We start from the raw sequence: 144,179 nt of genomic DNA on the forward strand, positions 1-144,179 counted from the left end.
TTCGGATAGAGGGGGAGACAGAGAGGATACAATCTGGAGAGGGTTGTCTGTGTTCGGATAGAGGGGGAGACAGACGGGGATACAATCTGGAGAGGGTTGTCTGTGTTCGGATAGAGGGGGAGACAGAGGGGATACAATCTGGAGAGGGTTGTCTGTGTTCGGATAGAGGGGGAGACAGATGGGATACAATCTGGAGAGAGTTGTCTGTGTTCGGATAGAGGGGGAGACAGAGGGGATACAATCTGGAGAGGGTTGTCTGTGTTCGGATAGAGGGGAGACAGAGGGGATACAATCTGGAGAGGGTTGTCTGTGTTCGGATAGAGGGGAGACAGACGGGGTACAATCTGGAGAGGGTTGTCTGTGTTCGGATAGAGGGGGAGACAGAGGGGATACAATCTGGAGAGGGTTGTATGTGTTCGGATAGAGGGGGAGACAGAGAGGATACAATCTGGAGAGGGTTGTCTGTGTTCGGATAGAGGGGGAGACAGGGGGGATACAATCTGGAGAGTGTTGTCTGTGTTCGGATAGAGGGAGAGACAGAGGGGATACAATCTGGAGAGGGTTGTCTGTGTTCGGATAGAGGGGGAGACAGAGGGGATACAATCTGGAGAGGGTTGTCTGTGTTCGGATAGAGGGGGAGACAGAGAGGGTACAATCTGGAGAGGGTTGTCTGTGTTCGGATAGAGGGGGAGACAGATGGGATACTAATCTGGAGAGGGTTGTATGTGTTCGGATAGAGGGGGAGACAGAGGGGTACAATCTGGAGAGGGTTGTCTGTGTTCGGATAGAGGGGGAGACAGAGGGGATACAATCTGGAGAGGGTTGTCTGTGTTCGGATAGAGGGGGAGACAGAGGGATACAATCTGGAGAGGGTTGTCTGTGTTCGGATAGAGGGGGAGACAGAGGGATACAATCTGGAGAGGGTTGTCTGTGTTCGGATAGAGGGGAGACAGAGGGGATACAATCTGGAGAGGGTTGTCTGTGTTCGGATAGAGGGGGAGACAGAGAGGATACAATCTGGAGAGGGTTGTCTGTGTTCGGATAGAGGGGGAGACAGAGGGATACAATCTGGAGAGGGTTATCTGTGTTCGGATAGAGGGGGAGACAGGGAGGATACAATCTGGAGAGGGTTGTCTGTGTTCGGATAGAGGAGGAGACAGAGGGATACAATCTGGAGAGGGTTGTATGTGTTCGGATAGAGGGGGAGACAGAGGGGTACAATCTGGAGAGGGTTGTATGTGTTCGGATAGAGGGGGAGACAGAGGGGTACAATCTGGAGAGGGTTGTCTGTGTTCGGATAGGGAGACAGAGAGGTACCATCTGGAGAGGGTTGTCTGTGTTCGGAGAGATAGTACACTACCAAAGAGTTCATGACCTCGGACCTTGTACAAGGCGTACACTACCAAAGAGTTCATGACCTCGGACCTTGTACAAGGCGTACACTACCAAAGAGTCCATGACCTCGGACCTTGTACAAGGCGTACACTACCATAGAGTTCATGACCTCGGACCTTGTACAAGGCGTACATACCAATACGATCAAACTGAAGCCGAACAAAAGACTGACGGAGCATGGGATTATTTTGGTTATCGTTCCTTTCAAAATTCAATCTTGGAAAACGGAAGTACATGATTTTAGTTATGGCCCAAAGTACGTGTGTACAAAGAGTCACGCTTTTATCACAGATTTTGCAGTTTTTATACTTTTGAGTAAGGGGATCGAAACTCAAACCATTGACGTCGCTGGCGTCGCCAGATGGTACACTCTTCGCGACTTTGCAGGCGAGACAAAATTACGAAATGTCACCCTCAAACATCTTTTTGCGTAAAAACGTTAAACTGCGATAATTTTCGAATGATGTTAAAATGAAGGAAAAAATATTTGGCATATAAGGATGTTTGGACAGATAAGCAATATTCCCAGGTAATGTTTTGGGATGATGACGAGAGCTATATTTGGATAATGAGGACATATACAATTTAATCCCATGAGAAATTACTACCGTTCTATGTGGATGCAACATTTAGTTGTGTGAATTAGCTAAATAAAAACGCCATCCAAACAATGTCGTTCAGGTATCCTGACCAATAAAAAGTGATCACAGTTCCAAATCGAACCCTCTCTAAATAGGCAAAATATTAATGTACCGTGCATGATCAGTTTAGAGAAGTTCCGCTTTATTGTTGAAAAGCTTCGTTCGCCAGTGGGTGTAACCGACGTATGATAGATGAGGTGCTAACCGACAGTGACTTACCCGAATCGTCGTGTACTTTGTAGCCATAATGACTTCCCTGTGACCTCCACGATTAACTGCAACTAAATCTGATAAATTTGCCACAGGGCAGCGTCTGTATTGATCATCTGAATTGGTCAGTTTTACTGGGCAGTGTTACTGGGCGTCTGAATTGGTGTGTTACTCGGCGTCTGAATTGGTGTGTTACTTGGCGTCTGAATTGGTCAGTGTTACTGGGCGTCTGAATCGGTCAGTGTTACTGGGCGTCTGAATCGGTCAGTGTTACTGGGCGTCTGAATTGGTCAGTGTTACTGGGCGTCTGAATTGGTCAGTGTTACTCGGTTTGGATGTTTTTGATACCCTATTTAAACATTAAAGTGTCTTTGTTGGAAAGTTATTGTACTACAATTTTCAGACAAATTGAATGCGCGTCATGATTAATTAGTCTGCAATCCTGTGAGAATTATAGGTTAATAACGTTCCAAAGACGGCAGCTTAATACTGATATTTTCATTTCAAGTTTAAGTTTCTCCTACATTTGAACCCGTAACAGTTTAACTGCATTGTAAAGTCAAATTCCGCACTGTCAATTGGATCTGTTCTGGTGACGTCACATAACTTATGCCGACATTTGATAACCAGACTTACAGTGAGTGGGGTTTCATTAATAGTTACGAGAGTGTAACGAAATTTTATTTTCGCTCAGCTACACTTTTCGGGGGACAAGACTACGCGTGCATACTGTGACGTGTTTTTGTTTGTTTGTTTGTGTTTTTTTTTTTTACTAATTTTAAGTTGCAAACGAGCTTTATAATTTAATAGAATTTTAGGTATATTTATTAGTGTTTTTCATACTTCGTACTATTATTTTGGAAATATCTTTTCGTTAAATTCACACGATCTATCAATATTCCCTGACCGATGCGGATTTACAGACAGAACTTTCATGTCCCAAATATATTGATCAAAAATATAACGTGTTTCGAAAATACGTGGATGGAAATAAAAAACAAAACAAAAAAAGAAGGAATCCTTTGATTTTTGCGCACCATGTTTAACGAATTATCCGCAACAATTGGGAAACTTCTGGCTGTTCTGGACCTTTCAAGAACTATTTATACTACTGTCGTTATCATTTGGTCAGTTTGGACAAACGAAATTAGTGGAAATGTCCCCAGCTTATACGAAATTAGACCGCCTATATATTGTATATAACGCATGTGGACTGCGGAAATTAAGTATCATTGGATCTAGGATTATATTAGATAAATACACAAGTGTGTACGCTGTTCTGCTGGGATAGAAATTTCCACTGCTTTGTTTAGGCTCATTCCTTGTTGACTAAATAAAATATTCATACATATTCCAACCTGTTCGGCTAATAAAAGGCAAACCTATTGTGACGCAATCAGGTCCGCGCCAGCAATATCTATATAGAATTTGCACAAATTAAATATCGAATGTTTGTTTATTTGGTAGGGAATGGAGGGGTACAATTATAAAATATTTTATCAAAATCATAAAAGGCATCAAATCAAATCCTGATGTGCGACCTCCTAAATCAATCTGTGTATTTTTTTAGTATTTGTTTCTTTCAAATTAAATTATTTTCTAGCATTATAAAATATTCCGACAGCGCGTTTACGTTAAAACATCGATTTAATCTTTAGCATCGAGCCACAGGTTAACAGGAGATAATTTATAACAAGGAAATAACCTTTTTTTCGATGAGATAATAAGATTATCTCATAGTGTACATGTTCAGCCACGTGTATCTCCAGAAAACCCCTTATGTTTCCTCGTTAGTGACTCACTATATAAGTAATTAATTTATTTTAACACGTCCATGTATACCTAAATATGGTAACAGTCTGATAGACAAAGTTAGTGCTGGATATAGTTTAACATCTATTTACAGCGATATATATAGCAGTGTATATATATGTCCTTGATAATATCATTGTATAGTAACACGTATGATATACCTGTATAACATATCTTAATATTTTTCCAGACATTAAATATATAGATATATATATATATAAAAATAGTAATTGGCAACCCAAGGCGTTACATTACTTGCATTCTGTCACCTTCAACATTTTTGATATATTATATATATAAAATGGAAAGCATTCGAAAGGCGATAACATAAGTAATAACAGAAAACCCCAGAAATCGATAATATTCTACGTATATTTATATATATAGATAAGTTTAACAGGGCTCACTGTAGTATAACGAAGGTCCAAGGTCAAACAGCATTTTATAAAATAATTAGATCGGTTCCCCATGGTTGATTGGATCGATATGAACATCGCTCGCCCAAATGACCTGAAGAAGTGCTATAAATATTTCGTCACACCTCACTGCCTTTGTCCTTTATTCTTTACCAAGATATACCAATACAATACCTTTGGCATTCTTCAAATAGCTACTCCAAACCGCTTGTACAGGTAAGTGGACCCGAATCAGCCAATCAGAACGCCGTATCCTAAGCATGTGATATTGTCGACACACAACCTATTCGGTCCGTAATGTATAATTTGATACGGTTGACTACTCTGCAGAAAGGCATATGTATACACACACTACAGGGAAGATGGCGATAGTCCAGGTGAGCTAGCTCAAAGAACGCAAGTTTCTTGTGACATTTGTGCTCTGTCTTGGATTTCAATATTGTGATTTTTCTGTCATTTCGGAGTTTTTATTTAACAATGACGCTTGAATATTGTCGATCTCTGAAGAGGACAGGTGTGCTCAGGTGACGGTAGGATTGATTTCGTTTGTAAAATGAGGTCACCGGTATTATACTTATATGTGTGTACATAGACTTTTTACATAGGTTAGTCTACAAACAGTTACCGAGTTACTGTCAAAGAGACGTACATTTTAACTGTCACAACCTAAAATTGTATAATTTTCAGTATAAACAATTATCAAAGACAATGATTAGATATATATTCAAACATTTTCTGACAGATTCCTGAAGTTATTGACACAGCACTCGGGTAATATACAGGTAGACATACCTGAATGACAATCCCTTGTAGGTAGATCTATTTATAGTTTTGTAGTCAAATCAGCTACCAGGATGAGTTTGTTTTCTTGGAAGCGGAATTTGTCAATAAGTGAAAAGGAGCCGACTTATAAAGTCCGTTACCTGGGAAACGTCCAGACAGCTATGATGAAAGGTGATGGCTGTGTGGACAAACCTGCTGCAGTTATATGGAATAATTATGTGAGAAGTTCAAACCCAGGGCTTGAAATGAAATTGACCGTTACAAGTTACGGTTTAAAAGCATTTACGAAAGAACAAGGACTTACGGAATATAGAGCTCATAGAATATCCTATTGTATTGCTCATCCAAAGTACCCTCGAGTGTTTGTCTGGGTTTACCGACACGAGGGGAAAAAGATGAAAATGGAGCTCCGTTGCCATGCTGTTTTGTGTAAAACTGAAGCCAAGGCGAAAGCTTTGGCAGTGCATCTTCACGAAAAGTTAAATTTTGCATTAAAAGAATTTATGCGTGAAAAGACACGACGACAAAATTCTCGTCTTACACTTCAGAGGACAAATTCTCTGCCACAGTCAGGTCAGGTGTTGCCAAAAAGGACACAGTTTTTGAGTACTGGTCAACACTTCAAACCACCAATATCAAAATCGAACACAGCACCGCGTCTTGGTTCGATTGTGGAGGCCCATGAGACTACAGAGGAAAGCTTTGAGTGTGTAGAGGAGGAGGACGAATCAACGATTACTGATGATTCGTTAGATGAGGAAGAAGCTCTAAAACATGCACTCAGTGACCCCACCCTTGACTCTCCAGCACTGCACGAAGCAAAAATGGAGGTGATTTGTCAGAGAATTATTGATTTAGAAATTGGTAATGACATTGATGAGCTGAAACGTGACGAAGATGTGAAATTCTGTATCACCAATGGTGACTCTGACGACGAGTCGTCAGAATCTGGATTCCATGAGGAACAAACGGAGCCTGATCAGGACCAAGAAGAAATGACCTTGACCTGTGAAGGGGTCAAAGACAATATTGAAGGCGACATGGCCGACCTTGACCTCTTAGATGATACTGTCTGTGACAATCCGGTGGGAAATTACATCGAGGAGAGGACAATTGTGACAAGTTTATGATGGTGAGCTGTTGACAGGTAAGAACTGAATCGTTAATATATATGTTCACCTACTGTCCATTGTCTACCTATATAATTATACCACTGGCTAGGAACCACAGTATATATAGTGTATACAAATTATTCATAAAACAGGACAAACTGTGACAGCTAAATAGCAGGTTATGTATTTCCTGGTCAACCTGGCCTAAATTTATAACAAGAGATGGTATATAACATCTTACCTGTATTGTGAATTTATGCTGTAAAGTGTTTATTCTATCATACACTCTTACATGATGTACATAAATACTACATAAACTTATGTTATATACAGAATATATTTCTGTATACAATTTACCACTGTATAAACACAAAATCAGTTCATAACACATGTATATCAATTAGTAAAACTTTGTTTAATGCATTTTTAGTAACATAATGATAGAAAGCTTGGTTACCATTCTAAATGATGAATTAATCCAACCGGGATATTCTAAATGATGTATTAATCCAACCGGGATATTCTAAATGATGTATTAATCCAACCGGGATATTCTAAATGATGTATTAATCCAACCCAGACACCAAAGTGACATCCTCTTAGTGTCAAAGGTTAGACCCACTTAGGGGTCACAGTGAAATCCTCTCTCTCGGTGTCTAGGGTAAGACCCATTTAGGGGTCACAGTGAAATCCTCTCTCTCTCGGTGTCGAGGGTTAGACCCACTTAGGGACCACAGTGACATCCTCTCTCTCGGTGTCTAGGGTTAGACCCATTTAGAGGTCACAGTGAAATCCTCTCTCTCTGTGTCGAGGGTTAGACCCACTTAGGGGTCACAGTGACATCCTCTCTCTCAGTGTCTAGGGTTAGACCCATTTAGGGGTCACAGTGACATCCTCTCTCTCGGTGTCTAGGGTTAGACCCATTTAGGGACCACAGTGACATCCTCTCTCTCGGTGTCTAGGGTTAGACCCACTTGGGGGTCACAGTGAAATCCCCTCTCTCGGTGTCTAGGGTTAGACCCACTTAGGGGTCACAGTGAAATCCTCTCACTCGGTGTCGAGGGTTAGACCCACTTAGGGGTCACAGTGACATCCTCTCTCTCTGTGTCGAGGGTTAGACCCACTTAGGGGTCACAGTGAAATCCTCTCACTCGATGTCAAGGGTTAGACCCACTTAGGGGTCACAGTGAAATCCTCTCTCTCAGTGTCAGGGGTTAGACCCACTTAGGGGCCACAGTGAAATCCTCTCTCTCTCGATGTCAAGGGTTAGACCCACTTAGGGGTCACAGTAAAATCCTCTCACTCAGTGTCAAGGGTTAGACCCACTTAGGGGTCACAGTGAAATCCTCTCTCTCAGTGTCAAAGGTTAGACCCACTTAGGGGTCACAGTGAAATCCTCTCTCTCTGTGTCAAAGGTTAGACCCAATCAGGCACCATAGTGAAATCCTCTCTCTCTGTGTCAAGGGTACAATTACCAACTAATTAGGGGTCACAGTGAAATCCTCTCTCTCGGTGTCAAGGGTTAGACCCACTTAGGGGTCACAGTGAAATCCTCTCTCTCTGTGTCAGGGGTTAGACCCACTTAGGGGTCACAGTGAAATTCTCTCTCTCTGTATCAAGGGTTAGACCCACTTAGGGGCCACAGTGAAATCCTCTCTCTCTGTGTCAAGGGTTAGACCCACTTAGGGGTCACAGTGAAATCCTCTCACTCGATGTCGAGGGTTAGACCCACTTAGGGGCCACAGTGAAATCCTCTCACTCGATGTCAAGGGTTAGACCCACTTAGGGGTCACATTGAAATCCTCTCTCTCTCTTGGTGTTTAGGGTAGACCCACTTAGGGGTCACAGTGAAATCCTCTCTCTCTCTCTGTGTCAAAGGTTAGACCCACTTGGGGGTCATAGTGACATCCTCTATTTCGGTGTCAAGGGTTAGACCCACTTAGGGGTCACAGTGAAATTCTCTCTCTCTGTATCAAGGGTTAGACCCACTTAGGGGTCACAGTAAAATCCTCTCTCTCTGTGTCAAGGGTTAGACCCACTTAGGGGTCACAGTGAAATCCTCTCTCTCTCGGTGTCAAGGGTTAGACCCACTTAGGGGTCACAGTGAAATCCTCTCTCTCTCGATGTCGAGGGTTAGACCCACTTATATGCCACACTAGTGAAATCCTCATGATCATTGACCATCTTATACCCAACAAAATGTGCTTCATATCAAACCATGAAAAAAGGGACATAACTCTGGTGTGAGTTACGTTAACATATGTAATGATGATTAGATGAATAGGAGCCCCCATTTTGAATGACTTTGTCAATATTTCCATGGGATGGTATTAAAACATTCTGTCAGTGATTTAGATATTTAATTGAGAGTTGTCGTATCAATTGTGTTGGTAATTCGCAGGCCAGTTCTGCCTGAGGCACTGGTCTATATGGAATTATAGTCATATCTTGGCATGGCTTATTGGTCTGGAATTGGTATGAAAATCGAAGGAGCGTATGACCATTGTCTAGAATATTAAAATTTAATATTTGTTTCGAGGTTTATTAAAGTTTGGTCATATATTAAAAGCAATGGTCCTTTAATTAAAAAATGATACATTTCAAATTCCAAGTGGTATATGTGAAATACATATACTCTACTGGTATCATACAAATTTATGATTCTTGCTGGTCCAAGGAAAATGTGGTCCACCCCGGGGGCCCACTATCAAGACCACTTTAACTCGGACCCCAAAGTTATCTTAATAGAGCAGTTTCAATCTATATACATTGTGTATAGTTATATATATACATTTTATATAGTTTACATTGTATATATTTATATGTACATTGTGTATACACGTATATAATTATGTACATATACATTGTATATAAAAGTGTACCAGTACTTATACATATATTGTGTATGCATACAATGTGTATGGTTATATATATATTGTGTATATATACATTGTATATTATACATACATTGTATATTTATAAGTGTTGTATATTATACATACATTGTATATTATACATACATTGTATATTATACATACATTGTATATTTATAAGTGTTGTATATTATATATACATTGTATATTATACATACATTGTATATTTATAAGTGTTGTATATTATATATACATTGTATATTATACATACATTGTATATTTATAAGTGTTGTATATTATACATACATTGTATATTATACATACATTGCATATTTATAAGTGTTGTATATTATATATACATTGTATATTATACATACATTGTATATTTATAAGTGTTGTATATTATACATACATTGTATATTATACATACATTGTATATTATACATACATTGTATATTTATAAGTGTTGTATATTATACATACATTGTATATTATACATACATTGTATATTATACATACATTGTATATTTATAAGTGTTGTATATTATACATACATTGTATATTATATATACATTGTATATTATACATACATTGTATATTTATAAGTGTTGTATATTATACATACATTGTATATAAAAGTGTACCCATACAATGTGTATGGTTATATATATATTGTGTATATATACATTGTATATTATACATACATTGTATATTTATAAGTGTTGTATATTATACATACATTGTATATAAAAGTGTACCCATACAATGTGTATGGTTATATATATATTGTGTATATATACATTGTATATTATACATACATTGTATATTTATAAGTGTTGTTTTATATTCCTTTCGTTGCTGTTATAATTAAGTAAGAAAAGATTCTTTTGTAGTTTAGTTGGTAATTATCATTGTTATAACCAAAGATGATTAAAAGTGTGATGTGCTCTGGAAATATATACTTGTACAAATTAAACCTACTTGTAAATTAAACTAACTGTAGTTTAATTTAAAGTCCAATGTATCTTTGTAAAATCCATATGAAATTTATAAGTGCATTTTGTGGAATACAGTATACTAAGAAACAGTAGGTATATATATACAGTCAAGTATACATATATAACCTCTGGGCCTCCCATCCTCAAATACCTATTACTCAATACTGTTATTATTTGTAATACCCCCAAGGGACAGACAAGTCTCTAGTTCTGTTATACCTGGCTACCTTTAATACATTTAAAGGAAGGACGTTTTCAACAAGTAGCTAGTATATACAATGTACTGTTATAGGTACTGGTTAAGGCCTAAAAATATAATAATGTGTTTCTGTTAGCACGCCAGATAAAGACAGGGTAGGTTATAATTAAGGTGGAGAAATTTCACTTTTTAAAATAGATTTATAAGGTTATATATAGACAAGACAGCAGAGGCGGAGAGGTGTGTTGGAACTGACCAAATTAACAATACTGTAGTTTTCCTAATGACCACACCTTCCCCTATAAGCTCACCCCCACCTTTTCAGGAAAAGAGTGGGATCAGTACTAGTGTGATAATTAAAATGTATACAAAGTTTCATACGTCACTGATCTGTTCATTTAATCTTCACTATTTCCATTTTTAAACCAAAGAGTTTTGTTCTCACAATATAAAGATACATAAATGAAATAAAAAAGCTGTTTTTCACACCCAGATTTCATAAAGAAAGTTTTCGCTGTACATGGTTTTATCAAACATCCCTTTTGTACATATTTTTGTAAGTAAGTGTACATGTACAGTGTACTTATTAGGTCGAATTGTAGTGCTTCCATGAAAACTATTATAACAAGTTTGGGGAAATCAATTAATAATCAATTAATAATGAAGTCTGATTTTCTCCCGTTCATTTCCATCAATTTAATGTACTCTATATGTTATGTTCCTGAATTGATAAAGGAATCTTTATACAGTAGCGGAAACGTTTAAAGTGGGGGTCGCGTGATGATTGCAGTGAAGTGAATAATGAAGACAAATCCAGGTGTATTGGAAGTGTATTAGTTTTATAGGACCACATTTGGTACCGATCTTTTTATCACATGTAAGATCTGGGAATACTATCAAACATGTACGATTAACATTTTGCTGAATTTTAAATTCAGTTTAAATATAAGTAGTGTGAACACTGTACAAAATCTGCTCTAATTCAGTATCTCCAGCTCAGCTGGTAGCATGGTGGAAAATATATTTTTTTTTCTCAAAAAGTTGCTTAAATTTTGTAACATTGTGGTCAAACTGAATCATGAATCATATCATGTAAAGATTTGAAGGTCGATCTCCAGCAGACTACCTGTAGACGTGTGGTGTATTTCCTATGACTACATTTTGACTTGAAGTGTAGTTCCTATGACTACCTGTAGACTTGTAGTGTAGTTCCTGTCACTACCTGTAGACGTGTAGTGTAGTAATCCTATGACTACCTGTAGACTTGTAGTTCCTGTCACTACCTGTAGACTTGTAGTGTAGTTCCTGTGACTACCTGTAGACTTGTGGTGTAGTTCCTGTCACTACCTGTAGACTTGTGGTGTAGTTCCTGTCACTACCTGTAGACTTGTAGTGTAGTTCCTGTCACTACCTGTAGACTTGTAGTGTAGTTCCTGTCACTACCTGTAGACTTGTAGTGTAGTAATCCTATGACTACCTGTAGACTTGTAGTTCCTGTCACTGCCTGTAGATTTGTAGTGTAGTTCCTGTCACTACATGTAGACTTGTAGTTCCTGTGACTACCAGTGTAGACTTGTGGTGTAGTTCCTGTCACTACCTGTAGATTTGTGTTGTAGTTCCTGTCACTACCTGTAGACTTGTAGTGTAGTTCCTGTCACTACCTGTAGATTTGTGGTGTAGTTCCTGTGACTACCTGTAGACTTGTAGTGTAGTTCCTATGACTACCTGTAGATTTGTGGTGTAGTTCCTGTCACTACCTGTAGACTTGTAGTGTAGTTCCTGTCACTACCTGTAGACTTGTGGTATAGTTCCTGTCACTACCTGTAGACTTGTGGTGTAGTTCCTGTCACTACCTGTAGACTTGTGGTGTAGTTCCTGTCACTACCTGTAGATTTGTGGTGTAGTTCCTGTGACTACCTGTAGACTTGTAGTGTAGTTCCTATGACTACCTGTAGATTTGTGGTGTAGTTCCTGTCACTACCTGTAGACTTGTAGTGTAGTTCCTGTCACTACCTGTAGACTTGTGGTATAGTTCCTGTCACTACCTGTAGACTTGTGGTGTAGTTCCTGTCACTACCTGTAGACTTGTGGTGTAGTTCCTGTCACTACCTGTAGACTTGTGGTGTAGTTCCTGTCACTACCTGTAGACTTGTGTTGTAGTTCCTGTCACTACCTGTAGACTTGTAGTGTAGTTCCTGTCACTACCTGTAGACTTGTGGTGTAGTTCCTGTCACTACCTGTAGACTTGTAGTGTAGTAATCCTATGACTACCTGTAGACTTGGAGTTCCTGTCACTGCCTGTAGATTTGTAGTGTAGTTCCTGTCACTACCTGTAGACTTGTGGTGTAGTTCCTGTGACTATCTGTAGACTTGTGGTGTAGTTCTTGTCACTACCTGTAGACTTGTGGTGTAGTTCCTGTCACTACCTGTAGACTTGTGGTGTAGTTCCTGTCACTACCTGTAGACTTGTAGTGTAGTTCCTGTCACTACCTGTATACTTGTGGTGTAGTTCCTGTGACTACCTGTAGACTTGTAGTGTAGTTCCTGTCACTACCTGTAGACTTGTGGTGTAGTTCCTGTCACTACCTGTATACTTGTGGTGTAGTTCCTGTCACTACCTGTAGACTTGTGGTGTAGTTCCTGTCACTACCTGTAGACTTGTGGTGATATACGTAGTTCCTGTCACTACCTGTAGACTTGTGGTGATATACGTAGTTCCTGTCACTACCTGTAGACTTGTGGTGATATACGTAGTTCCTGTCACTACCTGTAGACTTGTAGTGTAGTTCCTGTCACTACCTGTATACTTGTGGTGTAGTTCCTGTCACTACCTATATACCTGTAGTGTAGTTCCTGTGACTATCTGTAGACTTGTGGTGTAGTTCCTGTCACTACCTGTAGACTTGTGGTGTAGTTCCTGTCACTACCTGTAGATTTGTAGTGTAGTTCCTGTCACTACCTGTAGACTTGTGGTGTAGTTCCTGTCACTACCTGTAGACTTGTGGTGTAGTTCCTGTCACTACCTGTAGACTTGTGGTGTAGTTCCTGTCACTACCTGTAGACTTGTGGTGATATACGTAGTTCCTGTCACTACCTGAAGATTCGTAGTGTAGTTCCTGTCACTACCTGTAGATTTGTAGTGTAGTTCCTGTCACTACCTGTAGACTTGTAGTGTAGTTCCTGTCACTACCTGTAGACTTGTAGTGTAGTTCCTGTCACTACCTGTAGACTTGTAGTGTAGTTCCTGTCACTACATATATACCTGTAGTGTAGTTCCTGTGACTACCTGTAGATTTGTAGTGTAGTTCCTGTCACTACCTGTAGACTTGTAGTTCCTGTCACTACCTGTAGACTTGTAGTGTAGTTCCTGTCACTACCTGTAGATTTGTAGTTCCTGTCACTACCTGTAGACTTGTAGTTCCTGTCACTACCTGTAGATTTGTAGTTCCTGTCACTACCTGTAGACTTGTAGTGTAGTTCCTGTCACTACCTGTAGACTTGTAGTTCCTGTCACTACCTGTAGATTTGTAGTTCCTGTCACTACCTGTAGATTTGTAGTGTAGTTCCTGTCACTACCTGTAGACTTGTAGTTCCTGTCACTACCTGTAGACTTGTAGTGTAGTTCCTGTCACTACCTGTAGACTTGTAGTGTAGTTCCTGTCACTACATATATACCTGTAGTGTAGTTCCTGTCACTACCTGTAGATTTGTAGTGTAGTTCCTGTCACTACCTGTAGACTTGTAGTTCCTGTCACTACCTGTAGACTTGTAGTGTAGTTCCTGTCACTACCTGTAGATTTGTAGTTCATATCACTACCTATATACCTGTAGTGTAGATGTTTGTAAAGTTAAAACCTAAATTTGTTCACTATAGAGTTATGATACCATGTTCTTGTGTACGTTGTATTCCAATACTTATTTCTGATATTGTGTAAAAGATTTTCACAGTAATAATTGGTTTTGACGGTGAACCTACTCAAGGTCTTTAGCTAGGAAATAATTGAATATATCATGTGTGATACGTAGTTGATACATTGTGTACAGCATTACATTACATATATATGTCAAAGTCACCTTTTACAATGAAAAGCTTCCTTGGTTAAGTTCGAGTATTAGCATGCACCTTGACTGGTATATGTGTTGGAGAGTTGAAACAGTTGATTTAATGGTTAATGTTCTACATCAGTACCTCTGGTAATGTTGTTTGGTGAGGATTTACGGTAACGTTGTTTGGTGAGAATTTACGGTAATGTTGTTTGGTGAGGATTTACGGTAATGTTGTTTGGTGAGAATTTACGGTAACGTTGTTTGGTGAGGATTTACGGTAATGTTGTTTGGTGAGGATTTACGGTAACGTTGTTTGGTGAGAATTTACGGTAACGTTGTTTGGTGAGGATTTACGGTAATGTTGTTTGGTGAGAATTTACGGTAATGTTGTTTGGTGAGGATTTACGGTAATGTTGTTTGGTGAGAATTTACGGGTACTTAACTTAATGATTCTCTGTGTGGTTCCTTATATATAATTACTACTTAATGATTCTCTGTGTGGTTCCTTACTACTTAATGATTCTCTGTGTGGTTCCTTATACTTAATGATACTCTGTGTGGTTCCTTATACTTAATGATACTCTGTGTGGTTCCTTATACTTAATGATACTCTGTGTGGTTCCTTAATTATACTTAATGATTCTCTGTGTGGTTCCTTACTACTTAATGATTCTCTGTGTGGTTCCTTATACTTAATGATTCTCTGTGTGGTTCCTTACTACTTAATGATTCTCTGTGTGGTTCCTTATACTTAATGATTCTCTGTGTGGTTCCTTATACTTAATGATTCTCTGTGTGGTTCCTTACTACTTAATGATTCTCTGTGTGGTTCCTTATACTTAATGATTCTCTGTGTGGTTCCTTATATATAATTACTACTTAATGATTCTCTGTGTGGTTCCTTATACTTAATGATTCTCTGTGTGGTTCCTTACTACTTAATGATTCTCTGTGTGGTTCCTTACTACTTAATGATTCTCTGTGTGGTTCCTTGTACTTAATGATTCTCTGTGTGGTTCCTTACTACTTAATGATTCTCTGTGTGGTTCCTTACTACTTAATGATTCTCTGTGTGGTTCCTTACTACTTAATGATTCTCTGTGTGGTTCCTTATATATAATTACTACTTAATGATTCTCTGTGTGGTTCCTTACTACTTAATGATTCTCTGTGTGGTTCCTTATATTACTACTTAATGATTCTCTGTGTGGTTCCTTACTACTTAATGATTCTCTGTGTGGTTCCTTACTACTTAATGATTCTCTGTGTGGTTCCTTACTACTTAATGATTCTCTGTGTGGTTCCTTATATTACTACTTAATGATTCTCTGTGTGGTTCCTTACTACTTAATGATTCTCTGTGTGGTTCCTTACTACTTAATGATTCTCTGTGTGGTTCCTTACTACTTAATGATTCTCTGTGTGGTTCCTTACTACTTAATGATTCTCTGTGTGGTTCCTTACTACTTAATGATTCTCTGTGTGGTTCCTTACTACTTAATGATTCTCTGTGTGGTTCCTTACTACTTAATGATTCTCTGTGTGGTTCCTTACTACTTAATGATACTCTGTGTGGTTCCTTATACTTAATGATACTCTGTGTGGTTCCTTACTACTTAATGATTCTCTGTGTGGTTCCTTATACTTAATGATTCTCTGTGTGGTTCCTTATACTTAATGATTCTCTGTGTGGTTCCTTACTACTTAATGATTCTCTGTGTGGTTCCTTACTACTTAATGATTCTCTGTGTGGTTCCTTATACTTAATGATTCTCTGTGTGGTTCCTTACTACTTAATGATTCTCTGTGTGGTTCCTTACTACTTAATGATACTCTGTGTGGTTCCTTATACTTAATGATTCTCTGTGTGGTTCCTTATATATAATTACTACTTAATGATTCTCTGTGTGGTTCCTTATACTTAATGATTCTCTGTGTGGTTCCTTATACTTAATGATTCTCTGTGTGGTTCTTTACTACTTAATGATTCTCTGTGTGGTTCCTTATACTTAATGATTCTCTGTGTGGTTCCTACCAGTATCATTATACAAATTACATCAACAATAATTGATGATTTATTTGCTGCATGAGTTTTGAATCAGAACTTAGGTTTTGGAATTTGGGTAGAAAATTCATTTTGTATCTATATGATTCAACCAGACTTTGGGTTTTTAAACTTTGAATTGTCAAACAAAAATATCAAATATTCCAGACTCACAAATTTAAGATTTTTGCATGATAATGTTTAAACATGAACTATTTTATTATCATTATAATATAATCATCCAATGTCTTTCTAACTTGCAATTGCATGATAACCGCAGTATGTACATTTATATAATCCTGTTCTGTATTTCCGTTTGTACGATAATTCTGTTTATGAAAACTTCATTTTTTGAGGTAATTAAGGAAGTAATCAGAAACACTGCTTTATGCAAATAAATATGATAATTTGTGTCAATGATTTCATGAGTTAGTGTATTTTTGTGGAGAGTGAAGTTTATTTTTGTGAGTAGAGTTATCTCCCTTCAATATTAATGATTAGAAATTATGATTAAAACAATCAGGTGTTGATTTTTATAATTGTGATAATAATAGATATTTATATATGGGGTGCCATATTGGAAAAAAATTGGTTTGTGTGGCTTTAGACAAAAATTAAAGGTTTGTGAAAGATGACATAATTATATATACATTGTACATGTAATTGTTGATAAGCATTTCTTTGAAACAATGTGATGGGATAGTTTTAAAAGAGCATGACACATTATGAGGTCTGATAAGTAATTCTGACACTGAAAGATATTTCATTTTGAGACTTTTCAAAGATGTGCCCAGCTATCAAATAATTAGAAGTATGAGGTTTTTTATTACCTGTTAAATTTATATAAATTAGATATACAGACAGGTACGACGTCACCGTGGTAGTATGTAACATGCATGTGGATAATTATATGTGCATTGACGTCAATTTGCATGTTATGACAGTTTAATTGGAATTTTTTAACTGGTATCATTAAAAATGTCTGATTAAATGACATCACTGAATATTTAAATTACATCTTATTATCTATTTAATTATCAAAAGATTTTGTAATTTATATCAAGATTAAAGATAAAATAAATTAGGCTTTGTTTCTAGTGATGCATGAGCGAAGAGAAAGTGCTTTCTTTTATAATTACATAATCTATTCCAAGATAATCTGTCAGAGTTTTACAGTGAGTTCACTAGTCATCCATCTTGATCTGTTCAGTGAGTCATGTCCACCTGTGATTCATGGGATCAGCGATTCGATAGATGTCGTGTATCAAGTACACAAAGTTCTGAGGTTAACACTTATAGTCTGAATGTACAATTTGAGAAACGGGTTACATTTTTACCAAAATGGTTGACTCAAATCATGATCTTTTTAGACCTTGAATTCAGCAAAGTTTCAATTTCCTGACGATGGAATTTAATGTAACATTTTGTAAATTATTGATTTCAGTAAATAAGTATCATTTGTAAATTATTGATATCACAGTTTCAGTTAAATGCAACAGAATAGATCCATTATGTAAAAAATCAGTGAGGGACAGGCCCCTGCTCAAAGATTAATAAACAATATGTATAATTATGTTTCTGTACATGTGTTTATAAGAATTGTAGTTGTCCTCCACTATAATGAGACCTACTAGGATATGACAGTCACACCTGAGGTCGAACATCACATTAACAGATACACAAATATTCCCTCGGGTACTGATCTACCGGTACCTACCGTATAGTACCTACGTAGGTATGTCTAGTCGCACGTCACATTAACAGATACACAAATATTCCCTGGGGTACTGATCTACCGGTACCTACCATACCTACGTAGGTATGTCTAGTCGCACGTCACATTAACAGATTCACAAATTCCCTGGGGTACTGATCTACCGGTACCTACCATACCTACGTAGGTATGTCTAGTCGCACGTCACATTAACAGATACACAAATTCCCTTGGGTACTGATCTACCGGTACCTACAGTACTAGACTGGCCACCAGACCCTAAGTTGTTTTGTTAAGAATTGCCAAGCTAAATTCTAATACTAAATTATCTGCCCCTAGTTTGAAACTTAGAATCAGACAGCTAGGGATCAAAATCATAAAGCTCAATTTTATTTATAATTTTAATATTCTAGAGAGAGGGGGCCAGTCTACTATGGTACCTACGTAAGTTTGTTTAGTTGCACGTCACATTTACAGATATATTCCCTCTGGTACTGATCGATTTCTAGTACCTATATTGTACCAGCTAGGTCACATGTCACAAGAGATACACAACTATTCTCTCGGGTACTGATCTAGTACCTATATTGTACCAGGTCACATGTCACAAGAGATACACAACTATTCCCTTGGGTACTGATCTAGTACCTATATTGTACCAGGTCACATGTCACAAGAGATACACAACTATTCTCTCGGGTACTGATCTAGTACCTATATTGTACCAGGTCACATGTCACAAGAGATACACAACTATTCTCTCGGGTACTGATCTAGTACCTATATTGTACCAGGTCACATGTCACAAGAGGTACACAACTATTCCCTCGGGTACTGATCTAGTACCTATATTGTACCAGGTCACAATTTTTTGTCACAAGAGATGCACAAACACCTCGGGAAGATGTTAGCCTGGGACCAGTATAGCTTCATACAGAATAAGAGATCTACATGTATTACTCGGTGGAATGTTACAGCACCTTGTCACAAGAGAGGTTCACATATACTCTAGCTGTGGTAATTACCAGATAACATCACAAAAAGATTGTCAGCATTCTTGTTGACACCTTTATCAGATATTTACACCTGTACCAGGTATTTACACCTGAACCAGATATTTACACCTGTACTAGGTATTTACACCTGAACCAGATATTTACACCTGTACCAGGTATTTACACCTGAACCAGATAATTACACCTGTACCAGGGAATTACACAGGTACCAGGTAATTATACCTTTATCAGATATTTACACCTGTACCAGGTATTTACACCTTTACCAGATATTTACACCTGTACTAGGTATTTACACCTGTACGAGATAATTACACCTGTACGAGGTAATTACACCTGTACCAGCCAGATAACACCTGTACCAGATATTTACACCTGTATCCGATATTTACACCTGTACCAGGTATTTACACCTTTATCAGATATTTATACCTGTACCAGGTATTCACACCTGTATCAGATATTTACACCTGTATCAGATATTTACACCTGTACCAGGTATTTAACCTTTATCAAATATTTACACCTGTACCAGGTAATTACACTTTTACTAGATAATTACACATGTATCAGGTAATTACACCTGTACCAGATATTTATAATTTGTCATTCATCAACACTTTAAGATTATCATAAACAAATAGGTGTGCAAAAACATGGATTAGAAGTTAAAAAATCTGGGAAAGATATTACATTTATAATACATTGCATGAATAATTACACAATACATAATTATAAGAATAGGTAAGTGTATTGTTTAATTTGTGTATTATATACAGGATCTATTTAAAGTAAGCAGTGTTTGCCTCTATGTCAGTCTACCCTGTAGGTTACACACTCCGACGTTGTGTTCCACTTGTTTATCTTTGCCATTAACAGAATTTAAAGATCAGTCCTAAAGGCATAAAGATTGCAATTGACATATCCACATGTTTATTTACATAAGCAAATATTTTCAAGGTTGTTGAATCTTGTTGAAATTTCACCGTTCACTGCTTTTGTATAGGTTGTTTATTTATTTGTGATTGGATTAAAAGTTGAGTGTCATGGTGAGAAGGTTTTGTAAATTTTGGGTAGTCGACTCACGTGTGTATACTATATACCTACGGTGTCTGGGATCAAGACATTGATTAATGAATGACGAAATCTTATATAATAGCCTCAGTATGATTACAGTGTTTATAAAGTCTACAGATAAGTTTTACATAGCATTAAAAATGGACCTTACAGTCTTAATCTGAATCTTTCAATATGATGCAAGATTAATGATTGTATAAATATATCAAGTGTACATACTGATATACATACAGCTAGCTCAGAGAAGGTTTTGATATATTAATTAACATTTCACTGTACATGTACATGTATATATCATTAACATTATTCAGGTACATTTTCAAAATGTTGAGGCCTAAAAAAAGTATCTGTGTTTCCTCTAACCCTACTGACCCTATACTGCTGGTGCCTATATATATACCCTGAAGGTCTTTTTTGTCATTTTCAAGGAAGGACTTTTAAGTCAAGATTTCTGCCTTATAGAAAAAATATTTATAACATAAAAAGAAGATTTCCCTACATATACATTGAACTTGTTTTTTTTCTGGCATGATAGTGGAAAGACATCCATTATTTTTTTAGGAAGGGTGTAAATAAGACACCAATTAACTCTCAATGAAAATAAAAAATGATGTTATTGAAAATCAAGATGGAGGCTAATTTAATGAATCACAGAGGTGTATTTTCGTTGATAAGTTTATACAAGGTTGGTGCTGCATAACTCATCTTCAATGATCAGAATTAATTGTTGAGACACTTCACTTGCAGTTTAAAACACAAATATCCACATGATTATTTACAGGAATACCTGAAGGAGACTGTACACTGTCCCTTCTATTATAGGTACCAGATGATCCCTACCTCTTTATTCACAAATATGTATTCTAATGAATGATTCATATTTGATGAATATATTCATGAGGCAAAGCTTCCATTCATTTAGATGTAAGGTGATTAAGTGTAGTTTGATCAGTGTATAATAAAAAAAAAACAGCTTCCGCAACAAATGGCTAATGTTTATTTCTCTAACTCTAGCTAAAAGGAAGAAATCTGACAGCTATATTAACTCGCAACAAACTAGTTTTCTACTTCAGTTTCAAATTAAATTGATGAAAATTAAACACTAGACATGATAACATATGAGGTCACAAAGATAAGACTAAACTTATTTTTTACACCAACTCTTAAGTCATTGTCAAATCATTGACGTTTTATAAATGACTCAGTGTATAATGTTTAATGATATATTACACAGTATAAGTTTTAGTTGGTTAGTTAATACATAAAAAATGCTGAATTAATAATAAATCTGGTCTTACTGATATTATATTTCATTTTTTTTTTCATATATTTTAAAACATTTGATATTTTAATATTGTTATTTCATTTTAATTCTAAACATGTGTGATAACGTACTTGTATGATAGAAGAAAATATACATGTATGTTGTCATCGAAGCCAAATTTACTGGCATTGATTAACCAGTGAAGGAAATGTTCAGGATTGAATTAATTAATATGCTGGGTTGAACCTGACCTGGTAGTAATTCTCACTTGCCTGTATATATGTATATAATACTTGATGGTCAAGAGCGATCAATGATAAGAGCTCGATAGAACGACATATCATATAGTATGATAGAGCTCGACAGAACGACATAGTATGATAGAGCTCGACAGAACGATATAGTATAATACAGCTCAGCAGTACGATATAGTATGATACAGCTCAGCAGTTCATCACACAAAGGTCACCTTGACATTTTTCAGTGATACCATATTCCATTGCCTGACAAAAAATTTCATTCTTGTACTCAAGACATACATTTGTATGTTAATGCTGAATATTTTTATAGTTAATGTATTAATTGAATTCAATGTTTTATATCAGCATATCTATAATAATTACAGTATAGTGAATCTGACAGCTAAATATTAACTCACAACAAACAGTCAACACAGGGACAGGGTACATATTTCTAACCCACAGTCCATATATAGAATCTGTAGGTTGAAAAACAAGTATTTAACCAATAAAGAGCTGTTGGAACATGGAATATACATATACTGTAAATCACTTATATTTCGCAGGTACTTAATTTCATGAACTCACCTAATTTGACTTATTCGCGAATACATAATTTGCGAATTCTGATCTCAAAATGACTTTAAATTCGCGAATGACGTTAACAGGTCGGCGATATTTCCATGTTGGTAGCCATTTTGTTTATGAGAGTCATGTGACGGTACAAGAAAAGTCATGTGATTCAATCATGTGATATCGGTGTCTGGACATACTGAATTGTATTTACTGTACCTGTATACATGCTAAATGGCTTACAAAGGCGGTATCAGACATTGAACAAAACCCACGGCTCATTAAGAATGCCTGGAAGATGACGTGACTACAATAGGTTGTGAGTTAACGTACATTGTAATTAACGTACGTGTGTATACAGTGATACCGATAAACAGTTCTTGGGACAGTCTATTGCAAATGATTTATACTCCAGGCGATTATTTGCTCTGAATGTTTGAATTAAATAAATAATTTGTTTGATTTCAATTTTGTTATGGTAAATATCTTTTCGAGAATCAAGCGATGTGAAGTGCTATATATACATGAAACCTTACATAACTTACAACAGCGTGGGTAATAAAGTAGGACGTATTCCGGGTGACCATCCGGGATCCTTGGGACCGTACCTATTGTACTTAAATTAACTACATGTAAAACGTCGTCTAGAAGTTATTTAAGTGTGAGTTCAACCACAATATCAGTGTTCAGTGGCAGTTTTTTGTGTGTGAAATTTTAGTGTTTTGTGATATAAAAACACACTCTGATATAAGTATATAATCTATCACTCTATCATTACTTTAACGGCGATGTTTGCTCACCAACTGAAGATTACGGTAGATTCAAAATGGACGCCACTTAGTATTCTTGTCATTCTTATACAAATATTCGCGAAGGATTTGAATTCGCATTTGACTCTCCTCACAAATTAACGCGAAAATAAATCCCACGCGAAATATAAGTGATTTACAGTAAACAAAATCAAACAATCACATGCCCAGCTTCCTCAGTTCTGGCTGTTAATAGGACGTTAAACAAAACAAACCAATCCTCAGTTCTGGCTGTTAATAGGACATTAAACAAAGCTAACCAATCCTCAGTCTGGCTGTTAATAGGACGTTAAACAAAACAAACTAATCCTCAGTTCTGGCTGTTAATAGGACGTTAAACAAAACAAACCAATCCTCAGTCTGGCTGTTAATAGGACGTTAAACAAAACAAACCAATCCTCAGTTCTGGCTGTTAATAGGACTTTAAACAAAACAAACCAATCCTCAGTTCTGACTGTTAATAGGACGTTAAACAAAGCAAACCAATCCTCAGTTCTGGCTGTTAATAGGACGTTAAACAAAGCAAACCAATCCTCAGTTCTGGCTGTTAATAGGACGTTAAACAAAGCAAACCAATCCTCAGTTCTGGCTGTTAATAGGACGTTAAACAAAACAAACCAATCCTCAGTTCTGGCTGTTAATAGGACGTTAAACAAAGCAAACCAATCCTCAGTTCTGGCTGTTAATAGGACGTTAAACAAAGCAAACCAATCCTCAGTTCTGGCTGTTAATAGGACGTTAAACAAAGCAAACCAATCCTCAGTTCTGGCTGTTAATAGGACGTTAAACAAAGCAAACCAATCCTCAGTTCTGGCTGTTAATAGGACGTTAAACAAAACAAACCAATCCTCAGTTCTGGCTGTTAATAGGACGTTAAACAAAACAAACCAATCCTCAGTTCTGGCTGTTAATAGGACGTTAAACAAAACAAACCAATCCTCAGTCTGACTGTTAATAGGACGTTAAATAAAACAAACCAATCCTCAGTGCTGGCTGTTAATAGGACGTTAAACAAAACAAACCAATCCTCAGTTCTGGTCCTCAGTTCTGGCTGTTAATAGGACGTTAAACAAAACAAACCAATCCTCAGTTCTGGCTGTTAATAGGACGTTAAACAAAGCAAACCAATCCTCAGTTCTGGCTGTTAATAGGACGTTAAACAAAACAAACCAATCCTCAGTTCTGGCTGTTAATAGGACGTTAAACAAAACAAACCAATCCTCAGTTCTGGCTGTTAATAGGACGTTAAACAAAGCAAACCAATCCTCAGTTCTGGCTGTTAATAGGACGTTAAACAAAGCAAACCAATCCTCAGTTCTGGCTGTTAATAGGACGTTAAACAAAGCAAACCAATCCTCAGTTCTGGCTGTTAATAGGACGCTTAAACAAAGCAAACCAATCCTCAGTTCTGGCTGTTAATAGGACGTTAAACAAAACAAACCAATCCTCAGTTCTGGCTGTTATTAGGACGTTAAACAAAACAAACCAATCCTCAGTTCTGGCTGTTAATAGGACGTTAAACAAAACAAACCAATCCTCAGTCTGACTGTTAATAGGACGTTAAATAAAACAAACCAATCCTCAGTTCTGGCTGTTAATAGGACGTTAAACAAAACAAACCAATCCTCAGTTCTGACTGTTAATAGGACGTTAAACAAAACAAACCAATCCTCAGTTCTGACTGTTAATAGGACGTTAAACAAAACAAACCAATCCTCAGTTCTGGCTGTTAATAGGACGTTAAACAAAACAAACCAATCCTCAGTTCTGACTGTTAATAGGACGTTAAACAAAACAAACCAATCCTCAGTTCTGGCTGTTAATAGGACGTTAAACAAAACAAACCAATCCTCAGTTCTGGCTGTTAATAGGACGTTAAACAAAGCAAACCAATCCTCAGTTCTGGCTGTTAATAGGACGTTAAACAAAACAAACCAATCCTCAGTTCTGGCTGTTAATAGGACGTTAAACAAAACAAACCAATCCTCAGTTCTGGCTGTTAATAGGACGTTAAACAAAACAAACTAATCCTCAGTTCTGGCTGTTAATAGGACGTTAAACAAAACAAACCAATCCTCAGTTCTGACTGTTAATAGGACGTTAAACAAAACAAACCAATCCTCAGTTCTGGCTGTTAATAGGACGTTAAACAAAACAAACCAATCCTCAGTTCTGGCTGTTAATAGGACGTTAAACAAAACAAACCAATCCTCAGTTCTGGCTGTTAATAGGACGTTAAACAAAACAAACCAATCCTTAGTTCTAGCTGTTAATAGGACGTTAAACAAAACAAACCAATCCTCAGTTCTGGCTGTTAATAGGACGTTAAACAAAACAAACTAATCCTCAGTTCTGGCTGTTAATAGGACGTTAAACAAAACAAACCAATCCTCAGTTCTGACTGTTAATAGGACGTTAAACAAAACAAACCAATCCTCAGTTCTGGCTGTTTATAGGACGTTAAACAAAGCAAACCAATCCTCAGTTCTAATAACTGTTTTATTTAATCAACAGGTCAGAATATGTTGGAAAACATTTCATCATCACTGATGTAGAATTATCAATAGACATCCGATATAAGAACAGTAATTATTCTAGCAGAACAGTGAAAAAGAGAAACGTAGTTCATCCTCCAAGGATCGAGTTACACTCTGGTTATGTACCCTTGGAATACTTTTTAGCCTGCCCCTATTGACAATTATGTCAACACTTGTCATTGAATTTTAGGAACTGTCACAAACATTGAAAACCCTGATTTGGCTACATGTATACAATCTGCTATAGGCAATTCCTATGCTAATTAAAGTGAAATATGTTTGAAATTTCTCAGACTGCAAATCTAGGGGTCATCATAAGTGTTTGACACAAATGACTATAAATCTGGGGGTCATTAAAATGTTTGACACAAATGACTATAGATCTGGGGGTCATAATAAGTGTTTGGCACAAATGACTATAGATCTGAGGGTCATTATAAGTGTTTGACACAAATGACTATAGATCTGAGGGTCATTAAAGTGTTTGACACAAATGACTATAGATCTGAGGGTCATTAAAGTGTTTGACACAAATGACTATAGATCTGGGGTCATTAAAGTGTTTGACACAAATGACTATAGATCTGAGGGTCATTATAAGTGTTTGACACAAATGACTATAGATCTGAGGGTCATTATATGTGTTTGACACAAATGACTATATATATGGGGGTCATTAAAGTGTTTGACACAAATGACTATAGATCTGAGGGTCATTAAAGTGATTGACACAAATGACTATAGATCTGAGGGTCAAAATAAGTGTTTGGCACAAATGACTATAGATCTGAGGGTCATTAAAGTGTTTGACACAAATGACTATAGATCTGAGGGTCATTATATGTGTTTGACACAAATGACTATAGATCTGAGGGTCATTATAAGTGTTTGACACAAATGACTATAGATCTGAGGGTCATTAAAGTGTTTGACACAAATGACTATAGATCTGGGGTCATTAAAGTGTTTGACACAAATGACTATAGATCTGAGGGTCATTATAAGTGTTTGACACAGATGACTATAGATCTGAGGGTCATTATATGTGTTTGACACAAATGACTATAGATCTGAGGGTCATTATATGTGTTTGACACAAATGACTATAGATCTGAGGGTCATTATAAGTGTTTGACACAAATGACTATAGATCTGAGGGTCATTATATGTGTTTGACACAAATGACTATAGATCTGAGGGACATTAAAGTGTTTGACACAAATGACTATAGATCTGGGGGTCATTATAAGTGTTTGACACAAATGACTATAAATCTGGGGGTCATTAAAATGTTTGACACAAATGACTATAGATCTGGGGGTCATTAAAGTGTTTGACACAAATGACAATAGATCTGGGGGTCATTATAAGTGTTTGACACAAATGACAATAGATCTGGGGGTCATTAAAATGTTTGACACAAATGACTATAGATCTGGGGGTCATTAAAATGTTTGACACAAATGACAATAGATCTGGGGGTCATTAAAATGTTTGAACCAAATGACTATAGATCTGAGGGTCATTATATGTGTTTGACACAAATGACTATATATATGGGGGTCATTAAAGTGTTTGACACAAATGACTATAGATCTGAGGGTCATTAAAGTGATTGACACAAATGACTATATATCTGGGGTCATTATAAGTGTTTGACACAAATGACTATAGATCTGAGCGTCATTAAAGTGTTTGACACAAATGACTATATATCTGGGGGTCGTTACAAATCTATGACACAAATGGTTTTATATTTATCCATATTGATAATCAATCTTGAGAGAGTCAGAGGTTAGCTAACATGTAGGTTTCTGACTGGTCTGCAGTGTCGTTGCACCTTCCTGATTTTGTCTCTCGGGTATAAATAATTAAGTCTTAAAATCTCAAACTTAGTGGCACATTGCATTTTTCATATGAATTAACAAGTAAAATTCAGAAAAATGATGATCTGAAAAGAATATAGATATTGTTGTTAAAGTGGTGTGATAATTATCACGGCTGTAACTATAACGTCAAACAGAACTACGTCACAGGAATGAGCCGAGATCTACAGATAACTGCACAAAGATTAAAGCATGGGTAATATAAAGATACAAGGCCTTCCAAAGGATAACTACTCGGAATCCTCGGAGCTGTACATAAAGTTCTATGTTATGTTCTGGTTGTCTTGTATCTAGTGTATGTAAACTATAATCTGATGTTTCTTTAGTTAAAAAATAGATAGACTGTGTAAACATTCTCAGATTAAAATATTTACATTTTGTCCTTATCAAAGATGCTTGTAGATCTCGAGTGTAACATGAAAGTACAATGTATGGAAGGTCTTCTGTAAACTTCAGTGAGATTGGTGTATCACACAAAATTTTATGTTGTTGTGACAGCTTTTACATTAGCGAACACTCGGGATGTATGTGGTTTTCCTTCTACTTACATGCTATGTCATTAGAGGGCATTTCCCTTTAGGTAGCGCTTCTGTAGAGGGTATTTCTCTTTTAGGGTAGATCAGTAGCAGGTATTTCCCTATAGGTAGATCAGTAGAGGGTATATCCCTTTAGGTAGATCAGTAGAGGGTATTTCCCTTTATTAATAAGGTAGATCAGTAGAAGGTATTTCCCCATAGGTAGATCGGTAGAGGGTAATTCCCTCTAGGTAGATCAGTAGAGGCTTTTTCCCTTTAGGTAGATCAGTAGATGGTATTTCACTTTAGGTAGATCAGTAGAGGGTATTTCCCTTTAGGTAGATCGGTAGAGGGTATTTCCCTCTAGGTATATCAGTAGAGGGTATTTCCCCATTAGGTAGATCAGTAGAGGGTATTTCCCTTTAGGTAGATCAGTAGAGGGTATTTCCCTTTAGGTAGATCAGTAGAGGGTATTTCCCTTTAGGTAGATCAGTAGAGGGTATTTCCCTTTAGGTAGATCAGTAGAGGTTATTTCCCTTTAGGTAGATCAGTAGAGGGTATTTCCCTTTAGGTAGATCAGTAGAGGGTATTTCCCGTTAGGTAGGTCAGTAGAGGGTATATCCCTTTAGGTAGATCAGTAGAAGGTATTTCCCTTTAGGTAGATCAGTAGAGGGTATTTCCCTTTAGGTAGATCAGTAGAGAGTATTTCCCTTTAGGTAGATCGGTAGAGGGTATTTCCCTTTAGGTAGATCAGTAGAGGGTATTTCCCTTTAGGTAGATCGGTAGAGGGTTTTTCCCTTTAGGTAGATCAGTAGAAGGTAGATCAGTATAGGGTATTTCCCTTTAGGTAGATCGATAGAGGGTATTTCCCTTTAGGTAGATCAGTAGAGGGTATATCCCTTTAGGTAGATCAGTAGAGGGTATTTCCCTTTATTGATAAGGTAGATCAGTAGAAGGTATTTCCCCATAGGTAGATCGGTAGAGGGTAATTCCCTCTAGGTAGATCAGTAGAGGCTTTTTCCCTTTAGGTAGATCGGTAGAGGGTATTTCCCTCTAGGTATATCAGTAGAGGGTATTTCCCCATTAGGTAGATCAGTAGAGGGTATTTCCCTTTAGGTAGATCAGTAGAGGGTATTTCCCTTTAGGTAGATCAGTAGAGGGTATTTCCCTTTAGGTAGATCAGTAGAGGGTATTTCCCTTTAGGTAGATCAGTAGAGGTATTTCCCTTTAGGTAGATCAGTAGAGGGTATTTCCCTTTAGGTAGATCAGTAGAGGTTATTTCCCTTTAGGTAGATCAGTAGAGGGTATTTCCCTTTAGGTAGATCAGTAGAGGGTATTTCCCGTTAGGTAGGTCAGTAGAGGGTATATCCCTTTAGGTAGATCAGTAGAAGGTATTTCCCTTTAGGTAGATCAGTAGAGGGTATTTCCCTTTAGGTAGATCAGTAGAGCGTATTTCCCTTTAGGTAGATCGGTAGAGGGTATTTCCCTTTAGGTAGATCAGTAGAGGGTATTTCCCTTTAGGTAGATCGGTAGAGGGTTTTTCCCTTTGGGTATTTCCCTTTAGGTAGATCGATAGAGGGTATTTCCCTTTAGGTAGATCGATAGAGGGTATTTCCCTTTAGGTAGATCAGTAGAGGGTATATCCCTATAGGTAGATCAGTAGAGGGTATATCCCTTTAGGTAGATCAGTAGAGGGTATTTCCCTTTAGGTAGATCGGTAGAGGGTTTTTCCCTTTAGGTAGATCAGTAGAAGGTAGATCAGTAGAGGGTATATCCCTTTAGGTAGATCAGTAGAGAGTATTTCCCGTTAGGTAGATCAGTAGAGGGTATTTCCCGTTAGGTAGATCAGTAGAGGGTATTTCCCTTTAGGTAGATCAGTAGAGAGTATTTCCCTTTAGGTAGATCGGTAGAGGGTTTTTCCCTTTAGGTAGATTGGTAGAGGGTATTTCCCTTTAGGTAGATCAGTAGAGAGTATTTCCCGTTAGGTAGATCAGTAGAGGGTATTTCCCTTTAGGTAGATCAATAGAGGTTATTTCCCTATAGGTAGATCGGTAGAGGGTATTTCCCTTTAGGTAGATCAGTAGAGGGTATTTCCCTTTAGGTAGATCAGTAGAGAATATTTCCCTTTAGGTAGATCAGTAGAGGGTATTTCCCTTTAGGTAGATCGGTAGAGGGTATTTCCCTTTAGGTAGATCAGTAGAGGGTATTTCCCTTTAGGTAGATCAGTAGAGGGTATTTCCCTTTAGGTAGATCAGTAGAGGGTATTTCCCTTTAGGTAGATCAGTAGAGGGTATTTCACTTTAATGTAGATCAGTAGAGGGTATTTCACTTTAATGTAGATCGATCAGTATAGAAATTTAGCATGTCCCTTTAGGTAGATCATACAAAGTGTCAGATTTGGGGTCGGGGTTGGATCACGTACAGATTATAATGAAGGCACACTTAAAGCTTGTTTTCCAGAGTAACAGTTACATGTTATTTCTATTATGTTGGAAAATGCGGGTTATTTTCAGGTCAATTAGCTAATGTATTTAGGTACAATCATAACCCTGTTCAAATGATAGTAATTTGTAAAGTGACGCCCGATTGATGCCATCATTACTATTTACTGTATGGATACTGATTGGAGCATGTAGATGAGGTCACGTCCCTATGGACAGGTAAACATGTGATATATTATGACAGAGCTGGGTAAATAGGAAATAAAGTAATTACGATCAGGTAATATAGGATGTAGGTCTGGTGTATATATACTGTTGGTGTAATGTTGTGATAATAAATGTAGATACTGATGAACCTGCTGATATAACACATGATGTAACTTAGGTTCCATGGTATATACGTACATATATATATATACCAATGCCTCAATTATCATATAGGGAAACTTTGGTATATATACACAATAACTAATTGATTTATATATGAAGTTGTTATTGTGTGAACATTGATGAATTAAAGATTTGTTGTAATATGGACTGAATACTGGTAAATACTGGCATTAAATAAATGTGTAAATGCTGTACATTAACATATTCTTTACTAATACTCTTTTACTCTTAATACGCTTTTAAACAAACCACTACTCCAATACTCAGTAAAGAGTTTTCTTTTACTGTCAAGACTAAATTAGCTTAAATTTTATAATCGCTGAAGAGTCTTGATATTTTGTTTTCAAATTTGAAATTGTTTGAAACTCTAGCTCTTTTTGGCTAAGATTCTCTTAAATCAAAGAGATGTATATACCCTGGTATATATTTTATTTCTCAGCTTTTCTAGATCTGGAACTGTTTCAGATCAGTCTTCAGTTGCTTTCCTCTAGTTCCGTCAGCAGTATTATATGGTAAACCTAGTGTCTGTTGGAATTGTTTCTCTTTCTGTATCTTTGTAGTTTACAGTGTCAGTCACTCAGAGTAAGCTATATGTAAGATATGATTTATTATCCTGGATTAAAGTTACTGCTTTATCATCTACATGTGTTACATTGAGTTGAATTGATTATAGTCAGAGTGACAGGCCTAGGACAGCCACTGATCACATGCCAAATGTTAAGGTGTACTATTGATATCTGTTGGGCTTTTCAATTTGATTCAATTCAATATAATTCAAATGAATTAAATTGAATTGAATCAAATTTAAATAATTAAATTGAATCCAAATAATTGAATTGAATTGAATTAAGATAATTGAATTGAATTTAAAAAAAATGAATTGAATTAAATTCAAAAGATTGAATTGAATTAAAAAAGAATTGAATTGAAGTGAATTGAATTGAATTGAGGAATTAAGAATTGAATTGATGTTTAATTATGTGATCATGAGTACCACAAATACCATAAATGCATGTTGACAATGTTTATGGGCACATCAAACGCACAGCTATATATTACAGTGGCTTTTTTTGGTGTTTGTATTATGCATTTATGCATGGTTTAGGTAACACAAAACATATCACAAAATTGAAGAGAAAAATTTTGCCTCATAAAATGCTGACACATTGATTTGTTCAGCTGGGAACGATGCACTCTGATTATCAGGAAATATTTTTGCTGACAGGATTACTACATCTAGAACAGGTGATTGATCAATGGAACACGTTAAATTTGTGTCACAAGTATTATATAGGTCTAATTAAATGTTTAGTTAATGTACATATGAATTGTTACAGTCTATCAAAAGTGTCTGTATACCAGTGAATAATCTATTTAAAATAGAGCTAGTTCTCAGAGTTGATGTGTGGAGATGCTGTATACAGTATTAGATGACACTATATGACAGTATGGATAATTCATGATCATAAAAGATTTATGAAAAAATGTTCTGTCATGGTTATGAAACATATATGGTATTCAACAGGAAATTATTGATATCCTCTATTTATTGGTGTCAAGTTTAAATTTTTTTAATTGACAGTTTAATCTTTACATATAAATGTATATTGGTGTCACCAGATTCCCTCTCTCTGTGTGGTACCATTGTTCAGAAATATCAGTATTATTAAAATCCTTATATTAACCTCGGTAATATTTCAAATCTGCTTTTCACTAGGTTCATGCTCCTTTTATTCCTGGCCTGCAGTGTCCACCACATGTGGTGCTGAAAGTCTAATTCTTTTTATTCCTGGCCTGCAGTACTTACTAGTGTCCACCACATGTGGTGCTGAAAGGCTAATTCTTTTTATTCCTGGCCTGTTGTGTCCACCACATGTGGTGCTGAACGTCAAAATTCTTTTTATTACTGGCCAGCAGTACTATTGTCCACCACATGTGGTGCTGAAAGTTAAGATTCTTTTTATTCCTGGCCAGCAGTACTATTGTCCACCACATGTGGTGCTGAAAGTTAAAATTCTTTTTATTCCTAGTACTATTGTCCACCACATGTGGTGCTGAAAGTTAAAATTCTTTTTATTCCTGGCCAGCAGTACTATTGTCCACCACATGTGGTGCTGAAAGTTAAGATTCTTTTTTATTCCTGGCCAGCAGTACTATTGTCCACCACATGTGGTGCTGAAAGTTAAAATTCTTTTTATTCCTGGCCAGCAGTACTATTGTCCACCACATATGATGCTGAAAGTCTAAGTTGTTTTTGGACCACCACATGTGGTGTAAAAAGTCTAATTCTTCCAGGTACCCTAAATTCAGGGAAACCTAGCTTGCATGCAGACAGTCCCTAGACAGTCCATATAGGTCTTTTTGTGTGTTACAGGAGTTCAGCGGGAGAACACACTTTTACATTTTAGTAGATTTAGTTTATAATTAACCTGGACCAAGCACTGAAACATGTTCAAGGTTAAGTCATGGACACATATTCAAGAGCACACTCTTGGGTCAAATTAATCACTCAAAATGACTTACAAGGTCTAATTAGCAAATGGGTATATTAAGTCAGTGTGATTCTGAATTAAATGAGTACGTGACTTTCACAGGACATTTTGTTTGCAACAGATTGTGCCCTTCCTTTTGTAAAGCAGAAATTTGTTTCAATTCTGTTCAGCAAATATATATAGCGGCCTTATAGATTAAACCAGTAGAGCTATATATATGATGTGTTTGAAAGCAGATTTTAACATTTGTATTATGATTTGGTGCTGTGGTTGGGCTCTTGGCCTGTCCAGCACTCAGGCAAGCTGTTTATCACTGGGTATAAATGGTTTTATGTATCAGTTAATTATATATATAACCTGACCGGTTTCATTTTGCTATTGAAAAACTCTATTAGAGGTAAGAAGCTGAGTGTGAAGGCCCTTAATTTTATTGATTATTGATTTGAAAATCTAACAAAAAAGTGTTTATAATAATGTGTAGCCTTTGATAAAACTGTGTAATGACGTGTTCGTATGTTTGTTTCCACACTAAAAACATATCTATATGTTACCTCTGACACCTTGATGAATTCTCATGTCCGTTAAGATGACAACAATTACCGGTATGTTTTAGGGAAAGACTCAAACTGTTTTTGCTTCGTCAGATAGGCTGAAGGATCAAAATTGTTTTTGTCAGTAGACAAAAAGTGGCAGTTAAAGTACATTATAGTTCATATGAATGGCTATTAACATCATCGTCATTGCATAACTATATATCAACCATGTAGCAGTGTACTTCTTACACGACAGTAAAGTTTTATAATTACAGAGTCCTGATAGGTACCGGACTCCCCACTGACAGCTAGAGTAGTCTGTACACTCGATAGAATATCTAGGAGATATTGAGAGACTTACAATTGATATTTTTTGAATATTATTATTTTCTTTTTAAATAGAATTAAGGGAGAATATCAATGACCAAATTTGATTTTTTCCACAAACGCATGTTCTTGTTGTACCACGATATATCAAACTTTGAACATTTAAAAAAATTTTAAACCAAAAAACCCCCCAAAAAACCAGCTATTTTTGTAGGCACAATGTAGCTCCGAGTCCGGATGTTTAGGAGAATTTGTCTTTGACTGTGTTGAGCTTCATTAATGAAGACTTCCTGATATAGAGTTGAAGTGTCACTGTGAGGCTGAGTCCTCACTATAGAGTTGAAGTGTCACTGTGAGGCTGAGTCCTCACTATAGAGTTGAAGTGTCACTGTGAGGCTGAGTCCTCACTATAGAGTTGAAGTGTCACTGTGAGGCTGAGTCCTCACTATAGAGTTGAAGTGTCACTGTGAGGCCGAGTCCTCACTATAGAGTTGAAGTGTCACTGTGAGGCTGAGTCCTCACTATAGAGTTGAAGTGTCACTGTGAGGCCGAGTCCTCACTATAGAGTTGAAGTGTCACTGTGAGGCTGAGTCCTCACTATAGAGTTGAAGTGTCACTGTGAGGCCGAGTCCTCACTATAGAGTTGAAGTGTCACTGTGAGGCCGAGTCCTCACTATAGAGTTGAAGTGTCACTGTGAGGCCGAGTCCTCACTATAGAGTTGAAGTGTCACTGTGAGGCCGAGTCCTCACTATAGAGTTGAAGTGTCACTGTGAGGCCGAGTCCTCACTATAGAGTTGAAGTGTCACTGTGAGGCTGAGTCCTCACTATAGAGTTGAAGTGTCACTGTGAGGCCGAGTCCTCACTATAGAGTTGAAGTGTCACTGTGAGGCCGAGTCCTCACTATAGAGTTGAAGTGTCACTGTGAGGCCGAGTCCTCACTATAGAGTTGAAGTGTCACTGTGAGGCCGAGTCCTCACTATAGAGTTGAAGTGTCACTGTGAGGCCGAGTCCTCACTATAGAGTTGAAGTGTCACTGTGAGGCTGAGTCCTCACTATAGAGTTGAAGTGTCACTGTGAGGCCGAGTCCTCACTATAGAGTTGAAGTGTCACTGTGAGGCCGAGTCCTCACTATAGAGTTGAAGTGTCACTGTGAGGCTGAGTCCTCACTATAGAGTTGAAGTGTCACTGTGAGGCCGAGTCCTCACTATAGAGTTGAAGTGTCACTGTGAGGCTGAGTCCTCACTATAGAGTTGAAGTGTCACTGTGAGGCTGAGTCCTTACTATAGAGTTGAAGTGTCACTGTGAGGCTGAGTCCTTACTATAGAGTTGAAGTGTCACTGTGAGGCTGAGTCCTTACTATAGAGTTGAAGTGTCACTGTGAGGCTGAGTCCTCACTATAGAGTTGAAGTGTCACTGTGAGGCTGAGTCCTTACTATAGAGTTGAAGTGTCACTGTGAGGCTGAGTCCTCACTATAGAGTTGAAGTGTCACTGTGAGGCTGAGTCCTCACTATAGAGTTGAAGTGTCACTGTGAGGCTGAGTCCTCACTATAGAGTTGAAGTGTCACTGTGAGGCTGAGTCCTCACTATAGAGTTGAAGTGTCACTGTGAGGCCGAGTCCTCACTATAGAGTTGAAGTGTCACTGTGAGGCCGAGTCCTCACTATAGAGTTGAAGTGTCACTGTGAGGCCGAGTCCTCACTATAGAGTTGAAGTGTCACTGTGAGGCCGAGTCCTCACTATAGAGTTGAAGTGTCACTGTGAGGCCGAGTCCTCACTATAGAGTTGAAGTGTCACTGTGAGGCTGAGTCCTCACTATAGAGTTGAAGTGTCACTGTGAGGCTGAGTCCTCACCTCCTATAGGTCGGACACCTGTCACAATATCCTGGAGTTTGTATCTCTGCTTTAACCACAGACATGATATGTTACAAATTTACGGGGACACCTGTTTTTGAATTAATAGTGATCTCATTGAATTAAAAAAGCTAGTTTGTATTTTGAATTGATTACTTTAGACAAATCTGATTTAAAAATTTCTCTGTGGTCTTAAATGCGTCAACGATCTGAGCAGAGATCCCATGTAGATGTCAGATTACGAACTGTCAACAAACCATTGATGCTCTCATTCACACACTTTTAACAATTGTCAGACCTTGTCAGACATGTCTTTTGAGCAGTAAGTTGTGGCTTACAAGGAAGTAGACCTGATAGGGCCTTACCTGACAAGTCAGTTACACACACAAATGCTTCAACATGTCAGTTTTTACCCCGGTTTTTAAAAAATTCATCTATGATTAAGACAGATAACTTGCCTTTTGATTTAGGACAATGTTTAAGTGCAATGCACATGTTATGGAAACTCATGTTGTAATTATGTGAACTGTTTAATTGTATTAACTCATTCACAGAACTCTAAACAAAGAAACTTTTCAGCTACTATATATTTGTGTTCTTTTTTATGTTTAATCTAGGTTGTATTAATGACTAGGTTGTAATAGTGACTTAAAGGTTGTATTAATGACTTAGTTGTGTTAATGACCAAGTTGTTTTAATGACTATGTGTGTATAAATGACCAAGTTGTATTAATGACTAAGTTGTATTAATGACCAAGTTGTGTTAATGACTAGGTTGTATTAATGACTAAGTTGTATTAAAGACTAAGTTGTATTAATGACTAAGTTGTATCAATGACTAGGTTGTATTAATGACTAAGTTGTATTAATGACCAGGTTGTATTAATGACAAAGTTGTATTAATGACTAAGTTGTATTAATGACTAAGTTGTATTAATGACTAAGTTGTATTAATGACTAGGTTGTATTAATGACTAAGTTGTATTAATGACTAAGTTGTATTAATGACTAAGTTGTATTAATGACTAAGTTGTATTAAAGACTAAGTTGTGTTAATGACTAGGTTGTATTAATGACTTAAAGGTTGTATTAATGACTAAGTTGTACTAATGACTAGGTTGTATTAATGACTAAGTTGTATCAATGACTATGTTGTATTAATGACTATGTTGTATCAATGACTAAGTTGTATCAATGACAAAGTTGTATCAATGACTAAGTTTTATTAATGACTAAGTTGTATTAATGACAAAGTTGTATTAATGACTAGTTTTGCATTGTTGGGCAATGCATAGGTTTACTTACCTTATATATCAAAACCAAAGACAGAATTTTATCAAGGATGAGGATGACCTGAAAACATTCCAACTGATTAATTAAATAAAGTTATGATTAGCAGCAATAATCTTTTAAGCTTGACCCATTTCTGCTTACATTGTGTTACCTTTGCCTATTTCATATGTCCCATATCTATTAAAATTGTTGATAGAACATGTCCTTTTGTGTTACCTTGACCTACTTTTCTGATTGTTGTAACTTGACCTATTTTTCTGATTGTTTTACCTTGACCAATTTTTCTGACATTGTTTTACTTTGACCTATTTTTCTGATTGTTTGACACTTTGACCAATTTTTCTGACATTGTTTTACCTTGACCTATTAAAATTTTTCTGACATTGTGTTACCTTAACCTATATTCTTTCTGTCCTGGGGTCCATATCTATTGATATTGTTTATTGAACTTGTTCTTTTGTTTTACCTTGACCTATTTTTCTGACATTGTTTTACCTTGACCTATTTTTCTGATTGTTTTACCTTGACCTATTTTTCTGACATTGTTTTACCTTGACATATTTTTCTGACATTGTTTTACCTTGACCTATTTTTCTGACATTGTGTTACCTTGACCTATTCTTTCTGTCCTGGGGCCCATATCTATTGATATTGCTTACTGAACTTGTTCTTTACCTTGACCTTTCTTTATGAAATTGTTTGACTATATTTTCTTTTAAAGTTTATAACCTTGACCTATATCTTCTGATTCAGTTTAAATGTTTTTTAAACATGTCTTTTTTATCATTGTGTAGCTGTTTAACCTTAACCTTTGATTTCTTACATGTTTGACCTTAATTGACCCATTATTTCTGATAAATGACTATGTTATACAGCTACTGGAGCCCTAATATGTACCATTAAAACAAAGCGTCAGTGTGACTATGTTACACAGCTACTGGAGCCCTAATATGTACCATTAAAACAAAGCGTCAGTGTGACTATGTTACACAGCTACTGGAGCCCTAATATGTACCATTAAAACAAAGCGTCAGTGCCCAGGAGATGTACTTTAAAGTTTGACACCAGAAATAGCGTGGTAAGATGATGGTCATGTATATATATAGCATTCCTATAGAATTAGAGGTATGTCAGTAGATGTCTCTAGGACAAGGGATGCCCGGTCAGATAAACATTCCACTGGTCAGTAGGTGGTGTCTGGTCAGATACACATAGCCTTCAGGGACAATTTCACTGACCATTATCATACTTATTAGCATACAATTGATCACAGGGCTGTCCCCTTGTGCTACAATCATTGTGTATTGTGTATTTGTCATGGTGCAACATACACTAAGGTACCAATGTCTCTAAGGGAGCTGCATGGCTCCACACTTCACATAGGACATTATTAACAAAACCAAACCAAACTAGATTTCCGTTCCTCAGAGACCTCCACTGGTTCAACCATCCTGTAATAAACAGTGGCTGGCTATATGACATTACCATTTGTAAGCATTGCACTGCAATGGACATGAATGGACTTTAGTATGCAGATAATAAGGTATATATGGGCATTATTGTTGCAGGATAAGTAAGATGAGTTAAAGTTAACTAGGGAATGTAGCAGTATGGATTATCAGATCCATCATTGCTGGATAAGTTAGTTAACTAAGGAATATAGTAGTATGGATTATCAAATCTATCATTGCGGGATAAGTTAGTTAACTAGGGAATGTAGTAGTATGGATTATCAGATCTATCATTGCGGGATAAGTTAGTTAACTAGGGAATATAGTAGTATGGATTATCAGATCTATCATTGCGGGATAAGTTAGTTAACTAGGGAATATAGTAGTATGGATTATCAGATCCATCATTGCTGGATTAGTTAGTTAACTAGGGAATATAGTAGTATGGATTATCAGATCTATCATTGCGGGATAAGTTAGTTAACTAGGGAATGTAGCAGTATGGATTATCAGATCTATCATTGCTGGATAAGTTAGTTAACTAGGGAATATAGTAGTATGGATTACCAGATCTATCATTGCGGGATAAGTTAGTTAACTAGGGAATATAGTAGTATGGATTATCAGATCTATCATTGCTGGATAAGTTAGTTAACTAAGGAATATAGTAGTATGGATTATCAGATCTATCATTGCTGGATAAGTTAGTTAACTAGGGAATATAGTAGTATGGATTATCAGATCTATCATTGCTGGATAAGTTAGTTAACTAAGGAAGATAGTAGTATGGATTATCAGATCAATCATTGCCGGATAAGTTAGTTAACTAGGGAATATAGTAGTATGGATTATCAGATATATCATTGCGGGATAAGTTAGTTAACTAGGGAATATAGCAGTATGGATTATCAGATCTATCATTGCTGGATAAGTTAGTTAACTAAGGAATATAGTAGTATGGATTATCAGATCTATCATTGCTGGATAAGTTAGTTAACTAAGGAATATAGTAGTATGGATTATCAGATCTATCATTGCTGGATAAGTTAGTTAACTAGGGAATATAGTAGTATGGATTATCAGATCTATCATTGCTGGATAAGTTAGTTAACTAAGGAAGATAGTAGTATGGATTATCAGATCAATCATTGCCGGATAAGTTAGTTAACTAGGGAATATAGTAGTATGGATTATCAGATCTATCATTGCCGGATAAGTTAGTTAACTAAGGAATGTAGTAGTATGGATTATCAGATCTATCATCGCCTGATAAGTTAGTTAACTAGGGAATGTAGTAGTATGGATTATCAGATCTATCATTGCCGGACAAGTTAGTTAACTAAGGAATATAGTAGTATGGATTATCAGATCAATCATTGCTGGATAAGTTAGTTAACTAAGGTATAGAAGTATGGATTATCAGATCAATCATTGCTGGATAAGTTAGTTAACTAAGGAATATAGTAGTATGGATTATCAGATCTATCATTGCTGGATAAGTTAGTTAACTAGGGAATATAGTACATGTAGTATGGATTATCAGATCTATCATTGCGGGATAAGTTAGTTAACTAAGGAATATAGTACATGTAGTATGGATTATCAGATCTATCATTGCCCCTTTCACCTATTCTCGGTTGGTCAGTATATATGATATGCTATACAGAATAATTCTGAAGTCTTATATAATTACGTCAGTGACATCTTTGATATCTTTCTTGAGGAATTTGAATTAAGATACACATGGAATTAACAAATTGCTAACAGGCATTAATATTGACACAACTCAAAGATTACAATACAAAAGGTGAGAAATGCCTCAAGTAGACTGAACTCAGTGACTACAAGTCAATTGTAGGGGATTTTGTGAAGATGTCCTATCTTATCTGCTTCAGACAGTTATATAGCTATTCAAACTGCTATCTTGAGTGATCTTATGGAGAGAGATGTTCAGTAAGACAAATTATCTTGAGTTTTATCACCAATTGTAGGCCTAATTTAAATATCTACAACCTCAGAAAGGCATTGATCTAATATTCCTGAAATGGCTGTGTCAGCAGTGTGTCAGTGTGTATGAAGGCAGGACAGCCTGAGGAATCTCTATAGATGTGACAGGTCTGTCAAGGCCATGACACCAGATCAGTATCAGAGGGCCGAACATCAGTAAAAATAGAATTACTACCAACTCAATCCGGTGAACGTGGAATTTAATTTTTTGTTTTTTATTCTGGTATACCTGATCATCACCATGGTAACATAAAGGTAAATAAAATACTGTTTTAGGTAGAAGATTGTGGCTTAGTTACCATCACGTCATTATATAATAGTCACAGGAAAGTGTTTAAAACTAGAATCTATACTGATTCACTGGTCGTGTTGATTAGATTTTCACACTGGTACAGGTAAATATGATGGCTTTATACATGTGCTTCAAATAAAGTATTGATGCTATAGGGAAGTTGATATCGACATCCCATCAGGCTAATTCATGTACAGCGGTAGGAATTGATGTACTTATGACAAGTTAGATTCGTCAATCAACACCCCACCAGGCCAAGTAATTACAGTAGTCACAGTACGGACATATTAATGACAATCTATCAACACACACACACATATATATATATATACTATATATCATTTTATCACTAATGTGACAATAAACTAAATAAATAATCATCATTTATATATCTATCATGTTAATTAGGTATGTATATTTTTATCATTTGACTATTTCTGATGTATTAAGTTGACACTTTTAAATTTAATTATATTAAACTGTCACACCTTTTGAATGTACTCCTACTGCAGTTCTCAATGCTGATTGGACAGCTACACGTCTTGCTACCCACCACATTTGCTGCTTGACAGTCATAACACCTGATTATAAGTTTAAAAGTATCTGAACTAGCTATAGTGTATGTATACTTTATCTGTAAGAATAGATGTTAACAATAACAGTAGTCATGAGGCCCATAAAGGTTAAAAATGTAAATTCTCTTTAACTGTCCTTTGCTTTTCTTTTGAAGTTACTATGAATCTAATGGTCTATATCTAATTAACATATGAAATAAATTTAAGATATGTTAAATAGAGATAAGAAAATGAAAATCTCAATGAAAACATTGTCTGTAAAAATATGAACCTTCATTGAAGGTGGCACTTTTAATTAGATGTGATTTATACGTCTGTAGAAGTGTGTCGTATTTGTCTAGCAGGCCACTAACGGTGTGTATGATACACACATACAAAATTAATTCACACCTGGTAGTTATTAATGATCATAAACACACAAGGATGTTGTGTTAGTTTAAATTCAGTTATTAATTTACACAGTACACAAGTTTTATGGGTAAATCAGAACATTTAGGACGTACAGTCCAATGTTTACTTTGGGGGCTTAAAGAATGAAAATTACCATATAAACATAAATCACAACCCACAATGCTAAAATATACCAAGGTTGTCGTTATACCTTTCAAATAAATGTCCAAGCATTTTTCATTCTGACATATAAAATCTACATGTATGTATGCAATTTTATCATCAGTTGATCACTCTGTTTAAACACTAACTTTGTTTCTAACACTGTTAAAGTTTAGAATCAACATAATTTAGCACAATAATTATAATTATAATCAGTTAGAGGTATGCTGTCTCCCTTCTATATATTACCTTAGAGTAATCTCCCTTCTATAAATTACCTTAGAGTAGTCTCCCTTCTATATATCACCTTAGAGTAGTCTCCCCTCTATATATCACCTTAGAGTAGTCTCCCTTCTATATATTACCTTAGAGTAGTCTCCCTTCTATATATTAACATAGAGTAGTCTCCCCTCTATACATCAGCTTAGAGTAGTCTCCCCTCTATATTTTACCTTAGAGTAGTCTCCCTTCTATATATCACCTTAGAGTAGTCTCCCTTCTATATATTACCCTAGAGTAGTCTCCCTTATATATATTACCCTAGAGTAGTCTCCCTTCTATATATTACCCTAGAGTAGTCTCCCCTCTATATTTTACCTTAGAGTAGTCTCCTTTCTATATTTTACCTTAGAGTAGTCTCCATTCTATATATTACCCTAGAGTAGTCTCCCTTCTATATATCACCTTAGAGTAGTCTCCCTTCTATATATTACCATAGAGTAGTCTCCCTTCTATATATCACCTTAGAGTAGTCTCCCTTCTATATATTACCATAGAGTAGTCTCCCCTCTATACATCAGCTTAGAGTAGTCTCCCCTCTATACATCAGCTTAGAGTAGTCTCCCCTCTATATTTTACCTTAGAGTAGTCTCCCCTCTATATTTTACCTTAGAGTAGTCTCCCCTCTATATTTTACCTTAGAGTAGTCTCCCCTCTATATATCACCTTGGAGTAGTCTCCCTTCTATATATTACCTTAGAGTAGTCTCCCTTCTATATATCGCCTTCGAGTTATCCCATTCTATACATTACCATAGAGTAGTCTCCCTTCTATATCACCTCAGAGTAGTCTCCCTTCTATATATCACCTCAGAGTAGTCTCCCTTCTATATATCGCCTTACAGTAAAGTCTCCCTTCAATGTAACATATACTATTAAGATAGCTGACAAGGTGAGTGTTTTTTCCGTTGTCAGCTGGTATTTTATTAATACATTCATAGTTACTTATTGTAACACACTGTTCTCACTACTACTAATGAGAGATCTTTCTCATTTCATATGTAAGTGTTCCTACATAGCTTTAGGTTGATCCCTAAAGCATGCTAACTTAGTTTTAGGAAATATCATACAGATGTCCATCTTAGATTTTCACCATCAAAAATTATTTAATAGTATTTTTCAGAAAGCGTGACAATTCAGTGATTTTTCTCAAATTTCATATACGGGCTCCTCTGAGACTCTTGATTTGCATACTAAATATAGAAACCTACCAAAAAGACAAAATGCCAGACAGCATTACCCATCTTGTAGATAGTAATTATTTCCTCACAATTATTTCCGAGGAAATAATTAATCATTGATCTTTCTCAAAATTGTTTTAAAGATGTCAGTATATCAGATAATGAAGAGAAAAGGAGAAAAGTATAAGAAAAGATTAAACTTTTACAAAGAACCAATATATTATATAATGAAAGTAAACCGACTAGGCACCCAAATATCCTGTAATAAGTCTTGATAATACAGTACACTGCTTCTTTTAGAGGTCAATGTATCAGGACGATTGTAACTTTTGGAGGTCAATGTATCAGGACGATTGTAACTTTTGGAGGTCAATGTATCAGGACATTTGTAACTTTTGGAGGTCAATGTATCAGGACGATTGTAACTTTTGGAGGTCAATGTATCTGGACATTTGTAACTTTTAGAGGTCAATGTATCAGGACATTTGTAACTTTTGGAGGTCAATTCAATGTATCAGGACGATTGTAACTTTTGGAGGTCAATGTATCAGGACATTTGTAACTTTTGGAGGTCAATGTATCAGAATATTTGTAACTTTTGGAGGTCAATGTATCAGGATATTTGTAACTTTTGGAGGTCAATGTATCAGGACGATTGTAACTTTTGGAGGTCAATGTATCAGGATATTTGTAACTTTTGGAGGTCAATGTATCAGGACGATTGTAACTTTTGGAGGTCAATGTATCAGGATATTTGTAACTTTTGGAGGTCAATGTATCAGGACGATTGTAACTTTTAGAGGTCAATGTATCAGGACGATTGTAACTTTTGGAGGTTAAAGCTATTAAAAAAAGGGCATGACCCAGGTATAACATCATTTCTCTATTATTTATTCTGCGTGACATTTATATAGCTTCAATAAGTCTGATAGCCTGAGTTATATGATGACTGTCTATAATATACAGGACAGAGTAACAGTGAGAGTCTTGCCAGTTATCACTGTTCAGTCAGATGTCACATATTTCAATCAATAAAATTGTCTACTCATACTTCATTCTATAGTGATAGAACTTTTCCTGATTCAATAAAGACAATCTTTGTATAGTCAGATCATGGCAGTGTGTCAACTCTGTTTTAAACCGTACATTTTAATAAAACTCATCAATTAAGATATCGTATGTACTGTCTGATAGGACTCATTAAAATTCAGTTTAAAAATACAACCTATGAAAAATAAAATATCATATGTCAGAATAACCTCCTTGATTTATTGTGAAAGTAGGTCTTCACTGTGAACCCTGGTATTATTCAATAGGTGGGTATATATATTTATTGCATTTTTTATTTCTATGAAACTAATAAAACTTATATTTTCACTGCAGCGATGAGCAGTGAAAATATAAGATTTTGCAGTGAAAATATAAGTTTTGCAGTGAAAATATAAGTTTTCCGTTTTTGACCAGTCAGAGCGGACCTTTGTATTCATGTCGTTGAAACTTGCCGATTATTTCAATTGAAGTGGAGATAGATAAATTGGTTATTTTGCTGTATCTTTGAAATATTCTGACCAGTTTTTGACTAAATACTCACTTGATGTTAGCTCTTCACGCACAGATTCTCCGATAACAGCAGAAAACGCTTACATTGCGCTGATCACTCCTTTCAAAATGGCGCCGTCATGTTGACGAGGAGTAACGTCACAAACAGATGACGTCATTACTGATTCCCGCACTTTTTGACTTAATTTTTCGATGTTTTTAATATTGTTTTTAAGTTTATGAAATGCAATAAACAGAAAATTGAATGGTTTTCCGTTAAATATAACATATATTTCACTCGTATGACAGAATATTTCGATATTTTTCACTCGTGCTTCGCACTCCTGAAAATATAGATGTTCTGATGTTCTAGAACTGTCATACTTGTGAAATATATGTTATATTTAACGGGAAACCATTCAATATCCTCTATATATGGACACCTTCGTTGATCATTGGGATATGCAAAGCAGAAAAAATATGTTGGAGGTGACAGTGTTTAGGACAAAGGGCATATAAAACTGGGTCAGTGTCAGATTATTGTGGTTAACTATGATAATGATCTGACACCTTGATGTAGAAAATTAAAGGCATAACATCCCTTGATCTAATGCTCATATTGAAGAAAAGTGTAATGGCAATCCTGGGTGGATTTATATGATGTCCATGTGTGGATCTGTCCATGTGTGGATCTGTCCAGAGGTGGATATGTTCATGTGTTGATCTGTCCGCATGTGGATATGTCTATGGATGAATATATCCAAAGGTGAATCCAGTCCATGGGTAGATTATTTCAAAGTGGATCTGTCCATGGGTAGATATGTCAAAGTGGATCTGTCCATGGGTTGATATGTCAAAGTGGATCTGTCCATGGGTTGATATGTCAGAGTGGATCTGTCCATGGGTGATATGTAGTCAATGGGTTGATATGTCAGAGTGGATCTGTCCATGGGTTGATATGTCAGAGTGGATCTGTCCATGGGTAGATATGTCAGAGTGGATCTGTCCATGGGTTGATATGTCAAAGTGGATCTGTCCATGCATGGGTATATATGTCAGAGTGGATCTGTCCATGGGTATATATGTCAGAGTGGATCTGTCCATGGGTTGATATGTCAAAGTGGATCTGTCCATGGGTAGATATGTCAGAGTGGATCTGTCCATGGGTATATATGTCAGAGTGGATCTGTCCATGGGTAGATATGTCAGAGTGGATCTGTCCATGGGTAGATATGTCAGAGTGGATCTGTCCATGGGTAGATATGTCAGAGTGGATCTGTCCATGGGTAGATATGTCAAAGTGGATCTGTCCATGGGTAGGTATGTCAGAGTGGATCTGTCCATGGGTAGATATGTCAGAGTGGATCTGTCCATGGGTAGATATGTCAGAGTGGATCTGTCCATGGGTAGGTATGTCAAAGTTGATCTGTCTATAGGTAGATACTGTATGTCAGAGTGGATCTGTCTATAGGTAGATACTGTATGTCAAAGTTGATCTGTCTATAGGTAGATACTGTATGTCAGAGTGGATCTGTCTATAGGTAGATACTGTATGTCAAAGTTGATCTGTCTATAGGTAGATACTGTATGTCAAAGTGGATCTGTCCATAGGTGGATCAGTCCTTGGGTTGATATGTCAGAGTGGATCTGTCCATGGGTTGATATGTCAGAGTGGATCTGTCCATTATAAGGTGGATCAGTCCATGTTATTAATCCATAACTCACAATATTTACCTAACAACTCTTACCATCTTTAACCACAGAGAGTATGTACTATAGGGCGTATACAGTTTGTAAAAGTTGTCGTGATGACAGCCAACTAGCAGTAGTGTAGCATGTCAATGACATCTAGGACATATTAATATTTTAAGACATTACTGTTCTTGGATGTGAAAAAATTAAGCTTCTATTTCAAAATATAATATTTTACGCCATTATAAGTACAATATGGATACTGCATGTCTGATGAGTTTTAATCAATTAGGTGTAGACTGTTGTATATGTCTTACCCAATATGTCATTTCTGTCACAGCATTTTTGACACCATGCATTGCAGGCCTTTATTAAAGTCTGCCTCACTTGTATTTATAAAGAAAGAAGTATTAAGGCACTTGTTGAAACATATCCATTTTCAGTTCATAAAGAAGAAAAAGATCCTATATAGATATCATATTAGTGTGTGTGTATTTTTGCTAGGAGCAGTCATACAAGGAATTAATTTTCTTGCCAGTTGAACAGCTGCAGGTAATATTTTTCTCTTGCCTGTGATCATGATGAATATTTTAAAAGTCGTAAAAGCGAGACTATGATGTTTTATAATTACTTTTCTTGTGTTGATGGTGTTGGCATTGTCATCAACATTTCACTTATAAGTTTTGCATTTAGATCTGTTGCTCAAAAAGTGTTCAACTCTAACACTTGGCCTGGTATGTATAGTTAACTCAAACATTTGAAATCTCAAAACAACCTTTGTTTTTACAGAATAACATATTAAATTATTGAACAGAATATTTCTGATTTCTTTTGATTCATTGATTAATACATGTACTGTAGCTACATGGTATATATCAGTGGGCCATCTCTATACATGTACTGTAACTATATGGTATATATCAGTGGACCGTCTCTATACATGTACTGTAACTACACGGTATATATCAGTGGGCCCATCTCTATACATGTACTGTAGCTACACGGTATATATCAGTGGGCCCATCTCTATACATGTACTGTAACTACACGGTATATATCAGTGAGCCATCTCTATACATGTACTGTAACTACACGGTATATATCAGTGAGCCATCTCTATACATATACTGTAACTACACGGTATATATCAGTGGGCCCATCTCTATACATGTACTGTAACTACACGGTATATATCTGTGGGCCCATCTCTATACATGTACTGTAACTACACGGTATATATCAGTGGGCCATCTCTATACATGTACTGTAGCTACACGGTATATATCAGTGGGCCCATCTCTATACATGTACTGTAACTACACGGTATATATCAGTGGGCCCATCTCTATACATGTACTGTAACTACACGGTATATATCAGTGGGCCCATCTCTATACATGTACTGTAACTACACGGTATATATCAGTGGGCCCATCTCTATACATGTACTGTAACTACACGGTATATATCAGTGGGCCATCTCTATACATGTACTGTAACTACACGGTATATATCAGTGGGCCCATCTCTATACATGTACTGTAACTACACGGTATATATCAGTGGGCCCATCTCTATACATGTACTGTAACTACACGGTATATATCAGTGGGCCCATCTCTATACATGTACTGTAGCTACACGGTATATATCAGTGGGCCCATCTCTATACATGTACTGTAACTACACGGTATATATCAGTGGGCCCATCTCTATACATGTACTGTAACTACACGGTATATATCAGTGGGCCCATCTCTATACATGTACTGTAACTACACGGTATATATCAGTGGGCCGTCTCTATACATGTACTGTAACTACACGGTATATATCAGTGGGCCCATCTCTATACATGTACTGTAACTACACGGTATATATCAGTGGGCCCATCTCTATACATGTACTGCAACTACACGGTATATATCTGTGTGCCCATCTCTATACATGTACTGTAACTACACGGTATATCAGTGGGCCCATCTCTATACATGTACTGTAACTACACGGTATATATCAGTGGGCCCGTCTCTATACATGTACTGTAACTACACGGTATATATCAGTGGGCCCATCTCTATACATGTACTGTAACTACACGGTATAAATCAGTGGGGCCCATCTCTATACATGTACTGAAGTGGGCCCATCTCTATACATGTACTGTAACTACACGGTATATATCAGTGGGCCCATCTCTATACATGTACTGTAACTACACGGTATATATCAGTGGGCCCATCTCTATACATGTACTGTAACTACACGGTATATATCAGTGGGCCATCTCTATATATATATGTACTGTAGCTACACGGTATATATCAGTGGGCCCATCTCTATACATGTACTGTAGCTACACGGTATATATCAGTGGGCCCATCTCTATACATGTACTGTAACTACACGGTATATATCAGTGGGCCCATCTCTATACATGTACTGTAACTACATGGTATATATCAGTGGGCCCATCTCTATACATGTACTGTAACTACACGGTATATATCAGTGGGCCGTCTCTATACATGTACTTAAACTATATGGTATATATCAGAGGGCCCATCTCTATACATGTACTGTAACTACACGGTATATATCAGTGGGCCCATCTCTATACATGTACTGTAGCTACACGGTATATATCAGTGAGCCCATCTCTATACATGTACTGTAACTACACGGTATATATCAGTGGGCCCATCTCTATACATGTACTGTAACTACACGGTATATATCAGTGGGCCCATCTCTATACATGTACTGTAACTACACGGTATATATCAGTGGGCCCATCTCTATACATGTACTGTAACTACATGGTATATATCAGTGGGCCCATCTCTATACATGTACTGTAACTACATGGTATATATCAGTGGGCCCATCTCTATACATGTACTGTAACTACACGGTATATATCAGTGGGCCCATCTCTATACATGTACTGTAACTACACGGTATATATCAGTGGGCCCATCTCTATACATGTACTGTAGCTACACGGTATATATCAGTGGGCCCATCTCTATACATGTACTGTAACTACACGGTATATATCAGTGGGCCCATCTCTATACATGTACTGTAACTACACGGTATATATCAGTGGGCCCATCTCTATACATGTACTGTAAGCTACACGGTATATATCAGTGGGCCCATCTCTATACATGTACTGTAACTACACGGTATATATCAGTGGGCCCATCTCTATACATGTACTGTAACTACACGGTATATATCAGTGGGCCCATCTCTATACATGTACTGTAGCTACACGGTATATATCAGTGGGCCCATCTCTATACATGTACTGTAGCTACACGGTATATATCAGTGGGCCCATCTCTATACATGTACTGTAGCTACACGGTATATATCAGTGGGCCCATCTCTATACATGTACTGTAACTACACGGTATATATCAGTGGGCCCATCTCTATACATGTACTGTAACTACACGGTATATATCAGTGGGCCCATCTCTATACATGTACTGTAACTACGTGGTATATATCAGTGGGCCATCTCTATACATGTACTGTAACTACACGGTATATATCAGTGGGCCATCTCTATACATGTACTGTAGCTACACGGTATATATCAGTGGGCCCATCTCTATACATGTACTGTAACTACACGGTATATATCAGTGGGCCCATCTCTATACATGTACTGTAGCTACACGGTATATATCAGTGGGCCATCTCTATACATGTACTGTAACTACACGGTATATATCAGTGGGCCCATCTCTATACATGTACTGTAACTACACGGTATATATCAGTGGGCCCATCTCTATACATGTACTGTAACTACACGGTATATATCAGTGGGCCCATCTCTATACATGTACTGTAGCTACACGGTATATATCAGTGGGCCCATCTCTATACATGTACTGTAACTACACGGTATATATCAGTGGGCCCATCTCTATACATGTACTGTAACTACACGGTATATATCAGTGGGCCCATCTCTATACATGTACTGTAACTACATGGTATATATCAGTGGGCCCATCTCTATACATGTACTGTAACTACACGGTATATATCAGTGGGCCCATCTCTATACATGTACTGTAACTACACGGTATATATCAGTGGGCCCATCTCTATACATGTACTGTAACTACACGGTATATATCAGTGGGCCCATCTCTATACATGTACTGTAACTACACGACACGGTATATATCAGTGGGCCCATCTCTATACATGTACTGTAACTACACGGTATATATCAGTGGGCCATCTCTATACATGTACTGTAACTACACGGTATATATCAGTGGGCCCATCTCTATACATGTACTGTAACTACATGGTATATATCAGTGGGCCATCTCTATACATGTACTGTAACTACACGGTATATATCAGTGGGCCATCTCTATACATGTACTGTAACTACACGGTATATATCAGTGGGCCATCTCTATACATGTACTGTAACTACACGGTATATATCAGTGGGCCCATCTCTATACATGTACTGTAACTACACGGTATATATCAGTGGGCCCATCTCTATACATGTACTGTAACTACACGGTATATATCAGTGGGCCCATCTCTATACATGTACTGTAACTACACGGTATATATCAGTGGCCCATCTCTATACATGTACTGTAACTACATGGTATATATCAGTGGGCCATCTCTATACATGTACTGTAACTACACGGTATATATCAGTGGGCCCATATCTATACATGTACTGTAGCTACGTGGTATATATCAGTGAGCCGTCTCTATACATGTACTGTAACTACACGGTATATATCAGTGGGCCCATCTCTATACATGTACTGTAACTACACGGTATATATCAGTGGGCCCATCTCTATACATGTATTGTAACTACATTGTATATATCAGTGGGCCCATCTCTATGTACTGTAACTACATTGTATATATCAGTGGGCCCATCTCTATACATGTACTGTAGCTACACGGTATATATCAGTGGGCCCATCTCTATACATGTATTGTAGCTACACGGTATATATCAGTGGGCCCATCTCTATACATGTACTGTAACTACATGGTATATATCAGTGGGCCCATCTCTATACATGTACTGTAACTACACGGTATATATCAGTGAGCCCATCTCTATACATGTACTGTAGCTACATGGTATATATCAGTGGGCCCATCTCTATACATGTACTGTAGCTACACGGTATATATCGTTTGTCCTTCTCTTTACACAAAAACAAAACCGACCGCAATGTATTAAGACTGTACCCCATTTAACATTTAGAACACTGGTTTTGTCTTTGGCTTGTTTCTCTGCTGTCTCATATTACTTACATCCTGTTTGAAATGAGACTTGTTCCTCATTGTACAACGATGATATAGCAATACACAGCCTATATATATCTGTCACAGCACTGTCATATCTGTTTTAAGTTTGGAAAAGTGCCAGGTATGGAAATAACTTTGTAGGAAAGTTAATTTGGTACTGTGAAATATGTTGTAATTATATAAGGCTGATTAACAAGGGATTGTCTCAACACAGATGTAAGTAGGACTTTCATCAGCTTATCAATCTATTTCATACCAACATCTAGAAAACAATCTCCTGCTCTGCACGAAACAAAACTAATTACGATGTAACAAAACTAATTACGATGTAGCTTGAAAACAAAATGAACCTGTCCATACAATAGAGGATGAGATTTTCTGTTGTATGTGATTCTGTATAGTATTAAGGGCCAGATAATTAAAAGATTAAAAAATATTCAGATAGTGTGGAACTATGCAATATTGAGCTAATTTTTAACAAATGTCGTTATCCTAGGATTCAAGGGTCCCTGTACCCTGTAAGGATCAGTAGGGATCCATATCTCTATGAATGCCCCGAAGAATCCAGGAAATATGAGGGGTCATCGTCATCTATCCTTTATAAAAAGAGAGGGTCCTGTATATTCGACAGATTTCCTCTAGCTTGCAGTATCATAGAGTTATTCCCCACCTTCTGTAGGTCTTACATTGGGTGCATGCCATCCTGCATCCATTCCTCCGTTCCTATAAGATTCTGAGATTGATAATTACTAAAGGTGGGTCCTTAAACCTGGACCCCATAGGAGGGATTCTCTACATCTTAATTACAGTGGCCAGGTGTGTAAGTCTGAACTAGGTAGTAGTTGGGTGGGGTTTATACATATTATAAGTCTCATTTAAGCCTTGTTAGCCAACGCCCATATATATGTGCTTTATTTGCTACTTAAGGCGATCTTGACAGTGAGAAATGATAGACAATATTTGATAAGTATACTTGTCTGAGCCAGATGTAATCATCAGTAACTTATATATATATATATATATACCACCCAAAATCAGTTAATTAATCACAGAGAATTCAAAGCTGGTCAACAAACAAGTGTACGTACTGTGATACTACCGAGTAATATTATACAGGACTTGTAATTTTAGATGACAGAATCTTTATAATCATACATATCCATATATATTTAGCCCCATACACTGTCTACTACTTGGTAAATATCCAAACACTAGATAATGTAGCATATATATATATAGTGTGTTATGGTTCTATATCAAACGTCGCTGTTATAACAAACAATATTATAACCCTTCCAGGACAGTCATTAGTCAACTTTGAGTATATTATAGATATCCTGTGTTTTTTCACTCCTCCAAAGTCAGTTTCCGAAGTTCTTAAATAAGTTTCGATGCACTCAGGGCACCTCTAGCTCTATATTCTTGGACACACTCGATGTGATCTGTCCACTGGGTGGCTGTAAGTTCCTGAACAGACTCGGGATACTCCGTATGATCCCTCCACCTGTGTGTGCCTCAACAGACTCGATGTGATCTGTCCACTGGGTCCCTGTCAGTTCCTGGACAGACTCGATGTGATCTGTCCACTGGGTGCCTGTCAGTTCCTGGACAGACTTTATATGTCTGTCCACTGGGTCCCAGTCAGTTCCTGGACAGACTCGATGTGATCTGTCCACTGGGTCCCTGTTAGCTCCTGGACAGACTCGTTGTGATCTGTCCGCTGGAATCTTATGTATCCCAGGACTTGATACGATTCGTCCGCTAGGTAGTTCATGGACAGACTCGATAGGATGATCTGTCCGCTGGGTACCTGACTAGCTATTGTTGGCTCGCTATAAAGGAAGATGATTTATGGAGTATGATGAGTCTGTACACACAAGAATTACATTGCGTTGACAGGTTTGATTTCTCAGTAGGTCAGAGGGGCTAAATCCGTATGTTTGATGTGTGGTGGGAAGGTCATGGGTAGTGGTGCAGAAAGGAGGAGGGAAAGTGACAACTTTTATCAGGCAGTACTCAGCGACTATCATTTATTTATTGTATGTAGTTGAACACGGAAACTCTGCAATCTGTAACCTGTAGCAAATAAACAACGACATGTATCTACAGAGACTCTGTACAATCTATAACATGTAACAAATGTACAACAATATCTACAGAGACAATGTAAATCTATAACATGTAACAAATGTACAACAATATCTACAGAGACAATGTACAATCTGTAACATGTAACAAATGTACAACATCATCTACAGAGACCCTGTACAATCTATAACATGTAACAGATGTACAACATTATCTACAGAGACCCTGTACAATCTATAACATGTAACAGATGTACAACATTATCTACAGAGACCCTGTACAATCTATAACATGTAACAAATGTACAACAATATCTACAGAGACCCTGTACAATCTATAACATGTAACAGATGTACAACAATATCTACAGAGACCCTGTACAATCTATAACATGTAACAGATGTACAACAATATCTACAGAGACCCTGTACAATCTATAACATGTAACAAATGTACAACGTCTACAGAGACCCTGTACAATCTATAACATGTAACAGATGTACAATGATATCTACAGAGACCCTGTACAATCTATAACATGTAAAAGATGTACAACAATATCTACAGAGACCCTGTACAATCTATAACATGTAAAAGATGTACAACAATATCTACAGAGACCCTGTACAATCTATAACATGTAAAAGATGTACAACAATATCTACAGAGACTCTGTACAATCTATAACATGTAACAAATGTACAATATCTCCAGAGACCCTGTACTATCTATAACATGTAACAAACGTACAACAATATCTACAGAGACCCTGTACAATCTGTAACATGTAACAAATGTACAACAATATCTACAGAGACCCTGTACAATCTATAACATGTAACAGATGTACAACATTATCTACAGACTCTGTACAATCTATAACATGTAACAGATGTACAATGATATCTACGGAGACTCTGTACAATCTATAACATGTAACAGATGTACAATGATATCTACAGAGACCCTGTACAATCTATAACATGTAACAAATGTACAACGTCTACAGAGACCCTGTACAATCTATAACATGTAACAAATGTACAACAATATCTACAGACCCTGTACAATCTATAACATGTAACAGATGTACAACGTCTACAGAGACCCTGTACAATCTCGAACTAGTAAGACATAAAGAGCTACAATTAGACTCCATTGTATTGAATGTGTAATATGAGGACCATTAAATAATTTCAAACCAAATCAATGCTCAAACATTGAAAAAATACACCCAAACATTCATGTACCTGCATTGAAGTTGTTGTCCTATATATAGCGTCTGACCTGCAGATATCATGGAGCTAGAATTGTACCTGCTGTCTAGCCATTCCATGATCATAAGAGGTGACTTGGATCCTATCTTTTCTCCTCTCTCTAAACAGCTTTCGTCTTTATTATGTCTCCCTTGACAATGTACTTTGGCCTTTAGTAGAGCGTTTGCCACTGTGAGGAAGGCTTTTGTTCTGTCTAGTGGCCGAGACGATTACCAGAGTCTCTCAATTTGGTAGATGTTTCTGCTGTTTTGGCGTTTAGTGTTTTGGGAGTGGGACTAATGGTTGGCGGGTTGTCAGTATAATTGTGTCCTGCTGGGTGTCTTATAAGTATACATATACATCGCAATAGTTCCTTATTTTTCTAGCTTTTAACTTTTGAATGCATGCTGTCTCCCTGTAAAATCCCAAATCAATTTGGTCATTTATAATACTCGTGGCCTACCTATTTGTGCTAACAATTTTGTAACAGTTATACATTGTTTTCTCCTTACAGGTAGAAATTCCTCTGGAGGATGACAAGATAGGATCAGACAGTTGACTAACCAAAGCATGGATATCCTGCAACATAATCCTTACCAAGGGAGCATGAAACATAAAGCAATGACAACACCACAAAGAACATGCTTCTTAGGATGTCAACAGTCGGCATGGAACGGTAAAAGTGCTGTATATGGTTAGAAGATATTAGACTAGGAGCTGGTGGTCAGGAGATAATGTACTGTATGCCTTAAGACTGTGGGCTCATGGTCAGGAGATTCTGTACTGTATATCTTAAGACTGTGGGCTCATGGTCAGGAGATACTGTACTGTATGCCTTACGACTGTGGGCTCATGGTCAGGAGATAATGTACTGTATGTCTTAAGACTGTGGGCTCATGGTCAGGAGATAATGTACTGTATATCTTAAGACTGTGGGCTCATGGTCAGGAGATACTGTACTGTATGCCTTACGACTGTGGGCTCATGGTCAGGAGATAATGTACTGTATGTCTTAAGACTGTGGGCTCATGGTCAGGAGATAATGTACTGTATATCTTAAGACTGTGGTCTCATGGTCAGGAGATTCTGTACTGTATAGTACCTAATATAAGCTTATGGTCAGAAAGGAATGGCCACTGAGACAACTGACCACAATAAGAATGGACTCCCTATATCTGATCACAGGAAGGCGGTGTACAATTGACGCTGAAACCACAGCAAGGATGTGTTCATTTTAAACTACGATGTCCACGCGAGTGAAGAGTTATTTTTAGAATCTCCATATAGTTGGATATTGTAAATCATGTATGGTAAATCAGTAAAATTTACCATGGAAGTGCCAGTGTACATAGTTTGATTTTAAATAAACATTTCTTATTGAACATTCCAACCAGATAAAAGCCAAATAGGTGATTCCAGAGAGAATATTGAAATTCATGGAATGTTGATGTGATTTTTGTGATGGTTTCAGTGATTTCACTCTATACGTTATATGGTTATGTACAGGTTGATGTGATAAGTTTTCTTACTTCAGTGTTGATATTAATTATGTAAAGGATGTGTGTGTAATATCAAATGAAAACTCGATACAATTCTATACTTTTAACTAATTATAAGGACCACGATACTAGTTTGGATGACGTTTTGTGATATTTTGTCGGTGAATTTTAGATATATGTGACCATATTTGGACATGTACATGTATAGTACACGATATTTGTAATATTTGTGATAATATTAAGTAATTTGTATCAGTTGAATATGAATGTATGATAGTGGAATATCGGGGGGTTTGACATTGCTTTTGTTTGAACGACTTGTTTATTGGTCATGACCCACGGTCTCCGCCATTTATCAACAATGTAACATTTAGTGTAATCAACCAATGGAATCCTTTCTTACATACACATTTTCAGAAGCCAGTTAAAGGAATAAGTTACTACATTAAACGATCCACAATTCTTTTACTTGTAAATGCAGGTCTGAATTGTTAAAGATGAGGAAAATGTCTTGAGATGGCAGGACACAAAGGAGGGCAAATAATGATGTTATCCGTAATATCATACGACATATGTAATCTGGTAGTGATGTTTGTATATTAAACAATACTTTTTGTATATTCCTTAGATTGTATTAATTTAACACCAGTTATATTATCAATATGTTTACAATAGCAATATACTTATTGTTAAAAAATGAAGTACTGAAAAACGAGAATTGTTTTTAAATGATTTTCTAACTCTTTTTAAAGAAACTTTAAATAGTTTTTTTTACTGAACCAGAAACGGCTGTATAATTGTTTGAACCTGTGATAAGCCCTTGGTCGTGACTCTCTCCTCCCTCATATTTGTTTCTTTATAACTGTCAAGGAGTTGAAACATCCATGAAATATGGCCGTGGAATTTCTTTATCCTTCAAAAGTCTTGCATGAACATGTGATCGGTTGTTTCTTTTATATATATTCGCAATTTCACAGCGATACGAAAATCGGAAAATGTTACCTTTTAATCCATATCGGAAGGACAACACTTTCTTTTATCTCAGGTCTGTGAATTCAAAGATGACAGTTCAAAAGTTACCATCAGTGATTGCCTGTATAGCTTGAAATGTCTTTTATTCTGCATGAACAGTTCATTCCCAAATTTAATTAGACATTAGAAAAGAAAAAAAAAAAAAAAATCAATTGGTTTGAATTTGGCATAACGAGATATGAATGTACATTAGTATAAATCTTGGGTGGATAGACAATCAGTAAATATAATTCCTTTTCGGACTTATTATTCGACCTCTCTAGCAAGTCTTTTTACCATTTCCGGTACTGATCCCATAAAGTATCGAATGATGATGAACCCTTCCTTTGAAAGTTATACTGCATGTAGTTATGTCTAAGAAGATTCAGACCCAACAAATGCTCTGATTATTCGCAGACTTTCTGTGACTCATATTCACCTAGACTTCATATGCTTCTGCTTTCCACCTGATATGCTATGCATGATCCATTGGCCAGGGGTCAAGGTTTTCAATTGTTATGGAAATTGGTCACTTCAAAATTACTTGTTCATGTTTCAGTCGATCATCAACTTTCCTTTTCATGTCAAGAACTCGATGGTCAAAGTCATTGTTACTACAAATCATTGAACATGGCCATTTTTCAGCTCACAGTGACTCAAGTTCACGTCGACAGATGAAATTCATATACAAATGAACATTTTGCTTAAGTTTTTATGAAAAGTATTTGTATGAGATTGGCGTCACGTCCATAATATATAGTCAGTGTCACTATAAATATGTTATTTCGAGTCATACGATAGACCTAGTACTCTCAAGGTGATAAATTACTTCCTTCATAAAGAACTTAATCACCAATGGTAGCGAGTGGGGAACATTTTCAGAGGTTAGTTGTCAAAAGGTCAAAGACATCTTGATATCTAATATCACAATATATCCTTCCACGGCCGTCATCATATATGATAAGATCTATAGAAATAACCTCCCCACCATTACCATCTTGGGTCTCACTTTTCCACACCCCATGGGCTTATTAAAGGTAAACGCAATCACTGACATTGCTGTTTGTGTTCATGTTGCTTTAGACCAAACGTCTTCTTCAGCAATTGAGGTGATGTACTCCTTATTCTGAAATATATTTATTTTAGCCGATTACTAAGGTAAGTCTGTCAACAGTGGTATCAGATATACGAGATGAAGATTTTTATAATGATATAATAAAAATAATTTAAATGCAGATTGATATATTAATATCGTGAAAGACATTGTTAATCATACATGTATACGAGACGCTATAGTGAAGGAGGTTGTAACATTACAAGGAACATATATTAGCTCATTTTCCTACAGATTATGTCGGGAGTTATTTCTGATTTCATTGGTACATTTGTGCATATGTAGATTTTAACTTTGTAGGTCAAACTTGTAATAACGCAGACCTGGGAAAATAGATGAGGGTAAAAATCTCTGTATCGGTATAAATAGTCAATAACAATTAATTTTCGGTCTGAAGTAAAATGTCTTTGTGTTGTTAATCTGTGTGGATAATGACTATGACAACACAATACAATAGTAATCCCAATAGTACGCCAGAGTTACTTTAAACGCATAGCATCTACGATATCTCATCTAAACACGTCTATTTTAATTTATATACTTATATCAAGCGTAATGAAAAAAGTAGGAGACGTTCTTTTATCTTGATTATTTCACAGGAAATGCGATTTTTTTTTTGAATATTGGTATATCTTTAATTAGGATTATGGCCTTAAAACAAACAATTTTAAGATTTTTTTTCCAAAAACAATCAATCAACTTTGGGAGTTGTTTCTCCGAAAACTGGACTATATTATCTTAGATACTATGATTGTGTATTTTGTATTTCTCGGCATGAATTATGTATTTTGGATAAAAGACGTCTAAACCTACATGGTATACCCTCAATTCTGAGTAACATTTAGTATCACTACCATCAGCTCTGCCTATACCAGGCGATGCCATTTGTGTAACATTTGATGGTTAAGACAGTTTATGTATTCAATCTCCAACACTTGCATGCAGACGTTTCCTTACGTAACTAACACCAAAAAGCCCTTAACACTACACAATTCATTTTTGTAGAAGAAAGTCACTGATTGCTATGAAGGTGGTACAGCGAGATATTTGTTATACAATCTTGGTATGGGGTAATAATTATTCACACTTTTAGGGATAAACAACTTCCCATTCCAGACATATCACCTGTCTGCCTATAATACAAGCACCAGGTTTTCCCTTCTGTGTATTGAGACATCATTATCAGAATATGAGCTTGAAACATGCAGACAGTAGTCTTGATAATGACACAATTTGATGTTTTATGATAAAGTTGACAGTCTTTTATATGTGCTTCAGTAATTTCAGTTGAATACATACAGCTGTTTTATCGAAAGTATTAATAGGATGATGAACAAACTGACACAGAACTGTAATTTTCTGACCAGTGATAGTGGTTAGTCTGCCTGAACACTTCTCTCTTTTAGGAACCGGGTTCTTAAGATTGTTGTTCAGGACTCCTTTTGGCCTAATAGTGATACAATGCTTGATGCAATGCTTGCTTAAGATAAGGTTTCATTTTGTTATGATTCAACATACATGAGCCGAAAGTTGTGAATATTCATGCTATTAAAATGTAATTGTGTTTTATTCTTTTTGGAAAAAATTCCGTTGAATAGAGAAAATTTGTAGAAAAACTTTCATTGACTTCCTCATAAATGACTTCATCAAATTATGTTGTGGTGTACATACTGATAATTTAGAAACCGTTCAAGGTAAATTGTCTGTTATTCACTTTCATTATGGATTTTATATCAAAATCTTAACTTTTATCAAAACAAATTTTAATTATTATATTTTTAACCGTTTGACGAAACTGCATACAGGTATATAATTGATCCATGACAATTTCAATTAAACACATTTGATATATTGTTTAAAATTGTATAAACGATATAGCATGTGAGTTAAATGTATTTATTATATGCTATTACACAATGATATTTTAATATTCATATTATGGGTTGAATTATGTACATCCTCAACTTTTGGGAGAAAAGGTACATTTTGTGTAGATACGTTATAAGGAAAAATCCATTTTGTATCCTCAAAAATGATGATGTTAAACTAATATATTAGATTAATTACAAGTATATTCCAATTTAAAGAATATTTTTTGGAGTTGATATATATATATTTATATTCACCTGCTCAATTATAAAATAAAGTGGATTCCACACACATTTGTATATCGTATAATTATAGTATTTTAACAATTGTCGACATGATCTCCCTAAACATAATATATTGTGAAATACAATTTCATGTTTTCAAAGCATACAGACCGATAATGTACTATTGATATAATGATACTGTGATGAAAGGGTGACTTCTTTCACATTAACTTAGTAACAAATAAAAATACATGAACTGTGGTAGTCTTTAGCATTACTGAGATACGCTGTAACAGCAATGTCGCCATCAGAATAACCTTTGAATTTTGTTTTTAAGTGAACATTTATATGTGAAAACCCCCATATTTGATCGGTTATCTGTACATTGAGGACACTTTAATACCCCCCGGATGTCCATTTACGAACCTAACACCTGATATGTTATTGGTATAATCTGGTTTTCTCCTTCGTGAATTAGTTACCAAAACAGGAAGAAAGTATCAGTACCTTTGGATTTTGGCTGTAGTGAAACTCATTCAGGTAAATTGGTATAAAACTGGTCTTCCCCCTTTGTGAAATACATGTAGTCATCAAAACAGGAAGAAAATGTATCAAATTCAGAAACATGAGAAAATATCGATACCTTTGGATTTTGGCTGTAGTGGACATACTTTTGTATATCGGGGCTGGATACATTCAAGTAAATTGGTATAAAACTGGTCTCCCTCTTTGTGAATTAGTTATAAAACAGGAAGAAAATGTATCAAATCAAGAAACATGAGAAAATATCGGTACCTTTTTATTTTGGCTGTAGTGAACAATTTTTTGGGGTATACTTGTATATTAGGACTGGGTATATTCAGATAAATTAATATAAAACTGGTTTTCCTCTTTGTGAATTAGTTATAAAAACCGGGACGAAAGGCTATCAATTTAAGAAACTTAAAATTACCGGTTCCTTTGGATGGTGAACATATTTTAGGACATACATGTATATCAGACTGGATATATTTGGCGTATTTCCACAAGTAGTGAAGGAAACGCCTAAAATAACTTACAGATTTGTATACACCAGATAATGTTGATCTAGGCCAGTAAAAATATCCAATCTGATACAGAGTCATTACAGCTAGAAATAGTATTGTGATAACGTATACTTATACCGGTTATTTATATAACTAAATATAATCACCGTTCAATTTTAATCACCGAATAGTGATAACATTGATATTGTTTTGTTGAAATATAGCATTAATATCAGAAAGCGATTTCAGTACTGATTTTGTTACATGTATGTAGATAACTTTTAATTAATACATAAGTGTAGATTACTAGCTCGGTAAATCCTCGTTCAACCGTCAAGATCTCCTAATGTGCACGTGCAATTGTTTCATCCAAGGTAAGGCAGATATATCTTTACCGACAGGAAAAATTAATAACACTTAATATATGCCGTGATTGTAGAGAGAAACGTGTACAGATGTAGATAAAAAAAATTTGTCTTTTTTCTTATCCTTATTGATGTCTTGATTGCTGTATGTCATCATAAATAAAGAAAAAAAACTTACTTGTAAATTACTTTTCCGCAGAAAATATTCGTTTTCCTGGTTTTAGTGAGGTATTGGTTGAGATCGCCAGGGCAACTGTTTGTACGAAAAGGTAATTTGTGCAGTACGATTTTTCACTTCATTTTACGTAATTATTATTAAATTGTTCTCTGATTTTTGATTGAAGAAGATATAAGCTGTCACAAATACTAGCCATGAACATTATACTTGTTGTATAGTCACAATTGTATAATATTATCTCAACACATTTATATATAATTGGTATCAAGATACATCATGTTCAATATTTGAAATATCAGCCATCTTGTGCAATATTCTTCTATCTTATCTGCCAATGAAATGTTATGTTATATTTTCATTATAATCTATTGACCAATCAAATGGTATGTTTTATTTTGTCGTGTATATATTGACCAATTGTTTTGTTACATTTCCGTTAAATTTGTTGTTGATTTATCTCTCTCTCTCTCTCCATATATATATGTACGTTACATTAGGTGAGATGCATGGTTACTAAAACCCGTAACTATCGCTTAATATGATTAACAAAATAATTCATATAAGGGCTTATTTCGGTGTTAAGTTCAATTTATACTTTTATATATTTGATATGTTCTTTTAGTAGTCAACTAACCTAATACGGCGAGTAAGTCTTCGATACAAACCTTTTATGACGACACTATAATTTAAAATGTTTTGGATGGGTCAATTTTTCTATGAAAAAAAATGAAAGAGGTAATTAGTGCTTGTCTGAATTTTACTGTACACGAAATTAGCAAAAAGAATTGAAACACTTTTACAATAACCACCTTTCTCCAATAAGTGAAAACATCTTTACTGAAATGAGATATCCGGCATATATTTCAACATTATCATTTTTAATTGATCAATAAATACCAGATATTTCCAATGTCTGCATGTGCGAAGTTAAAATATATCACAAAAACATAATTACTGTTCGAGGAAAGTGATTTCTAGATCTCTTGAGGCCTCTCTGTCTTTACTGGATAGTTAATAGAACCGGCGACGTGTTAATGTGATTGAAACACGCAGCATAGGGATATATCTGTAGGATATAGGTATTGAGATTGAAACAGAGAATATCTTAATCGCCTTGATGTCAGGCTATAGGACAACATCGCTTGAAAAATACTATGAAGAGGTTTGTGGCCATTGTACACTGGATTACCACGGTTGTCATTTGTTTGGTGTTTCATATTTTATTGTTTTTTGTATGCATCCGAACCAATGGTTTTAGTCATGTACATCATTAGGTAAACGAACAAACAAGTTGTGTCAGAAATATAGCAGTAAACGTTTCAAACGTGTGTTTTTTAATTGTTTCACAGAACGGCAAACAAATGGATAACACAAGTCTAAAATCATCAATGAAGCGTTAGAATAGTGACATCTATTTTTATGTGTTTATTAATCAAATATCAACCCATGCATGTACTTCAAAATGTCCTTCTAGGTATGAGGTCAAATATTTTACTTTCTTTGATTTTTTTCATCAATCTTCTACCATTCAGTTAAATGTCATTCATTACAGAGTAAATTAGGAGCAAAAAGGAACCATTCTAATCATTAGAATATAATCTTAATGAAAGATGCACATCATATATTGATTTTCCTTGTTATTTAACTGTTTTCGAGAATCTCTTGTATATTAAGTGTTCAAGCTGTTACGACGTAAGGGAGATCATCCCGGAGGCAGTGCTATATGTGACACGAGTTTTATCCATTTCTTAAACAATGGTGTTTCTTTACGGACCAAGATAAACGTAAGTCCGTGGTTTTATGTAGACCAATATCATGTAAATGTCCATCAGGTTGAAGTCGTTTAACTTATATTTTTTATAAATAGAAGAAAACCAGATTTCAGCTCACTATGCGGCTCGTGTTTAGAAATGAGTGCTTGTCTCCTTCTATGACTTTGTTATCTTTGTGGATTTGTACATCACATTATCTACACCACTGTTTACATATTTACCTATTAAAATGACGTAATCTGAACCATTGTTTTAATGTGTTATTTATTGTAAATTCTACGGAAGCAGAAACTTTGTTTCAGCTGTACTAAAGAATAATCAACACCTAGATTTCAGGTCAGTGATGTGGTGCATACCCTGTGTAAATAGATCTGTGTAGTTATGACGATATCTTTGATATACACAGTATAAAATACATTAATGTAAAACAAGTAATAGTTATCTGCCAACAACATGTCAAATGGACAGTATATATTTCTGGTAATACTTGAGCCTAGATGTACTCGTTCATATTGTGTTTGTCATTACAACAGTAGAATTCGTGTTTTACGTTGCGTTTTACACCAATGTAGCTTTAAACATATCAATAAGAATCACAATATCTAGTTTAAAACTTTATATATATATATATATATATATTTATATAAAATTAAACAAAAACACAAACCAGAAAATCACACAAGCGCTTTCGCTAATTTTCAGAGCTCTTCAGGTGATGTGAAAGGTTTTATTGATGACGTCATCAATGTATATTGTATATTTGTAACAAAAAAAACAAAAACAAAAAAACAATTATGAAGTGGTCACCTCGAAAATAAACAAAAACAGTCGTGCTTCAACTGTCTTGATACCGAAAGTTATGGAATGAGGATTTCATTGTTGCTATACACAGTAAATTAGGAGATGCATATCATCGCTAGCGATTAAAACAACTGCATACACTCTCATTAAATCAGGTCAGAGAAATCATAAAATTGATTTTCCTTTGGCTTGCTCACATGCATTCCTGTGCAATTGTTTATATTACTTGTTGAACCTTTAACTGCAGTAGGAACACCATGATTACCGAAGTGCCTAACTTTAAGGCAGTGTATCCCCCAACTGTTGAATTGTGTTTACAATCCTATAAGATGACAGTTGACGAACATTTCCTGCAGACTTTTGCTTTCGAAGATTCCTGTAATTTAATATGGATAATTATGGGATGGGTGAACTTATCGGGTGTGTGCCTCCCGATATCCGAACTTTGACATTTCGTTCGACCTATTTTTACTATCCTCAGTCGATCAGTACCAACATTTTAGGTCCTTAGCATCTGACGAGGCCTAGACGGGAAAAGCTGTATGGTGCAGTTTAATTCCTTTAGTTTACTTTTAATTTGTATTTAAAGATTTCAAAATCCTGGTTTTGTTTTGTACAATCCTTTATAGTCACACTGTGTTGTATATACCATGTTTGAAGAAACTAGTAAGTAAGAGTTTCCTTCTGTATAGGCGTTAATCAGTCTACTCTGTGACATTATACACTACATCGCACGACGGAATATACATGTCTAAAGTTTAATTAAGTTTTAAATTGCTATATCATAATGTGATTGATGTTTCAAAACAGGAGGCGTTTTTAAAGCCTGAACCGCTCTGATTGAAGGAAACATTTTCCCAATGTCGAACATACGGTGTGATCGGGTAACCTATATGGTACTGGGCGCATTCACCTTTTATCAAGACAACCACGCGAATTTGCTACAGGTGATCAGGCTATCGATATTATTTTAGTCTAGAATTATTCAACCACGGGAAGATGGATAACTCCCGCTTTAAAATGTTAGAATCTAATATTATGATATCTGTATAGTCCAAGCACAATTATGTAAAAAAAATAACGATTATCAAACACTTATATAATTGTCAATGTTTATCTACACTAGGATCCAAACACCTTATAATTGTCAATGTTTATTTACACTAGGACCCAAACACCTAATAATAATCAATGTTTATTTACACGATGAATAGATCCAAACACTTATATACATGTAATTGTCAACGTTTTTTAACACCATTATAAAACCAAGAGGAGACTGCTGACATGTTATCAGAATACATAGACATACACGGAGGCCCTTGTAAGATAAAGGGAATAAGCGCAGGTGTCCTGGGACATCAGAAGTGCTGCATCGACGACACCCGCCGTGTTTATCTACATTGTAGGTCAAATCGACGACAACCACAAGGTTAACTCAGGTCAATTCGACAATACTGCCGGGCTAATCTAGGTCAACTCCGGGTAATAATTAAGACTTAAAGGAGCAAACAAACATCAAACACGTCTGACTTCATATCGATACTAACAACCGAACTAATAATCGAACCACCAGGTATATCGACAAACGAAAATCAAACACGTCTGACTTCATATCGATGACAACTGAACCAACTGGAACATTTAAACTCATTTGGAAGAGGGGAAAGGAATAAACGATCTAGAATTTGAAAATTATAACTCGAAATCACCAGCTGATCATATGCCTTGTTTGTAAGATGTACCTTACGATTCCAGTGAAAGTAAAGATCGAGGAATGCGGACGATACAGTACAAATAGGAACAAAAAAAGACTTCGAAATCACGTTTTTATTGAGATTTGACGCAAGTAAGATTCATAGAAAAGCCAATCTGACGTCTGTCCTTGACGCACCAGCCAGCCTCGGACAGAAAAGCTTCCCTGTTCTCAATGCCCCAACCAATACCATTTCCAGCAGCGCCCTCTGTAGACATACTACTTGGTAGGCAGATGACCGAACTAATCGCATACGCCATCCCAGCGTGACTGAAGTCACCTGAGTTGTCCTTATGGTTACTGTGTACGTGGGGATCGGCTATAGAAACAACACCGTCATATTTCAGCACGCGCGATACCTCGCACATGCATTCAGAAGGACACGAAAGGTCGTGAAGGACACCGTATATTAACACCAAATCAAACTTGTTTGTCCAATTGCTTGGTAAGCACGAAACACTTGCTTGGAGGTAAGTTACGTTAGAAGGACTTCCAGGTTTAGTGATTGCTTTCTTGATGGCGAGTTCGTTAACGTCCACGCCAAAGACTGCGGCGCCAGGAAAACGTTTGCCCAGCACTCGGGTAAAAACTCCTGCTCCTGATCCTATGTCAAGTATATTCAACACAGAAGATTCTGAAATAAAATATAACAATTTTCAAATATTTCACTGCACCACAATGTAAAGAAAATTCATTCTTTTGATTTAATCGAACGATCTTTATGGTTCTTTTTATCACATTAACATGTTAATCATATTTTGAATGTGAATCTTAAAACAGAGATCATGATAACCCTCATCTAATTTATCCTTTGAAATAATCAATTGAAAGTAATATATGTTTACACGAAGTAGAAAAAAGTACAAAAAACAAAAACAAAACAAAAACCCAACAAAAACAAAAAAATATATCGATATGATATACTATGTTGAAGATAAGATCAGGAGCACTGTCATAATAAAATCATTAGGAGTTTTATATTCCGATATACATGTATGACAGCAACATCGCTATCCCAAAGTAGTTATGAGTACCCGTGTTTACTAGGCCTTTAGCAAACTAGTCCATGTTTTTCTCAACCAGCTGGGGAGCATACAACTAGAACCGTCATTTCGGTTTACAAACGACATTTCTTATAATGCCCTAACATGTTCTCATACAGATCTACGGTTATAATGCCCTAACATGTTCTCATACAGATCTATGGTTTTTATTCTTGTGTTTTACATCATATATATTTTACTCGATTTTAAGCTTACATTTTGGTTTAGGTATCATAAAGGTATCGTGTTTAATTTTTGTAAAAGGGTTTACCTCTCATTGCCAGTACCGGTTCCAATATAGCGTTCACAAGCCCGTTTACTTCCCCCAGTCTTCCATCTTGAGCATCCACCATCTCTGTAGGCATGTCTTCAAATCCGTAACCTGAATAACATGCTAAAATACTGAACAAGGATTGCCTAAAACAATGACTTGATCTTTACTATACATGTATCTGCAAGCGTTTCTTTCCAACTGAAAGGCAAGTACCTTCATATTGTATTGTTTCGAATGCAAGAAAGTTGAACAAATTCAAAGATTACTTTTGTCAAAACGATGCCTGAAAGCGGTGCTTTTTATAATCTACATTAAGATATCTGACCCTTAATCGTTTCCTCAATCTTCATTAACTAAAAGAAAATCATCAAGAGGAAAGATAACTAAAGTTTAATTATTTAAGATATGTGTTCCAATTAAATTTTCCTATGGAAGATTTTATGAACCTTGAGTTAAAACAGATTATGAAATTGATGCCTGGATCATCATATCGATTTTGATATCTTACCATCTGGGCCTTCCTTCCGGAAGCATTCCATGGCCCTTTTCGTCATTGCATTGACAAGAGGGTAGATACAAAGAATGTTCATGTCCCCGAGGACAGGTTTACAATGCTCAGGAATGAAGTAGTTATCATCATCGTCTAGGGAGACGATGTTACTGGCTACCATACAGCCCAGCCATTCCCTTACATACCTACAAAGGTAAAAAATGGTTGAATAATATGCACACAGTCCAGTCATTTTCTTTACATACCTACAGAGGTTAAAAAATGGTGGAATAATATCCATACGGTCCAGTCAGTTTCTTTGCATACCTACAAAGGTATCGGATCAGCAAGCTAATAGCAAGACGGTTGTAAAACCAAAACAAAATTCATAATCCCAGAATTGAAATTCTGGAGAGGAGTTGTATATATAGAGGTGACACAACGGGTGGTTGTTGTATATGGTATTTCTTTCATTCGAGTTATCAATTTTTCAAACGTTTCAACAGTGGTTCATAAGTGTATGACATTACTTACATATTGCTGATTTATATGTAAACTGACAGTATAGACATTGCGCAATTAACGTAATTTATTACACATTATAAAAAATACATAACAGTGTTATTCTCTTCAAAACAATAAAATGACAGTCCAAATGAGTGTCAAAGTATCATATGACCGTTTGATCTATGAAAATGGGCAAACTAAGTTACAAAGTGTGATGGCTGATGCAGTTCAAATTGACCTTTACGATTTGATTTGGAGGCAAGCCAGTATCGCTTGGTTTTTGTACTTAATATGTTCTGGCACTGTGATTGGTCAATCGCTTCCCTACGGCGATAGTTCTACAAGCCGTCTGTCGTTTTTCCCCCGTTTGACCTGATAGATTAAACCAGAGCACAGCTTCAGTGTTAGAAAAGCAGTTGAAAAAATCCTGTCCTTGATTAGTAAAAAACATTAATGATTGTACTTGGCGTTTCCAAACGGTCAACCAACATGGCTGATTTTTGAATTCGTTCATATTTGTTACGATTATAATTGTAAACATCATATCACGTGCTTAGCACATTATTGATCTGTTCAAATTTGTTGGATTTTTCCTGGATTAGTGTTCATTGAAAAATCGTAGAGATTGTCGCGGACGGCCCTTATTTTTTCGGATTAGAACAAGGTGTTGTTTCGGTTTGTCTTTCGTTAAATTCAATTAACTCAAGACCGTCGCTATCGTAACATAAGTTGACATCATGCTACATCACATCCCTGTTTTCTGTCCCAGACCTCATCCTACAATGTACAGTATTCTGTAGCCATACGGTTCTCAGTTCTGTCAATCATTCCTGGATATGGTACTCATTTCAGTTGTGTTTGCTATTTTTGTAAAAGTTGCAAAAACACTCGCTACAGATCATGTATTATGTACCTTAACGCGAGTGAAAGAAATATCTTACCAATAACCACGAGTCTCTTTTATACTTGTTGAAGCTGAAACAAACCGCGTACGTGTGTTCATACTCCGTGAACAGAAAGTAACACGTGATGAACGGTATATTGGCTGCTGTTTATTGATCCGTAAATACGTCACAGTGACATGAAAAAAAACAAAAAACAAAAAAACAAAAAAAACCCAAACAAACAATAGTAATACATATGCATATATACGTGTTTACGACATAAGATGAAGCAGCACAAGCACTAAATTGATGGGATAGAAATGATCTATAAATAACCTCACAGCTACATCTTACCTTTCCTTCAGGTAACAAAGATCAGCTAGGTGCTGACTGGTCACGGGTGTGGTAAGCTTTGTAAGGGTGTCAAACAACCCTAACTTCCTCCCAATGGTGAGGGCCGAGGTGACAAACCCTCCAGCGATGATGGTGGAAATATTGGACTTGTAGCTCTCAAACTCCATCTTAATCGACTCATAGATCACTGTATAATGTTAAAAGTCTTTTCCCTTGGTCACTTATAACCTATCGCACATAGTTTTGAGCAATTTATGCTGTGTCACCTGATGAAAGTATGTCAAGTCAAGGCTAAATCAGAAAACCAGAATGTAACTAGGGCATGAATATGTGAAACTTGGATGAACAATCAAAATGACACCATACACATTTACGACATACATTCTTACACATTTTACAATATATTTCGCAGATCAGCAATCATTTGTACATCTCACAAAATAGAGGGATGCAATGAAGAGTGTGTTCATATGTAGCATAAATATTTCGCTCAAGTAAACCGTCTTGGTTATGCATGACATGATCACGTGTTCTATTAAAGGTTGACAGTGAGATTAATGTAGGGTTACATTTATGTTTATACAATAAGCAGTGTTATATGTAACACGAGTTTGATCTATTTCTTAAACAACTTTTTGTATATTTTCATAAGTAGAGGAAAACCAGATTTCAGCTCATGTTTCGATTTAGCAGAACAAAGCAGCTACCAATGTTAACATGTGACATTTCATCAACACGACAGATCAATAATGTTTCATATTCATTTAGTATGTCGCTGGTCGAAATATTTCAACTGTATGTCAAATAATGTGCATGAGATGCATATAAATGTCAGGTATATGTCTTTTACGTTTTTGACGATTTGAAAGAGTATCTACACTAGTTTCAAAATGTAGATCTTCTATACGCGCATACGAGGGAAGGCCTGTTATGATACGGGCAGCTTCCCTTTGAGCTTTCTCAAACAATTCAGTTTCAAATTTAGTAAAACCATCCAATACTTCACATGCATATTCTAAAACTGGAAAATGTTTTCATAAATTTTTAAAGACTATTTGGATTTAGCAATGATTTCAATCTTCTTAATACATGTAATTTATTTTCTTCATAACCGAACTGTATATGGTATTTATATGACCGCCCCCCCCCCCCCCCCTCTTCCACTTGGCGCTCGCACTAAAATAAATTCCAGGATGTCTATGGCTATCAGAAAAAAAAATCTTTTCCATCAAATATCAACTCTAAATCTTCATGTATGTCAATAGAATTTGAATAAATTTTACCTCAGTACCACTGGGTTAACAGTTAGCATCCAGGTTTTAGACCACACGTTTGAGGATTCAAGATCCCTATTCAAGACAGTTTAAATTTCAAGACATGATGAGGAAGACATTAATAGAGACGTTTCATCAGCAAAAAGACGCGCATCTGAGTCAAGGACATCAGCAATGCCATTAACTAAATGTGAATTAGAATTATTTACGAATACTTTTTGGCTCCTGTCAAATAAATAGTTTTCTAACCAGGTATGTAATTCACCACAAATTTTAGCTTTACCATTAAACCTTTATGACACACACAATCAAAGGCCTTTGGAATATCACAGAAAACCATACATATATGTTTCTTTTCTTTAAGTGAAATACAAATGTTGTAATAAATTTCTATCAGCTGATATATATTTGAATGGGTATGCATAAAACCAGATTGGTATTCTGTAAAACAATGAGTTATTTATGAAATAATTATACAAATGTTTGTAAATTAAACGTTAAAAAACTTTACCAAAAGTCGGTCTATAATTAGAAGGTGAATTCCTGTCTCCTTTTTTGAACAAAGCATGACTTTAGCTACTTTGCAAATGGTCGGAAAAATACCTATTGACAATGACAAGTGGAAAACAAACAGTTTGTGATGGATTTCTTAACATATGGTGACTGATTCTATCCTCACCCGAGGCCTTACGAAGCTTCAGAATCTATAATACATCTCGAATTTCATTTTTATTCACTCGTATAGAATGAAATGTTTTGTTAGTCTTTGGTTCACTTATATGTATTTCAGTGTTACAATCATCTACATGTACTTGTGTTATGTTGCAAAAATAATCCTTTAGTAGGTTAGCTTTATCCTCATCATTAGTGACAACAGTGTATTAGTGAAAGGATCTACATGAGTAGGAACTGATTGTGAAGTACCAGTTTATTTTAGTAATCGTTTAATAAGTCTCCAGTACGATTTCGGATCAGAAGTGGAACGTGCATGTTTTCCTTGTTGTTTATCTTATTTCGCTGTTGCTTTAATTTATTTATGTCCGAAATAAGCTTAATTGACCTCGCTATTTTATGCAACCTATCACGAATTCTTAAATTTTTCCTGAATTCTGAGGTCATCCAAGGTTTATCATTTAGCCTCTAAGTGACCAATTTAGATGGAATACATGAATTTGCAAAATTTAGAAAAAAATCAGTAAAACGGTTACAAGCAATATCAATCGAGCTACAACCAAGGAAAAGGTCGTTCAAGTTATAATTAGAAATAAGATTGTTAAATTTGTGTTAAATCAGCCTTCTTATACAGCCAAATTTTCCGCTTATATGTAGATTTAAAAGCACAAGGAATATTAAGGCAAGCAGTACAACTATCATGGTCGCTGACAGACCTATCAACTAAAATCACAGATGAATCAATACTGGATAGTAATTGGGTTAAGAGGATCGGGTCGAGTAGACTTGATCGTTTATACTCAGTACATATAGTGACTCCTATATGAAAGTAATAATTTGAAATAATTAATGTTTACAAAAAAAAAAAAAAAAAAAAAAAAACCATAACACATGAAGTACTACAGTTAAATATTTATACAGTAGATTGTGTATAAATTTGACAATTATAACGTGAATATTGTAAATGCATTTATCATGTGTACACGTGTAGGGAAGGGAGGGGGTTATGCGTGAGCAACGGGTTAATAATTGTATGCATGGTGTCGCGCGAGAGCACGTGCTTTTAGTGTCCGTATACAGGTGTTTTCATATGCGCGTGACTGGCTCGCCATTCGAGCCTTGTAGTCACGATAGCAAGCACGCATACCCCCTCCCTCCCCCCGCAAAATTTGGCGAGACGGTTTTTATCTTATAGATAATTTGTCGGCACTCGCTGATGACTTAAGACTGGACAGATGTGAAAAATATTTTACCTAGAAGACATTGAATACACAGAGGGACTTCGAAGGAGACGGATTAATTCAATGGAACAATTGTTTTGCCTGCATCCCAGACTTTCTCATCTGTCAAATTATTTGTAAAAATCTCCCGCAATAAATGGTGCTTTGCTCACTACAAAGGCTTCTTTCCATACAAGTGTTTGTGTTGTGATGATAAATTATTTATGTTCGTTTGAGACGGTCGAATTAGAACATAAATAACTAATATCTACATTGTTCATATTTATATCATTTAAATTGACCGAATAGATTGTATCTATATGTATGTACACTACCTTACTCACACCGCCTACCAAAATTAATTTAAGGCATACTTTGAACAAACCAGGAAGTGCATACATGTATAGTATGCTTGGGTAATCACACCACTGACACACCATATCTTGTCTTGTCTTGGTGGTTTTCTCTCTTTTTTTATTAGGAGCTGTCCAGAAAATCCATAAGATCCTTGGGAACGTTGGTATCATCGTAAAATGGTAAAATACATATAGACAAAAGTTTTTGTATAAACCACACAGGGTGAGTCCATCGTATTGATAATGCATATGGTGTTTAAAAAGTATCTAGCTGACCATCATCACATGCACATGAGGGTATGGCTATAAAGTATATGCAAGTAATTTATGGATCTGATAAAAACAATATAAAAAATTAAGAAAATGGTGAGACATTAAAAAGCACTAAAAAGAGAAAACGCTTTGTAAAAAGTTTTGAACAGATAAGAGAATGCTTTTGCCCTATCCCTTCCCCCTGCATTCTGGCTAAGGCAGATAAGGTGTATTTTTTTTAAAGTTCATGAATTATCAGTTTTGTTCACACACTGGAATTGACAGTCAGGATCGCTGCGCGCTTCAGGTGAAGAGTATAGCACAGCATCCTTGTTCGCTTTTCAAGTTCATGCTTGATCTTGCTACTAAAGGTTGTGACCTCTTGCAGTTTACTTGAAGTTAGATCTAGTATGAGCTGTACAAGAAGATCTTTCCTTCTGAAACCATTGAAGTTCCAGGCCCAATTTCCTTCAGCAGCAGATTAGCAATTTTGATCTACTTTCGTCCAACTTAGAACACCGAGTTAGAAAGTGTGAGATGTTCTCGTCCTCTTTTTTGCAAAGTATGCATGTCTTATTTGGGTTGTTGTTGTTAAACTTTTCAGTTCTACATTGCAGGTTGTATGAGTTTGTAACTAAGCGGGCTTTGATTTCTGCAGCTTTGACATCTCTTGTAGACGGACTGACACTCTCCCATATATTATGAGCTCTGGACAGGGGCTGGTCCTGTATCTGTAAGAAGCGTAAAGATGAATGCTTGCTTTGGTTGTCTAGGCATATTTATTTTCAATGGTCATTTTTGCCGCTTTTAGGATTCTTTTCCATATTGCTTTTTTAGGAGGTTTTTGGAGGATTGACCATGCTGATGGTAGGTTGTACTTGCCGAGCTGCCGTGATTTCACAATGTAAGTGACCGGCGGATAATTTCATTTTCGATTTATTCCTGGCAATGTTCACGAAGAAAGTTAGGATGTTCTTTTCGAGGTTATGGTAATTGGCTCAGCTCCAATTAGAGTGTATAGTAATTAGTGTTAGTTCTTGACATTTGTATTATTAATATGGCCATGATTGTAGCTGTGACCCGATGGATTTTCGGGAACAAAGTCCGCGATATCGTTTTCGCATTTAACACGAATTTTGTTGGAATCCAGTGCGATCTTGTAAAAATACGACCGACGTTAATCCAGTAAGAGTGGATACGCTTGGATTTCCTGGCATTACCTTAGCATTTGACAATCTTCTGGCGAGTACATTTGTAGATGTCAGGTCTTCTGAAATAAAGATTCTATTTTCCGAGTCACCAAGTCTTTTCAACTTGCTTTTGGCTTGATAAATCTGATTTTTAACTTTCCAATTTCGTAGACGACAAATGATCTGAGCTTTGCCATTCCTCACTTTACCTACATGTATAATATGATATCTGTTAATATCATCCTTGGTGATATTTACGCCAAGTTTGCTCACACAGAGCTCAACTACCTTATCATCTGTCATCTGTACTTCCTAAGGTCTTAATGACACCCGATGGAACTGTAGCGAGGTTCTCCTTCCATATTGTTCCTCTAAAGAGGTCTCGAGGTTTTCGACCTTAGATTCGAGATACTCCACCTTAAGTGTTTATTGTCTCTGTGGAGGTCGGCCATTTCCTCGGTCAGTTTGGTAATCTAGGTTGTAAAAGGAGACATTGCAGATGTGATCAGTTGACTGATAGAAGGCCCAAGAGCTGCAGCTAAAGAAGGGGCTATACTATTTGCGAAACCTGGGACTGTTATCGTCGCCTGAAGGTGTTGGTTTAAATTGATTGTCTGTCCTTGGCTCTGAATGACGACCGAATCGGTACCTGGGGTAGACATTGTAGTGAAACTGAGTCTAGTCCGCAAGAGTTGTCTTCCTTGTCGGGATTCCGTAGCCATTCGGGCAACTCCGGGTGCCTCCGTGCTTCTGACAGGAAGTCGACGAGTTTTGATATAGCCTTCAGCCGAACCAGACTTGCTTGTCTACATTGATATTATTGTAATCACTTGCCAGTTTACTTAGACCATTTGGTGAGTAATATTTAGTGACAATATTAGTGTGCGTGACCCCACGTAGGTTTACTATATTTGGCGTCGTCGGCAAATTTTTCGGACCAACTACTCTAATTGGTGTGATGTTTGAGAAGCACGTGGGTGTCACCGCCATATTTGAATGATGTGTCGCTGAGTAATTTTCATATAGTTTTTGCACTGTTACCTGTTGGTTTATATTTTGTTGTCACTGTTATTTCTATTGAAAAACGGTGATATTGTCACACTGATATATTGTCAAAACTCCAGTCATTACCATTGGTGACATATTTCTTGTATTTTTTGTGCAGATAATTACTGTTTGCATGTGCTTGTTACTGTCTAGAGAATAACATTTAGAATTTAATTTGTGTGTGTTTGAACTAACGTGTGTTCCTGGGTTGCGTTTGCTTAAGAATTACACGTATTCAATCATATTATAAAATGGCAGGAGTTGGGGAAGGTAAAGAAGCTAAAGGGCTAGTTAAAGCTGACAGTGCAAGCTAAAAAGCATCCAATTGAGATTTAAAAAAAAAATACAAGTACAGATTTCCAAAAATCGTTTCCGAGACATTCCCCAGTTATGGTAGTGTCGTATCTAAGGACGGGCAGACATTTTTCTTTTTTGTTATGCGCGGATACGAACCGCTATAAAAGCGCGTGCATTCATTGAGACAAGTATCAGTCTCTCGATACATGCGCAAAGCGACACAGCTCTCAATAGTATATTATACGTTCTCAATACACACGCCAACGGGTTTTTGTTTTCATTGTACGCAACTGCAGAACTTGGATATGGAATTTGAAGAGGTAATTATATACATATATATATACATATATATTTTATTTTACAATAAAAGAAAGAAAAGAAAATATTGACAATACAAAATATTTGGGCCTCAACAAAAACATGCACCTGATAAAATTATAAACATAGTAAATATGAGTAAATTCCTACCTGAGTCTTCCCAGTGGGATATGCAGCAAGAATAACTTTACAGCTGTTACAGTAATTACATCCATAGTTTCCATCGAAATATTTTCCGTGTGTTCGTATCATTTGTGCACGTGTCATAACGATACTCGCGTGTGATACTACATTTAGTTTTTCTTCGATTTCAATGTACAATGTAACACATTTATTTGTGTTTCATTGCACACACGCGTAGATATATATTGCAAATAATATTTTATTTTGTTATTTTAAACCAACAGGATTGGATCGACGATAGCATCCAGGATGACGAGGCAGGGAATGATCAGGGAATGGTTGAGGATATCTTCGGTATTGACATGGTCATGGAAGACGACACCGATTCCGAACATGGTGAGGAGGAGGAGGAGGAGGAGGAGGAGGAGGAGGAGGAGAAAATCGACGACGACGACCCTATCCCAACATTTGACAGGTATGTGTGTCTAAAAGTTGGTTATTCATTTAACAAGAATTTTACGTTATGGATATGATCGATTGATATAATGAATCTACAATGATACACTTGTCAGTGATATGCAGGTAAACTATTCTTTATGTTATATAGTCAGCATCTACGTAGTTGTACATGTACACTAATATAATGTACGTGTATACGTAATGTGCTAACTGCAAATCATCAGCATATACATTATGTATATATATATATAATTTTCTACACTCCTGGGCAGGCGCTCATCCTGAAAGGTGTTATTTGATTATTTACCATTTATTCTTCAGTATTACTGTATAATAGTCTTCTAATAATTAACAGGTCAGAGGAACATAATCTGTCAAGAGATAAAAAGTTCATCGTCAGTGAGAGTAAGCTGCTACAACTGATACAAAACCAACGATGTCATTGTGGTGAATCCATTAATCCTGGTTCTGTAAGAAAGGGGAGAAATGTTGCTGCAGCTGTTCACTACGAGTATTCTTGCACGGTGAGGAAAACAAATGGCAAAAATAAAAATTATGATAATGCATGCATGTGAAAGTGAACATGTATGATTTCATTATATTCTTATAACACTTCACACACCTAAATGTATATACATATATGCATATTTCAATGCTCAATACACAATAGTGATATAAATGAATCACAATACTTGTCTGTTATTTAAAGTAAATTTTGAACACAAGGCTCCGTTGCCAGGTACATTTTTATCTACAATGATACACAAGGTTGGGAAACATGAATACATGTATAACAAATTCCCTTTTCACAAATACATGTATTAATTAGCTAGCCCATGTGTACACAAATTTAATAATTTGCAATCTTATTAATTTTACATTCTGCAATGAACCTCAAACTTCATAATTTTGTATTTTCATTAGGTTGGACATCCACACAGATGGGTCTCTACAGAATTTTATGGAGGCAAGAGTGCAATCTAGATCATGTTACAGATGGCTGTACTACTTTCAGGGCTGACATGGTTCCCATTTGCTCAGGCATTTCAATTTGCAAATATTGCAATTGGCTCAGCATCAAACTTTTTTCGGTAATAATCTATACCAAAGAAGACCATCTAATGTATTTCAACCATGTCATTACATTTTCAATAATTTTAGTAACTCATCAAGGACAAATGAATGCTCTACAGTAAAATAAAGCATACTTATAATCTCCTACCTTTTTGATATGATTATGATATTTTTCCAATGCTTTACTAATACTTCCTTACTAATACTGTATTTCAAACTGTTATCGTACAAAAATGAGAGGAATGCTTGACAAGTATAGGGACAGGAGCATATGTGTTGCTATTGACGTCAGATATGATACGCCAGGTATGTTTACTCTGTAAATATAATGATTTTTTGATGTTGTGTGTGTTTGTTGTTTTCTTATAATTTTTAACATTTTAACTTGGATTTACGGAGCGCGAGGTTACTGATACTATCAAATTGAACAGTTACACTGTAACTATTTTTTGGAGAATTTGTTTCTCATTATTTTGGGATGAAAACTGAATTTTCATAATCATTGTACTTTTGAACAGATTGTTTTCATCTTTGTATTTTCAGGTTTTTCTGCCAATAAAGCAACTGCCATATTCATGGAGTACATAAGCGGGGATATAATCCATATGGAAATAGGGGATTCAAGGGAAGTTGGCAGAAATTCCAACAAACTGGAATCTTTCATCATTTCCAGAGGAATGGCCTATCTCCAGACGAATGGTTTGAATGTGGTAGAGGTGGAAATATTACAGGTATTGGGAGAGGCTGGCAGGAAAGTGAGCGGACGAGATGTCCTTCCATGGATTAAGTCAATTGTCAACCATTTCTGGTGGTGCTCTGCGAACTGTAGGGGGAATAAAGAAAGACTGAGGACTATGTGGTTATTCATACTGAGACATATTACCAATGTGCATAGGTCAATAATGTATGAATGCCCACATGGTCCTTTTTCTGTTCCAGAGGGCAAGAAATGGTTGACAATTGACTCGGATGCCTATAAAATTGTTAAGTAAGTATAAACTTGGGAACATCAGTCACCTCATCCCTGTTATATGAAAAATATTAATTCAATATAATTTATACTATTTCATTGAATATCGTGAGACTTGAAAGTTGTTAGTAAACAGGGAAAGACATGTATTTTATACATAAGTATATAAACCTTATCGGTTTAAAACAAAAAAGTAATTCACATTTAGTATTTTTTTTTATATTAGAAATGAATATTGTTTTCGTTTTTTGCATACATTGTAATGATTTGATATATTTCTCAGATGTAAGCATTTTTATCTCACAGATCATTTGTAACCAACCGAATATGGCTCGGCAGCTTGAAGTACTATGCAACTAATAGGCACACAGGGAGAGTGGAGAATTTCAATTCGCATACACTTCTCAGGTATTGCCCTAAGCGGTTGAAATTCTCCTACGATAGCTACATGTGTAGAAACCAGTTGGCTGTTCTTGATCACAATGAACACCAGAGCCGTGCACCTGCCAACCGCCAGGATGGACAACCATCTATCCAAGGGCAAGTTTCCAGGCGCACAAAGCAGTGGGTTGCTTTTCAACGACTAACGCCTAAAGAATTTCTTTATATCGAAGGTATTTACCAAAAGAAAATTTTACTTTATGGTAATTAGAACTGTTTTCTTCAATATATTTACAGTATGTTGCCAGAATAAGTGCTGGATCACTAGTATATGTTTTGTTTTTTGTTTAGAATTAAATTTTCAGCCCACCATCATTACATTTTGGGACTGATCGGAAAACAAGATGGCCAATAGGCCGCCATCTTGAATTTTGACAATTGAAGTTTGTTACTGATATAATTTCAATCACACTTGATAATTTTACATAATTTCCTGATATTAAAGTAGGTTGAAAGAAGAGGAAAGCAGAGAAAAGATCAGTCTTTCATTGGACTAATATAGATCATACAATGATGGGCACCAAGATCCCTTTGGGATCTCTTGTTGATATTGCATAGTTTTTATTATATTCCATAAAATATTAAACTTCTTCCAAAGTACTATACAAGTAAAAACTGATTTTAGATCTGCTGGTGGAGTGCATGAGGGTAACATATGGAGTCACCAATGCATCACTCTCAAAAACTGCCCAAGAGTTAGATGTGTTGGCCCCCAACTTATCAAACGCTGCCAATCCTGGATCACAGGAAATATTTCACACAAGACAACAAAGATGTGAAGGTAAATATTTATTCCATGATTTATACATATATAATCACATTTATATAGAAGGTATTACTATGGAATCACTAGCTAGCATAAAAGAATGAGTCTGGACTGAGAACCAGAAAATTGGATTACAATTGTCATTTTCAAACAGCATTTTCCGCAAACAAGCTACAACTCTTCAGAAGACTGGTAACCAGTGTACTGTCCATCAGGGTTTGGAAAACCTCGTCTGATGGAAAGTACAGCACAGGAGGGAATAACCCTCCTGTTGCCAGCCCCGAGCTTTCCCCACTGCCACAAAACATATTTGCGGTATGCTTGGCTGCGGAAAGTGCTGTTTGAAAAAGAGGGCTCATCATTGAAGTGAAAAGCCCAGTTCAAAATATTAGCCACCTCCAAAACATCTACCCGAGCACAAATGTTAAAAAAGGTTCTGTGCGATGTAATGCATGTTGTCTGCCCACAACAAATGTTTTGCCGCCTCTGTCCCATGTCTTGACAATTACCACAAATGCACCATGGTACATTGGGTCCCACTGTCCCATGTATGCCTCTTGACAGGACCTGCCACACATCTCTGGGGATAGTTTCAGCTATGGTTTCTAATGTCTGCCTCATTTGGTCAGGGTTCATGGTTTGGATTGAATTCTAGAAGAATGAAAAATATTGTTGTTTTTAAAACATAGAAAATGAAAGGAAATGTTCTTTGATGTACTGCATGTAAACAAATGAATTGCATGTGAAGGTGAGGACATTTATGTCTTACAGACATTACTAGTTTATTTCAAGTAAAACATGCAGCACATTGGTAAAGTAGTGAAATTATTTGATGAATATGTTTGTGCTCACTCTTAAATAATGTCTCATGGCATCTTCTTCTTGTATAACAGGAGCTAGTCTGGTGTCCAATGCTGCATTTGGTGATGGTTGATGTTGGACAGATGATGGCTGTGGCAGATTCGGGCTCCGATTGCGGGAGCTAGTGGCAGCATATGGATGGTTTTGAATCCTCGCTCTTGATACTGTCTACAATTTCTTTAAAACATTTCTGTGTTTTTGTTTTGTTTCCAGCAACTGCATACATACATTTCTAGTTTGAAACTGGATATATTGAAGTAACAGTTTTCAGAAATTGACTATACATCAAACATGATTACATACAGTTTAACTTCCATCAATTGACTTGCTTTTCATTTACAAACTGCAGCGCCAAAATAATAATTTAATTTGAATGTTAAAAACAGTGTATATGATTATTTTCCAAGAATAACCGCTAGCACTGCTGATAGTGCATTTTGTTAGAATACCTACCACATGCTTATATTGGCAGTTAGGATTTAGGCAGTTAGAACTGCACACAGTTCTGGCACAGACACAGCTTTTGCATTTGCCTTGATTTCTGCATTTGCAGCATGGCTCAACTGTAGAATTTGTTGCCTGCACAAAAATTATAAACAGGTACAGTGCTCTTAAAAGTTGTAATAGTTATGCTGTTGAAGACTGAACATGTTTATGTCTATTCTTTATTCAATCCTGGGGCAAGAAATAAAAAAAAATAATCATGGTAAAAAGAAATGATGAAAATATATTTCATAAAAGTCTGTGTACATGTAACTTTTAATAATTGAAATTTCTGAAACGTTTTGCAAATTGAGTTATTAGATATTTGATCAAAATCTAACAAAATCCTATTTTAACCCTATTTCAGTTTTAAAATATTTAGTTATTACTATTTTGGTTACAAATCTAAAAACTTCCAATAGATTTGAAATATTAGAATTCGGGTCCAAATCCTAGTGAAGACAATTGGAATACATCCGAGGAGTTCCGAGTGTTAGTGTTGACGCGAGTACAAATCGGAACTCCTCGGACTGTTCGCAGTTTATCAAAATGGATGCACCCACGAAAAACACGTGAGAAAATGGATGGAGTATTTGGGATCAATTCGTTATGCATTTTTCAGCATTTATTTGGACACTTTATTTTGAACAAGATTTGAAAGAAAATTGAGAGACACTGACCATCTTCCTGCTCAGGTTACAGGTAAGTGCTTCTTCTTTTTGGTGTCGTTCGCGAATACAGTTGTAGGTCACGTGGTGTACGTAGCATAGAAGGCGATACAGGTGTGTCACCGTGAACACCTGAGGTTAGAGTGAATGCAAGTGTGACGAAGCACCTTCCTTTTATAGCAGCGGCAGCCTGGTTGTATCCACGCATAACAAAAAAGAAAAATGTCTTCCCCGTCCTTAGATACGACACTACCATAACTGGGGAATGTCTCGGAAACGATTTTTGGAAATCTGTACTTGTATTATTTTTTTTTAAATCTCAATTGGATGCTTTTTAACTTGCACTGTCAGCTTTAAGATTAACTTTGCCACTGCAAAAGACCTTAGAACTCTCTCTGGGGTGGGAGAGAAAGTGGCCAAAATGATCATGGAGGCCAGAAATGTTTTGGGCAATATCACTAAGGAGAACCAGGGTGAAATTAAGAATTTGAAAGCCAAGGAATTATTGGACTTTGTTGAGCCCAACCATGAATACTTTATCGAAGAGGGGGATGGTGGCGAAGAGCGCAACTTTCAACCCGAGACTGACACTAAGCCAGTACTGCAGCAGCTTGAATCAGATTCCGGCTTAAACAAGATGTTTGCTGATGTTGTTGAACTGATTGATGCTAAAAATCTGACTATGGAGGCGCCTGTAACCCAGGAGTCTACCAATACAGGTTTTTCCTTAGGTGCCAGATCTAAAAGTCCTAGAGCCGGTTCTCAGGGTCAGGGTCAGTTTAGCCCATTCAGGGTTGCTGGACAGCCTTGGCCTATGGCTGGTGGGAACAACAGGGTAACAACCCCCCCCCCCCCCCCTCCATTAGGGAGGCCACCTGTTACACCAACATTAATAGGTAATACCATGTTACCGGCTGTACCCAACACTGGTGATACCCCTTCCATACCCACATCAATGACGGCATACCAAGGTGCTGTACAGGGTTACGTACAACCGTACCCATATGGCCAAGTCCCAACTGGCGCGTATCCCCCAGCTCCGTATGGGAATAATGGCGTGTATGGTGGAATGCCCGGACAGGCACCCATGCCAGGTCAGGTACCCCATCATTATATGCCATCACCACCTCCGGGTTACGGTTACGTGCCTGGATATCCACCCATGTATCCCTATGGAAACATGTATGGACAGTATGGATATAATCAATATTGTAGGTACCAAGTGCCACCACCACCTTGGTATCCATCAATGACACCTCAGGGCAACATTCAACCCCAGGGACAACTTCAGAGTCAGCTACAGGATTACCAAGGTCAACCCCAAGGTCAACCCAAAGTTATCAAGGTCAGACTAAAGGTCAGCTACAGGATTATCAAGGTCAACCCCAAGGTCAACCCAAAGTTATCAAGGTCAAACTAAAGGTCAGCTACAGGATTACCAAGGTCAACCCCAGGGTCAGCCCCAAGCTTATCAACTTCAAGATCACCCCCAGGGTCAACTTCAAGGCCAGCCTCAATGTCCACCCCAAGGTCAGCTTCAAGGTCAACTGTAGAGGTACATGCCGGACGTGGCGGAAACGATCTTCGGAATAATGATATTCCCTGAGGTACGCAGAAGTAAAAAACTGGACTCTTAACGAGATGAAGGACTGTTTATATTGGTCTCTCGAAGGGAAGGCCAGTAATTTATATGCGACAACCGTGCAGAGGAATGTTGGCGTTGGGTCCAACGACCTTTTTCAGAGACTAGAGAAGAGGTTTGGTGGTATGTTGTTACAAGATACCGCCCAGGACAAGTTGTCCACGTCTCATCAAAAAGGCCGGCGAAACCATTAAGGATTGGGCCGACAGGTACTGCAGTTAGCTTTACATGCGTACCCTAACTTGCCTGAAGAATACATGCAGAATCAAGCAGTCAAGATAATTTGTCATGGGTGTGTGGACAAAGAAGCAGGCGAGTATGTCGCGAACCTGAATTTGGAGTCAGTAGAGCTGGTGCTAGACAAAAAAAGCCATCAGTTTAATCATCGGACCATACATGACAAACATACCGCGAAGCGCGACATACGCGAAGTTTTGCTGTCTCATGACGCAGAAGCCAGTGACAGCTATGAAGAGGGACCAGCTAAGTGTTTGTCTCAGGTCGTCGGTCTCAACAAAAGAGCAAGTTTACAAATCCCTCAATAGGCATCGGAATTGATAGCATTGACGTGAGGATTAAGCGCATGCAGGCGGACCTCAGGGCATTGCTGCGCAATCTGGAGTCCCTGAAATCGGAACCCAGATCAGCCAGCCAGTCAGGTCAAAAGTTGGTCACCGTCGCCCAACAATGGAAGGTGTTTCTGTTGTGATGGGCTATGACATATGGTCGGGGAATGTCCGAAGAAGAAAGACGCTAATAAGCAAGTGTCGTTCTCGGAGGATTTAAACGGGCAGGGATCAAGACCAATGTCTGATCCGAGGTAAAGATGGCCTACAAGAAACGGTGCGTCCTTTAGTCATCCGGCAGCTGAAGTCGTCATCGATGATTGAAATACCAGTATCAGTCCAAGGTAAGAAGGTTAAAGTGATTATTGACACTGCGCCCGGAGGTTACTGTGATCTCTGATAGGGTGTATCGGGCGTTACAAACAAAACCCGGGATAAAAGCAGAGTTTACCTTGCGCGGTGCTGGTAGAGAAATGGAGATGGCAGGATATTTACTTGATACAACAAGCATAGCAATTGATAGCTTGGAGTTTAAGGAATATCTGTATGTCGCATTTATTGAGGATGATATGCTGATTGGACTAGACTTCATGACTAAACATAGGGCTCCTTTCATATTCATGATAAAGTTGTACCCTTTGAGCCAAAGACTGAGGCCTCTTTGCATGCTGTCTCCACTGTTAGGATCAGAACTGCCCGACGGGTTTCTGTACCTGCGAGATCAGTACTCCAGTTACAGTGTTTCCCAGACCAACCCCTTGAGGACAAGCCCTACCTTATACAGCCGAAGAGGCGGTGTTATTGACAGATTAAGGTCAAGGACGAGGACAAGTGTAAGACGACCTTTACTACTAATTTTGGCCTCTACCAGTTCAAGAGAATACCCTTTGGTTTAACCAACGCCCCGAGTACGTTCTGCAGATGAACTTGGTACTGAGAGGTCAAATAGCCACAGTAAAGGCATTAATCTACTCTAAAATAATATATAATGTGAGTAAAGGTTTGTTAACTATGGTAATGTAAACAAGTTCACCAGCGTTATACAGCAAAAAGATCATTTTTCTTGGAAAAGATTTTTAGGATTTTAATTTCGATCATAAAAAAACCCAGTTTGACTGGATGATATAGATAATACTGGGAACACTCAATGTCCAATACGACCGGTGTTGGATCCAAGAACAATCGTGAAGAGCTGTGGATGGGCTACCTGCCAAGCAAAGTAATTTTGGGATAGGTACTCAGGTAGCAGTGTACAGTAAAAATGCCAAATTCTAAAAAATATGGCACATGTTTTAGATATGTGAACATTGCCAGTTAACCCTACATATTACCTCTAATAAAGTATATATATTTGTAATCTTTACAACATTTGCAATTTTAATATATGTCTGAAGGATAAGTAAACGTATTTGTTTGTGATATTTAGAGCTGTGAATACAATGGTAACAGCTTAAATAAACATTGCTAAAAAATTGCAAAATATTATGCTATTTGACCCAAAATGACACAATTTTTTACACATTTTTTTCTGAAACCTATTTGAAATTAAATATCTCTATTCCATTGACAGAATTAATCTTTTTTGACATATGTTGTAAATTAAGTTTTCCTGCTATCTTACCTTTACTGTGGGCTTCCATTTTTCACTGTAGGCAAATTTCCTGTGTAACCACGCTTTCGGAAAATCCGGAAATTTAAAATCCGGAACCAATTGATTAATTTTTGTTTAATGAATGTGAAGCCGGTATGTACTACTTCATACTGAATATACCAATTATAGTGTACATTTATTTCCCCCCTTTTTATGCATATCATAATACAGGAGTTATTTGCTTAACAAAAAAAACAAAAAAAAAACGCCCATGGCCAGGCTGTCCTCCTGTAGTGTGCTACCTCAGGGTTCCTACACCTCGGCAAGCAAAAGTGATACGTATGAATAGTGTAACTGGTTCCATAATGTTTGCAAAACAAGTTTCATTTTGGAACATAATAGACCATCGGAGGAAACATAGCTCTCGCTTGGAAACTTAAGAACAAGTCGATGATGTAAACGCTTATTGTATAGCTCGTTTCATAATTATAGCAGAAACAAATTTCAATCTACAATAAAATAAACCATGGTAAGAAAGATAACTCGCTTGGAAATGTTAGAACAAGTCAATGGTGTAAATGGTTAATTGGTAAATGGTATTTAACAAGACACTGCCAACACGGAAACAAAATCTTCAAATCAGAACAAAATCGGCAAACAAAAAACCCCAAAGGAAATAAGGTGAATTTTCAAATAAATGATTACTTAAACCGCTTAACAATAAAAAGGACTTAATGTTTATTGAAATTTGACAAAAGTGAGGTTTAAAGAAAAGCCAACATGACGTTTGTCCTTAACGCACCAGTCAGCTCTGGACAAGAATGACTTTCTGTTCTCGTTGTCACAATCAATACCGTTCCCTACATCACCCTCTACCTACTACTTGGAAGACAAACGACCGAGCTGACAACCTACGCCGTCTCAGAAAGTCCGAAGTCACCCGAGTTGTTCCTGTTACTGTGCACGTTAGGGTCGGCTATAGAAACTAAACCGTCATCGTCTAGTTGTCATGATATATCATAATGAAAAAAAACCCAGCATTAATATAAGACACTGCTTACTCGTACAAGTAGAGTTCCCTCATACCAGGTTGATGTTATTAGTAAAATATAATTGATTGATGTTGATTTCTGATGGATAAATCAACTACACAGGGTTTTGTCTGATCATGATTGGTTTAGTTTGGTTTATTTTGTTTAACGTCCTATTAACAGCTAAGGTAATTTAAGGACGGCCTTCCGTGCGTGCGACATGCATGCGTGTGGTGAGTGCGTATGTGTGTTTTGGGAAGCTGCGGTATGTTGGTGTTAAGTCTCCTTGTGGTAGGCCGGAACTTTTGCCGATGTATAGTGCTACCTCACTGAAGCATACTGCCGAAGACACCCAGTAGGACACCCCACCCGGTCACATTATACTGACAACGGGCGAAACCAGTCGTTCCACTCCTTGTATGCTAAGCGCTAAGCAGGAGCAGCAACTATCATTTTTAAAACCTCTGGTATGTCTCGGCTAGGGGACAGAATCCAAAGCCTTCCTCACAGCGGCGAACGCTCAACTAAAGGCCAAAAGTGAGGCATTGTCAAGGGAGACATTAGGAAGAAGAAAGTTGTTCAGAAAGAAGAGAAAAGATAAGATCCCAAATTTAGTCGCCTCTTACGATCATGCAATGGGGGCAGCAGGTACAATTATTACGCCCTACCTGCAGGGCAGTCTTATCATGACTTACCTTTCATTGTTAATACCGGTTTCAATAAAGTTTCACCAAGTTTATCTACATCTCCCATTCTTCCGTCTATAGCATCCACAATCTCCGTCGCATGTTGTCATATCCGTAACCTGAACCACAAACAAAGACAGTAGAATTGCTAAAAATAGTTAGTTAGTACATAAACACCATCACTCGATCTTAACTACTCTTACTAGCGTAGCCTACCAAGTACCTGTTGTTTTTAATGTGTTAACATATAAATTGTATAAAATTAAAAATCATTTTTGTCAAACTGTTGCTTAAAGATAATGTTCATTTTTTATAACAATATTATGATCCTGGTATAAAAGTCGTCGCTTGTGTGACTCTTGCTAGATCCGTTTGTATATTCTAATGTTTTAATACTCGACACTTTTAATTCTGTTTATTCAGTCTTCTTTACTTCCAATTTCATCTAAAGTTTTCGAAAAACTTGTTGATGTTCATTTTTCCAAATTTATAAATACGCTTATCTGCGACGAGCAACATGGTTTTATGCCAAGAAGGTCTACTGTTTCAAACCTTGCATATTTTACTGATCAAATTTCAAAAGCCTTTGATAATAAAGTAGAATTGCATGCTGTATATACTGATTTTTCAAAAGCCCTTGATATAGTAAAACACAGATTGTTATTGTATAAGTTAAAATCGTATGGTGTAGAAGGCAGTCTTTTTAATTCGTTTAATACTTATCTGAAAGACAGATTCCAGCGTGTTACTGTCAATGAGGCAACATATGGTTGGTGTGATGTAACCTCCGGTGTGCCCCAAGGTTCTATACTAGGACCAAAACGTTTTCTTGTCTTTGTTAATGAATTGCCAAGTTTTTGCAAAATGTTCTAAAAGTCTTATGTTTGCTGACGACAGTAAGTTTTTTTAAGTTTGTAAGAACGTTCTCTGAGTGCGAGCAGCTACAGAGCGACATAGATAGTGTATGAATGGTGTAAGTTGTGGAAAATGGAAGTCAATGTGAAAAAGTGCTGCCAGGTCATTTTTACAAATAAAAAGAAGTGTATCGAATTTAATTACAATATGAACGGGGAGAACCTGAAGAATGAAACGTGTGTAAAAGATCTTGGTGTATGGTTGACCTCTACGATGAGATTTATCACACACATTAGACAAACTGCTACCAAGTCCATGCGAATATTCAGTTTTATCAAACGTACATGTAAACATTTTACTCAAGTATCCGTTTTAAGGTCTTTATATATAAGTCTTGTTAGGAGCCAGCTAGAATACTGTTATCAGATCTGGTCTCCTCACCAATCTTTTCTTATCCACCAGATCGAAGCTGCTCAGTTCAGCGCACGTTTTTGAATTTTTTATGTTTTATGGCACATGTCGACTTTAATTCAATGCCTTACGCTGAAGTTTGTAAGTATTTTAATTGGTTTGGTTTGGTTTACTTTGTTTAACGTCCTATTAACAGCTAAGGTCATTTAAGGACGGCCTCCCGTGCTTGCGACATGCATGCGTGTGGTGAGTGCGTATGTGTGTTTCGGGAGGCTGCGGTATGTTCGTGTTAAGTCTCCTTGTGATAGGCCGGAACTTTTGCCGATTTATAGTGCTACCTCACTGAAGCATACTGCCGAAGACACCCAGTAGGACACCCTACCCGGTCACATTATACTGACAACGGGCGAACCAGCCGTTCCACTCTTGTATGTTAAGCGCTAAGCAGGGGTAGCAACTACCATTTTTAAAGACTCTGGTATGTCTCGGCTAGGGGACAGAACCCAAAGCCTTCCTCACAGCGGCGAACGCTCAACTAAAGGCCAAAAGTGAGACAGTGTCAATGGAGACGTTAGGAAGAAGAAAGTTGTTAAGAAAGAAGAGAAAAGATAAGATCCCAAATTTAGTCGCCTCTTACGATCATGCAATGGGGGCAGCAGGTACAATTCTTACGCCCTACCTGCAGGGCAGACGTATTTTAACCTTCCAAGCCTGGAACATAGGCGGACATTTTTAGACTGTGTGTTTTTTTTTCAAATGTGTAAATAGTGTATTTGACTGTCCTTATTTAGTTGAGCAAATGTGTCTTTAAGTACCTGGCCGTTCAGTTTTACTGTCAGAGAAGTCACATAAATGTTAGAAATCATAGAGTTTTAAACAGAATTCAATGCAATTTTAACTCTTTTGATCTTGTTCCAGACTGTGATATGATTTATTTGTGTCTTACTATGTTCAAAGTCCGACTAAAGAATACTTTTTTCCACTAGTTCAATATATTGTATATATAAGTCTTTGTTACATACATAACTGACTGTGATATTTGATACTTATGTTGTATGTGGTATCCATTCTGTAAGCGGACCCCCAGGTCTGTAGATTTGGAAACAAATAAATGAATAAAAATAAATAACTTTCATCCGCTAACCTAATGACAGCCGAATGTCCTACAAGGACGAATCATTTTTATCACGAACTAGCCGTGACTTTTTAAAGTGACATCAAGCGCTACCCAGTGCCCTCTCAAACCTGGTGCATTTGTTGAAATTTGTTGAAACCTGGTACCCTTATAAGCACGAAGAAGTTTTATTATTATTTTACTATCGGTCACATTCATATGCCCTACATGGAAGAACCACATGTATCTCGAGCTTGCGTTGGTTATTTGTGATACATATTTTTTTTTCTCAAAATTTTAACATATCTTTACATTTAACATGACAAAAGACACTTTAGACATGCATTCAACACATTCATCCATTATCATACTATATTTAAAGCCACATCCTCCCGAACAACCTAAAATTCTAGTTGCACACGTGTATAATGACAATCCAAGATGCTCATTCACGCTCTCTTAACATTAAAATGACCACTGGCCTGGACGCTTGACCGGGGGAGTCCTTGAGGCATCAGTGTATAAAAATAATTCGCCGCATTTATATTTATCGCGAGATTTGTTACGGAGCCGATAACAAGGCTATAACTACACACATTGCCATTGTTTACATATCGAACATACGTGAACTTTGCCTAATAATGCTTTTATATTAACAGAATATTCGCGTAATAACTGAACAAAATAAACAAACATAGTTTACATTTAAATACTTAATTCTAAAATGTAGCAATATGCATACAACAAAACATCGATGAAATTTTAGATCGGTGAAGTTTTTGATTTCAGAATATTTTATTATCAAGATGGTACAGACAAAGGGAATTGCGCAACAGGACAAGCCTATAAAAGCCCTCTCCTGATGATATATATATACAACATAATGTACATACCAAAAATAAATATGAATGCTATAACTAATAACTGCAAAGAGATTCCAATACATGTATATTACTAAATTCAAGCGGGAAATTGCATTATGATATTGACTGATTATAATTTGTAATCACTTAAAAAAATAGCAACAGACAAAAAACAGTCCATTCACAATCAATAGCCTGTGCTATATTCATAAAAGTGAAGAAAAAACAGTTATGATAAATTGACAATTTCCAGTATTGAGTCAAGAAAATCGTCTGGTATCGACAATGAATCTCTGAACCAAGTCAAGAACGGATTTGTTTAAAATAATATCCACATCAAATGAACTAAATAAAAATAATTGTGTATTCTGCAGCATATGATCACTCAGAGCAGCTAGAGAGTTGAAAAGGGATTGCCTTTCAATGTTATAAAGAGGACAGTTTAGAAAGAAGTGAGAACAATCTTCAACTGGATAGCCACAGTTGCAGGCAGGGGTATCTTTTAAATGAGAATTAAATAAATCTGCATTTAGATTACTCACAGAATTTCTTAACTGACATAAAATTATATTAATGTTTCGATCTCCACTGTTTTTAAAATAGTAGTACATTGTGTATCACGATCTAAGTCAAGATGTTGTAAGAATTCACGCTTTAAGGTATTTAAAGAGGACATTGAGGGAAACAGACAAGTTGGATTGTTCCATTCAGACATGATTTTAGGAAAAAAGCTTGTATTATAAAGGTTCGTTCTAGCCTGAGGCACATCAAAAAGTCTATTATGACGTAATGGGTAAGCAATATTATTTGTGTTCATATCAGGTAAAATAGATTCACTAAAATGAGAAGGGCATAATTTATTAAAAATCTTATAAAACAGAATATGTTGATGAAGATGTCGACGCTTAGAAAGTGGAATAAGACCAGATTCTCTATACAAAATAGCATGATTTGTTCCCCGTCTCAAACCAGTAATGATGCGTATAGCCTCGAGTTCAATTTGCCCAAACTACGTCGGCATATTCTAATATAGGGCGAATGGATGTTGTATAAAGTAAAAGCAATGAGTGTCTGTCAATTTTATATTTTAGCATTCGGAGAATATTTATTCTTTTTTTTATCAATGAGTTATTGAAGTATAAATCAGGGTGTGAAGTCTCAGAGTCTAACCTTCTCGAGAATAAAACAGATTCAGTTTTATCAGGATTGAATATAATACCCCATTTCCTCGACCAGACTGATATTTTTTCCAAATCTTGATTAAGAATGGTGGAAGCCTCTTGTCTGTCCCTCTCAATTAAAACATATAGGGAAGTGTCATCAGCAAAAGGTTTTACTTTTGACACTAAATTATCGCATATATCATTAATAATATAGTAGAAACAGATAAGGACCTAAAACTGAACCTTGATGTACCCCTGCCTGTAGAGTTTTCCATGTAGATTTAAATCCATCAATGACCACTCTCTGTCTTCTATCAGTTAGATAAGATGTAAACCATTTCAAAATATTGTTACTTATACCATATCTTTTTAATTTATAAATTAGACCATCATGCCAAACCGTATCGAAAGCTTTACTAATATCGCAAAATACCATTCTTGCTTCTTTACCTTTATCTAAATGTTTAACAATTTCGTCATAGATAATTAATAATTGATTGACAGTGGAATCTTTAGGCAAGAAGCCAGATTGATTTTTAGAGATAATGTTATTGATTGTGAGATAGTTAAACATATACTTGAAGATAATTTTCTCTAGCATCTTACTAAAAATAGAAGTAACAGAGATTGGTCTGTAGTTAGTTGTGTGGCAGAGGGGGTAATTGGGGTACAGAAGACCACAACCTCTTGAGTTATCTTGTCATCTTTTATCCGACAAATTGAGTGAAACACCCTGTAACAAAACAAAATCACTCTACAGGAACTAAAATACACAGAGTACAGTATTACACCCAATACACAATTACAGCTGTCTGGTACAAGGGAGACAACTCTTATACACATAACGCTTATACTAACATACAAATTACATTAGCGATCATAGTTTATACAATCGAACGTTTACAAATAATAGATATGACAGATTATATAACAAAGCTGTCATTAAGCTTTACAAATAGCTTTTACACAATATATAAAAATACCCTATTTGATAAATTGTCAAATTATCAAATACGTTTTATAAAGAATCAAATTACAATAATCCAGCCAATTAAAACAAGAGTAAATAACATACAACATATCATACCTGTGTCGTGGCACAGAGCCATACACCAACTTGCATTTATGATGAACAACTTCAGCGATATAGCACTAGTCTGGAAGTTACCAAAAATACAAATTTACTAATAACTCAACATTTAAATAATTCCGAAATTCAAAATCTCAAACTATTTAGAATTTCTAAACACACTGTAGATGTATATCATATACATGTATACATAAAATAAAATACCAAAATTATCATGTTATAAATTATATATATAATCATATAAATTATGTTTTAAAACACTTACTGTCAAAAGGTACGTATTGTCACCTACGAGTCCACGAAGGGTACTGACACAACCCGCCAAAGACAAAGAAAACCCCGCGAAACTGACCACTAGAACCAACCAATCGATACGCTTGACCAACATTACATAACTAACCAAACAACACACCTTGGGAGATTAACGTTACAAAACATACATGACGAGCACAAGCACAACACATCATCAGAACGTAATATCACAACATGGGACATGGCACACGGGCGTGGTTTTTAGGCGAGTAAATGGACTCGTAGCTAAAACATAATATTATTAATTGATTAAATTCCACCCTGCTACATCCTCCCCCATTTTCTAAAATGTCGTCCTCGACGAGTACTGCACAAGATTACATTAAGGAAATCTGAAATCAAGTCTCAAGAAATTATTAAATCTGAAATAAAATAAATACAAGTCATTATTATCAGTGAAGCATTATTTCTCCTGAAATTAAGTATTAATTAACCCTGCAAGACAAATAGATATTAATTACCCTGCGAAACAAAATTAAATGCTAAAAATAAACAATCTTGTACAAAAATCATCATTTCCTGAAATCAATTAATGTTTTCAAATATAACACAAACATTTGCCAGGCAAATATTATATTAATTTTAATTAAAAACACAAAGATATCCTATCCTTTACCAGTCAAGATGTCAAGCAGAGCTGTGGCCACTTCCTCCCCCTGTTCTTGAACAGCTCAGAAGATGAAAGCCTGGACAAGAAGTGGGCACGAGACATCCAGTCTGGCTCCACTTGCTGCTGTGAATAGACATAACTCCCACTCCTCATCCATTGAGGCTGTTGTGTATGTCGGCTTGATCTTCTGAGTGGGGTTGAATCTGAGGAATCACTCTGCTGCTCCTCAACCACCGTCTCCGTCTCCTCTGAGAGGGCGTCCCCTCCATCATCCGACAACACGACCTCTGAATCCTCAAGGACATTAGTGTCAGATGCTCCCTCGAGTCTCTTGGACACTAACATCACACTGTCATTATCATCAGACGTCGATGAGGAATCTGAATCACTCCTCTGATCCTTGACGGGGCTGATCCGTCTCGTCTGACGAGGCCGTGGTCGCCTTGGAGCTGGTGTTGGGGGTCCTGGCAAGAAGTTGATGGGTAATAGTAAATTCCTATGCAGGGTTCGATTCCTGCCTTCTCCATCCTGCCTCTTGACCTCGTAAACTGGTATGTCCTGGTTGGGTTGATTCAATACTGAGTAAGGGCATTCTTCCCACTTGTCGGCGATCTTGTGTTTACAGTCGAATGCTACTTTCTTCACAAGTACCCGATCCCCTATGGAAAGCGTCACACCTCGTACTTTCCAGGCTGAGGAAGTCGATACAGACGAGCTCCAGAGGCTGGCTAGTCCTAATGCTGACTAACGACGCTCTATCATTGGTAGGAGTCTTCATCCTTATACAACGCTCGCAGTGTTTAATCCACTTCTCAACATCCTTATTCATCCCAACCCAGTAAAACCGATCCTTCACCAGGGACAGGATCCTGTCACGTCCTTGATGGCCCATTTGGTCACGAAGCATGGACAAAATGGTGGAAATCTGGCTCCTGGGTACAACTTTGGCAGCTAGTAACTCTCCGTTGTGTAGCGACTCCCTGCACAGAACTCCATCTCTCAACTTCAACTTGTGGAAATTCCTCAAGTATACAGAGTGCTCCAGAGTATTGGGTAGATCTGAGGCCTGGTTCCAGCCCTGACTAGAGGAATCCAAATAGAAAGCACAGAGTCCTGCTGCTGAGCTAGTGACAAATCCAAAGCAACGGCATCATCTGCATGATCAGTAACAACATCCAGAGTAGTTTCCGACATGGAGATTATCAATAAATGGTGTGCTCTGTAATCCATTGTTAATAGCCTTGACCATGTCGTTGGTTATGATGCTAGTGTCATCGCTACATAATGACGGGTGTCGTGACATACCATCTGCGTCTCCATTCCTGATCCCTGGACGGTATATAATGTCAAAGTCAAATCCTCCCATGGCAGCTACCCATCTCTGTGAGGTGGCGTCCAACTTAGCTGAAGTCAAAACATATGTGAGGGGATTATTGTCCGTAAGAACAGTGAAGTGCCGCCCAACCAGGTAATCACTAAATTTCTCAGTCACTGCCCATTTCAAAGCTAAAAACTCCAGTCGATGTGCTGGGTATCTTGTCTCTGGTTTAGATAGACCTCTGCTGGCATAGGCTATGACTCTCTTGTTGTTGTCCTGTTCCTGATAAAGGACTGCGCCTAGGCCTAGTGATGAAGCATCAGTGTGGATTTCGAACGGCTTGCTACCAGGGCTAAAGTCTGGGTAACCCATCACCGGTGGTCCACACAAACAGGACTTCAAGTAAACAAAAGCTTCCTCCTGTTCATCATTCCACATCCACTCCTGTATGGGCTGACTTGCCTTGATATTTCTTCTCTTTCCACCCTTTGATGTCTTCGCAGTAACTGGCATCAACTTCGTCAGAGGTTTGGCAATTTTACTGAAATCCTTGATGAACCGACGATAATATCCAATGAATCCGAGAAATTTCCTAACGTCTTCAGGGTTGGTAGGTCTCGGCCAGTTGACTACCTTATCAATTTTATCCGGATCCGGCTCTATTCCATCTTCTGAGACAACGTGTCCAACATACTTCACCTTCCTCTTAAAAAGGGAACATTTGCCCGGCGAGAGCTTAAGACCAGAATCTGCGATCCTTTGGAACACTTTCTTAAGGTTCAATAGATGGTCTTCATAGGTCTTGGCGAAAACAATGACGTCGTCTATGTAAACATAACAGATGACTGTGTGAAGCTCTCCCATGACATCTTCCATGAGGCGTTGATACGTAGCGGGAGCATTGGCTAAACCGAAAGGCATACGGTTATATTCATAAAAACCTAGGGGACCCACAGTAAACGCTGTCCTTTCCTTATGCCCCTCCTTGATCTCTACTTGGTGGTAACCTGATTTCATGTCGATGACGGAGAAGAAACGGTTCCCAGCCAAAGAATCTAACATCCAGTCTATCCTGGGTAAAGCATAAGCATCTTTAATGGTGCGGTCATTGAGTTGACGGTAATCCACACACATCCTAAGAGCTCCAGACTTCTTCCTTACTAGAACAACGTTTGACGTCCAAGGAGAATGGGACTTCCTAAGAATCCCTGCCGTGAGCAACTGCTGTAAATGGCCCCGTACTTCATCGAACATAGTTGAAAGTATCCGCCTGCATTGTTGTTTGAAAGGCCTAGAGTCATCCAAGTCGATACGATGCTTGACTGTGTCTGTATGACCAATGTCGGTATCACTGGTAGAGAAAATAAATCTGAATTCCTCCAACAAGTCCATAACCCCATCTACTTGGCTACCTGTAAGATCATCTTTATTGACTTCAACCTTGGTGAGAGCATTTATATCTTCATCAGTCGCTGACAACTGTGTAGAGTCCTCGACAGTTACAGGCTATAGTTCACATAGGAGGGCTCGAGGCTGAAGGGTCACGGTCCTTGAGGAGATATTGCTGACATGCACCGCAATGGACGACTTCCTGTCATGACGATAATGGACAAGTGACGGTGCTATATCAATATCGTCAGGGATACTAGACCCAGGTGTCGGCTGAACAAGCGCGCAAACAGGGGGATAGGCCAAAGTCTTGTCCAAGAACCCTTGAATAACAAGGTCGGAGTTGGGACGAATAGTGACTGGCTTCTCATGCGCACATCTGACTATGGCTAATCTGTCCTGGTGCCGCTCAAGTTCCTTTTCCCTCAATGCCATACATCGGAAAGCCAAATAGTACGGAGCAACCAATCTCGCCTTCTGCAGGTAGTTAGTTCCATGGGCTGTCTGGACTCTCTCCATAAGCCTAGCAAGGAGGTTAGTTCCAATTAGAAGTGGCACTTCTCTATTAGATTGGCTCGGCGGAAGCACCAGGATAATACAGCTCACCATCTTGTTCTCCTCACCTTCCAGTCCTGCGCCATTATAGGTCAAATCCGTCTGAATGTATCCCTCATATGGTAACATCTTACCATCCGCACACTCTATCTTTAAAATATTGTCGAGTGGATGAAGTTCTAGGTGATTAAGATATTGACAATAGAAATTATGACTAACAGTAGAAACTGTAGATCCTGTGTCTAACAAAGCCTTCACCGTCTCACCAGCTATATTGATCATTACTTCAGTAGGGGTACCCACTAAATCAGCTGGTTTTCTGCTGTCAAGCTGCTGTGAGTGTATGAGTCCATCTAGACCAGGTGTTTCCCCTGCAAGCCTGGTCCATTCCTGTTTAAATGTTTACCATCATGAGCTGTCAAGGCCCTGCATCCCCGACTGATGTGGCCTAGTCTCCCGCACCGGTAGCATGTGGGCTCTGTCTGCTCATCAGCTTGCCTTTGTTTGTTCTGGGTCTTCCCACCTTGGTAGCTAGGTTGCCTATCTTTGCCCTTCTGCTGCTGATGCGGCTTCCTGTCTTGTTGATACTGTTTGACAGACGTGACATCTGCAGCCAGCTGGTTATCATTCCTCTAATCTCATCCAGCTCTGTCCTGGAGGCTGAAGGGGATGGTGCCTCAACCGCACCTTTTTACTTTTTTTCCCTTCCCTTTATAAATCGGAGTGACATGAGCGTTTTTCCAGGAAGTAGGAACTATTCAAGAGGAAACTGATTTATTAAATAAGATAAAAAGAGGTTGAACAAGTGACTGTGCTATACCTTTGATGAATTTGGGAGGAATAGAATCAGGACCAGCAAATGATATTAAAAGATTCAGCTTTATCTATCGGGTGCAGTTTAAGATCGCCATTAATCAAGGGGAGTCAGGTTCACGTTTGTTTTGCAGATTCATTACAGATTTAGCGATACGCCACTATTTTCCAGGCGGGATAGTTTTATCAATCAGAGAAGATCTTAGCTTAGTTAAGTATTTATCTTTGGCCTCGCGGACTAGAGAAATTACTTGATTACGAATTGTTTTGAAGTTGACAATGTTTAAAAGCTAACCAGCAGTCCAATAGACGTCCGGCAAAATCGGAATTCGAGGCTATATTCCCTTTTCTTTTCTCAAAGAATCATTTCCTTTCCTGAGGAAATACTCGGGTTTTGACGATTCCACACACTTTTGTGTCTTTTGTTTGGCAGAATCTGTCTGCGTTTTCGCAGTTCCACGCTTTCGGCGTTCCGCCATTTTGTATGGACTGTAAAACCCGCCGTTGCATTGTTGGACTAATTTTCAGAGAAACTTGGTCCGGCAGCCACAGTTATCATTTTTGGGAATTCCCCGTATACTTTCATAAATACACATTTTCTTTCAGTTTCTGATTCACGATAGTCTGTTAGGTATGTATCAAGTCCGAAAACTGTAAAAAGCTCAAAATGTAAACATTGATATATGTTTTTTCGTGAGTATGTGGCTTTATATCTGGATTACAAATGATGACAAAGCCAAACAAAACATAAAAGACAAAACAAGAACAAACACAGAAAAACAAGGTAGGATTGTTAGTTTTAAATTTACATCATCATTTTTTGTTGTTATTAAATATTTACAATAAGCCTTTCCCCATTGGGTTCATTCTTTTCTTAACTGGTTGAAAGAGTTTTCTCCCTTACCTCTGGCAATACATTTCTGGATGAGATACAAATCTTTTAGAGAATGTTTTAATGCTACAATGTCAAAGTTATTCTGAAGACATCTAGATTTATAAATGTATTTTTTGATAGTCAAGAGTATCATATTATCAACTTTCCTATTTATGCCAAAATCAGCTAGACAAAAACAAAATATTTTTTTTTTATAAAATTCAAATGTGATAAACAGGTTATTTAACTTTTTTTTTTTCAATTTTGTAGCAAAATTTGTACTTTCTCACAATATATAATGTGTGTTGCAATGTTTCAATTTAAGTTTTGCAAATATTACATAAAAGACTAGCAGATAACCCCACTTTAAACAAATAGGAATTTATCACCAGAATATGGTGATTAATCCTAATTGAAACCATTGTAATTTAGTATTTTTGGTAACAGGAAAACAAAGATTAAAATTATTCTCCAATCGATATCCTCTGATTCAAAATATTCTTCCCATTTTTTTTTCTACCAGTTGGAATTACTTCATTTTTACTAATTATATGATAGTACCTTTCTTTTTTTTTCTCATAAAAATTGCTAAATTGCATGGAATGAATGGAGTTTATATTTTTGGTTGAATTAAGCCTTGATATTGTAAGACGTTTGCTTTTACACCATATATTTCTCTGAAATTTAGAAAACTAAGGAAATTATCATTATCTTTTTTGAAGTCATTCACTATTACTACCACATTCTGTACCAATTTTTATAAGATAACACTACTATTATAGACTTGAATTCTTTCATTTTACCATGAAGGTATGTTCGGGATGGATTTTATGTCGGAATATTTTTCTTCTAACTTGACCAGGTTTTCCCATGCTTTAGATACATCTTTTTAAGACAGAAAGTAATATATTCTGATCCACAGTTAGCAAGAAGGTTTTCGTCAATACTTGAATTCAAAATAATTTGCCATTTTCCGGATGTTGTAAATAATCTTCGAATTCGTGCGAGTTTTAATGAATCTATAAATGCTTTAATTTGGATCATTTTAAGTCCTCCTTCTGAATTATTTTTAATGATTAAATCTCTTTTAATTTTGTCAATCTTACTGTTCAAGAGAAAGCTGTATATTTCATTGTTAAATCGTTTTATTAAGGTGTTATCTGGATTTGGAAGAGAGATAAACAGGTGATTAAAATGAGAAATCAATAAAGATTTATAAAGATTGTATAGATTCTCGTAGTGATAGCCCTGATCCATTAAGAATTAGAGAAGTGTCATCATCATACTGAGAAAGTAGAATAGGGCGATCAGATTCAGTTATTTTTACTCCTGTTATCTTTTTGTTGTGTCTTATCTTAATTGCTAAAATATTAGAATAGAGGAAAAGGTACAATGCGCAATTGGGTCGCCTTGACGACACCCCCTATTTATCTAGAAGAATGGTGAAAGATTCCCACATTGATTAATTGTAGAATTATAATTTTGTGAAATGTATGAACCCATTTTTTGACACCATGCCCAAAATTAAATAGAGCCAATACTTCATTTATAAATGTCCAAGAAACTGAATCAAACGCTTTCTCAAAATCGATCAAGTTATTTTCTTCTGTAAATTGCATTATATCATAGATCATCCTAGTATTTTCCCCAATATATCGTCCAGAAATGAAGCCGGTTTTATCTGTATTGATCAATTTACTCAGAAGTTTTTTTTAATCTTCCTGCGAAAAACCCTGAAGCTATCTTATATACAATATTCAAAAGAGAAATCGGTCTCCAGTGTTTTAGAAATTGATGCGGTTTATCTCCTTTTGATATACAAACTATTATTCCCTGATTTTGAGTCGCAGATAATTCTCCATTTTCATAACCATAATTAATAGATCTAACAATAAAATTGCCTAATTGTTTCACAAAAGCACTTAAAAAAATCAACAGTGAAGCCATCTGAGTAAGGACTTTTATTATTTTTCATATCATAAAGAGTTTTTGATACCTCGGTGATAGTTAAAGGACCTTCTAATTGTTCAGATTCAGTAAGGTTCAACTTTGGAATTTCAATATTTTCAAATACTTCATCCGAATCAACTTCATCAATATTATCATTTTTATTAAACAATCTTTCATAGAAAAGTTTGATTTCATTCAGAATGTCCATTTGATTGGAAATTAAAGTGCCATTTTCTTTAACTATTTTTGGTATGATTTTTGATATAAAATTTCAGCTTTTTTTCAAGACTTCAATATTTGATAGTATTTATTTAAATAAATAGTGGATATCTAACAGTGTCTTCAGTAATACCAAAAACTTCCAACAAGTGGGGCCAACATTCAGATATCTATCTCGAATGCACGTCACGAGTGGAAAATATCAAAATATTAGTCGCACGAGTAAAATATATTGGGTATTACTGAAGACACTGCCAAGTATTCCATTTATTACATTTATGGCACGATATACCGAAATTTGCAAAGAGTGTTGTGATTGGTCGAGTCTGAAAGTGATATTTTTCACCAGCGAAAAACATCAATAAAATTAAATTTTTCATCTTTCACTAGTTAAAAATATCACTTTTATATAATAAGTATTTTCTATATTTCAGTGGTAAAAATGCAACAAAATGTCCTCATTTGTTATCATCATTATTGCTAAACATCTTCATGATCATCATACATGAAACATATTGTCTCATGTACATATTGTACATATATGTATGCATTTGGATAAGCATACTTCCCTATTGAGCCATCATGAAATAGCATACTTTGGTTTGGTTTGGTTTGGTTTGGTTTATTTTGTTTAACGTCCTATTAACAGCTAAGGTCATTTAAGGACGGCCTCCCGTGATTGCGACATGCATGCGTGTGGTGAGTGCGTATGCGTGTTTTGGGAAGCTGCGGTATGTTCGTGTTAAGTCTCCTGGTGATAGGCCGGAACTTTGGCCGATTTATAGTGCTACCTCACTGAAGCATACTGCCGAAGACACCCAGCAGCACACCCCGCCCGGTCACATTATACTGACAACGGGCGAACCAGTCGTCCCACTCCTAATATGCTGAGCGCTAAGCAGGAGCAGCAACTACCATTTTTTTAAGACTCTGGTATGTCTCGGCTAGGGGACAGAACCCAAAGCCTTCCTCAAAGCGGCACAGCGAAGCACTTGATTCTTATCTATATTATTGCATAATATACATACTTGATATAAGAACATGAACATCTTGTCTGTATATGTATGTTTCTGATATGTTTTTTAACAGAATATCTATTTATTACAATCATATAAATGCCTGAATACAATGTATATAGTTTCCTGTAGGCAAATATCAAACACATAAGCACTTGTACATATATCACATAATAAAACTAACTTGTGTAATATTATAATAGTAACACACATATACACACTCTTGATAAATTATATTTATAATATTTATAGAATAAATATTGAATATAAACATAATATTTTGTATTCAGTGAAAATATTTGGCTATAAATATTTAAAGATTATCAAGTGAGTTCTTTCAATTTGTTTTGGATAGAATGTTAGTTTAATTTTTCATTTGTTTCACCCAAACCAATATATTTACTGCCGCACGTACAGCAGTAATAAAGACCACTTCTGTTTCCTCAACATGTTTCTGATCTAAACACTAATAAACTCCTTCCGTTTCACCATCACTTGTCTCCTTGTACTCTTTCCCAGGAACTTCACTATTACTGGCCTTAGACCCTCTGGTGTGTTTTTTGGTACTCGATGTGCAGCTAAAATCTCTTCTAGATTGATGTTAATTCATATCTGATTAACCATGGTACAGAAATCTTGCGTCAGATCTCTCCTTTTTTCTTCTTCCTTTCCCATCTCTTTCATACCAAACACCTTGGTTTGGTTTGGTTTGGTTTATTTTCTTTAACGTCCTATTAACAGCTAAGGTCATTTAAGGACGGCCTCCCGTGCGTGCGACATGTATGCGTGTGATGAGTGCGTATGTGTGTTTTGGGAGGCTGCGGTATGTTTGTGTTAAGTCTCCTTGTGATAGGCCGGATCTTTGTATTGTTCCTTCTACTATACTGTTCATTATAGTTTGCCATTATTAGACCCTCTATACACAGATCTCTGTGATATTAAATGTCTTTCTGAGTGTCTTTGACTTTTACATTTTCCATTTCTGTGATCTTCTTTTCTTTTGTTTGCACTAAATCTTGTAGTCTATGATTATGTATGTTGACAGAGTCCATTTCCTCCCTCATACATATTCTACTATCCGCCATATATATTTTATTTGTATCCATTATTAATTTCATGTTTAAAGGTGCTTATGTGGAAAAAACAAGGTTATGTAGGCTGTTGTTTATTGATATACAGTTAGTAAGGTGTAATTAACACATTACCCCACTTCTGACACCATTGAAGCACTTACCTAGTACTTGAACTTTGGTAGATATAGGCGGTTGAGTCGATAAAGTAGGTATAGCGCTCTGGTCCGTGTTAGCTGTCAGCTGTCTGCAGGTGTGTCACCCGAATGTCTCCTACGCATGCGCGGGGTCGCTCAGACGCTTCTCTTCACACAGTCAAGCTCGCACACCACCCACACATGTATACACATACAAGTCACCGATCACTACACTCCCCCCAACCTTATGATGAAAGCCTCTAGTCCATCCTGGGGAGTGCAGCGCCGGGGTAATCCACTGGATTGGTGGGGCTGAACTTCTGGGTTGAGACAAACTAACCGGAATCTGAAAATCCTACTAATAATAAGATTAGCTGAATAGGGTTAGAAACCCCACTGGAACCATTAAACGGAGTTAGAAACCCCAAATGGAACCACTGAACTGGAACTGGAAGAAGTTAGAAACTCCTAGCTGGAACTCCCAGACAAGATTAGAAATCCTGACTGGACTGGAACTCTCAGGCAAGATTAGAAATCCTGACTGGACTGGAAACCTCAGACAAGATTAGAAATCCTGACTGGACTGGAAACCTCAGACAAGATTAGAAATCCTGACTGGACTGGACTGGAACTGCTAAGTGGATCTTCTGGTAGGATTAAAATCCTAGTCCTGTTGTGATCCTGGTAAACTAGCTGGTCACCTACTGGCGGAATAGTCTCCTGGCGTTGGCTGTGGTGATCTCCAGGAGTCGCTCTAGGGTCATCTGGAGTACAGCTGCCACAGATTCTGCTACGGAGCATAGCTGGTTTGGTGCTGACCATGGTCTCCCCCGAACTGAAAAGTACGGAGCATCGGTCTCCAGCAATATCCGTCCCTCTTCCACCTTCCTAAGTGCCTCCGACTGATGTGGAGTGAATCAGGTCACAAGCCTGGTGAATCCCAAGTAGAGGTTTGGGAATGCCGTAGTCCATTGGTCCAGGACATACCTATCTCCATTGAAGCAATGAAGATATATCCTCTGGTCCCGCGACACTCCCTGTCTCACGAGACTTAATAGCAACATGTAAACCTCAGTCCCGTTGTCATGGCTCATACCACGGCAGTGAAGCACGAGCACATGCCGGGTCGTCACTAAGGGTAGGATCTTTTGCAAGTTAACCATTTGGTAATGCCAGTCTCTCATCGGTACACTATGATCCAGTCCAACCTCTCCAACTGCGGTTACCCGCTCCTGCTTGACTACTTTCCGCAAGTGACGGAAACAGTCGTCAACCTCTCGGGAGTTCTGGAACTTTGTCTTCGGATGGAGTCCCACAGCGACAACCATATCCCTAGGCAGGTCTAAAAGACACTCAGCACTAGGATAGGTATCTGGATCGCAGAACGATGCGCAGGTCCCGACCACGTCTACCTCTTTGTCTTCTTCCACTTCCGTGCCATTAAACTGGCCTGTGGAGGTAAACCCATGGAGTGCAGTGTCCTGTCAAGATGAAAGTGCGCATCGAACGCCTGAGGCCTCTGTCGCTGGGGCAGCATTCCTGGTGGTGCTGGACACATTTCCCTCCAGTATTCCCTCTCCTCTGTGTCCAACCTTGCTGCTATTAACAACAAGGCCTTCCAGTGAAGCAGTGCTGCAACAGAGTTGATGGGCTCCAACTGAAACTCCCTTGGAACTGGTCACTTCAGGTGCTGGCACATGGCTATCATAGCTTCCTCTTGTGTGCTGGAAATGATGGAGTTGTCTGTAGATGTCAAGAGGCGCTGAATCTTGACAAACTTCACCAAATCCTCTAAATTTGGGATCTTATCTTTTCTATGCCCTGCAGATAGGGCGTAAGAATTGTACCTGCTGCCCCCATTGCATGATCGTAAGAGGCGACTAAATTTGGGATCTTATCTTTTCTATTCTTTCTTAACAACTTTCTTCTTCCTAATGTCTCCCTTGACAATGCCTCACTTTTGGCCTTTAGTTGAGCGTTCGCCGCTGTGAGGAAGGTTTTGGGTTCTGTCCCCTAGCCGAGACATACCAGAGTCTTTAAAAATGGTAGTTGCTGCTCCTGCTTAGCGCTCAGCATATTAGGAGTGGGACGACTTGTTCGCCCGTTGTCAGTATACTGTGACCGGGTGGGGTGTGCTGCTGGGTGTCTTCGGCAGTATGCTTTAGTGAGGTAGCACTATAAATCGGCAAAAGTTCCGGCCTATCACAAGGAGACATAACACGAACATACCGCAGCCTCCCAAAACACACATACGCACTCACCACACGCATGCATGTCGCACACACGGGAGGCCGTCCTTAAATGACCTTAGATGTTGATAGGACGTTAAACAAAATAAACCAAACCAATCTCTTCTTTCTTAACTTTCTTCTTCCTAATTTCTCCCTTGACAATGCCTCGCTTTTGGCCTTTGGTTGAGCGTTCGCCGCATCATATCCCCAGTATGGTGATCTTGAACGGGTTTGGCCGATTTGCATGGGAGCTCCCATGCATTTCGTTGAATCCAGTTCATGTCCACCATCTGGAGGGTGTCCAGAGCCTTTGCCAAGTCCATGAGCCAGCGACGGTACTTCTGGCTCTCCTTTCCACTGGCATGGTCCAGCTTGTCCCATACCAGTAACGCCATCCTTCGTAGCAGGTCCTTCAACCTTTCCTGCTGGCGAGGCAATGCCAAGGCTAGTCTCTCCGCCAAGTCCCTCGCAGAGGGATGGTAGAGACCACGGGCTAAAAGTCCGTCAACCTCAACATCAAATGTGTCGGCCATATCTGAAACACAGAAAAGCATATCCTCATCCTAAATCTCACAGCACCGTTTTAAATTTGTACCGGTCAATGGCCAACGCGTCTGTAGCCGTGATATTGACACAGGATCCATGAAACCATTCCGAGCAATGATCACACTGGATCATAAATTAACCGGTCCATGGCTGCCTACAGATACAGTATTCCTCTGTATCTTCCTCAAGATCCCTAGCGGGGTTGTTATCTCCCACAGGTTGTGATTTGTATGCTGTAATCCATGCTGGTATCTTTCTGTCCCTACAAGGCATCATCCTGTCATGATTAGCCACGAACACTGAGTTCCTCAGTTTAACTCTGTAGAGATATGGCGTAATCTTCTTTATGATGATCCCAGGACCCTTCCATGGAGAGCATAGTTTCCTGCACTTACCTTTGGTTACCGCTGTATCTAAAAGATAGACTATATCCCCTTCTGTGTATGGCCTCAGTAAAACTCTCAAATCGTAGTTTCGCTTCATTCGCTTAAGCGACGACCTGAGGTTTTCCCTAGCTACCCGGTGTATGAAAAATACACAGACAGCTGTTTAATATATAATATGTCGTAATAATTACCTGGTCGGGATAGAAATTATCTATAAATAACCTCACAGCTATGTCTAACCTGTCCTTCAGGTTACAGAGATCGGCTAGGTGCTGACAGGTCACGGGTGTTGTAAGCTTTGTAAATTAATTCCCTCCAAATGGCGAGGCCAAGTGAGTGACAAAAAACTGTAAATGTTGGATTTGTAGTTATAATACCATCTTAATCGGCTGTGGGTCACGACTCATGGATAAGTGGTGGGTACAGGTGTAATAATCCTCTTGAACCTTCTGTCTGTCTGTCTGTCTGTCTGTCTAACCACATACATTTGGAGTCACAGTAAAAAATATGTCATCTAGCAAAGATTAACTTCAGGCCGAAACAGAAAACTCGAACATATCTGCTAGTTAATAAAACAAAACGAAACGAAACGTGATCAGACCAACTTATTTATACTAGATTTGATAACCGTAAACTTGATTATGAATGGGCGACTCGGGTGTTTGTTTTACTGCCCTGTCAGGTTTTTATACGCTATATAGTGTCCGACTAAATTAATCTGTGCCTTCGACTTTTGTGACATTTTATGCCTATTCAGTGAAATTTATTTCATAGAGCTGATTACAGTGTGTTTCACGTCAAACAATTGCTATGTTTACCAGTTTTATGTTCTACTTGGAATTTGTCTCAAGATAAAAGCAGCTTTCAAAACAAATTGAGAGCTTAATACAGTTGATCCAACACTACAACTGTTTTGTCGGTGATGTTAGGGACATCAAACAGCTGTTTTGTCGGTGATGTTAGGGCATCAAACAGCTGTTTTGACGGTGATGTTAGGGATATCATACAGCTGTTTTGTCGGTGATGTTAGGGACATCATACAGCTGTTTTGTCGGTGATGTTAGGGCATCATACAGCTGTTTTGTCGGTGATGTTAGTGATATCATACAGCTGTTTTGTCGGTGATGTTAGGGATATCATACAGCTGTTTTGTCGGTGATGTAAGGGATATAATACATCTGTTTTGTCGGTGATGTTAGTGATATCATACAGGTGTTTTTTCGGTGATGTTAGTGATATCATACATCTCTTTTGTCGATGATGTTAGGATATCATACATCTGTTTTGTCGGTGATGTTAGAGATATCATACTGTTGTTTGTCGGTGATGTTAGTGATATCATACAGCTATTTTGTCGGTATCATACAGCTGTTTCATCCTTCTTAGACTCGTCATTAATTATAGTGACATCATACAGCTGTTTCATCCTTCTAAGACTCGTCATTAATTTTAGTGACATCATACAGCTGTTTCATCCTTCTAAGACTCGTCATTAAGTATAGGGACATTATACAGCTGTTTCGTTCTTCTTGGACTCGTCAATGATTATTAAGACCTAAGGTATTATTCATAGAAGGCGAAAAAACTATATTGAGCTTCTCTGTCTGCCCTGATTTGAAAGTAAATACCTTTAAATATGAAGAACCATCCCATATTGTCTGATTGAAAATTAAATACCATGCATTGATCGTTCTATACAACTGTTAACGAGTTTACAATATACCATACAAACGTATATTTCGTGAAAACTTCATTGTAATTTACGTGCTGTAAACGTTAAGACGGAAAGGATACAGTATTTGACTGGTTTCATCAATTTCTTAAGCGGCGATATTTTTATCACAGAGTTTGCGGTTTGATGTAGAGCAATTGTATGTCAATGTCCTTAAGATTGACGACACCCACCATACAAATCTAGGTCAAATCTTGGTTAAGTCACAATCTGAAAATGAGAACCATTGTGGTGGTGATAACGAAGTAATAGGCATTTCAACAAGTATAGACTTTGGATTCATATCATTTGAGGAAATGAGATCCTGATGCTGACATTGAAACTGTCCAATGATCTATAACAACCAGCATTTCTCAAGACCTTGTGTTGTTGATTTCTTCTTCAGTAGTCGACAGATGTCCAGGAAATCGTGATAATGGGAACACGCCCTTGAACATCGAATTCATTAGGACGGGTACATCTAAATAACGTAAGTAGGAAACGCAGGGATGTTTCTATCTAGAATTTGAAATCACACTTCCGGTATGACGACCAGGTGAACAGTCGTGGTGAGGATCACCTCCGTTATTATTTCAACTCTACTACAGTTATATGCAAGTATTTTAGCAAAATTTTTTATGTAGCGTGTTACTAAAGAACTGTCTTATGTGAAGATCTGCCTGGTTTGATAAAAAAAAATATTCAAATAGATATTTGGACACCTTCAATACCTGTAAAGAGTGTGCTATATATAACTTTCACCCGTACGTGCACCTGTATAGAACGTACACGTGTCATTAGCTCGTGCGCTTTTCTGAATACGACAAGTACGTACTATTATGTCCAGTATGGAGACAAGTCAACCCCCTATGCCAGACTATAAGTGCGAAAACTTCTCTGATATTTCTGAGTGTTTTAAAAATCTCCACTGCTCCTTCTCTCAAGAATTGACAAATGTCCGTAAGGGCCTGAGTGAACTGAAGGAAAAAGTTGATGTCCTCGACTCAGCTGCTACATGGGTAAACTCCGAAATTAATGATATTCACAGCAAACATCTTCCGTCCATAAGAGACAAAATTAATGATGAAAGGAACGAACGGTTGGCTTTGGAACTTTGGGGGAGGAAGTGGAACCTCGTGGTGAGGGGGTTATCTGGAAATATTAGAGAACTGCCCAAAGACACAGATAAAAAACTCCGTGACTTCCTCATTGATGAGCTAAAGCTTGAACGTGGTTATGTAAAGTCAATTTTAATACAAGCCATTCATAGACTTCCATCAGGTGAGGAGGGTACAAGGAATATTATAGTTCGATTTATGTCCCTTATTGACAGGGACACAGTTCTCAGTCAGGCCCTGAAAATTCTCAAAGCTGGTTGCGGATTGGCAGTAGTAACGGATCTGCCACCAGAGTTATCTAAACGTAGAGGAGAGCTACTGAAGCAAAGAGCATTAATGCCCCAAGAGAAAAAGAAAAAAACGCGCCTAATTTACAGCAAGGAGGCCCCATTCTTGAAGCTTGTGACAAGAGACTAGATATGTGATCTGACTGACAGTGTTGCTGACGTGGACCTATAACCCTATACTTAAGAACATTGATAATAATCCTAAGAAACGATATATCATCTTTAAGTAAACTTGTATGTCTATAGGTAGTGCATTGTCAGTATACATGTATATGAGTTACATGTAGTAATATATGATACATGTATAGGCTTACACACTTGTATCATAATTACATCATGAGACTTTATCAGATAGATATAGTCCATTTTCTTATCTTCAATAAAAAAATTTTCATTGATTATATCTGATTATATTATATATATATATATATCAGTTTCTTCAACTTGCTTTCTTGTGTAGACCTTATAATGTCTGAGATCTTGAATAACTGTCCGAGATTGTTTAGATCAAGGACGTGTATATTAATATATGTATGTCATTGTTCAATTCTTTCTACATACTTGGGGTAGTTGTCTGGTGACTGACCGGGTATTAGCTTTTAAATACATATTTCTCGTGATCTGACTGCATCTTACTAAAGTAACAACATATCATTCACATGTTTACTGATATCATCATAGTGTAGTCAGTTTGACCATAATAATAAGTTTCTTCTCATTATCAGCGATTGTATAAGTATCTTTTAGGCGCGAAATGCAGCTTAGTATTTGCTGTGTTATAAAAAGTTATCCACTTACATGACGTACACCGCTCTACCTTGCAGTATTTGATTATCGGTTATTTTAACCTGATCATTAACAATCAATTATTTTTTACTAGTATAACCTGTTTCCGGTATTGACGGTTCTAAGTGCGTATATTACTCGTGTTATGAACTCGAAGTAAACACGTGGATCGTGCACTGACAGAATCACGGTGTAAGTTTGATCTGCTTTACTAATACTGTATGTTATATATTCAATAAACATGCCTGTTATTGATTACTCCGAAACGATATGATTGTATCCAGAATTGCTTCTTATTCTTATATTTCAACGTATTTCTCAGATCACGATCACCTGACATTAAGCTAACTGCATGCTGGAGTCAGTTATTTAATTATGATTTTCAGATGTTTTTTACTTCATGTTTCCCTTGTCTATATTTATATTTTGCAATTTTAAAATCGACACCATGAAATCATTGCTGCAGTCATGCTAATCATGATGGGATGCTTGTTGGTGACTTGACCATGTCTATATTGTGCCATGTTTTAAAGGCTAGTGGTGTCGGTGGACACAATGGACAATTGTTGCCTGCAACTCGTGGCTGGTAGATATGAACTGGTTACCAACTTTCCTCCTAGGAGGATTGGCTACGTAATTTACTCTTATTAGCGTTTTATATACTGTAATAGGTATATTCAATAACCATATAGAGAGTAAAGTTGAAAAAAAAACCATTTGCTGGTGAAAGTCATTGTGTTGAATTTATATTAATTACCAGACTCCTAATAAACATGTATATAAGTTACCTCCCTTCCCCTACCTATGTGATGTCGGTGATGTTCTCCCTTTTCTCATTTAATTTACTTCAATGAAATCCTACTTTTCATACATGCTCATCAAAATACTTTACTCTCATACTTGAAATTTTCTTGTGATAATATATACATGGAGGAGACCGGTTAAACCATCTACCTGTCCATAGATTTGTATTGTGTTTTATGTAACTACTATTTTGTTCATTTTTGTTTAGTGTTATTGTTCGTTGTAAGTATGAATGAGTATGAATGTACTAGATTTTATATGACTTGCTTTCTATATTTCATTACTTCCAATTTGAAGTTTTATCTTTTTGTAATTAAAATACTACTTACTATGTCAGGTAATGTACATGTCAATCCAGGTCCATCTTCTACATCTTCTACCTCTTCTGATCAAAATCATTTCTCCTGTGATCTATCCATACTACACTTAAATGTTAGGTCTTTTCGGAACAAAATTGACCTAGTTGAAACTGAATTCTGTGATAATGATATCTTGTGTCTAACTGAGACTCATCTGAACTCAGAAATATCTAATATTGATTTAAAGATAGATTCACATCCTAACTTATATCGTAGAGATAGGCAGTTACAACAAGGCGGTGGCATATTGATTTATACTAAAGGTAATCTTATTATCAATCGTAGAAATGATCTAGAAACAGAAAATATTGAACATATTATCTTGGAGATCAATACTTCTAATAAAAAAATACTCCTTTGTTGCTTGTATAGACCTCCCAATACACCAATGGAATATTGGATCAAACTTGATAAAACATTAGATAACCTCATCAATACTAATCATAATATTATAATTACTGGTGATATCAATGTTGACCTACTAAAGATGAAAACTACTTCTCATCTTTCCAAACTCCTTACTAAATATCAACTAAAAAATCTAATACAAGCCCCAACACGAATTACAGATACTACTGCTACATTGATAGATGTTTTTATAACCAATAATGTCAATATCTTTAATTCAACACAGGTACTTTCTCCTCTTTGTAGTGATCACTGTCCCATTGTAGCTAATATATGTTTTAAAACTTTGAAAAGCAAACCTTATAAAAAAAATATCTTCAAGTTCAGTGAAGCCAAATGGGATGATATAAACAATGATTTACTGACTGTTGATTGGGATAATATTTTTAATATCAATAATAATATCAATGAACTTTATTCTATCATCTTAGAGAAAATAAACTCTGCTACTAATACACATATACCACATAAAACAATTATTGTACATCCCGATGATAAACCATGGATGACAGGTGAAATAAGGCATAAATTGAGACAAAAAAACAGATTACATAAAATAGCTAAAGTAAAAAATAGAGTACAAGACTGGGCCAAATTCAGAAGTTTTCGAAATGAGACCATTGGATTGATTAGGCAAACTAAGGATAATTACATGAAAAAGTTACAGAGTTCCCTTATTGATAAATCTACTAATCCTAGGAAATGGTGGCAAATAGCTAAAACTATGGGTAAACTTTCTAATAACATCACTCAATCCTATCCTCTGAAACATAACAATGAAATTCTTATTCATCCACAAGATAAAGCTGAAGCATTAAACAATTACTTTACTAATATTGCCTCTGATATTGTAGACACTAATAACCTACTAGAATTACCTCCCTTGTCCCATTTTGAACTGTCTGATATTAATATAACTGATCAAGATATAATTGACCAATTCCACATTCTTAATAAAAATAAACCAGCTGGACCTGATAGTATCCTACCAATTATTGTTAAACATATCTCGCCGTCTTTAGTATATCCACTCAAATTGTTGTTTAATAAAACAATATCTATTGGTGAAATCCCAGATATTTTAAAAGTTGCTAATGTTAATGCACTTTATAAAGGAAAGGGTGAAGTTAGTGATCTAAATAATTATAGACCCATTGCTGTTACATCTGTCTTTATTAAAATGTTAGAAAAGATTATTTTTAAATACACATACAATTATATTTCAAGTCATCATATGCTAAGTGAACATCAGTCAGGTTTCCGACCCACTGACTCAACAGTAAATCAACTAACGGATATATACAATACTATAAGTAGTAATTTAGACCAAGGTAAGGATTTACGCTTTGTTTTCTGTGACATAAGTAAAGCTTTTGATCGAGTATGGCATTTAGGTCTGTTACAAAAATTAAAAACTTATGGAATTAAAGGTAGACTATATGATTGGTTCAAGGCTTACTTATCTGACAGAAAACAAAGGGTTGTCATTGAAGGATACAAATCTAGCACTAAACCTATATCAGCAGGAGTCCCTCAAGGATCTGTCCTTGGTCCCTTTCTATTTCTTCTTTTCATTAATGACATCACCAATAATATAACCTCTAATATAAAACTCTTTGCTGACGACACCTCCCTCTATGTTATAGTACATGATGGTAATGACCTAGATTCACCTACTAAAATGCTTAATGATGATTTAGTTTCAATCTCTGAATGGGCTGATAAATGGCAAATTCTCTTCAATCCTAATAAAACAATATCTATGAACATTGACCACCCTAATCTTTTTTTTAACAATAATCCAATTGTACAAAATGATAATCACAACCACTTAGGTCTAACCTTTAATAGTAAAGGTACATGGGCGGATCATATTTCAAATATTTATTATAAAGCTAACTCTAGGCTAAGTATACTTCGTGTTTTAAAAAATTTAGTTGATAGGAAAACTTTAAAAACTTTATATACTTCATATATACGACCAGTTTTAGAATACTCTGATGTTGTGTGGGACAATTGTTCTCAAACTGAATCTGACCTTCTTGAATCTGTCCAACTTGAAGCTATGCGCATTTTAACGGGTCTCAGAAGAGGTACTTCTCATCACATTCTATACAATGAAACGCAACTCGAGTCTTTAAGTACAAGAAGACGAAACCATAAACTAATGCTTATGTTTAAAATTATTAATAATTACACTCCATCATATCTTTTCAATATAATACAACCATTTCTAAATGTAAACAATATATATACCTTCAGAAATAACAGAGTATTTAATGTACCTCAAGCACGAACTACTAGCTATATGAAAAGCTTCTTTCCAGCAACTATGACTATGTGGAATGCACTTGATAGTTCCCTAAGGGACTCTGTCTCAATTTCTTCCTTTAAACGTAAACTAAAAACAACTATTGATATTACTGTATCTGATTTTTTTTATTAATTCTGTTCCACGAAAACTTAATATAATCTTATGCCAGCTTAGAAATTTTAAAAGTGATCTTAATTATGATAGGTTCCAAGATCACTTGATTGATAATGCTTCCTGTCCATGTGGTGCTCCTAAAGAGGATACAGTGCATTTTTTCTTTCAATGTTCTCTATATTCCAATTCAAGACATCATATTACATCCATGTATAATTTGTTAGGTTATGTAAATCTTCATTGTTTAGTATCTGGTATCATCAATGCACCTGATCATTTAAATAATTCTATTCTCTATCATGTTAACCTATATATTAAATCTTCAAAGCGTTTTTCTATGTATACATGATAAACTACATGTAGTCAAATATATATATATTCAGACGTCATTTTGCATATAAAATTTGCAGCAAGTTTCTTATCCTTATATTTTGATACTGTAACATTATACCATTCTAGTACAAATGTGTGAATGAATGTGTGAGTGAGTTCTTAGTGTGTACATATATGTATCTATGTATTACATACTAGTTTTCATTTTTGGGTCTGGCATTGATATGTTATGGTTCCACTTAACTATTGACCAATTCTATTTTGTAGAATTATTCCATTAATTGTAATTATTTCTATTTTTGATATAACTAATACTATACTACCGTCTATTCAGTCAATAGTGCTTTGTCTAACAATATATCATTAATTTAGTATCTAAATATGGAACATAACATCTTTCTGCCAGGTCCAACCGGAATATCTTCAGAAGAAGACTTATATAGGCCTAGCCTGTTGTCTTATTCTTTTGACAATACTGTATTTTATATGTGTATTGTTAATAAAATATTTTGAAATTGAAATTGAATTTGAAATCATCATACTTATCATACTGCTCTGTTGAAAGCTGTTGGTTACGTTGTTAATAAAGATAGACGTAAGCGACCGGTGTTGAAATGTCTTGTGTCTCTGATTTTAAGTTATTTAGTGTATTTCCGATCGACATTATCAATAAACACATCGTCAATAGACCCTACCTATAGGTAAAATATATTTAGTAGTTTGTAAGAAGTCGCGGAAGTCATACCCCTTAAATTATGATTCACTATATGCATATCAACCGTGTAAGGAGAATGCTGCTGAAACGAATAACCAGTGTTTTGTATCATAGCGCGCCTGGTTTCCTTTTGATATGACCTCACCGTATTATGATCTCTGCGTAGCCGCGGTGTGTAACCATTTTCATAGCCTCTGATTGGCCATTTTTGACCTCCAACAATTCTTTTGGGTTAATCTCAATCCTTTGACTACGTTTATTACTCTCACTTAATCTTTTTGTTGTCGTCCGTCATTCTAAACATCAACCTGGACTAGGTGAGTGGGGTTTCCTTATTATGGAAAGGTCAACTAATCTTTGGTTTGAGTTGAAATAGAGTTTGATGATATAACAGACATCACGGAAGTTCGTTTATCATTAATCGGCTACCTAAAATTACTCTACATCTCACGATTCTCGATATGCAGTAGACATCGGTAGCCCTGAATTAATCATCAAAACAAAACAACAAATGTACGACAAAATGGCTCGCTATCGTAATCATTCGAATGAAACGGTCACAGCATCTAATCTTAATAACGTAGTCCTAATGAATAAGACTCGAATAAGACAGCGGTAGGTCTATGTCGCTCCATGTAACATTTCAACATCGTAGGTAGGGAGAAGGGGATTTAGATTTGAAAAATTATAATTCGGAAAATCATTACAAGTGAGGCTTTTTTTAAAGCGACAGAATTACTAAGTCATAGATATAAACCGCTTTAACGGATGCAAACGAAACCACTTAACAACAAAAACGACTTCAAAATAAAGTTTAATGAGATTTACCGCATGTAAGATTCATAGAAAAGCCAATCTGACGTTTGTCCTTGATGCACCAGCCTGCCTCCGTCAGGAATGATTCCCTGTTTTCGCTGCCCCAACCAATACCGTTTCCAGCAGCGCCCTCTGTTGACATACTGCTTGGGAGACAGATGACGGAACTGATAGCGTATGTCATCCCGGCAATCCCAAAGTCACCAATGTTGTCCCTGTGTTTACTGTGCACGTGGGGATCGGATATAACGACTACGCCGTCATCTTTTAGTACACGATATACCTCGCGCATGCATTCCGAAGGACATGGAAGGTCGTGAAGAACATCGTATAATACTATCAAATCAAATCTCTTTGTCCAATCGCTTGGTAAGCATGCGCCGCTTGCTTTCAGATACGTTACGTTAGAACAACTTCCTGTTTTAGCGATTGCCTTGTTGATGGCGATCTCGTTAAAGTCGACGCCAAAGACTGCGGCGCCAGGAAGACGTTTGCCCAGCGCTCGGGTCAAAACCCCCGCACCTGATCCAAGGTCAAGTATATTCGACAGAGAAGATTCTGAAATTGAAATATTATAATAATAAAAACATTTTATAGCTTCAATATGTGAGGTGAGTTCATACAATATTCTTCTGGTTAGATATAATGATCTGTAATGTAGATTTTGTTAAGTATCTTAAGGTCAAACACAATATAAATGTAAGTTTAAAAAGAGATCGCTATTGTCCTCTTCTACTTTCTGTTTAGGTATTTAAGAAGTAGAAAAAAAACGAGTTACACAATCCTCAGAAGAAACAGTAAATACTGGTAGCCATAATATTGAGGAGTGACGGGAAAGACTGGTATCAATATTATAAAGGGCTATTCATATAAGACACTGGTCCCTCGTACTAGCAGTATATCTCCTAACATGGTTGACATATCTATAGTCAGATACGATTATGAGTTCCGAGTATTGCATCCCTTAAGTACATTCTAGCTATAGGTATATTGACGTGTATTGGTCATGTAACTACAGAATCTTCAACATCAGCCGCCAACCGCGACCTTTACTTACAACTTATAAACTAGGACAGCTTCCAACTGAGCTTTAGGATTAGCGTGATGATATTAATTTCCCAATTATTAATGTTCCAGCTCTAGATAGCAACATCATTGTGTCCCTACCTACGTGGTTTACATGTAGCTTTGCCAGTGGATTCGATGGTCTAGGACTTGTTCCCATCATCACGATTTCCGGGACAAATGTCGACTTATGACGGATGAATCAACTACACAAAGTTTACATTTACATGTGTATATTTTCTGTTGATCGATTTTGAGTTGGAATGATGTCTTCGCTATTATGGGATATTCTTCGTTTTGTCTTATCATGGCTTACCTTTCTTTGTTAATACTGGTTCTAATAAAGCTTCCACAAGTTTATCTACATCTCCCATTCTTCCGTCTATAGCATCCACCATCTCCGTTGGCATGTCCTCATACCCGTAACCTGAACCACAAACAAAAACAGTAGAATTGCTAAGACTACTTAACCAGTACATAAACACCATCACTCGATCTTAACTACTCTTACTAACGTAACCTACCAAGTACCTGTTGTTTCTAATGTATTAACTATGCATTATTTAAAGTTAAAGATTAATTTTGCCAAACTGTTTCTTTAAAATAACGTTTTTTATAGCCACATCAAGATCATGATATAAATTTATGTCTTGTATGATTCTTTATAGATTCATTTGTATAGTCTAAAAAAAACCTGCATTTCCTAATTTTAGACATTCTTCACTCTGTTTTGTTATGTTACCATTCTTTTGCTAATTTTATGATAGCCGAGGATCCTAGACGGACGAATATGTTGTAGCGCGAACTATCTATGTCTTTTTTACGAGAAAGATAGATATCACGCGCTATCTAGTCTCTATCGAAAATGGTGTATTAGCGCGGCAAAAACGTGACGTCATTATCCAAATGACTTAATATCACATGGTGTTTCTGACACCTTGTCCGCAATGGAAAGTATTCATTCAAATAGAAAAAAATGGCATACTATGTTAGTTCATAATATTTAAATTGCATCATGGTACAATAATCTACAACAAATATCTTTCATCCTTATAATTAATTATACATATAGTTTATCATTATTTTAATATTCGGTAAATGTATGAATACTGTCCTGCATAGAAGAACTACAAATATTTCTAATTTACGTTGTTGGTTATTTGTGATACACATTTTACTATCCGCCATGTTCATATCGATGGCACTACATAGACGAACCACATGTATCTCGAGCTTGCGTTTGTTATTTGTGATACATATTTTACTATCCGCCATATTTATATCGATGGCCCTACATAGACGAACCAATTGTACCTCGAGCTTGCGTTTGTTATTTGTGATACATATTTTACTATCCGCCATATTTATATCGATGGCCCTACATAGACGAACCACATGTATCTCGAGCTTGCGTTTGTTATTTGTGATACATATTTTACTATCCGCCATGTTCATATCGATGGCCCTACATAGACGAACCACATGTATCTCGAGCTTGCGTTTGTTATTTGTGACATTTTACTATCCGCCATATGTATATTGTTAGTATCCATTATTGATTTAATGTGTAAGGGCGCATAACTCATATGTGTAACTTGTACGCTTTCGTAATTGATGTGTAAAATTATATCCTTAAAAATTATTTGACCCCCGGTTCATCAATATTTCTTAATTAATTGCTAAACTTATATTGTTTATAGAGGGCATTCATACAGAATTAAGTGCTAAGTTCTTTCACAGATTTTTTTATGTCAAGGATGTTGATGACACCAGTAGATCTTTATGTATTGTTTATCTCTATCAATTTTTATGTCTTACCATCACGGCCTTCCTTCCGAAAGCAATCCATTGCATCTTTCGTCATTGCATTGAAAAGAGGGTAGATTTCAATAATGTTTATGTCCCCAAAGACAGGTTTACAATGCTCAGGAATGAAGTAGTCATCATTATCGTCTAGGGAGACGATGTTACTGGCTACCATACAGCCCAGCCATTCCCGTACATACCTACAAAGGAAACAATGGTGGAATAATATCCATACACTCCAATCATTCCCTTACATACATACAAAGTTACAAAATGGTTGAATAATATCCACACACCCAAATCATGCCCTTACATCTTTACCTCCAAAGTTCAAAAATGGTAAAATGATATACATACACTGTAATCATTTCCTTATATACATGCATAGGTTATAGTCCAGGCATTCCTTCTAATACCTACACAGGTAATAGTACAGCCATTCCTTCTCATACCTACACAGGTAATAGTCTAGCTATTCTCTTCAATGCCAACAAAGAAAAAGGATGGAATAATATCCATCTTACATACCTACAAAGGTTACAGTCACGTCTTCCCTTACATACCTACACGGGTAATAATCCACTCATTCCCTTACATAACTACACAGGTAACAATCCACTCATTCCCTTACATACCTACACAGGTAACAATCCACGCATTCCCTTACATACATACACAGAAAAAGGATGAAATAAAAATGCTGACATCCGGCCATTCCCTGTATTTTGTAAGATGTTTATACCGTCTTTGGTAATAACAGTCCGCATGTTGTCCAGTACTTCACAGTAGTCAATCCAGTACAGGTATATTTATACTTACTATTTGAGCAATTCTCAATACGGTACATTTATATGTGTAACAGCTGCATTGACTTTGTGATTTATCGAGTACTGATTATTGAATGCGCTTTCGGATAATTTTTTTGTGGCCTTTTTTGGTTCGCCATATTTTTAAATATGCTTTTAATATTTGATTATTGAGTTGAGCATAATTATGTGACAGCTTTAACAAAATATAACTGCTGTGTGATTATTAGCTCACCTGCCCGAAGGGCAAGTGAGCTTATGCCGTGGCGCGGCGTCCGTCGTCCGTCAGTCGTCCGTCATTCAAGGTCACAGGAGTCAAAAAGGCTAAAATTTTAAATGACTTCTTCTCAATAACCAACAGTCCCAGAGACCTAATATTTGGCCTGCAGCATGCTGGGGTGAAGGGCTCTCAATGTTGTTCAAATGAATGACCTTGACCTTGATTCAAGGTCACAGGAGTCAAAAAGGCTAAAATATTTAAACGACTTCTTCTCAATAACCAAGAGTCCCAGGGAGTTGATATTGGGTCTGTAAATTGCTGGGGTGAAGGGCTACCAAGTTTGTTCAAATGATAGACCTTGACCTTCATTCAAGGTCACAGGAGTCAAAAAGGCTAAAATCTTGAAACAACTTCTTCTCAATAACCAAGAGTCCCATGGAGTTAATATTGGGTCTGTAGCATGCTGGGGTGAAGGGCTACCACGTTTGTTCAAATGAATGACCCTGACTCACATTCAAGGTCACGTCGATCAAGTATGCTTAAATCTTTAAATGACTTTTAGTGAAAAGACAAAGTGCAAAGAGACATTATATTGGTCCTGTAGCATGCTTTCAAATAACTGCAGGATCCATATATGAAAAGATCACTGCATTGCAGGTGAGCGATTTGGGCCCATTGGGCCCTTGTTTAAGGTGTCCAGTGGTGTTTTTATTCATGGTGTTCAGTGGTGCTCTGGGCAATTTAGTTATTTGATAAATTGACAATCAATCTCAATTGTGTTTTGTTATATTATATTTACATGTGTGTCTACAACATCTTTAGAACAGACCGAGCTTCAGTGGCAGCCGGTGTATTGCTATTTAATTCTTATCTAACCTAGCGAATACAAACTAAAATGCGTACAGCCCGGTCATTCCCTTACAAACATACCAAGGTGATAACCCGACCATTTCCTTATATACCTACATAGGTACTAGCCCAGTCATTCACTTACTTACCTACATTGGTAAAAGGCCAGCCATTCCCTTACATACATAAATAGGTAAAACCCCAACCATTTCCTTACATACATACATCTTCAACTACATTGTATATAAATGTAGGGAGGTTATAATTTCTGTCTGCTGTTGTGTTCGGTAGCGTTGATGTAACACATTGATTGGTAAAATTATAAAATCAATGGAAGTAAACGTATATAGCAATTAAGATAGCATTGATCAAATAGTAAGTTATCTTGAAATAATATTTTCATTCCAACAAATCTTTTGTTAAATAAACGATAATTATTTCCACTTCAAATTTCACGAAGACAGAACTGTACTATGTATCGATATTTTGTATTTTGTTAATATACTCTCCTGCATAAACTCGGATGATTGTGTGTTCCAGATCATCACTTAACGTAACACCTATCGCAATAACACGGCCAGTAGGCATGCACCCATCAGATCAGGAGAACAATACTCCAGACTTAACTTGCCCTTTTTAATTAGTTATTTCTGTGCAATTGCTGTAAAATTTCTATAGTCACTTTCATACGTGTTTTAGCAGTTTATACGTGTGTTCATATTCAAGGAATATAAAGTAACACATGGTGAAGGAGATTTAGGCTGCTGTTCATTAATTTGTAAATACGTCAAAGCGACATGGAATTATACACATGTTTAAGAAATAAGATGAAGCACACACATACATTGACGGGATATAAATATCTATAGATAACACCGCAGCTACATCTTACTTTTCCTTCAGGTTACAGAGATCGGCTAGTTGTTGACAGGTCATGGGTGTGGTAAGTTTTTGAGGGCTTTGACGAAACATATTCGCATGCATCTTTTACTGTGTAATGTCACTTAAAATTATCTGGTCAGGATAGAAATGATCTATAAATAACCTCACAGCTACATCTCACCTTTCCTTAAGGTTACAAAGATCAGCTAGGTGCTGACTGGTCACGGGTGTGGTAAGCTTTGTAAGGGTGTCAAACAACCCTAGCTCCCTCCCAATGGTGAGGGCTGAGGTGACAAACCCTCCAGCGATGATGTTGGAAATGTTGGACTTGTAGTTCTCTAACTCCATCTTCATCGGATGTGGGTCACTGCTTATTGATTTGTGGTGTGTACAGGTGTTATCAACCTCAGGAGTCTTCGTCACTTAGGACCACATACGTTTAGGGTCAAAGTATAATGTTTCACCTGGCGAAGATAGAGACAGGTCACAAAACTGAACACCCACCGTTCTAGTCTATAAAATAAATCGAAACGTAATTAGCATCTTCAAGCCAACCTTAATCGTTTCATATTTTACATTATAAGGCGCCGATCAGCAATCAATGGATCATTTTACAATATCTAAGAATGAACAATCAACACGTTTTTCATATGTAACCTAGATAGGACAACATGGAAAAATAAAATGTAAAGCGAACATATGTAACATACCGTCCCAATTATGGATGAAAGTATCGTGTGCTTATTACGGCATTGTCGGGTCAAACTTACCTGTATCGTACCTGTAACATGTTTATCCAGTGAAATTAACTTCACAAAGAGGTGATGACAGTGTGTATCACATCACATACATGTAATTGTTGAATTAACCTGTTTTACATGGAATTATACAAAAGACTTATCAGCAGGTTTCAAAACAAAAGGAGTAAGATCATGTAGAGCCAAAATGAATAAAATGCAACATACAGACAAAGTCTCCAGCAATGATGATGGAAATGCTGCCTTCGTCACTAATAACCTATTATAGTCTTGAGCACTATATACTGTGTCACCTGATAAAAATATGTAAGGTCAAGGCTGAATCAGTAAACCAGAATGTAACTAGGGCATGAATCTGTGAAATTCGGATGAAAAAAACAAAATGACACCATACACAGTTACGGCATACATTCTTTACACAATTTAACAACATATGTCGCAGATCAGCAATCATTTGCACATCTCACTATATAGATAAATAGAACTGTAAAATGTTTTCATGTGTAGCATAATTGTTTTGTAAGTAAACCGTCTTTATTATGCATAACAGGATCACGTAATTATTACAGCCTTGTCAGGTCATTGTGCGTCTAATTAATGTCCGATTAAAACTGTGATGTAGCGCCACCTTTATGCTTATTCAGTAAAAAGTGCAATATTTGACCTTAGTTTTTTATTTCTTACAAAACGTTTTAATCAAGGATGTATATTATATAAGTAAAAGTAAATCAGATTTCAGCTCACTATTTGACTTATCAATCTGTTACTTGTTTTTAGATGTCATCAGTATAATATGGTAAAAACAAACCACCTACCAATGTTAATATTTAAAATTGCATTAACAGGACATATTCTGATTAATAAAAACCAGAAAAACGATTTATCGTCACTTAATATGTCGTGGTTGAAATATTCCAAAACTGTATGTAAAACCATTTTCATGAGATGCATATAAATGTCAGGTACGACAAAAGAATTCGTGATTTACGTTGTATTATAACATTAAAGTACTTGTGTAGTAGCGTGGGGTAGCAGCAAATGGACACGGTCCCGATGATAGTGGACTAAAGTGTACTTCACGTTGTGTCTACTGTTTGATCGTTCAATTGTCTGTGTCCATTTCTCACCCCTCCCACGCTACCGTGGTTCAATATCCATTCCGGCGGGGTGCCACGGGAAATAATACTAAAAGTCCAAAGTAAGTTTCAATATTTAATAAACTTCTTTAAAACTTATATATATATACAAAAAGAGGTTAGTGCTATATCTGTTATACCACATTGGCTTTTTATATCACTAAGCAGTTGTGAGGTTTCTACTATACACAGTTATCGCCCTTTATACTCTAATGTTAAGGCGCGTTCAACATATCCTCAGATAATTACTGTAGTATATACATTGAATAAATGTATATTTACACTTTATACAAAATATACAGGGCTAACGTCTGGTACATTTTTCCTAACTTTATACAATGTCTATATCTTGAGTCTGGTTTCAATTTCCTCCCTCCCCAACCCGCTAAGTTGGCTGAGTAACAAACCACCCTAACTTTTCATATCTCTAAACTTTCCAACTTATATCTAACTCCGGTCTGATCTGGGCAGTTCCGTTTGGATGCTTGTCCATGTATTATATTTTCCTGAAATTAGTCTCTTCTCTGATTTACGATGTCATTCCTATAAATGAATATAATTCCTATTTTATATTATGAGCAGACTGTTAGCCTAATAAATTGGAGCTAACATTGTTACTTGGGCTAGTAAGGGCTAGCCCTACCCGGACAAGCCGGGGTGGGTAGATATTCTACCCCATATTATAGTGGTGAATGGAGAGGCAGGGCCTCTCCTAAGCACTCACCTGTTAGGCTGTTTTCGAGCCTCCAGACTGATTTGAACGTGCAATGCACGAGCTTTTATAAGTCCCGCCAATGTGTCTGCGGATGCGATTAGCGGACTATGGACCAATCAGAATCTACCTTTCACACCTCGTTCCTCCTTCCGGTAAAATGGCATACCCGGCAACATGCCTGGCCCATGTGTAGAACATCCGTCTTCGATATGGCTAATTTAATGGCTGTGGCTCCTGAATACCGTCATGATTCAAGTTGGTTTCATCTCCGCTAACTAGCGAATACTCGATTAGGAGCTGACAACTCCCGGTAAGCATGCACTACGACTCTGTTTATCGTCAGACCTGTAACCCAGTTTCGCTAACTGTTACATACCTCCCCCCAAGACATTGCTTAATCCCGCTTAAGCATGTCTTACTCCTGGTAAGAAGAGCACAAACACTACATTTCTATTCAATAACTTTTATATATCAATCATAAATGAAGCAAAGTAGACGAAAATATATGTGTAAACGACATCTATCTAACCATAATAAAGTTAATTCCAAAAATTATACCATTTGTACAATCAACAATTTACAAAAATGTTTGTATAAAAGGTCCACTGAAAGCACTGATGCATCACTTTGGAAGCCACCTAAAACGAAAATCGTCACACATATTTGAATTTGTCAAAATCAAATTTTGGTACGCTGTAGATGACTCCTCGCTCCCCGGAAGACTTCAGCCTCAGAGCTCCCCTTACAACATTTCCCCACACACATATATCAACGGTTTCCTCTTTATTTTGTTGGAATTCGGAATCCATGGGTGGCCAATATATTGTTGATATGGCTTTCCTGCTGGCTTCTGCCTCGTCCCGTCTTCGGCACATTGCCGTCGTTGGTCCCTGCAGCGGACTGTCTTCTGCTCATGAGAATGTCCCTTCTGGGGTTGTCATGTCGCTGCAGCTTGTATCTTCTACAAATGGCGAAGCTACCGGTGATGGTGACGCTTCGAAGACTGGTCGCCACATGACCTCCGGCTTGGCCTTCTGTTGGGGACGTTTGTGAAGAGCTGGTGACGCCAGCATAGGTGGCTCTCGAATGAGTTCCGGTGGAGGCGCTGGGGACCTAGGCCCGTTCCTACCCGCTCTTCTCCTGATATTCCACGGTGTGGCAGCTTTTCCCGGGTTCCGGAAGAGTCTATTTAGGACCTTGGGCTTTCTCAGCCTGATGCTGTCCAGTTTCCATTGTTTGTGGGTCCGGGCATGAGCCTTCGCTCTACCTGCCCTAGCGAATTGCCGTCGGCAGAACGGGCACTCGTAAAGTGTGACAGTTGGGAGATGGTATATTTCCCAGTGCCCCCGAAATCCCATGAAGCTCGAAAAGGTAGCTTGCTCATCACACCCCTTTACCGTACAAGGTAATGTACCTAATGACCTCGAAATCCATAACTGCAAATAAGAATGGCCATTTAAGTCATTGTGACCTAACCAAGTTGTGCGACACGAATGCGCCCATTTGAAACCACGATTTTCTTTTTCATTACTATAATTGTACTGGAATGCGCGATGAAGCATGTGACATCCTAATCCCCAGAGTCACGGAGACCATCGTTCCCGAGGCCTCACTACCCTCCCTGTCCTAGTCCTAACTGGAGTATCCGGTTCGATGACTGGCGATTTCCCGCCATTTGTGAAATCCAACGTATTCTGAGATATCGAGTCTAACTCTGTAGTCGACTCTATGCTCACCTCGTTCCTCCTCCCCCAGACTCGACTATCTCAGTCTCACTAATCCCCTGTTCTATCTCCCCCCCCCCCCCCCCTATAGGGTTTTAGGTGGTCTATATGTACATTTATCTCTTTTTCTGTTCCATGTTTTTTATAGTATAGGTTAAATCTGCGACTCTTTTGGTTACTAAATATGGGCCCGTCCAACCCAACCCCAATTTTTGACCAGCTGCTGGTGGATACCATCGCCAGACCCATGAACTCACGTCAAACTTTTTTTCCTTGTTCCTACGTCATAATACTGTTTCAGACGCTTTGCTGCAGCCCCTAAATTCTGACTGGCTGTTTGGAAGGCTCCTTCCATTGCTTCTTGTAGCCATTCAACACAAGCTATGGGACACCGGTTCTCATATTCTTCTCTTGGTAACCATACCATCAGATCTACTGGAAGCGTGAGTTCCCTTCCCAACATCAGCATGCTTGGAGTACAACCAGTACTCTTATGTTCGGTGGTCCTGCACGCTAACATCAGATATGGGAGATGATCATCCCAGTCAGTTTTGTTTTCAGTGGCAAACGCGGTGAGCATCCTCTTCATGGTCCTATTGAATCTTTCTACTAGTCCATCAGACGGTGGGTGGTACGGGGTAGTTCTTGTTTTTGTTACCCCCAGTTTCAGACAAACGTTTTGGAAGAGCTCCGATTCAAACTCAGCTCCCTGATCTGAGTGAATGTATTGCGGACAGCCAAATCTACAGAATACTTCAGTTACCAGCTTATCGGCTACTGTTAAAGCTGTATGATCTGGAACAGCAAAAGCTTCCTTCCATTTGGTGAAATAATCTCCTACCACTATTATATACGCATTCCCATTATTAGAGACTGGCAACCCTCCGAATATATCAACGGCAACAACCTGCATTGGACGTCCGGTTTAATCTGTCCTAACGGAGACCTATTCTTTCCCGGTCCTGGTTTCCCTTGCTGACATAACTTGCAGTCGTAACACCATCGTGTGATATCCTGAGCCATACCTGGCCGGAAGAACCTTCCCTTTAAAGCAGCAATGGTTCTGTCCCGTCCGAAATGTCCAGCTGTTATTTTGATGTGGAGCTCCTTAAAAAGGCATTGCCTGATCTGAGTAGGCACCACAAGCCTTTTTGAATGTTCTCCTTCATTAAGGTAAAGGACTCCATCTTCAATAACCAATGCATTCCACTTCCCGACCAACACCTTGGACTCCTCCGGCCAATCACTAATCTCTGCTCTACCAGGACGTTCTTGCGAATCTGGCAGTCTTTCCAGGATGGTTACAATACATATATCTGTGTTCTGCATGTTCTCCAATTGCTCTCTGGTCCAAGTTTCTATCCAGTTGCTGATCCAATCCGGCTCAGTGTGTTTTTGGTTGGCGTCTTCCTCCACGAACACAGGACAAACCTCCCCTGATTTTTTTTCTACCTTTCACAGTCTGGGCATTCTTCTCTCTTACATTTTCTTATGGGTAGTCTGGACATTGCATCAGCGTTTCGGTGTTGCGCACCTGGCCGGTACTCTATGGTGTAGTCAAACGTGTCTAGGATGCTTACCCACCGAGCGAGCATTCCCTCTGGCTCTTTGAAATTACGCAACCACACTAAGGAGGCATGGTCCGTTCGTATCAGAAATGGTCGACCTGTTACATAGTACCTAAAATGTCGTACAAAGCTCACCACAGCGAGAAATTCTTTCTTAGTTACGCAATAGTTTTGCTGGGCGCTATTTAAAGCTTTGGCCGCGTATGCGATAACTTTTTCTTGTCCATCCTGCTCTTGGGACAGAACAGCCCCTATGCCTGTATTACACGCATCTGTGTCCAACGTGAATCTTCCTGTGGGAGTTGGAAAAGCTAGTATAGGCGCGGACGTGAGCTTTAGCTTAAGCTCTTGGAAGGCAACTCCACAGTCTTCACTCCATTGATACTTTGCGTCTTTCCTGAGAAGTCGTACTAATGGGTATGAGACACTAGCAAGGTCTTTAATGAATCTCCTGTAATAGCCGACCAGTCCAATAAAGCTTCGAATCTCCGCTGCATCTACCGGTCTCTTCCAGTTCTGAACGGCTTTGACCTTGTTTGGGTCACAGCTGATCCCCGCTTCGGACACTACGTGGCCTAAGTAAGTTATTTCCTTCTGAAAGAGCGCACACTTCTTGGGTTTCAGCTTTAAGTTGGCTTGTCGAAATCTCAAAAAGACCAGCCTCAAATTTGCAAGGGCTGTTTCAAAACTACCCCCGAATACAACTACATCGTCGAGATAACATAGACATTTCTTCCAATTAAGCCCTTTTAAAACTGTTTCCATCAACCTTTCAAACGTTGCTGCGGCATTGGATAGACCGAACGGCATTACGTTGAACTCATAAAGTCCCATGTGCGTGACGAATGCAGTCTTCGATTTGTCTGTTTCATCCATTTGGATCTGCCAATATCCACTTGCCATGTCGAGCGTACTAAACCATTTCGCTCCATACAGCGTTTCTATAGTGTCATCGATTCTGGGAAGAGGGTAGGCGTCTTTTCTGGTCACGCTATTGATACCCCGGAAATCAACACAGAAGCGGTATGTTCCATCCTTTTTCGTCACCAGACAAACCGGCGCTGACCATGGGCTATTGCTTGGTCGAATAACCCCACTCTTGAATATTTTTTCAGTTTCTGTCTCAATAACTTCACGTTTTACCTGTGGCACTCGTCTGGGTGGTAACTTCTTTGGTTTTGCGTTCCCTGTGTCTATGGTATGAGACGTCCAGTCAGTTTGCCCCAACTTGCCGTCAGGTCCCACAAAGATATCTTGGAACTCTGATACTAGGTCTGTCAGCTATTGTCCCTGTTCCTCTGTCAGGTTTGGCAGGGCTTCGTCTACTATTGGTCTTAGATGTTCGGGCAGACTATTCTGCCCTCTTTCCTCCCCCATCATTTCATGAAGCTCCTGGATTGCCTCCACAGTTCCAATGACGGTACCTTCCTGTATCCTCACTGCGTCTCTTCCTGCATTGATTACAGAGATTACCAGCCGTCCCTCCGTATTATCTACTAGGCTATGAGCCAGTAGCAAACCACGTTCTCTACTATATTTCTCTTGAGTAAGAAACCCCGTGCTATCCCCAACGTCACCCTCCAGTCGTCCCTCAACCATAATCTCCTCCCCTGGTTGAACAACTGTCCTACACTTGTTTCTGACTACGGCGCATGTGGCGGAGCCCTTCGGTATTTTTGTCAACTCCAATCTTTTCCTTCCGACCTGAATGATTTATTTTGTGTCATTTAAATTTGAATATATAGCTGGAGGTTGCAGTAAAATGCATAGTTATTTATGAATAATTTAATAGATTATTAGTAAAATCATATAAAACATTATAGTTCTTTGTTTTTCTGTCAGGGGTTGGGTGTTATTTCTATCAGTTTACTCCATTTTTTCAAATCAGTATTAAATTTTTCTAAACTCCTATTTCCTTTATCAATGCAAATATATTTCAAAACACTGTAATTATCCTTGATGATGGTTTTCAATGCCGTTACTGATAAGTTTTGCTCTAAACATCTTGATCTATAAATATATTGTTTCATAATAAGTAAAATCAGATTGACTGTTGCATAATATATGTTTTTGTTGTTGATCATGCCAAAAATAAAGGTTTGTTTATTAAAAGAAAATGGAATCAATAATGCATCTTACAAAATTTCAAAGTGTTAAAAAAAATTTGTACTTCTCTGCACTCCCAAAATATATGAGTTATTGTTTCTATTTCTGTTTTACAAAAGAAGCAATATGGAGTATCAGTTAGACCAATTTTGAATAAATATGAATTTGTTGTTAATATGTGCTGGTTTATTCTATATTGTTACCACTGTAATTTTGAGCTTCTAGTCATTCGAAAAGGGGTCAAATATATATATCTCTAAGAGTCCTCATCTATTTCAAATAAGTTGTTCCACTTCCTTTTACCAGTAGGTAGGATTTTATTACTACAAAGAATGCTGTAGAAATCTTTTGACCCTTCTTGCTTTTAAGAAAAATTTCTAAATTATTCGGAATAAAGGGATAAGATAAGTTAATATTATCAAATTGTCTGTGCAATAGAAAGTCCCTGATGGAATTAATAATACCCTGGTAAGTTAAAAAATTTGTGTTAACATTGGATTTTGCTGTAAACTCCTGAAAGCTGTAAAATGTCAATAGGTGGGGATGTTTCATCAGATCATGAAGTATAACAATACCCTTTTTATACCATCCCTGATAAAATACTACTTTTCTATTTACTTTTAAATCTTTATTAAACCAAATGGGTGTTTTCAGTATTGGGTAAACATACTTACTATTTAATTGTGTTGTTTTCTCTATAAGAGAGCTCCAAGACTTAAATACATCTTTCCAAAACAGATTTTTATATCCAGATTCACATTTTTTTAATGTATTCTGCTCCACAATTAGCCAAAATGCCTATATCAATATTGTTTGCTAAAATGCATTGCCATTTACTTGACTTAGAGTATAATCTTCTTATCCATGTTAACTTCAAAGCTCTAATAAAAGAATATATATCCACCATTCTAAGCCCTCCTTCATTATATTCTTTTACAATAATATCTCTTCTTACCTTGTCAACTTTACTGTTCCAAAGAAAATTATAAAGTTCCGAATTTAATTTTTTAATGAAGGATTTATCAGGGTTTGGCAATGATATGAATAAGTGGTTGAGTTGTGAAACCAATAACGACTTTATAACTTGTATTTTACCAATAGGTGTGAAAATCCGCTTATTCAAGTTACTCAGGAGTGATTTAAGTTTTACTAGTTTTTTGTCAAAATTCATTCTAACCATTCTATGTAAATCTACATTAAACTCAATACCCAATATTGTAAATGTACTTTTCCCCCAATGTAAATTCCACTCTGGACAAAACTTTTCTTCGCTGTATTTTCTACTACCTATCCAAATAACTTCAGTCTTACCCTTGTTTATCTTTAGACCAGATATTTCAGCATATTTTGTTCAACTCTTCTAGTGTTTCTTGTAATGACTTTCTTGACCCATCAAGAATGACTGATGTATCATCAGCGTACTGAGACAATAATACAGGAGTATCTTCAATATCAATTCTCTGAATATTTACATTATTCCTTATCCTAATTCCTTGCACTTCTGCACATAAAATGAATAGGTAGGGAGAGACAGGGTCACCATGACGACAACCTCGTTTAATATTGAAAAATGAAGATAGATTCCCCCCCTGATTAACTGATGAATTTGCCCCTTTTTGAAAAATATTTATCCATTTTCTTATATCCTTCCCAAAATTGAAAAATTCCAACACTTTATCAATGAAAACCCACCCTACCGAATCAAAGGCTTTTTCAAAATCAACATTTAATAGCATCACAGGAATATCATTTTCATCTGCATACTGCATAATATCATATAATTATCTCTCTATACCTACCTGAGATAAAGCCAGACTGATCTGTGTTAATAATTTTATCCAATACTGTTCTTATTCTAGTAGCAACTGTACCTGAGCTGCTTTTTCACTATCATTCCATCTGTTCCAGCCATCTACCTATTCAAAGTGTACTAGAAAAGAGTTCCAGTCTACTCCTTTGCCATCGAACTTATCTGGTTCCTTTTCTTTACGTTGGACCTCACACCTAAGTCTGTTTGGTGCCTTATTATGCCTGGCCCTTAATGCTCCTGTATCTCCCTGACCATACTGCCTATCGTCGTAGTACCTTTTGGTATATCTGTCATCTAAGTCCTCATGACCCCTACTGAGCTGGTTGAAACCGCCCATATGTGGAGTACTTCGCACTGCAGAATCATCTGCAAACCGTGACACAACGGGTATGTTCCAATCCCCTTCCTGACATCCAGTTTCGTGAATGTTCCATCTCCAGTCAGTTTCGTCGCTGTCTGTGTAATATGGACCCTCATTTCTCAAATCCTGATATCTCCCGTCTGCCTGACGAACCCTATTACGCCATTCTCCGTCTGCAGCAATTCTACTACGTTCTGCCATAATTCCATTCCCTATCGAGCCCCTCATCTGTACGAAACCTTCTCATAAATCTACCTACATTTCCGGTACCCTCATAACATAAACCCGTCTCCCCTCTGATACCTATGCAGCGATTGAAGGAGGGACGGCTGTCGCCTTCCCTATGTTCCCAATATAGCGGTACCTGATAATCCGAATTGCCATCATCCTAACCTTCCCTTCCACTCGTCTGGCATTCTACGTCTTTTTCATTCTCCTTTCTCTCCATGTCCCGTACCCCCTTCCTTGTGTGCACAAATGTGGTTTCAGTCAGATGTACAGGACCCGCATCCACCCCCCTAACCGGCGATGCATACCTCCTACCCCACCCCATACAAGTATCTCTTTCTGACGGATCCTCCGCATTGCCTCCGGACATCCTTGTACCGCGGACTGGAACCCAATGGAGTGCAAGCTCCTCTCATCAAAGCGTTCAGAACAAAAATCCTCTCTTATCTCAGGTCTCGTATTTCTAACCCTATCATCCTCCCATTCCTGTTCTACCAAATGTTTACCGAATCCGGGCGACTCTTGGATGACTGTAGGATTGTCATTCCCTATGATACTCAGATTACCTAGCCCACTATCCTGTAAGCTCTGCGTTTCTGGTATTCTATAATCTACCGTGGAGGTTCTCCACGCCCCATCCGGTGCTCCCATTATCATAATATTCCTAAGGTTATCCTCCCCATCTTCTAACTCAGAGTCAGATAGGAATGTCACATGCTTTTGGTGGGGTACATTTTCCCCCTCTGCGTTTATAGTCAAACTTTCAGGATTATCCATTTTGACTGAAAACAAGTCATGTTTTATCAAACTCACCAAAAATCCTGGATATGCTAACCAAAGCCTCTTTTCCCAAGTTGACAATGTTCTTGATGTCTCAACCTATCAAATAAAGCAAATAATGACTGCTAATATGTTTCTGAACCCAACTATCAGTAATTGAAATTTGCCGGGCATCTACACAACCGGATCCTGGTGACGGCACCAAAATGTAGTAGGGTTGGGGTAGCAGCAAATGGACACGGTCCCGATGACAGTGGACTAAAGTGTACTTCGCGTTGTGTTTACTGTTTGATCGTTCAATTGTCTGTGTCCATTTCTCACCCCTCCCACGCTACCGTGGTTCAATATACATTCCGGCGGGATGCCACGGGAAATAATACTAAAAGTCCCAAGTAAGTTTCAACATTTAATAAACTTCTTTAAAACTTAACATGTAACGAGATTAAATATATGTACAAAAAGAGGTAAGTGCTATATCTGTTATACCATATTGGCTTTTTATATCACTAAGCAGGCAGTTGTGAGGTTTCTACTATACACAGTTATCGCCCTTTCTACTCTAATGTTAAAGGCGCGTTCGACATATCCTCAGATAATTACTGTAGTATATACATTGAATATATTTACACTTTATACAAAATATACAGGGCTAACGTCTGGGACATTATTCCTAACTTAATACAATGTTTTTATCTTGAGTCTGGTTTTAATTTCCTCCCTTCCCAAACTGCTAAGTTGGCTGAGTGACAAACCACCCTAACTTTTCATATCTCTAAAATTTCCCAACTTATATCTAACTTCCGGTCTGATCTGGGCAGTTCCGTTTGGATGCTTGCCCTTATATTATATTTTCCTGAATTAGTCTCTTCTCTGATTTACGATGTCATTCCGATAAATGAATATAATTCCTATTTTATATTATGAGCAGACTGTTAGCCTAATAAATTGGAGTTTACATTGTTACTTGGGCTAGTAAGGGCTAGCCCTACCCGGACAAGCCGGGGTGGGTAGATATTCTACCCCATATTATAGTGGTGAATGGAGAGGCAGGGCCTCTCCTAAGCACTCACCTGTTAGGCTGTTTTCGAGCCTCCAGACTGATTTGAACGTGCAATGCACGAGCTTTTATAAGTCCCGCCAATGTTTCTGCGGATGCGATTAGCGGACTATGGACCAATCAGAATCTACCTTTCACACCTCGTTCCTCCTTCCGGTAAAATGGCCGACCCGGCAACATGCCTGGCCCATGTGTAGAACATCCATCTTCGATATGGCTAATTTAACGGCTGTGGCTCCTGAATACCGTCATGATTCAAGTTATTGTTATCTCCGCTAACTAGCGAATACTCTATTAGGAGCTGACAACTCCCGGTAAGCATGCAATACGACTCTGTTTATCGTCAGACCTGTGACCCAGTTTCGCTAACTGTTACACTTGTTTAACATAGCAATTATAATCAAATTATGTAGTTTAAAACTTTATACAAAGTCAGTATGTCTAGTTCATTACAGTTGCTAATTAAGACATAAGACAAACGACATAGAATAATAGCATTGTTACCCTGGAAAGAACAAATGTAATGTCATGAATGCTGGAAAGTAGAATGGCATGTAAAGCTGTATCCACAAGGAAATGGCCCCGTAAAGCTCTCTGTACGGCCTTCCCTGACATCATATGTCCAACTGCGTTAGATGCAAACACCGTTTCCTGTAGCCCAGATTTACCCATTAGATGACAAATGCATCCAAGGAAAGACATTTCGAGATGAAATCCTCCGAGTCTTAGCACCACAGATTTTAAAGGAATGGACGAAGAAGATTCACTAGCTAGTATCATGTTTGCTTTCCAGTATAATGGCTGATCAAAAGGTAGCACTGGAGTTTTGTCGTGCTTTTCTGCTTCGCTACAAACGAACTTGAGTGTGGAGTAAATACATGCTATGTCACGGGGATCAAGGTCAAGGATTGGCAGAAACACTATGGAAGACTTCCCTGGAAAATTACCATTATTCATTTTGGAGTTCACAAGTGGTCGACCTTGTTGTTTCTTCTGCGTTTTATTTGGTGTGAATACTCGAGGTATGTTTTATATTTGTCCTAAAGTTTACGGTACGTGCTTGGTGATACAATGCATCAGTGGCAGGGAGGTCACTTGACATTCCAAACGTCCTAGAACCTCATTTGCCCACGCATCATTTCGATCTTAGCAAACTTCTGCAAGTGTTTTCTGGAATTCCATTGTTCAGACAGCAAAAACATCTTTTTCCTTTCCTTCAAATTTTGTAGGAAGTCCACAGAACAGTCAAGGAAACTGAACTGTACAGCATTTTGGTTTCTGTTGTTCTTCAAGGTTGTTTTGCTGTTTGAACTTGTTCATGTTTTCTGGGCGAAGATACCTTTTTCCACAATCTTCATGGACTGTATCCCCTTGTACGACATGTATACTATCTCCACGTTCTTTGCTGGCATTGTTGATTTGTCTCTCAGAATATTTTAACACTCGACAGCCCTGCAACAAACGAGAAAAACAGATCCTCTATGTAGGGTTGAATGGAATGTTTTCATCGATGTTTCGTAGAAATGAAACGTATGTTTGTGCGATAAGTATTGTAGTGGGTTAATGAATGGAAAATTACCTCTTTCCTGAAGCTTGTCCAACCTGAACAAGATCGTCTCTTCAAAAGCCCGGTGAAGTCATAGCGGTCCGTCGGTACTGGGGAAACAGGTCCGCTCAGTCCAAAGGCTCTCTGAAGTACTTATTCGCCGGAAGTCACGATGCGCTGCCTATAGTGAAGTCAACACCTGGATATCTGACTCCGGAATAAGTCTATTCCCACAACACTCCTCTCCTTCTTCAAAAATAAGGATCCTCCTTTTAAGACAGGAATTACAAAGAAGACTATAATAAAAACAAGCCATTTACATATATATATACATACGCTGGCTGGATCGAAGTTTTACTTGGATACATAATCGGAGAGCCACGACGGGGGTCTCCGACTTCTTGTCTTCTCAAACGGGGCATCCCTCTGGGACTCTGTATGGCATGACTCAGTGCCATCCTCATCCCGAGCAAAAAAAACCTTACAAGGAGTCAAACAAGTTGGCCATGGAACAAGGAGTTAAAGATAAAGTCCAGCTGGTTATCATCGACTTTGCATTAATTGAGTTTGTGGCATCGTTTTCCTTTTCCCCTGTCTACTCTGTCTTCTGACATTTTAAATATTTTCACCAAATCTTTAGCTTGGTAAAAAAAGGTTGAAAAAAGAGGCCCATTACAGAAAGAAGTCAGCATTCAGTTTATTACAAGACTCTCTCCTACTTCATCGAGAAGTTTTCATATTTCAGATTTAATATATATATCCCGCAGAACTTTCCAGAAGCAACGCCTATTCCTCGTCCGACTCGACTGACGCGACTTCGCTCTCTTCCACCTTTCAACTAGTTGCCGATATTTACGATTACTAATGACGTTCGCTATCTTGTGTCCTCATTTTCTCGCCCAGCCGTGTACGATATTTTCGTTTCTGTTCGTGAACTTGTCTGCATGCTCGTATGATAGTCGTTAGCGGCGATTAATTTTCGCACTTCGGTTCAAAGTTACACTTTCTTAAACAATTATTTTCAAGAACTTTGGGTTATCTTCTGGCTTTGAGTGTTGTATTACGGTAAAGTTTATATATTTTACTAGCTGAGAAAAATACTTTGGCCCTGCAGGTAGGGACGTAAGAATTGTACCTGCTGCCCCCATTACATGATCGTAAGAGGCGACTAAATTTGGGATCTTATCTTTTCTCTTCTTTCTTAACAACTTCCTTCTTCCTAACGTCTCCCTTGACACTGCCTCACTTTTGGCCTTTAGTGGAGCGTTCGCCCCCTGTGAGGAAGGCTTTGGGTTCTGTCCCCTAGCCGAGACATACCAGAGTCTTTAAAAATGGTAGTTGCTGCTCCTGCTTAGCGCTCAGCATACAAGGAGTGGGACGACTGGTTCGCCAGTTGTCAGTATAATGTGACCGGGTGGGGTGTGCTGCTGGGTGTCTTCGGCAGTATGCTTCAGTGAGGTATAATTGTAGCACTATAAATCGGCAAAAGTTCCGGCCTATCACAAGGAGACTTAACACGAACATACCGCAGCCTCCCAAAACACATATGCGCACTCATCACACTCATGCATGTCGTCCTTGAATACCTTAGCTGTTGATAGGACGTTAAACAACATAAACCAAACCAAACCAAACCAATCCTGTTTACTTTTGTTTTTATAGCATAGACTCATTTCAACGACGGAATGACTCTCTATAAGAAACGATGTTAGCATGTATATATCATAATTTTCACAAAAGTGATCTGATAATATGAATGTTCAAAATACTAGGGACGTCCAGTTCGTTGAGGTTTCGTCAACCATAACCGTATGTACGCTTGGAAACAGATGACACGGAATAACTGCTCAATTAATTTCTCCAGTTTGTATCGGTATAATAAAACGGTTAAAGTATGCGGTTGAGTGATATAGTAAGTTTCTAGTGTCCCTTAACCATACCTAAAAGACATGGTATCGGGACACCAGAAACTTGCTATATCCCTTAACCACAGAGAGACTAGTATCAGTGGGGATCAACGACAGACCACTATATCTAGACTAAGTTTCACCACGCTAACCAATAAGGTGACATATTATTATCGGTTAATTGTTAAATATTATTAGTAATAATTAATAATTATACGCGGAAACATATTACGTATTAATTATTCAACTTTTTCTTAACAAGGGTTTTATTTCCAAGTATGTGTAGCGACGCTCATGGCCAAATAAAATGTAATAAGAAGCACAGGGTTGTTGTTTCTTTACCCATTATCACATGTATCACTCGTTTCGTATTTCCAGCCAATAACATACAAAACCTTGGTAAGAAAGATAACTTTCGTTTGGAAATGTTAGAACAAAGTCGATGAAAGAAATGGTTAAATATGGTTAAAAAGGAAAGACGAGTAGGTTTTCAAATAAATAATAACTTAAACCGCTTACAAATAAAAACGACTTTTTTAAATCATTTTAATTGATTTTTGACGCAAGTAAGATTCATATGTAGTAGGCGGAGTCAGGAGACGAGAGTTTGCCACACAAAAGACTTCGCCTTGTGTTATTTTTTAGAATGTACTGTTGTACAAGGCCGAAACTTTACAAAATAGAACTTTAACCGTGGCTAACAGTCAACTCCCGGTCTCACCTTCCGGTTCTTTCTCCGGATAAGTCGAAGTGTTAGGAAAGATCCACAACAACACCAGTATAAGTTTTACAAGTTTAATTATGTTTCATGGAGGCAGCCTGTGTATAAATCAACAAGTAACAAAAAGTTGTAGTTAACCAAAAAATAAAGTTCAACATAATAAAACGCAGGTGTAAAGCCAGTAGAAAAATAGGTAACTAAATAAAATACCAACAAAATAAGCAATAAATAAACTTAGGAAAAATGGGAACTCAAATATGACCTATGTTAACATAGAGGCTGAAACAGTCACCTAACTAATACTAAGAATACATAGCTGAGCCTACGAGACGGGCCTTAATTCCAACCCCATTCCCGGTGGAAAGACCACATGTCAAACATTACAAAACCTACATAACTGTGGAGGCAAACAGTACTAATATCCTAATATTACATCACTGACTCCTTAATTAACTCCAGCCCAAAGCTGACGTGTTTTTAAGTCCAACCATCCACTCTGTTTTCAGAGCGTAGCTGAAGTAAACCTACGTAAATAATGTAAACATGCCGAAAGCTCGCTCAGTTTGAGCCTAACAACAACCATTAGTCTGCTCTGTTTTCAAAGCATAAGGGTCTAAACTAGCTCCATTATTCTGAGTCGCTCTGTTTTCAAAGCGTCAGAAATGCTGCGGAAACCGACTGCAACTCACCAATTCTCCGGCAGAAAGGCACAATTTCACACACGTGCTCGACTTTTATACCCGTGACCTCGTGACCCCAGTGAACCTAATTATGAGACCCAGCGACTGGCTCCACCGTCGGTGCCTCGACCAATAACAGCACTCGATACATGCTGAGCACGGCCAAATTCCAAAGATGGCCGCAACAACAACCCGAAGCAGACACATGTCAAACTAGACACGATATCCCTCCGAAAACCCTAGGCTGAACCCCCAGAGTACGGCTAACATCGCGACTAAGGGTACGTACACCTAGTAAGAACCAAAACCACTACAGAGTCACTTGCCACAAAACGTCCGATTAGCCTAAGCTACTTGACAGACCAAGTCGCAGACGACGAGAATTCCGTCTATACCCCATACCTCCCACCAAAAGATCAAAGTAAGTTTTCTCAAAATCTAACTTTGTCCAAATACGTTTGGATGAACCCAAGTATAAGCTTTACACCTTTACAAAGAAGGCTAATCAAGTCTTTGAAGTACACATGTATGCTCAAAACATGAAGTGAATTACTGAAGCCTATAAATAAATTTACAATCTGTACGACTGGAAATGGATATTTTTTTTCCTTTACTCCCGCGAGCGCGGACGCGTACCTAGAAAGGAAACACAAATAATTTTATAAATAAACTGAAGAAAAAGATAGATTTTTTTTTCCAAATGTCCAAAAATTCATACTTATAGTAGGTCGAGTACATTGCCTCGACCTTCTCCGCTGCTGCCTCCACCAGTTCCTCCACCTCCTTCTGGCACTCCCTCTCCCTCATGTTCCCTGGTCTAAGGGGTAGAACATCTCCTGGGGATCTGTACTCCTTGTTGGGGACTATTACCGCTGTTACCTCCTACTGGCCCTGGTGGTGCTGTCTAATATGCCTTACTCCCATTGGACGCCCCCGCACTCTCCTACCGCAGCGGCTGCACTCATACAGCCTGGCGGTTGGAGAGTGGAACCTGCTCTAGTGAGTGAGGTAGGCCCCCAGCTTCCCATACACTTTGGGCGCACACCCCTCCACTGGGCATGCCATGCCCGCTGTAGGCCACAGAGGCCTTTCCATAGTCCGGAATTCCTCCAGTTCCTTGGCATCAGCCAACAAATCCAGCAGTTGGGGATCACTCATTTTTACTTTGTATCAAAAAATACCTGAAATTAAAATGAAACTACCCATAGTTCCCGGTGAAGCACACACAAAAAAATATAAATCCTACCTACATGTAAACAAGCAAATGTATTGCTCACAATACTTCCCCTAACAACATAACCTAACACATCCCCTGCCCTAATTTACCATTACTGCCTCCATGTACCCTGTAGTCAGCACAACATTTCCTCTAAAACTATGACTGCAGTGTAGCTACTCACAGTGCTGACATATATATATATACAGTAGTGCTAACCTATCCCCTTCCCCCTCAAAAAAAACCCCTGGCAAACACCTAGTTTTTAACCAGGCCTACAAACACCTCACTTTTATAATTAGGCCTTACATTTTACTACTTTCTTCATATAGGAAGAAAATCTTTAAAACTTTTTGTACAGTTATAAACAGATTAAACAATTAATACTTAACTTCAAAGAGGATTTCAACCTCCTCAGCATTCCTTTAAGCTATGGCTGCCTTTCCAACCATTAATTCTGCGCAGCCAGTTAAGAATTGTAGTCGCCTTATTGGAATGCAAATTTATATTTACAGCATAATAACAAAAACATATTTAGCTAAATTTTCATTAACTGTTGCACACCACAAACACAGGATTTTTTTTATTATTCCTGCCATATTATCCTGAGCTAAAACTATTTACAGGGTTTTGCCGAAGAAAAGGATAGGAGAAACAGAACGTTTCTTCCCTGCTTACCAAAAATAATTATTTTCTAACTTTATGGGGAGAATCTTTCCCTTGGCTTTATCATTCTCCCTGCCCGAGTTTTCACTGGTGACTTAAATAATTGTTCAGGAATGATGTCCGGCTCTTCTGAAGATGAATCACTCGAAGAGTTACCTCCCCCTTCACCTGAGTGATGGCCTTCAGACATCTCCAGAGGAGCCGGATCCACCACATGTGGTTCTAACCAGTTTTGCGGAGTACTGATACCCTCGTATGGTTTCAAATGATCTACATGAACATTAATTGCTGCTGATTGTTTTTCTTTTTGTATCTTGTAGGTAAGTGCTGAGATTTTCTCAACTACCAAATACGGACCTGTCCAACCTAGTTCCAGTTTTTGACCTGCCTTTGGAGGATACCAGCGCCACACCCATGTGCCCTGTTCAAACTCCCTTAATTTTAGTTTGCGGTCGTATGTTTGTTTCTGAGACTTTGCAGCTGTATCTAGATGTTTGTTAGCATACACAAAAGTTTCTTGCATGGTTGATTTCAACCATTCAGCATACTCTAATGTACACAAATCTGTTTGTGACTCTGGGGCCCCTCCTACCATGAGATCTATTGGACAATCTACCTCCCTATCCAACATCATTAGATTTGGTGTACAGCCAGTGCTTTTGTGTTCACTTGCCCTATAAGCCATTAAGAGAAAGGGAAGATGATCATCCCGGTCTAGTATTTCCTCATGGGCATACATTGACAACATTTGCTTTAATGTCCGATTGAACCTTTCAACCAACCCGTTTGATGAAGGTCTATAAGGGGTGGTACGACTCTTTTTAATGCCCAATAGTCTGCATACTTCAGAAAATAATATACTCTCAAATTCTCGACCCATGTCACTGTGTAGCTGTAAAGGACAACCTAACCTAGAAAACACTTCTGTGACCAACTTATCTGCTACTGTAAGGGCCTGGTGATTTGGAACAGCAAAGGCTTTTTTCCATTTGGTATACTAGTCCCCAAATATAATAATGTATCCGTTCCCATTTCTACTTCTAGGTAAGGGGCCAACAATGTCTACGGCTGCACACTGCATAGTACTACGGACCCTGAACTGTCTTAAAGCAGATTTACCCCGACCTGGACCTGGTTTACACCTTGCACAAAGGTCACATGATTTACACCACCTAGTTATAGTGTCTGTCATACCTGGCCAGTAAAATCTGCGTCCTACACTTTCTACAGTCCTATCCCGTCCAAAATGTCCCGCAGTACGACTTGTATGCAAATGCTCAAAAACTGTGTCCCTTATCTCTAGAGGAGCAACTAGCTGCATTCCATTCTCTGTTTCACCCAACTTTTTGCGTCGATATAACAACCCATTCTCTAGCCTTAACATGTCCCACTGAGCCCACAGACTTTTAGCATCACTATTAAGGTGTTGGATCTCATTCTCCCCTGGGGCTGTATCAAACCCTTTTTAAGCTCCAAAATAGGCCCTATCCCACTATCTCTAGTCCACACAGGTAACCAATTACATTGATTCTCTGGTGTCTGAGCTATGGGGCATACTGGCTCTGCAGACTGTTCACAGTCGCTGTTACTCGAGGGCTCTACGAGTTGTCTCCCCTTTTCCCAAGTTATGTACACAAGTTTCATGGTGCACTGTCTCGCAACAGTCTGGGCAGTCAGTGCGTCCACATTTCCTAGTTGGTCGCCTGGACAATGCATCAACATTTCTATGCTTTGGACCAGCTCGATATTGAATTTCATAATCATATGTTTCAATGATACTTAGCCATCTAGCTAGTAATCCTTCTGCATTCTTAAAGTTTTTAAGCCAAATGAGCGGGGCATGGTCAGTTCTGATAGTAAATTTTTGTCCAAATAAATAATGCTGAAACTGACGTAGGAATGTTACTACTGCTAGAAGTTCACGTTTCGTGGTACAGTAATTTTGTTGAGCTTGATTCAAGGTTTTACTTGCATAGGCGATTACTTTTTCTTCCTCAGAAAT

General features: G+C 37.4%; 5 protein-coding genes and 1 long non-coding RNA gene across 6 annotated transcripts; 2 read left to right on the forward strand and 4 right to left on the reverse strand.

Moving 5' to 3' along the window:
* The first annotated feature begins 4,804 nt into the window (after nucleotides 1–4,804).
* LOC117342828 (protein FAM43A-like) lies at nucleotides 4,805–65,031 on the forward strand. Its single transcript, XM_033905090.1, has 2 exons — nucleotides 4,805–6,404; nucleotides 56,245–65,031. Exon 1 carries the CDS (start codon nucleotides 5,329–5,331, stop codon nucleotides 6,385–6,387), a length of 1,059 nt encoding a protein of 352 aa, XP_033760981.1. The 5' UTR covers nucleotides 4,805–5,328; the 3' UTR covers nucleotides 6,388–6,404; nucleotides 56,245–65,031.
* Nucleotides 53,784–71,063, reverse strand: LOC117342640. Its single transcript, XM_033904837.1, has 5 exons — nucleotides 70,897–71,063; nucleotides 69,170–69,357; nucleotides 68,659–68,769; nucleotides 67,483–67,978; nucleotides 53,784–54,147 (listed from the first exon to the last, which is right to left on the reverse strand). The coding sequence occupies exons 1-5, from the start codon at nucleotides 71,061–71,063 to the stop codon at nucleotides 53,784–53,786; spliced, it is 1,326 nt and encodes a 441-aa protein (XP_033760728.1).
* Nucleotides 71,064–79,386: 8,323 nt separating this feature from the next.
* On the forward strand, nucleotides 79,387–80,800 carry LOC117342641. Its single transcript, XM_033904838.1, has 3 exons — nucleotides 79,387–79,484; nucleotides 79,722–80,166; nucleotides 80,455–80,800. The coding sequence occupies exons 1-3, from the start codon at nucleotides 79,412–79,414 to the stop codon at nucleotides 80,798–80,800; spliced, it is 864 nt and encodes a 287-aa protein (XP_033760729.1). The 5' UTR covers nucleotides 79,387–79,411.
* A 13,135-nt stretch (nucleotides 80,801–93,935) lies between these two features.
* Nucleotides 93,936–94,817, reverse strand: LOC117342829. Its single transcript, XR_004535905.1, has 3 exons — nucleotides 94,645–94,817; nucleotides 94,377–94,446; nucleotides 93,936–94,022 (listed from the first exon to the last, which is right to left on the reverse strand). It is a non-coding gene; the product is annotated as an uncharacterized LOC117342829 (long non-coding RNA).
* A 22,733-nt stretch (nucleotides 94,818–117,550) lies between these two features.
* On the reverse strand, nucleotides 117,551–123,662 carry LOC117342830. The gene is made up of 4 exons (XM_033905091.1): nucleotides 123,380–123,662; nucleotides 120,454–120,641; nucleotides 118,952–119,062; nucleotides 117,551–118,128 (listed from the first exon to the last, which is right to left on the reverse strand). Exons 1-4 carry the CDS (start codon nucleotides 123,550–123,552, stop codon nucleotides 117,569–117,571), a joined length of 1,032 nt encoding a protein of 343 aa, XP_033760982.1. The 5' UTR covers nucleotides 123,553–123,662; the 3' UTR covers nucleotides 117,551–117,568.
* Nucleotides 123,663–142,211: 18,549 nt separating this feature from the next.
* LOC117342645 lies at nucleotides 142,212–143,057 on the reverse strand. The gene has a single exon (XM_033904841.1). The coding sequence runs from the start codon at nucleotides 143,055–143,057 to the stop codon at nucleotides 142,212–142,214; it is 846 nt and encodes a 281-aa protein (XP_033760732.1).
* Nucleotides 143,058–144,179: the final 1,122 nt, after the last annotated feature.

This window comes from Pecten maximus, chromosome 14 (assembly GCF_902652985.1).
Source record: "Pecten maximus chromosome 14, xPecMax1.1, whole genome shotgun sequence".
In the NCBI taxonomy this organism is placed as follows: domain Eukaryota; kingdom Metazoa; phylum Mollusca; class Bivalvia; order Pectinida; family Pectinidae; genus Pecten; species Pecten maximus.

Coding starts and splice junctions, on each gene's coding strand:
- LOC117342828 (XM_033905090.1), top strand. CDS start 5,329: ATGAGTTTGTTTTCTTGGAAGCGGAATTTGTCAATAAGTGAAAAGGAG.
- LOC117342645 (XM_033904841.1), bottom strand. CDS start 143,057: ATGGGTCGAGAATTTGAGAGTATATTATTTTCTGAAGTATGCAGACTA.
- LOC117342641 (XM_033904838.1), top strand. CDS start 79,412: ATGAGAGGAATGCTTGACAAGTATAGGGACAGGAGCATATGTGTTGCT. Junction 79,485..79,721: donor CGTCAGATATGATACGCCAG/GTATGTTTACTC, acceptor TTGTATTTTCAG/GTTTTTCTGCCAATAAAGCA. Junction 80,167..80,454: donor GATGCCTATAAAATTGTTAA/GTAAGTATAAAC, acceptor TTTATCTCACAG/ATCATTTGTAACCAACCGAA.
- LOC117342640 (XM_033904837.1), bottom strand. CDS start 71,063: ATGGAGTTTGAGAGCTACAAGTCCAATATTTCCACCATCATCGCTGGA. Junction 68,770..69,169: donor CCGGAAGGAAGGCCCAGATG/GTAAGATATCAA, acceptor CATGTTATTCAG/GTTACGGATTTGAAGACATG. Junction 54,148..67,482: donor TTTCTGTCCGAGGCTGGCTG/GTGCGTCAAGGA, acceptor TGAACTACCTAG/CGGACGAATCGTATCAAGTC.
- LOC117342830 (XM_033905091.1), bottom strand. CDS start 123,552: ATGAAGATGGAGTTAGAGAACTACAAGTCCAACATTTCCAACATCATC. Junction 119,063..120,453: donor TCGGAAGGAAGGCCGTGATG/GTAAGACATAAA, acceptor TTTGTGGTTCAG/GTTACGGGTATGAGGACATG. Junction 118,129..118,951: donor ACCAGTATTAACAAAGAAAG/GTAAGCCATGAT, acceptor TTTCAATTTCAG/AATCTTCTCTGTCGAATATA.